The following is a 144179-nucleotide window of genomic DNA, read 5'->3' as shown; positions in this document are numbered from 1 at the left end:
ATAGTCGCTCATCAATCTCAGGATAAAGATCAAAGACCCACCAAGCTCAACACTGGCTGTCTCCAGCCTCATCTTCTTTCCTCTCCCACCCTCCATGCTCCATATCCTCCGTTCCTACACCTTGTCACGCTCTTGGAGAGGCTGTTTGCTCAGCCTGAATACTCTGTTCCTCCCACATGCGCCACGACCTGCCAAGGACACAGCGTTTCATTTCTCTTCAGTAAATACCTAGGAGTTTGAGACCGTTGTATGGGCTAAGTGTGTGTTTCACTTTATGAGAAACTGCCAAATTGTTTTCCAAAGGGGCTGCACCATTTGCATTTCCATCAGCAATGTATGAAATTTCCAGTTGCTTTCATTTTTGCTAGCACTTGGCTTCGGTAGTTTTTGGTATAGGCTGTATTTTTAACAAAGTGTAGAATAACATCTGATTATGAGATTTTGCCAAAATGCATAGAAGATGAGTAACTTCTTTGAACTCATTTCAGTGACAGTGCTCTGGTCTAAGTTATCTCCCACTCATCCTCCAGTGTTCATTGTAATAACCTTTAGCCAAGCTGCTATGAAAGCACAGGGGGATTTAACATGCTTAACCACAGAGGTTGTTTTTCAGACTGAATTGATAAATGCACTGCAACTTCAAAGTCTTACTTAAACATCTCAACAAACTTAGAGTTACCCTCAACCACGACTTCTCTGCTGGAGTCAAAGTGATGAGTACGAAGGTCACGTGTGTGGAAATGTCACAAAGGGCCTAGTCACAGAGGGTGCAAAGACTTCCGGGAACGGAAATACTTTTGAAGGTTGGTTAACATATTTTCCAGATCAACTGCTGGTTAAACTCTTTAGAAAACCACCCATTAATTTTTTTATTCTCCTTAACACAAAATCTACCTGTTGGTAAGCACCAGGAGATGCAGGTACTTTTGACAAATGTAGTTTACAATACAAATATAAGCGTGGCTAATATTACACCAATTAAAAGGCTGATGTGCAAATTGCTAGGAGTATTTTACAGATAATTTGCTTTTTATTTCATCAGAATATTCCAGTGAGAATGTTTGTGACTGAAAGGTAATAGGCAGCTAGCTCTGGAACTAGCCTTTGCTAAGGTAACATATTAATGAGTCATCAGAGGCTATAAATAGAACCCAGCATGAACTTCTGTCCGCAATTACACCACTATTCCCACAAAGGGAGCTGTTACTAATGACAGGACACAGCCTGCTAGCCACTATTATAACCAAGGAGGGGTGCAGACCAGGCAACCACAGCCCTCTGGGAAATGTGCCTTGAGGTACATTTTGCCAAGATGTCATTATGTGCTTTTTTGGTCTCCCTTACAGCCTGTGAAGCAGCTGTGCTGTTTTCCTTAGGGATCATCATTGTGTGTACCAGCCAAGATTTTCCAATTCTCTCTTAGATGATCAATCCCTGACAGTCACTGCCTTACGGCATCTATTTATCTTATCTTTGTCTCTTCCCTATTCCTTCCCAACGTATATTATAATGTATCATATAACACAGTAGCGTGTACATAGGAGGGGTCCATAATTGTTTATTAGCTGGATGGATGGATGGATGAAGGGATGGGTGGATAAGCAAGTTAACTATGCTTCTACAGAATACTCTGGAATTTTGACCTTTTATTTAAACAGAGGAATACATTGAGATCAATTTCCTATGTAACATGCATGTAAATGTTTCCCTGACCGAAAAAAATTTCTTCACCAACAGTCCTACTGTGTGTTCTGACTCCTGCCCTGCTCATTTCTTCAGGTGATAATGAGGAGAGAATAACATATCAATCACCCAGAGCAGAGAGAGAGCAAATATGTTCAGATACTACCACTCTCCACACCTTAATTCCAATTTCACACTAGCCTTGAAGGGAGGATAGAATACAGGAAAAATAAGGGTGAGGGGATAGAAGTAGTCAGAAAATGTTCTAGTACATAAAGACCGCTGGGTTAGATAGCCACAGAGCTCTCCACCCTGGGAGTCTGTCTGCAAAGGCACCAAGTTGTAGGGAAGAAGTCCAGAAAAGGGAGATAAAGAAACAGCCGATCCAAACAAATTATCTTCACTGCTGGTTTTTTGGCTGATTATTCCTCACCTCCATGACCAAGTCTGCAGTGTATGCTTCCAGCCCTGAGTCAGACTGAGGAAGCAGGGGAAGGCAGGAAGGCAAGGTATATGTGGTAGCACAACAATTTCCTGTTTTTGCTCATGGTCAGATACAATCTGAACACTGGGGAGTTCAATCACTGAATCTTCTTCACTGGTTCAAGACCAAACTGTAACATCCTTGTGATCCAACCCCTTGGTAAATCTCTGGTGAGAAAGATCTCAGCTACACTGCTCCACTTCAGTACAAGCTAGACCCAGTAAATTTAGTCCCTCAGTCATGTCCGACTCTTTTTGACCCCATGGACTGCAGCATGCCAGGCTTTCCTGTCCATCACCAACTCCCAGAGCTTGCTCAAACTCATGTCCATTGAGTCGGTGATGCCATCCAACCATCTCATCCTCTGTCGTCCCCTTCTCCTCCTGCCTTCAATCTTTCCCACCATCAGGATTTTTTCCAGTGAATCAGTTCTTCACATCAGGTGGCTTACGTATTGGAGCTTCAGCTTTAGAATCAGTCCTTCCAATGAATATTCAGGACTAATATCCTTTAGGATTGACTGGCTGGGTCTCCTTGCAGTCCAAGGGACTCTCAAGTCTTCTCCAACACCACAGTTCAAAAGCATCAATTCTTCGGCGCTCAGCTTTCTTTTTGGTCCAACTCTTACATCCATACATGACTACTGGAAAAACCATAGCTTTGACTAGACGGACCCTTGTCACCAAAGTAATGTCTCTGCTTTTGAATGTGCTGTCTGGGTTGGTCATCCGGGAAGGCAATGGCACCCCACTCCAGTACTCTTGCCTGGAAAATCCCATGGACGGAGGAGCCTGGTAGGCTGCAGTCCATGGGGTAGCTAAGAGTCAAACACAACTGAGAGACTTCACTTTCACTTTTCACTTTCATGAATTGGAGTAGGAAATGGCAACCCACTCCAGTGTTCTTGCCTGGAGAATCCCAGGGACGGGGGAGCCTGGTGAGCTGCCCATGGGGTCACACAGAGTCAGACACGACTGAAGGGACTTAACAGCAGCAGGTTGGTCATAGCTTTTCTTCCAAGGAGCAAGTGTCTTTTAATTTCATGGCTGCAGTAACCATCTGCAGTGATTTTGGAGCCCAAGAAAATAAAATCTGCCACTGTTTCCGTTGTCTCCCCCATCTATTTGCCATGAAGTGAGGGGACTGGATGCCATGATCTAGTTTTTTGAATGTTGCTCCTGCTGCTAAGTCGCTTCAGATGTGCTTGACTCTGTGCGACCCCATAGACGGCAGCCCACAAGGCTCCCCCGTCCCTGGGATTCTCCAGGCAAGAACACTGGAGTGGGATGCCATTTCCTTTTCCAGTGCATGAAAGTGAAAAGTGAAAGTGAATTTGCTCGAGGCCATACTAATTCCTTGGAGCTATGATTAGATGGGAGCAGAAATCTGATGATCTCAGAATTCTGCGTCCAACCAAACTTGTTGCAAACTCCAAGAGGGCACATAAGCTACAGTCTACCTTCTAACCACCAGAAGTTGTTAAGACTCCTTAAACTTTCTAAAGAAGATTCAGTTTGTTACAGATTCACAAGTTGAAGCCTGGACCCAAAATCCAGTTACATTCTCCTGAGACCAGCCTTTAACAAGTACAAATATCTTAAAAATGAAAGCTATCTACATACAGCCTCCCAAGATCAGAACGTTCAAAAATTAGAATCACTTCGGGATCGTTTTTTTTAGTTTCTTCTAAACTAAAGCAAAAGTCATATAATGTAAAATTAACCATTTTAAGTATACAATTCAATGGCATTTAGTACATTCACTATGCACAAAAAGCATCTATATTTCTTTTAAGACATTTCCTTACCCTAAATGAACATTCCATACCCATTAAGAAGTCACACCTGCTGAGCATTTTAAAAGGACATATTCCATGGCCCCATACCCAAGGGATTGAAATTCAGCAGACACAGGAATATTTTTCAGAACTTTCCAGGTATCTCACTCCTAGATATTTACCCAAGAGAAATAAAAATGTATGTCCACACAAAGAGCTACATACGAATGGTTATAGCAGCTTTATTTGTAATCATCCAAATTTGGGAATAACCTAAATGTTTCTGAGCTGAGGGTATATAAACAAACTGCGGTATATCTGTATAATAGAATAGGACTCAGCAATTAAGAGGAACAAAATTCTGATAAAAGCAACAACAAGGATGAATCTCCAGTATATTGTACAAAGTAAAGGAATTCCCTTTCTATACTATAATTTCATTTATATGACTTTCTGGAAAATGTAAAAGTGTAGTGATGGAGAACAGATGAGTGTTTTCCAGAGTTTAACAGTGGGGATGGGTTTTGAGTACAAAAAGATAACACGAGGGAATTTGGGGAGGGGTGGTGATGTGATGGTGGTAAAAAGCATTTGTCAAAACCCAGAGAACTTAACACCAAAAAGTGAATTTTACTCTTTAAATTTTAAAATAAATTGGAAAACATTTTAAAGTTTTCTGGATGTGTATGGGGTGCAGCCTGTTTGGGGAACATGTGCATGATAATACTGGACAACCTGGTTATTCTATAACCCAGTCAAGTTATACTTTGGACACCTGGGGCCTGCCAACTTAACTTTCCTATCTCTCTGTTTGTCATCATGGCATCTGGACATTTTCCACAGACAAGTATAAAAGTAAGCTGTCAGGTGAAGCAGATCACAGACGTGGGCTATGCAGTTGTTCTGTTCCAGTGTTTGTCAAACTGAAATCACCACACCAAATGCAGTGACTTTAGAACCTTTCTTAAAAATATGAGTTAGGAGTTTGAGATGGGCATGTACACACTGCTGTATTTAAAATGGATAACCAACAAGGACCTACTGCACGTGGAACTCTGCTCAATGTTATGTGTCAGCCTGGATGGAGGGGAGTCTGGGGGAGAATGGATGCAAGTATGTGTATGGCTGAATCCCTGGCTCTTCACCTGAAACTATCACAACATTGTCCAGCAGCTGTACACTAACACAGAACAGAAAGTTCAAAAAAAGAAAAAAGCCCTGTCCTGCTGTAGTTAACCATCTACTTAAAATGGATAAGATTCAAGTGGAAGCTCCCAGATAAGAGAAGAGAAATGAGAAGTAGTCAATGCTTAGATTGGAAGATAACGCTAATTTCAAAGGAAAGAAAATAATGCCAAACCCCTCCCTGTGTAGTTCGATTTATCTAATGTTTCCATCTCACTAGAGTACGTTTCCAAATCTACAATTCTTTTTTGCTTGCGCTAGCCTCAAACCTTTTCTGTTACCACTGTTGCTCTGCTTCCTCATCACTTTGCAAACGAAGCATTCTGTTTGCGCGCTTCTTTTTTTAGACCTGCTTGTGCCTGGGAGGAAATGGAACTACAAGTGTTTCCTTTCCATTCAAAACTGGAACTTTTTTGTACTGGGGGAGGAAGCTGAGGACTTACAACTTACTCCCAGCAGTTTGAGACAGTACTGTTGTTTATTGTTTAGTTCCTAAGTCACATCCAGTTCTTCACAACCTTATGGACTGCAGCATGCCAGCCTCCTCTGTCATTCACTGTCTCCCTGGGTTTGCTCAAACTCATGTCCATTAGTTTGGATGGTTGGATGGTTCAAACTCATGCCATCCAACCATCTCATCCTCTGTCGTCCCCTTCTCTTTCAGCCTTCAATCTTTCCCAGCGTCAGGATCTTTTCTAACAAACAAGCTCTTCACATCAAGTGGTGAAAGTATTGGAGCTTCAGCTTTAGCATCAGTCCTTCCAATGAATATTCAGGGTTGATTTCCTTTAGAGTTGACAAGTTAGAACTCCTTGCAATCCAAGGGACTCTCAAGAGTTTTTTTCCAGCAGCACAATATGAAGGCATCAATTCTTTGGCACTCAGCCTTCTTTATGGTCCAACTCTCACATCCATACATGACTGCTAGAACAGCTATAGCTTTGACTATTTAGACCTTTGTCGGCAAAGTGATGTCTCTGCTTTTTAATACTCTGTCTAGATTTGTCACAGCTTTCCTTCCAAGTAGCACGCATTTTTTAATTTCATGTTTGCAGTCATTATCCACAGTGATTTTGGAGCCCAAGAAAATAAAATTTGTCACTGTTTCCACCTTTTCCCTTTTTACTTATCATGAAATGATGGAACTGGATGCCATGATCTTAGGTTTTTTGTTTTTTTTTTAACGTTGTTTTAAGCCAGCTTTTTCACTTTGCTCTTTCACCCTCCTCAAGAGTCTCTTTAGTTCCTTTTCACTTTCTGCCATGAGAGTGAGATCATCTGCATATCTGAGGTTGTTGATATTTCTCCTGACAATCTTGATTCCAGCCTGTGATTCATCCAGCCTGGTATTTCACATGATGTACTCTGCATAGAAAGTCAAATAATCAGGTTGACAACATACAATCTTGTTGTACTCCTTTCCCAATTTGGAACTAGTCCATTGTTCCATGTCCAGTTCTAACTGTTGCTTCTTGACCTGCAAACAGGTTTCTCAGGAGACAGGTAAGGTTGTCCGCTACTCCCATCGCTTTAAGAATTTTCCAGTTTGTTGTGATCCACACAGTCAAAGGCTTTAGCATAGTCAATGAAGCAGGAATAGGTGTTTTTCTGGAATTCCCTTACTTTCTCTATGATCCAACAAATGTTGGCGATTTGATCTCTGGTTCCTCTGCCTTTTGAGACAGCCCTGACTTTTCCCATAAGCCTCGCTAGAAGCCCTTGTGTTATAAAATATATATAAATTTTATCACAACCTCCAGAAAGCAAGTTGGGCAAATTCTCCTGATGCCAGATGGCTCGGCAGACTTTTCTGATGTTACTACTCTATTGCACATCTTTCCCTCTATTACCCCATGCCCCAAGTACATCCAACTAGAAAGTGCATAAAAAGCTCATTATTTCACAGGTCCTCAGGCAAAAGTTCCTTCTCTTCAAAGGAGTCATTTGATCCCTCCCCAAACTGTGAGTAGTGAGTCTTCCTCCACAGTTTCAACCGGAGCACCTAAGTAGGGAGGAGTGTGTGAATGGCAACCCACTCCAACATTCTTGCCTGGGAAATCCCATGGATAGAGGAGACTGGTGGGCTATATAGTCCATGTGTTTGCAAAGAGTCAGACACCACTGAGCAACTAACACTTTCACTTTCAGAGGGAGAAGGTCATCTATTACACATATAATCAGCAAAGATAAGGGAAAGCATAATCCAAGGGCTGGAGACCACTAATACAGTTTTCCTTTCTGCCTCTTTCTTCTGCTTTTCTCTGCAAGAGAAAAAGAGAGGGAACAAAGGATGCAAACCACATTTGTGTACATTGAGATGGACACATACACTCACCAGTCACATTTAAGATTTAGTCTATATATTAGAGCAATGAGATGCAAGGGAACAATGTCCAAAAGGAAGAGGACAACACAAACGTGGTCCCTGGGAGTACTGTTTGAACCAAGAAGAGATTATTTTTATCTTAAGGCATCATATATTTCCAGGCACAAAGCCTCAGATTCCCAAGAATACATTGACGTCATTATGAGAAGCACAGACGTGTCATACCGTACTTTAGAAGGCCTCAAATCCATGTCCTGTAAAGAATTCTCTAATGAAGCATTGTCTGTTCTTTGATAAGACATTTAGATGGACACTGAGAGCCTCAGGAACTTTTGGAGATAAGACAGTGAGAGAGAGTTAAAAATCCTTTTCAGAAAAAAAAAATGAGCAGGAATGTTGGGTTATTAAAAGAAAGAAATGGATGAAAGGAATCAAGTGAGAGAACAAGTCTACATGAGCCTGAGCACTGCATTAAAAGTCCCTAGTAGTTAGAAGGCCGAGGAATCTCTAAAACTTAGGAGCTATAACATTAAATGTGAAAAAATTTGCATCTCTGTGGTGTAAATCCTCTGACCAAGACAGATTTGGTATTGTACAAAGCCATTTTCTTTTCTTCCTTGGTTCAAAACTAGACTATATTTCCCAGCCATCCTGGCAGTTAGGTGCAGCCACAGCACTAGTTCTAGTCAGTGGAATGTGGGCAGGAAGGATGTGGGCCACCTCCAGGCCTGGCTACTATAACTCCCACCTTATCCTCCACACCTTGCCCTGGGCTGCAGAGGATCAGGTGGAGGAAGCGAAGGCCCCAGAAGATGCTGGAGCCACCAGATGAAGGACTGGGTAGATCAGGCCCCTTCCCATAACCACTGGACTATGACTTAGGTAAGGGATCATCCTTTTCCTCTTTGCTTTTGTTGTTAACTTCTTGCAGTTGGGACTGGTTTGCTATAGTGGTTAAGCAGACTCATCCTGACTAAAACTTCTTCATCTCATTCCCTTTCAAAACTTTTTAAAAAGTCTACCATATATACAAATATGGTGGCTCTGTGGTGATCATAAAGGAGACTGGCTGAGTTTCACATCTGAGTTAACATGGCATGGAACAGAAATTGTATTTATAGGAAAGCAATATGTTTCATGATCCAAATCCATCTACAAAAGCAGGCGTGATGCAGGATGAGATAGTTGGACAGCATCACCAACTCAGTGGACATGAGTCTGAACAAACTCCAGGAGATAGCGAAGGACAAAGAAGCCTGGTGTGCTGCCATCCATAGGGCTGCAAAGAGTCGGACATGACTTAGCGGTTGAGCAACAACAACAACAAAAGCAGGAGTTCAGGGCAAGCCATGACCATGAGATCATAAACTCTTTCAATGCTTTACAGAAGTACTGAAATGCACTTTGACTTCTACAGAGCATGGAATGAGGGAGGTTTTATGAAACTTTATCTAGATCTGAAGGGAATGACATGGATTATGTTGCTATTTTTATTGTGGGTCAAGATGCAATGAGTGAAAACAGTTTTTGACTAACATGTCAAGGGTGGAGATTTTAAAATTCTTAGAACTACAACTTCCAGATGTTCAAGCTGGTTTTAGAAAAGGCAGAGGAACTGGAGATCAAATTGCCAACATCCTCTGGATCACTGAAAAAGCAAGAGAGTTCCAGAAAAACATATATTTCTGCTTTATTGACTACACCAAAGTCTTTGACTGTGTGGATCACAACAAACTGTGGAAAATTCTGAAAGAGATGGGAATACAAAACCACCTGACCTGCCTCTTGAGAAACCTATATGCAGGTCAGGAAGCAACAGTTAGTTCCAAATAGGAAAATACATCAAGGCTGTATATTGTCACCCTGCTTATTTAACTTATATGCAGAGTACATCATGAGAAACACTGGGCTGGAAGAAGCACAAGCTGGAATCATGATTGCCGGGAGAAATATCAATAACCTCAGATATGCAGATGACACCACCCTTATGGCAGAAAGTGAAGAGGAACTAAAAAGCCTCTTGATGAAAGTGAAAGAGGAGAGTGAAAAAGTTGGCTTAAAGCTCAACATTCAGAAAATGAAGATCATGGCATCTGGTCCCATCACTTCATGGGAAATAGATGGGGAAACAGTGGAAACAGTGTCAGACTTTATTTTTGGAGGCTCCAAAATCACTGCAGATGGTGACTGCAGCCATGAAATTAAAAGACGCTTACTCCTTGGAAGGAAAGTTATGACCAACCTAGAGAGCATATTGAAAAGCAGAGACATTACTTTGCCAACAAAGGTTTGTCTAGTCAAGGCTATGGTTTTTCCAGTGGTCATGTATGGATGTGAGAGTTGGACTGTGAAGAAAGCTGAGTGCCGAAGAATTGATGCTTCTGAACTGTGGTGTTGGAGAAGACTCTTGAGAGTCCCTTGGACTGCAAGGAGATCCAACCAGTCCATTCTAAAGGAGATCAGTCCTGGGTGTTCATTGGAAGGACTGAGTGTTCATTGGAAGGACTGATGCTAAAGCTGAATACTTTGGCCACCTCATGGGAAGAGTTGACTCATTGGAAAAGACCCTGATGCTGGGAGGAATTGGGGGCAGGAGGAGAAGGGATGACAGAGGATGAGATGGCTGGATGCATCACTGACTCGATGGACATGAGTTTGAATGAACTCTGGGAGTTGGTGATGGACAGGGAGGCCTGGCGTGCTGCGATTCATGGGGTCACAAAGAGTTGGACACGACTGAGCGACTGAACTGATCTGAACTGATAACCACAAAATCCTGAATTAATACTTAAATCCCTTGGATGCTTACAGAAGAATTTTGCTCTGAAAAATCCCTGATAGCTGAATGGAGTCTGTTTTACAGGCAAGGAAAAGAGCAGCCAGCATCTACTTCCCTGGCTCCTCAACATAAATTAGATTCTCCTCATTTTTGTCTCTTGTAACACGCTGTTGTTTTCCTTTAGGCATTAATGAGATATTGATTATTGCATTTGTTTTTATTGTGTTTCCTCCATTAGACGCTAAGCTCTAGGAGGACCAGTCTGTGTCCGTTTCATCACTCAGTGTATACATACCGTCTAGCACAGCACCTGGCACACACGTCATGAATATTTGTTGGGATGAAATGAAATCTGTAGGTGTGGGAACTTCAGATAGTCCCTGGTTGTTCTTAGAGAATTCACCTCCTAATTTAGGTTTAACAAATCAAATATCTTTTTAAACTATCTGGTCATTTGCAAATGCATTACTACCTTTATTTAAAGAATAAATGACATCTATCATACATGAATGTGATATGGGTTCTCATACATGAATCTTACAACAGCACAGCTATATAGAGTTATTATTATTTTTATTATTATTATTGATAACATCTGCTTCTTCCTAGAAAACACATGAATCCTTTTTCCATGTGTTATAGCCTAGGCTGAGTTTGAAGCTAAGAGTGTCTCTTTCTCTTCAATCCAGGCAGCAACAATATTAAGTAAATAGCCTTCCTGGCTGAACCTCAGCTGACCTGAGTACTGGAACCATTCTTATCAGAGTTCCAGGAATAATCACTTTTGTTTTTTAAGAACGAGATATTGATAGAACATAGCAGCATCCTTTTTTTCTGATTGCTTTGCACAAGTCTGGCAAATCTTCCTCAAACAGGACAGCTTAGACTCACAATTATGTTCTTTCTCACCATATTTTACCCCTCCCCCAGCCATTGGCATCCAGGAGTCCAAACTTCCACCTTAACACTGTCTTAGCAGATTTTAATCATTTTGTGCAAGTTTATACCGAAGACAGACTTATCTCCTTTCCGTTGTTTGCTTATAAGATTATGGAGACAGATTGAATAAATACCTATTGATCTTCTTTTTTCCTTCATTCTGAGAATGAGTCCTTGGGATAATTATTGTTTCTTAGAATAGTAGAAAAACAATGAAGTCTAAATTCTATATTGAGCTCTCCATTTTACAGATGAAGCAACTAAAACCTAGAGTAACCAAGCTGACTTGCTTGACGTCAGATAGCTAATTAGCAGCATGTCATTTTCCCTCTGACTTTACTGCAATATTATAATACACTTGTATTTCACATGACAGCATCTTAAACATAACAGCCTCACTTACATACCAAATGATTACTTTGAGTTCATTATGAAATTGCAAAGTAGTTTACAATACAGCACTGTAAGTGACTACACATCGCCTCCAGAGCAGAACTTTTAGTAATGGTAAATCGCTCAGTTTCTCAAATATGCCGCATGATCTTGTTAAACCTCCATGCTATTATAAATGATTTTACCCCAGTCTAGATTCTCTAGCTTCCCTGGTGGCTCAGATGGTAAAGAATCTGCCGGCAATGCTGGAGACCTGAGTCTGATCCCTGGGTTGGGAAGATCTTCTGGAGGCGGGCATGACAACCCACTCCAGTATTCTTGCCTAAAGAATCCCCAAGGGCAGAGGAGCCTGGAGGGCTACAGTCCATGTGGTCACAAAGAATCAGACACAACTGGATGACTGAGCACAGACTCTCCTTTGCTGCCTGATGAATCCTTTTCATCCATCAACACCCAGTAAAAGGGTCACCTTCTCTTTACAGCCTTTCTTGCCTCCTCAAACACACTCTCCTCTGTATTCCCGTGGCTCTTCGTTCTTAGTTTGTACTCCAAGAACCTGAAGCCAGGACCTTGTTTGTATGCCGTACCCTAGCACTGGCTTTTACACTTAATAGATACTTAAATAGTATCACTGAAGGAATAAATGAATGAATTAATAAGTAAATTCAATTAAATATTCTCTGCCAGAAATTATTCACTTCTTGGGAGGTACAGCAGAAAAGGAAAATTAAAGATGCTTCTTATACGCTGTCAGTGTGGTTCTTCTAGCTGCTAAATGACATCAAATATCTGTAGCAACTTGCAATGTGCTGACACAGACATTTAGGAAATGTTCTTTTGTTTTTCTTCTCCTATGTCCAGCCTCCATTATGTATATGTGATTAACAAAGTGAAATGAAAAGCAGAAGATCAATATTTAAAATTTTGTCAAGTATTGTGAGGGACTTCCCTGATGACTCAGTGGTAAAGAATCTGCCTGCCAATGCAAGAGACACAGGAGACATGGGTTCAATCCCTGAGTCAGGAAGATCCCCTGAAGGAGAAAATGGCAACCCACTTCTGTATTCTTGCCTGGAGAATCCCATGGACAGAGGAGCCTGGTGGGCTACAGTCCACGAGGTCACAAAAGGACCAGACAAAACCGAGGGACTGAGTACCCATTCATGCAAATTCTGTGAGGAGGGAAAGGAGCGCCTTTGTCCTTTAAATGACTGGACTGTCTCGGAGTAGGCTGATGTCCAATCACATTTGAAATAATATCTGGGTTTTTAACACAAAGAAGAAGTTGCAGATCTCTGTGGCTGAAATGATTAGGATTTAATTCTGAGGTGACGCTTTAGAAAATGCTCAACACATTATTAGCCCTTCCTCTCAATGAGCAGGGGCTTTACAGAGCCTAACTGTAGGGAAAGATTATAAAATTTTTCTGCTAAGAAGGGAAAAATTGCCATGATCAATTAGTTGTGTCACCTGGGGCACAGATGGGGAAATGGAACATTTTTCCCTGGATCTAGAATCTATTGCCTTAAACGTAAGCAAGCTTCGATTAACTTTCTGAATTCCTGAGGCTCACAGAGAGACAAAAGAGAAGTGAACTTTTGATGTATTGTGTTAATGTTAGTGGAGTGACCAAATAGCATTGACTGTAGATAGCTGCACGGCACAATACAGGAGCCACTAGCCACATGTGGCAATTTAAATGTAGATGTCAATTAATTAAAATTAAAAGAAATTTAAAGTACAGTTCCTCACTTTTCCAGCACTCAATAGCCACATGTGCCTATTGGCTACCATACTGGACAGCATAGACCTAAAATATTCTCATCATCTCAGAAAGTTCTATTGGACAGAGCTGGCCTCTAGGACTCCTTAGAAAATTGTGTTAATGCTTAAAGCACATTTTAAGAGCTTCGGAGCCTGGACCTTGTACTACTGCTGCATATTGTCTTTCCTATACTGTAGACAATTTGTCGAACCTAGGTCTAAGAACAGTTAGGCTTCTAGCTAATTTTTATTTTATCATAAAAGTAAACCAGCTTTTCCTCCCATGTGGTTTGCTCCTTGGGCCTTGCTGTATGTGACAGATCCACTCTTTGATTTTCAGCTCATCTCCCTTGGCTACTCTGAGGGCACACTGGCATATCTACTGTATACTTTAGTACACATGCTGTTTGTGCATACGTGCTAAGTTGCTTCAGTCATGTTGGACTCTTTGTGGCCCCATGGACTGTACCCTGCCATGCTCCTCTGTCCATGGGATTCTCTAGGCAAGAATACTGGGATGGGTTGCCATGCCCTTCTCTAGGGGATCTTCCTGACTCAGGGATCAAACCTATGTCTCTTGTGTCTCCTGCATTGGCAGGCAAGTTCTTTACACTGGCACAACTTGGGAAGCCCCTGATATGCTGTTTACTTAGAAGTAATGAGGATACACTTGTCAGATTTAGGAGGAAAAAAGGATCCCTAGATAAACAACAAATACATTTTAGTATAACTATGTCTCATGCAATATTTGTGCTTTATCTGGCAACCCTAATTGAAGATACCACTGGTTCCATACCAAAGGGATCAGTTGTCCTACCATGTGATGTATAGGAAAGCTTAACAGGAACGTGGTAAATTAAAGATGGTCACAAATTCTTTGCCACTTCTCCAGTTGAGAAGATCAGTTTATTCCCCTCCTTTTGAATCCTGGCTAGCCTTAGAGATGTTCTTAACAAATATTAATACAATGTGACAAAAGTGACATTCCATGATTTCTGAGGCTAAGGCACAAAAAGCCTTGCAGCTGTTACCTGGGTCATTCGAACCCTCAAGAAGCCCTGAGAAGGGTAGCATCTGAGAAATGCTACCCTTTCTAAGGGTAAGAAATCTGAGCATCTAAGGGTAAGAAATGCTACCCTAAGAAATCTGAGCATCCTGAGATCACCATGCCGGAGAGGACACATGGAGGTGCCCTGGTTGACCATCCCTGCTGAGCCCAGACTTCTAGTCAACCCTACTGAGATATCAGACATGTAAGCAAAGCCATCCTGGGCCCTCCAGGCCAGCTCACCCCACAGTTGAATCAGTCAGTTCAGTTCAGTTCAGTCGCTCAGGTGTGTCTGACTCTTTGCGACCCCATGAATCGCAGCACGCCAGGCCTCCCTGTCAATCACCATCTCCCAGAGTTCACTCAAACTCACGTCCATCGAGTCAGTGATGCCATCCAGCTGTCTCACCCTCTGTTGTCCCCTTCTCCTTCTGCCCCCAATCCCTCCCAGCATCAGAGTCTTTTCCAATGGGTCAACTCTTCGCATGAGGTGGCCAAAGTATTGGAATTTCAGCTTTAGCATCATTCCTTCCAAAGAACACTCAGGGCTGATCTCCTTCAGAATGGACTGGTTGGATCTACTTGCAGTCCAAGGGACTCTCAAGAGTCTTCTCCAACACCACAGTTCAAAAGCATCAATTCTTCAGCGCTCAGCTTTCTTCACAGTCCAACTCTCGCATCCATACATGACCACTGGAAAAACCATAGTCTTGACTAGACGGACCCTTGTGACTAAGTTGACACCTCACCCTGCCCAAATTTCTGACACACAATCGTAAACTATTTAAAAAAAAAAAAGCTGTTTTCAGGCACTAAATTTGGGGGTTCTTTGTGACACAGCAGTAAATAATCAGAACAGAAGAAAACAAAACTATTTTATTACTTAATATTTTAGTAATCAGTGTATAGAATACCAGGAATAGGGTGTTTGCTCACATAATAATCTCATTTAAACTAATACCAAGATCATACATAAGGGTGAAGCAAAAGCAATGTATTCATTAACATCAAAAATATAAGAATGATTACTCTCAAAATTATTATTTAGGTTTTCTGGAATTTTAGGTGCATTTCAATGAGCAATAGTAACACAAAACTCATTTATTCTTTTTGGTATCTGATACCTCTAGTGGCCAAGCCTGAAATCCTCTCAGCCCACACTTTCCTCCAGTCACTGCTGGGAAATCTGCTTTTTGCAGGTGTAACCTGGAAGCACCTTCCTTCAGCTTCCCCTCATTTCTCTAACTCTTCTGCCCCCGGGGCTTCTCTGACATCCAGGAAGATGCCTGCCAGAACCTGCTTAGCACCCAGGTAGACACCTAGGGCCTGAGAGCTTGGTGATGAGGCTTATGCAGTGTGCCGGGCTCTGTGCTCAGAAGGGCCCCAGGCTTGATTTAAGACTCTTTTATCATTCATTGTCTTGAATTTCTTACTACTTTTTGAACAAGGATCTATAAATTCATTTTGCATTAGACCTCATGAATTTTATACCTGGTCCCACATGTACCCATTGGAATGACAGCCCTTGACCAGAGCCGCAACAGAATCCAGTAGGTAGATACCCACTTCCTCTGTCCCTTGAATGGACAGTTCTGAGACACATTCTACGTGGCTCCACAGCAAAAGCCTGTTTCCACGATCCCCTGTCTGAGTAGCCACTTGAGGACAAACATTTGTATTGGCTCTCCTGCTTCACTGTTTTTCTTCCCCAACCCCCAATCTTACATGAAATCATTTCCCCCAAATGCACGCAAGCCCTGGTAGCAGACATCATTTTCTAGGAATAATACAGGCCAAAGTAGTGTTTTCCAAGTGCTTTCTATGCCATGGTTCTGGATACCAGGGATTCAGACGTAATCTGATGTAATCAGAACAAACCAAATTCAGGTGGCAAACACGTGATTAATTAGTGAACAAATAAACAAGATCATTACAGATTGTGATAAGTGCCTTGACGAACACAAACAAGGTGCTCTAAGAGCAGGAAGTGTGGGGACATTGGTATTGGATATGATCCCTGAGGGGCTTCCTTGGTGGTTCAGATGGTAAAGAATCTGCCTGCAATGAAGGAAACCTGGGTTAGATCCCTGGGTTGGGAAGATCCTCTTGAGAAGGGAATGGCAACCTACTCCAGTATTCTTGCCTGGAGAATTTCATGGACAGAGGAGCCTGGCGGGCTACAGTCCAGGGGGTCACAAATAGTTGGACACGACTGGGTGACTAACAAACACACATGAGGCCTGAATCATAAGAAGGTGAATATATGCCAAGGGTTAGAGTGAAAAACATGTTCCAGGCAGAAGGAGTAGCGAGTCCAAAGGAACCAAGGTGAAAATGCCCTTTGTGCGCTCTAGAGAAAGAGAGAAAGCAGAGTGGCAGGAGCCCAGAGAACAGGAAAAGAGAGTATTAGATGCTATTAGAGTTAGAAAGGAGAAGGCGATGGCACCCCACTCCAGTACTCTTGCCTGGAGAATCCATGGATGGAGAGCCTGGTGGGCTGCAGTCCGTGGGGTCACTACGAGTTGGACATGACTGAGCAACTTCACTTTCACTTTTCACTTTCACACATTGGAGAAGGAAATGGCAACCCACTCCAGTGTTCTTGTCTGGAGAATCCCAGGGACGGAGGAGCCTGGTGGGCTGCCGTCTATGGGGTCGCACAGAGTTGAACACGACTGAAGCGACTTAGCAGCAGCAGCAGCAGCAGCAGCAGAGATAGAAAGGGCTTCCCTTTTAGCTTAGCTGGTAAAGAAGTCACCTGTAATGCGGTAGACCTGGGTGGGGACCCTTGCGTTGGGAAGATCCCCTGGAGAAGAAAAGACTACCCATTCCAGTATTCTGGCCTAGAGAATTCCATGGACTGTACAGTCCAAATCACATGGCACCATGTTCAGGAGTTTGCATTTCATTCTAAGCCCCATTGTTAGCCACAGAGTATATGCATGGGATCCAGCTGCTCACTGCTCAAAAGCCAATAAACAGGCCAGGTTGGTGGAAAACAAAGTTTGCTTTATTTCAGTTGCTGGCAACTATGGGGTAGAAGGGTGGCAGACAACTGTCCAAAGGCCAACGCCCGAACTGACAAGCAGAGGGTAAGGCCTTTTACAGACAAACTGGGGGGCGGGGGAGTGCTACATATAGAAACAGCACAGTCATCTCGAAGTCATCTTCAAATTGGTCATTGGTGGTCTGACCAGCATTATCTTGATTGTTTTAGGTACACTCAATCTTCAGTTTTAGGGTCCATTCATTTCCCATTTCTTTGCTGTCAATTCTCAGAACTGTGGCAGCTCACGTCCTAGGAATAGTCTAGTCATCATGGAGTTAACTTCTCCACCTGGGGTTTTGGTATCTACAAGACAGCTCACAGGAATATTCTCTGTAACCCTTGAGAGAGAACTAAAGGTCCTTGACTATGCTTAATGACATTATTATTGTTTCATGTCCTTTGACTGCTTTCCTTTGTTTCAGCATTTCTCACTTCTCTGATTCAACTTATGCTTTGATTAAAATTTTCTGCAGACAAAAAGCAGGCAGAGTACATGCGGACATGATGGGGGTTGGGGGTGGCAAAGACCATAGTGTCCTGCTCCGTTTCACAATGAGGGCTGGAAAGTTTTTAACAAGGGAGTGCACTTCTGATTTTGGTTTTTAAAATACGTCCCTGAGAGGAGAATGGATTGCAGAGGAACCATTTAGAAAACTAATGGAAGTGTCAATGTGAGTGCTATTGGTGGTTCATAAGAAGCTGGGAGCAGGAAAGATGGGGAGAAGGGAGGAATTGCATCAGGACAGGAGCTTCCCACGTGGTGAGGTGGTTAAGAATCTGCCTGCCAATGCAGGACATACAAGAGTGTGTCTCTTGTATCTTGACCCATGTGTCAGGAAGGTCCCCTGGAGAAGGGAATGGCTACCCACTCCAATATTCTTGCCTGAAGAATTCCATGGACAGAGGAGCCTGGTGGGCTACAACCCATGGGGTTACAATGAGTCAGACATGACTGAGTGACTAACACTTTCACTTTCAGGAGCATAATTGCACTCATCTTATACGCTAGTAAAGTAATGCTCAAAATTCTCCAAGCCAGGCTTCAGCTATACGTGAACCATGAACTTCCAGATGTTCAAGCTGGTTTTAGAAAAGGCAGAGGAACCAGAGATCAAATTGTCAACAGCCTGGATCATGGAAAAAGCAAGAGAATTCCAGAAAAACATCTATTTCTGTTTTATTGACTATGCCAAAGCCTTTGACTGTCTGAATGACAATAAACTGTGGAGAATTCCGAAATATTGGGAATACCAGACTACCTGACCTGCCTCTTGAGAAACCTATGTTAGGAAGCATAGTTAGAACTGGACATAGAACAACAGACTGGTTCCAAATAGGAAAAGGAGTACGTCAAGGCTGTACACTGTCACTCTGCTTATTTAACTTATATGCTGTGTACATCATGAGAAATGCTGGACTGGAAGAAACACAAGCTGGAATCAAGATTGCCAGGAGAAATATCAATAACCTCAGATATGCAGATGACACCACCCTTATGGCAGAAAGTGAAGAGGAACTAAAGAGCCTCTTGATGAAAGTGAAAGAGGAGAGTGAAAAAGTTGGCTTAAAGCTCAACATTCAGAAAACGAAGATCATGGCATCCGGTCCCATCACTTCATGGGAAATAGATGGGGAAACAGTGGAAAGTGTCAGACTTTATTGTTTGGGGCTCCAAAATCACTGCAGATGGTGATTGCAGCCATGAAATTAAAAGACGCTTACTCCTTGGAAGGAAAGTTATGACCAACCTAGAGAGCATATTGAAAAGCAGAGACATTACTTTGCCAACAAAGGTTCGTCTAGTCAAGGCTATGGTTTTTCCTGTGGTCATGTATGGATGTGAGAGTTGGACTGTGAAGAAAGCTGAGCACTGAAGAATTGATGCTTCTGAACTGTGGTGTTGGAGAAGACTCTTGAGAGTCCCTTGGACTGCAAGGAGATCCAACCAGTCCATTCTAAAGGAGATCAGTCCTGGGTGTTCACTGGAAGGACTGATGCTGAAGCTGAAACTCCAATACTTTGGCCATCTCATGCGAAGAGTTGACTCATTGGGAAAGACTCTGATGCTGGGAGGGATTGGGGGCAGGAGGAGAAGGGGACGACAGAGGATGAGATGGCTGGATGGCATCACCAACTCGAGGCACATGAGTTTGGTGAACTCTGGGAGTTGGTGATGGACAGGGAGGCCTGGCGTGCTGCGATTCATGGAATTGAAAAAAGTCGGCCACAACTGAGCAACTGAACTGAACTGAAGGACTTTCAGAGCTGGTCCAAGGTCATATCCCTGGGCAAAGATGAACTGGCTCCTAGTAGAACTAGAAGCATGTCAGCAACTTCTTTCCTGGTTGCAGAGGCTACAGCCCCTGCCATATCCTCCCCTCAAGGAATAAGAAGAGGGAAAAGCAAGGTTCCAGGCAGAGAAATGGGAAACAAAGGATCAATGACAAGAGTAGGTCAAGCGCCAGCCCTCAGTTCAGTTCAGTCTTTCAGTCGTGTCCGACTCTTTGCGACCCCATGAATTGCAGCATGCCAGGCCTCCCTGTCCATCACAATCTCCCAGACTTCACTCAGACTCACGTCCATCGAGTCAGTGATGCCATCCAGCCATCTCATCCTCTGTCATCCCCTTCTCCTCCTGCCCCCAATCCCTCCCAGCATCAGGGTCTTTTCCAATGAGTCAACTCTTCCCATGAGGTGGCCAAAGTATTGGAGTTTCAGCTTTAGCATCATTCCTTCCAGTGAACATTCAGGGCTGATCTCCTTCAGAATGGACTGGTTGGATCTCCTTGCAGTCCAAGGGACTCTCAAGAGTCTTCTCCAACACCACAGTTCAAAAGCATCAATTCTTCGGTGCTCAGCCTTCTTCACAGTCCACCTCTCACATCCATGCATGACCACAGGAAAAACCATAGCCTTGACTAGACGAACCTTTGTTGGCAAAGTAATGTCTCTGCTTTTCAATATGCTCTCTAGGTTGGTCATAACTTTCCTTCCAAGGAGTAAGCGTCTTTTAATTTCATGGCTGCAATCACCATCTGCAGTGATTTTGGAGCCCCAAACAATAAAGTCTGACACTGTTTCCACTGTTTCCCCATCTATTTCCCATGAAGTGATGGGACCGGATGCCATGATCTTCGTTTTCTGAATGTTGAGCTTTAAGCCAACTTTTTCACTCTCCTCTTTCACTTTCATCAAGAGGCTCTTTAGTTCCTCTTCACTTTCTGCCATAAGGGTGGTGTCATCTGCATATCTGAGGTTATTGATATTTCTCCTGGCAATCTTGATTCCAGCTTGTGTTTCTTCCAGTCCAGCGTTTCTCATGATGTACACAGCATATAAGTTAAATAAGCAGGGTGACAGTATACAGCTTGATGTACTCCTTTTCCTATTTGGAACCAGTCTGTTGTTCCATGTCCAGTTCTAACTGTTGCTTCCTGACCAGGACGTAGGTTTCTCAAGAGGCAGGTCAAGTGGTCTGGTATTCCCATCTCTTTCAGAATTTTCCACAGTTTATTGTGATCCACACAGTCAAAGGCTTTGGCAGAGTCAATAAAGCAGAAATAGATGTTTTTCTGGAACTCTCTTGCTTTTTCCATGATCCAGGCTTGTTGACAATTTGATCTCTGGTTCCTCTGCCTTTTCCAAAATCAGCTTGAACATCTGGAAGTTCACAGTTCATGTATTGCTGAAGCCTGGCTTGGAGAATTTTGAGCATTACTTTACTAGTGTGTGAGATGAGTGCAATTGTGCGGTAGTTTGAGCATTCTTTGGCATTGCCTTTCTTTGGGATTGGAATGAACACTGACCTTTTCCAGTCCTGTGGCCACTGCTGAGTTTTCCAAATTTGCTGGCATATTGAGTGCAGCACTTTCACAGCATCATCTTTCAGGATTTGAAAGAGCTCAACTGGAATTCCATCACCTCCACTAGCTTTGTTCGAAGTGATGCTTTCTAAGGCCCACTTGACTTCACATTCCAGGATGTCTGGCTCTAGGTCAATGATCACATCATCATGATTATCTTGGTCATGAAGATCTTTTTTGTACAGTTCTTCTGTGTATTCTTGCCACCTCTTCTTAATATCTTCTGCTTCTGTTAGGTCCATACCATTTCTGTCCTTTATTGAGCCTATCTTTGCATGAAATATTCCCTTGGTATCTCTAATCTTCTTGAAGAGATCTCTAGTCTTCCCCATTCTGTTGTTTTCCTCTATTTCTTTGCATTGATCGCTGAGGAAGGCTTTCTTATCTCTTCTTGCTAGTCTTTGGATTCTGCATTCAGATGTTTATATCTTTCCTTTTCTCCTTTGCTTTTTGCTTCTCTTCTTTTCACAGCTATTTGTAAGGCCTCCCCAGACAGCCATTTTGCTTTTTTGCATTTCTTTTCCATCGGAATGGTCTTGATCCCTGTCTCCTGTACAATGTCACGAACCTCATTCCATAGCTCATCAGGCACTCTATCTATCAGATCTAGGCCCTTAAATCTATTTCTCACTTCCACTGTATAATCATAAGGGATTTGATTTAGGTCAAACCTGAATGGTCTAGTGGTTTTCCCTCCTTTCTTCAATTTAAGTCTGCATTTGGTAATAAGGAGTTCACGATCTGAGCCACAGTCAGCTCCCGGTCTTGTTTTGTTGACTGTATAGAGCTTCTCCATCTTTGGCTGCAAAGAACATAATCAATCTGATTTTGGTGTTGACCATCTGGTGATGTCCATGTATAGAGTCTTCTCCTGTGTTGTTGGAAGAGGGTGTTTGCTATGACCAGTGCATTTTCTTGGCAAAACTCTATTAGTCTTTGCCCTGCTTCATTCCATATTCTAAGGCCAAATTTGCCTGTTACTCCTGAAGTCAAGGTGTTTCTTGACTTCCTACTTTTGCATTCCCGTCCCCTATAATGAAAAGGACATCTTTTTTGGGTGTTAGTTCTAAAAGGTCTTGTAGGTCTTCATAGAACCGTTCAACTTCAGTGTTACTGGTTGGGGCATAGACTTGGATTACTGTGATATTGAATGGTTTGCCTTGGAAACGAACAGAGATCATTCTATCGTTTTTGAGATTGCATCCAAGTACTGCATTTCGGACTCTTTTGTTGACTATGATGGCTACTCCATTTCTTCTGAGGGATTCCTGTCGCAGTAGTAGATATAATGGTCATCTGAGTTAAAATCACCCATTCCAGTCCTTTTGAGTTCGGTGACTCCTAGAATGTCGACATTCACTCTTGCCATCTCTTGTTTGACCACTTCCAATTTGCCTCGATTCATGGACCTGACATTCCAGGTTCCTATGCAATATTGCTCTTTACAGCCCTCAGGTTACAGCAATTGTGCTAGGTGGGCTTCTCTGCCTCTTCCCAGATAAGCAGATAAGCACCACCCTTGCTCCTCATCCCACCCTCAACTCATCCTCTGCAAATTTGTCATAGAAGTGGAGAGCATAGAGAAGAAAAGATTGCTTTAGATATAGCATTTTCCATACATTTTCGACAATTAACAATATCCATGAAACAAAAAAGATACAATTATTTGAAAAACATTAATGTTATGCCAGATGGTCTGATTATGAACTAAGAAAATCCAACTGACTCAACCATTGTAGTTCAGTCGCTACGTCATGTCTGACTTTTTCCAACCCCATGGACTGCAGCCTGCCAGGCTTCCTGTCCTCCACTGTCTCCCAGAGTTTGCTCACATCATGTCCATTGAATCAATGGTGCTATCTAACCATCTCATCCTCTGTCGCCCCCTTCTCCTTTTGCTTTCAACCATAAGTCTGTGAAATTCCTAAGAAAGTTCCTCAGAGTGGTCATGCAAAACAGCCAGAAATCTGTAGATGTCTCATATGTCCGCAATAAGTTAGGTAATATAGGGGGAGAAATAATCCAATTTATAATGCAAAAATATTTTTTAAACTGTAGAAATAATCCTAGTAAGAAACGTATAGGCCTATATGAAAACAACCACAAAAACAGTAAACCTGTGTAACTTTAAACTAAAATTGTAATAAATCAAGAAACAGTTCATGGGTCTAAAGCAGATTTAATTTATGAGTTAAATCTTGGTCTAATTAAAAATATTTTCCATATATGGGAACTTTACAACATGACATGAAAATAACTGAGAAACGAATATTTCCTGCCAAATCAGTAAATAAGGATTTCACAATCCTCAGTAATTGCAGCCCTCCAGTGTGAGTGGGTGGGGAAGGCAATGGCACCCCACTCCAGTACTCTTGTCTGGAAAATCCATGGACAGAGGAGCCTGGTAGGCTGCAGTCCATGGGATCTCTAAGAGTCGGAACGACTGAGCGACTTCACTTTCATTTTCACTTTCCACTTTCATGCATTGGAGAAGGAAATGGCAACCCACTCCAGTGTTCTTGCCTGGAGAATCCCAGGGATGGAGAAGCCTGGTGGGCTGCCATCTCTGGGGTCGCACAGAGTCAGACACGACTGAAGCAACTTAGTAGCAGCAGCAGCAGTGTGAGCGGGTGAACCCTAAAGGAACCCAGGAAGGAGAAGAAAACCTGCTATCTAGCAGGCATCAGGCTACAGCCACTCCCTAAGGTGAGCCTTGGGGAACTCAGGATGTGAAAACAGGACACTAGCCCCAGATAGCTGAGTGAGTGAAAAGTGAAGTCGCTCAGTCGTGTCCGACTCTTTGCGTCCCCATGGACTGTAGCCTACCAAGTTCCTCCGTCCATGGGATTTTCCAGGCAAGAATACTGGAGTGGGTTGCCATTTTCTTCTCCAGGTGACCTTCCCGACCCAGGGATTGAACCCACATTGTAGGCAGACGCTTTATCGTCTGAGCCACCAGGGAAGTGGTTCATGTCAAAGGAATGATTTCACTGAGCCCAGACTCTTGCATCTTCCCCTATGTAGAAAAGTTTCTAAATTCTTTAACTTGGGATATATGGTTTTCTTTAATTTACAGAATCTTGACATTTAAGCCACCTGCCCTTTGCTGCAAAATTTCTATATAAACTAGATCCACCTCTCACCTCCTCAGAGAAGTACTCACAGGCCACTTGAAATGCTATCTCTCAGTCTTGCAGTTCTAAAAATTTCCACCAAATAAAACATAACTCTACACTTTTAGGTTGCATGTATTTTTTCAGTCGACATAATTATAAATTGAAAGAAAAAGAATATCTAAGAAGTTTTTGAAAGAAAAAAGCTATCAGGTATTAAAACATAAAGCTAGAATAATTAAAACATGGTATTACTGATGCAAAAATGGAATCTTTTCAGTTCAGTTCAGTTCAGTTCAGTCACTCAGTCGTGTCCGACTCTTTGCAACCCCATGAATTGCAGCACGCCAGGCCTCCCTGTCCAACACCAACTCCCGGAGTTTACTCAGACTCACGCCCATCGAGTCAGTGATGCCATCCAGCTATCTCATCCTCTGTCGTCCCCTTCTCCTCCTGCCCCCAGTCCCTCCCAGCATCAGGGTCTTTTCCAATGAGTCAACTCTTCGCATGAGATGGCCAAAGTATTGGAGTTTCAGCTTTAGCATCATTCCTTCCAAAGAAATCCCAGGGCTGATCTCCTTCAGAATGGACTGGTTGGATCTCCTTGCAGTCCAAGGGACTCTCAAGAGTCTTCTCCAACACCACAGTTCAAAAGCATCAATTCTTCAGCGCTCAGCTTTGTTCACAGTCCAACTCTCACATCCATACATGACCACAGGAAAAACCATAGCCTTGACTAGACGAACCTTTGTTGGCAAAGTAATGTCTCTGCTTTTCAATATGCTCTCTAGGTTGGTCATAACTTTCCTTCCAAGGAGTAAGCGTCTTTTAATTTCATGGCTGCAATCACCATCTGCAGTGATTTTGGAGCCCCAAACAATAAAGTCTGACACTGTTTCCACTGTTTCCCCATCTATTTCCCATGAAGTGATGGGACCGGATGCCATGATCTTCGTTTTCTGAATGTTGAGCTTTAAGCCAACTTTTTCACTCTCCTCTTTCACTTTCATCAAGAGGCTCTTTAGTTCCTCTTCACTTTCTGCCATAAGGGTGGTGTCATCTGCATATCTGAGGTTATTGATATTTCTCCCGGCAATCTTGATTCCAGCTTGTGCTTCTTCCAGTCCAGCGTTTCTCATAATGTACACAGCATATAAGTTAAATAAGCAGGGTGACAGTATACAGCCTTGACGTACTCCTTTTCCTATTTGGAACCAGTCTGTTGTTCCACGTGCAGTTCTAACTGTTGCTTCCTGAACAGCATATAGGTTTCTCAAGAGGCAGGTCAAGTGGTCTGGTATTCCCATCTCTTTCAGAATTTTCCACAGTTTATTGTGATCCACACAGTCAAAGGCTTTGGCAGAGTCAATAAAGCAGAAATAGATGTTTTTCTGGAACTCTCTTGCTTTTTCCATGATCCAGCAGATGTTGGCAATTTGATCTCTGGTTCCTCTGCCTTTTCCAAAATCAGCTTGAACATCTGGAAGTTCACAGTTCATGTATTGCTGAAGCCTGGCTTGGAGAATTTTGAGCATTACTTTACTAGTGTGTGAGATGAGTGCAATTGTGCGGTAGTTTGAGCATTCTTTGGCATTGCCTTTCTTTGGGATTGGAAGGAAAACTGACCTTTTCCAGTCCTGTGGCCACTGCTGAGTTTTCCAATTTTGCTGGCATATTGAGTGCAGCACTTTCACAGCATCATCTTTCAGGATTTGAAATAGCTCCACTGGAATTCCATTACCTCCACTAGCTTTGTTCGTAGTGATGCTTTCTAAGGCCCACTTGACTTCATATTCCAGGATGTCTGGCTCTAGGTGAGTGATCACACCATCGTGATTATCTGGGTCGTGAAGATATTTTTTGTACAGTTCTTCTGTGTATTCTTGCCACCTCTTCTTAATATCTTCTGCTTCTGTTAGGGAATCTCTTAGTGAATCTCAAAACAGACTTTGGAATATAAAAAATCCAATTTATGAATGAATGGTAAAGAATGTATGATAAACTAATGTGGGCAAAGGGCTGGATTTCTAAGTATAAAAGTAGTAGAAAAATATGCCAAAAATGACATTATATTTGACCACATAGAAATTTAAGCTTTCATATAACAAAAAATTTATAAAGATTAAAAGGAAATCACAAACTGGGAAAAAATATTTGCAGTATAAGTGACATGCATGAAGTAAATCTCCTTACCATGGAAAAGTCCAAAAAAAATCTGTAACAAGAAAACTGCAACCCCAATTGAGAGTAGTCAGTGGACAGGAATAGTAATTCACAGACGTGCACATTGGCCAAGAAGCATGAAAAATATTTATCATCACTAGTAATCAAAGAATGCAGTTTAACCATGAGATAGTTTTCATATATCAGATTGGAAGGGAATTTTACTGATGATCATAGACCAGCATTTATTGGTTATTTACTATGTACTAGGTACTCTTCTGAGTGTTTATGTACGTCATTTAAATGTCATAATAACTCTACAAAGTAAGCAATATTGCTAAGCCCACTTAATAGAAGAGAAACTAAGACACAGAACAGCTAAGCAGCTCCTCCCAGCCAAGCAACTCTTCCTAGTCCACACAGCTAGGATGTGGTCAAGATTCAGTTTTAGACAGTTTGATTCCGGAGCCTGATCCCAGTGCTAACCTATGAGGCAAGAGTTAGTGTTGGGAGGAAATCATGAAACAAACACTCTTCTGTGCTACTGGTGGTGGAATAAGTTGGTAATGCCTCTTTGAAAAGCAGTTTGACTCTAAGTATCAGGGATCTCAAAAGGATTTGTGGTTCTTGATTCCAATAATTTCATTTCCCAGATTCAAATTCTAAGGATGTTAGAAATAGAGAATTGCATGAAGAATATTTATTATAGAATTATGTATAAGACTGAAAAATTTAGATACAAGCCAAAGTGTTCAACAACAGGAAAGCATCTACTAAAATAAATATGGATTTTAAAATACATTTAGTGATATGAGGAAATGCAATAATTTAAAATATTAAATTTTAAAAAGCAAGATATAATATGTTATAGTATGGTCTAGGTATTTTAATACAGAACAGAAAGACTTGAGCAAACACATCAAGGTGTTCACAGTGTTTATCTCGAAGAGGTAGAATTACAGGTGAACTGTTTCCTCTTAATACTCTTCTGTGCCTTGCAAACTTTCTACAAATAAATCTATGAGATTTTTTTTTTCTGTAATCAGTAAAAGGCCAATGAACATTAGATTGTGCTTTAACAGAATTATTTGGCACATTATGAATGACTTTTACTCCTTTTCAGGAGATAAACTGCATACCAGTTAGAGGTATCTCCCAATCTTATCCACCCAAAACTAAAAACAACAGCAGAGTGATTATTTCTGTCAAAAGCAGAGCTGCAGAGAGAAGGCCACAACTCTTTCCTCCTGGAGTCAGAAGAGGAACCACCTGAACTGCCCAAGATGTGAGCAAAGATGCTCACAAACTTACAGCCTCAGTTTTTGTTGGGGTACTTGTGCTCAGTCACATCTGTCTCTTCGTGACCCCATGGACTGTAGCCTGCCAGGCTCCTCTGTCCATGAGATGTTCCCAGCAAGAATACTGGAGCAAGTTGCCATTTCCTTCTCTAGGGGATCTTCCCGAACCAGGGATTGAACACGCATCTCTTGCGTCTCTTGTATCTCTTGTGTTGGCAGGTGGATTCTTTACCGCTGTGCCACCTGGAAAGCCCTACAGCCTTAGTGGGAGGAAACAAAATACATCAGCATACCTTCTTAAAACAATTTCCTTTGATAAGCACAGCTAAGGTCTGAATAAGAAATGTCCATACTCTCTGGCCATTGTATTTTTATAGCACCCTACAGAAGAGTTGATGCCAGAAGACATAAACTCAGCTCTAAATTTCTCAGCTGCATGACTATGGGCCAATCATTTCATTATTGTCTCTGAATCTTAGTGATGTCATTTCCCAACTAGGAATACTAAAAGTGCAGGGCCAATCAGCTTAAATGCCTTCAAATGTGTAGGAGTCATTTGGATATTAAAAATTCCATAGGTAAATGAAAATTATTATTATTATTATACCTTTCTCCATACCCAAAAAGACTGTCATTATCATCAATGGAACAGGTTACCTATCACCAAAAAAAGGACAGAAGCTGCATAAAACTCCAGATGTGCTGGACCATATTTCTCTAAACCTCGATCTTCTGAGGTCCTGCCTGTTCCCCTCTCAATGCCCCCAGGCCCTCAGGAATGAGAGAGAACTTGAGCTCCTTTACTGAACTACATCTTGGCCTCCTCTACCTAGCTTCAAAGTGCTTCCTTCATGTGACCTCAATAGACTTTTAATGTAAACAAACATTTCCTTTGAATCTCAAAGGGCCATATTTGCTATAGTCATATGTTTGTCTTAATGCGGGTGAATAACAGTCTGTAAATATTTAAAGTCTTGCCCTAAAAACTTATTAAGCACTTTTTCCTAAGTTAATAAGTATAAAGAAAAATGCAAATAATTTCATAGCAGCTATGTATGTTTTTTAACCAAATGCTTTTGTCTCATCAACCCTGGGTCAAGCAGACATGAGTAGCTCTGGCCTACAATGAAGCAAGGATTCTTTTTTTTAATAATTTTATTTATTTGTTTTTGGCTGTGCTGAGTCTTTGTTGCTGTGAGGGCTCTTTAGCTGCAGCGAGCCGGGGTGACTCTCTGGTTGTAGTGTACTCTTTGCGTAGCTTCTTTTGTTGCACAACAGAAGCTCTAGGGCGAGCAAGCTTCGGTAGTTGTGATACGTGGGCTCAGTAGTTGTGGCTCCCAGGCTCTAGCAGGCAGGCTCAATAGCAGCCTGTGGTATACAGGCTTAGTTGCTCTGCGGCATGTGGGATCCTCCCGGATCAGGGATTGAACCTGTGTCTCCTACACAGACAAGCAGATTCACCACTGAGCCACCAGGGAAGCCCAAGAACTCTTAAAGCATTCTCCAGAGTTCTTCTCCTAGCAAATTTAGTAGGCCTCTGGAAGTTCATCCAAAAATTAGGAAACTTGAGCTAATAATTAAAAAGAGTGTCTGCCCAAGATTTTAGAGAGCCAAAGTCTCTGCAAGGTTCTCTGCAAACTCTGGAAAGTCTGTAGACCTCAGTTTCTCCAATTGTAAAACCAAGGCCAAATGACCCCTAAGGTGATTTCTAGCTGAAAAGTCCATGACCATAATTGCCAAGGTCCATTTAGTTCTTGGGTTTCTCCAGTGACTCCAGCAGTAAAGAATCTGCATGCAAAACAGGAGACATGAGTTTAATCCCTGAGTCAGGAAGATCCCCTGGAGGAGGAAATGCCAACTCATTCCAGTGTTCTTGCCTGAAAAGTCCCCTGGACAGAGGAGCTTCCGGGCTACAGTATAAAGGATCGAAAAGAGTTGGATTTTGGCCTAAACTCCCAGGCTCAGTCTCTCTCCCTAGACTAAGTACAAATGAAATTCATAGATTCTCCACTTCTCCCTGAGAAGGACCATGCTTAGGGCTCAAAAGGATTCCTGCCCTGAGGCCCTCTCTTTAGAGGAACTCTTTTGGAGAGCTCTCCTCTGGTTGCTTTTCCTCCACACAGATCAAAGACCCTGCAGGGCCAACCCATGTGCCCAAAAAGAGCCTGCCCCACACTCCCTGTATTAGTCAACTCCAGCTGTCATAATAAAATACTACAGACTGGGGGCTTAAATAATCGAAATGTATTTTCTCACAGTATAGAGGTTACAGGTTTCCTAGGTGGCTCAGTGGTAAAGAATCTGTCTGCCAATTCAAGAGACACAGGAAACATGGGTTTGATCCCTGGGTTGGAAAAGATCCTCTGGAGGAGGAAATGACAACCCACTCTGTATTATTGCCAGGAAAGTCCCATAAACAGAGGAGTCTGGCAGGCTACAGTCCATGGGGTTACAAAGAATCAGATACCACTGGGCAACTGAGCACTCACACACACTTCATTAGAGGCCCTATCTCCAAATATAGCCATACTAGAAGTCCGGACTTCAAAATATAAATTCGGGGGTGGGGGGGACACAATGTTTAGTGTATAACATTCCCTTTAGAAGGAGTTCCTAGTATCCAGGACTCCACCTGGGACTTCCTTCAAGACTGCTAGGTAGCACACTTTCAACACTGAGCTGTGTGTGGTAGTGGGGATGAGGAGGGTAGACCTTCAACACCGAGGCGGGGCACAGGAAGAAGCTGGGCGATGGAAGAGGCTCTGGACCAGAGGCTAGACTCTGGCTCCATTTCTACCTCCAAGTTCTGACACGGAACTCTGAGGAGTGGTTGTAAAGAAATATTTCTCAAGATAGGAGAATTTTGTTAATGTCTTACTTAACAGCTTTCTAGCTTGATCTATAACATTTTTCCATTTTTATTGAGATATAATTGACACATGACATTGTATAAGTTTAAGGTCTACAACTTAATGATTTGAAGTATGTATAAACTGTGAAATGATTAATGCAATAAGCATAGTTAACATCCATCACCTCCGATACGTACAGCTTTTTTCTTGTGATAAGAACCTTACTATTGACTCTCTTAACTTCCAAATATATAATACAGTATTGTTAACAATGGTCACCATTACATCCCCATATACCTTACATCCCCAGAACTAATCTGTTTATTTATGAGGTGTGGTTTGCTTGATCTATAACATTTAAGCAGTTGAAATATGGCAGGCAGGGCTGATTAATATACTCTGTCTGGTGCCCTACAGATGTGAGGGACAAACCTGATGGCAGTGCTGTCCAGGTTCCCTCTGGACTACCTTTTCACTTCTCTCTCTGATAATTAGCCAGCCTTCATCAGGTAAGGAAGTTAAGGAGAAAAATACTAGTCTGATTCTACCTGAGAGCAGGTTCTTGACTCATCCCTACTATATACTGAGAAAAATTCTATGTCATGATTCCTATATCACAGGACTAATACTTAATTCAAATTTATGCCAATACTTAATTCAGCTATATGCCAATTGATGTTATAAGCCCTTCACATGCAGTGATTCATTTGATCCTCCAGCAACCTGTGAAATAACATTATTACTATTCCTATTTTATAAATAAGGAAATAGAAACACAGAGAAGTTAGGAAACATATCCAAGATCACCCAGCTAGTAAGTGGCAAAGCTCAGATTTGAACTAAACAGTTTGGCCTCAAGATCCTGTTCTTAACCACTTTGCTGTGCCACTCAAATAAGAGGTAATATTTATTGAACACTTCCTGTGTAACAGACCCTGTGCTATTGCTAATACTATGAGGTTGGTACTATTATTTCCTCATTTTATAGGTGGGGAAACTGTGCTTTAAAAAGACTAAGAAACCACCCAAAGGTACACCGCTTTCAAGCCATGCTGGTAGATTTCAACAAGGGTAATCTGATTCCAAGAACATGCCCTTAACTAGACCATTTCTGTTTGCTCAATGTCCTTCCTTGAAGGAGAAGACACAAGTGGCCAGGGGAGCCTGATCACTGGGTCAGATTGTAACAGTTACCACAGAGGAAATTCATCTATGCTCAATGAAGAAATAGGCTGTTTTGAGTAATATGGCAATTTGAGGAAGTTAAATGGATTAAGATTACAAGTTGTGTTTCGCATTAGGAAATATAGTTGCATTTTTAGTTCCTGTGGCTTGATATGAAATCTTAGAGTGAATCATTAGATTCTGACTTTAAACATGTCTTCAGTCCCCGTAAGAGTGATCTATTTCTCGAGAATTTATAAGCTATATGAAGCAGGTGTGATCTAAAGCAGCCTATCCCTTAGACCTGTTTCAGTCTATAATACATTCTTCCACAACAAAGAAATCTGAAAGTTTGTCAGTGGGGAGGCTTTTCCAATGATATCACGGTTTTCCTGCTTACGGCACTGCTGAAGTCCTCACTGATGAGATCAAAAGCTGAAAACAGAATATGAAGCATGTGCGAAAACACACAACTTCCCACCTCCAAAGTTTCATATCTAAAGGTTCCCTCAGAGCCAACAGGATCATTGAGGGACAAAATAGATCAGAAAATATCATTCTTCAGCTCCAACTGTGACACAGCTCTCTGGCATGACCGAATCACGCGATGGCTGTAGTCAAGGACCCAGTGGATTCCCAGGGACATGTCTTGGCTCAGCGTGACTTTGAGTGTTTTCAGACCTTTTGTCAAGTGCAGGGTTTTGTTTGCTGATCTTCATTGTCTTTGAAAATATTGTTTGATTATAGGGAAGGGCCTACATTGAATGGGTTAAAATATAAGCTCATAGTCAATACAAAAAGAGCTTAGCTCAGGGGAGAAGATGTCAGCCTATGCAGTGTGATTTCTTGGGGAAAGAACCTATACCTCAAAGCAGAGTCCTCTTCAGTTACTGTCTTAGATTTCTACAGACACACTTTATTTAGCCAAGCAAAGCCTTATCTATATTCTCATTTATAACTAAAATGTTCTATCAGAAAAAAATAGGTATCTAACCCATTTAGGGGCTTCCCCAGTGGCTCAGCAGTAAAGACTACCCGCAATGCAGGAGCTGCAGGAAACAGGGGTTCAGTCCCTGGGTCGGGAAGATTCCCTGGAGGAGGGCATGTTAACCCACTCTAGTATTCTTGCCTGGAGAATCCCATAGGCAGAGGAGCCTGGAGGGCTACAGTTCATGGGGTTGCAAAAAGTCTGACAAGACTGAAGCGACTTAGCACACATGCTGGCAACCCAATTGTATTCACATTACAAGTTCAGCATACTATAGGTTAAGTTAGAACAGTGGATCTCAAATTTTACTATAGATCACAATCATCTGCAGGGTTTTTTAAAACATAGATTTCTGGACCTCACCCTGAGAGTCTCTAATTTAGGAAGTCTGGAGTTAAGCCGGAGAACATGCATTTTCAAAAAGCTCCCAGGTGATCCTGATGCTGCTGGTGTGTGAACTATAGTTTAAGAGTCACTGGGCTGATGGTCCCCAAGTTTTTTTCTCCACACTCATACACTAGGCTTGGGACATGGAGGATGGGTTGCTCTCCTGTCAGCCACAGGGGATCACCAGGGCGGTGATCCTGGCTGTGCATTAAAAGCACACTGGCGCTTTTGAAAAATGTCATTCAGGATTGTACCTTAGACCAAAGAACTCAGAACACCTGGAGGTGGGCCTCAGGCCGGGAAATTTTGTTTTTAATTCCCCAGGTAATTATAAAGTGCAACCAGGGTTGAGAATCTTCACTAGCATGAGATCCTCTTGGGAGGGTCTAAGGCAGAGATTCCCAGTTTAACACCACTCCATCAGGTATTTTTGGACTTCCGTGGTGGCTCAGATGGTAAAGAGTCTGCTTGCAATGCAGGAGACCCAGGTTGGATCCCTGGGTCAGGAAGATCCCCTGGAGAAGGGAATAGCAACCTGCTTCAGTACTCTTGCCTGGAGAATGGACTGAGGAGACTTGTGGCCTGCTAGAGTCCATGGGGTCGCTATGAGTTGGACACGACTGAGCGACTTCACTTTCACTTTTCACTTTCATGCATTGGAGAAGGAAATGGCAACCCACTCCAGTATTCTTGCCTGGAGAATCCCAGGGACGGGGGAGCCTGGTGGGCTGCTGTCTATGGGGTCGCACAGAGTTGGACATGACTGAAGCGACTTAGCAGCAGCAGCAGCAGCCAATATTTTTGCCTGGAAAGAGGAGCCTGAATGGTTACAGTCCATGGAGTCTTGAAGAGTCAGACACGATTGAGCAACTAACACTTTCACTTTATTTTCTTTCTCAGGTATTTTTAATACATCTTCATGGGGTAATATGCCTTCTGTCCATTTTGTAACCAGATTGAAAATCATCAGATAACAATGTTCAAAAGTTAAGGTGTGAACACGTGCAGGGTCAGGCCACTCCAAAAATTCTCTTGCTCTTTGTCCATCCCCTGCTCAGCCAGCCCTGCCTTACCAACACCCTACTCATGTGAACATGCGTGCCCCCTGCCTCAGTGAGTGACTGTTTTAACCCTTAGGCCAGAATGACTCCACCTGCTAATTTACTAAAGGAAAACATCTGCCCTCGTGATGGTCATTAACCTGGAGGGCTGGGAGGGATGTCGTTCAGCTGCTTGTTTCCTGGGTAGCTGATGAGTCCATCTGAGGTCAATTTCTCCTAGAAATAGTAGCCTCCTCCCTGCCGCCCTCCACCGCACCAAGAGCAAAGATTGCTGCCACATTCTACCTACTGTCTGTCGTACAGTGGCATGTTGCTCCAGCACTTTTTGCTGCAGACATGTAAGATCCCCTCCTCAATAAATTGTTGCGGTCTCTGTCACTGTCTACACACTCTATTCGGCCTCCAGCCTGGGCAACCACAAGGCTTGCAGGTCTGTGGGTACAGCCTAACAACATGACATTCCCAAAAGCTAAATGGTCAGTGGCACTTGTCTAGATTCTTTTATGATTCTCATTTTCCTGTTTTTTTGTTGTTGTTCCTATAATTGATTAGAAGAAGGATAAGTTACAAGCTGGGAGTAGCAGTAAGATAAAGGAACTGGAATAAACATGATTGCTTCCTTCTTCTGGCCTTTCTTCCTGCCCCACTTTCACCCCTACACCCTCCTTCTGTATCTGCTGATATCTGGACTAGAGGGAAGGCTGGGCCCCATTGGCTAAGAGAGATGACCTGGAGTATCCTGAGAACTGCTGCTACCTGAGGCCTTTTGACACTGAGAATGTGGACCCCAGAAACAGGGGAGGTCAGAATGAGTGTTACAGTGAAAGGCCCCTGGCTCCCAGAGACACTTGGAGGCAAAGCTATGTGACCTCTTACACTAACTGACTCAAAATCAGATGTTGCTAGACAGTGACCCTGAAATCTACAGTTTCCCATTGCCATTCTAACACTGCCGGAGTGACTAAGTGCAAGATACCTATCTTCATGGTGTTTCAAGTTTCCCCACATATACAATGAGGAAAGCATGCTAATCTATCTACCAGAGGACGTATTTTAAGACCAACCAACATGTTCTTACTGCTGCTGCTAAGTCGGTTCAGTCATGTCCGACTCTATGCGACCCCATAGATGGCCTCCCACCAGGCTCCTCTGTCACTGGGATTCTCCAGGCAAGAACACTGGACTTACACAATGGTAAAAACAAAAAAATGAAAAATACTCATCAGTTCAGTTCAGTCGCTCAGTCGTGTCCGACTCTTTGCGACCCCACGAATTGCAGCACGCCAGGCCTCCCTGTCCATCACCAACTTCCAGAGTTCACCCAAACTCCTGTCCATTGAGTCAGTGATGCCATCCAGCCATCTCATCCTCTGTCATCCCCTTCTCCTCCTGCCCTCAATCCCTCCCAGCATCAGAGTCTTTTCCAATGAGTCAACTCTTCACATGAGGTGGCCAAAGTATTGGAGTTTCAGCTTTAGCATCAGTCCTTCCAATGAACACCCACGACTGGTTGGATCTCCTTGCAGTCCAAGGGACTCTCAAGAATCTTCTCCAACACTACAGTTCAAAAGCATCAATTCTTTGGTGCTCAGCTTTCTTCACAGTCCAACTTTCACATCCCTCAGCTATATTCTTTGCATTAGAACATACTTCCATTTTTTAATTTCACAATATTTCTAGACACCTAATTCTACCTTTATAAATATCCAGGAATTCTAGAGTTTGTAATTCTTTAATTATAACTTTAATACATGTACATATAATTCAACCTTCTGCATAACAAGCAGTCCATAAATATTTGTTGACTAAATGATGGATGATGGGTCAGTTGACTAAATGAAGGCATTTCAAAGTCAGATATATCACTAATAAATAAAATCACAAGTTGTTACTCTAAATGAATACCTCAGTGACTATTTCCTAAGCTGAATTAATTACCAGAGTCTACAACAAACCTGCATTAGAGATATTAAATATGTGAAATACATAATAAATTTCCAAAGTGATCAATTTATTCATGGCTGAGTTTGAGGCAACAGAAACAGAAAAAGTTAACAACCATGTTAATGAACATGTGCTTCTTGCTGTGCTCTGACCAGAAGTATGTAATCCCCAGAACTCCTACTCTGCTTTCCTTTCTCTTGTTTTCCATAGAATTTAGCCCTTTCCAACATACTATATAACTGACTTACATGTTATGTAAACCAATTGGCTCTTGGAATTCACAGCTATATGGTGAAATCCCATTGACCATTGAAAAATGAGGAGGTTAGGGACATCCATGCACTCAGATATCTGAGTTTACCTTTCTAGTCAGCCTTCCACATCCAAATTTCCACATTCACAGATTCAATCAACTGAAGATCATGTAGTGCTATTTATTGTGGGAAGGGTGGAAATGTTTAAACCTGTGTTGTTCAAGGGTCAACTGAGTCACTTTTCTTTAAACTTCTACATTTTTCTTCATATGATCTCATACTTGGTATGAGCCTATTCGATTACAGGACCCAGAAAGAAGCTCACTTTTAAAAATATGCAGATTTTAGGTGGCCACAAATTTAAGTTGTAAATAATGTGTTCCTGAAAACCCAAAACCAACGTTTGTATGGCCCACAATAATACATGCAATCTAGCATAAAGAAAATAATGTTTTAATGTATACTTCACTGGTCAGAATGAATTTAGAATATTCTATGTTCATTTTTAGACAACTTTATTTTAATGAGACAGACCCAAGCTGCACAGAAATTAGGTAAAATAGAACTCATGGTGAATTTTCATTTTAAAGACTGTGTTAGGATAGCTGAGACCTCTGGTATTGAAAAGGCAGTCTGTACAGCATATCTTCGTCAGCTCAGGTCACTATAACAAAATACTCTAGTGTGTGTGTGCTAAGTTGCTTCAGTTGTGTTTGACTCTTTGGGATCCTATGGACTCTAGCCCAACAGGCACCTCTGGCATCAGATTCTCCAAGCAAGAATACTGGAGTGAGTTACCATTTCCTCCCCCAGGGGGGTCTTTCCGACCTAGGGATTGAACCTGTGTCTCTTATGTCTCTTTCATTTGTTCTTTACCACTAGCGCTACCTGGGAAGCCACAAAATACTGTAGACTGAGTGACTTAAATGCAGAAATTGATTTCTTACAGTTCTGGAGGCTAGAAGTTCAAGATCAAAGTGCCAGTCTATTCAGTTTCTGTTAAGAGCTCTCCTTGTGGCTTGCAGATGGCTCTCTTCTCACTGCGTCCCCACATGGCCTTTTCTCACTCAATGCATGCAATGGAGAGAAAGAGCTCTTTCTTCCTCTCTCCTTATAAGACCACGAGTCCTATTACATTAGGATGCCACCCTTATCACCCCATTTGGGGCTTCCCTGGTAGCTCAGCTGGTAAAGAGTCCACCTGCAATTCAGGAGACCCCAGTTCAATTCCTGAGTTGGGAAGATCCCCTGGAGAAAGGGATACCAATTCCAGTATTCTTGGGCTTCCCTGGTGGCTCAGGTAATAAAGAATCCACCTGTTATGCGGGAGACCTGGGTTGGGAAGATCCCTTGGAGGAGGGCATGGCAACCCACTCTAGTATTCTTGTCTAGAGAATTCCCATGTATAGAGGAGCCTGGAGGGCTGCAGTCCATGGGGTCAAAAGAGTCAGATATGACTGAGCGACTAAGCACAGCACAACACAGTTGTAACTCACTGTAAGAAAACTTTCTAGCAAAACTTTTCAACAGTGAAACCAATCCCCCACCCTTTGAGACTGTGGCCTTCCTATCACTGGAAGCAGTAACTCAGTTTAAAGAACCATTTTCCCAGTGATGTTAGAGAGGGGACTCCTAAACGATCAGCAGTTTAGAGAAGAAGACTGCTAGGCTCTCTCCAACTGAAAACTTCTACCTTCTTTAAACTTTTATAATATTGCTGTTTTACTAGTTTCACCCCAAGTTGTCTTCCTCTCAAAGGATTGAAACCATAAGTGGCTACATTGGCATAAGAAGAAAAGTCTAGTAAAAGGCTTGGAACAACACAATTCAAACAATTTTGAATTAAGTAAAATTTCACAATTCTTGGTTTTGCAAAGAGCCATGAGGTATCTATGAGTCTCATCTAGATTTTGCTTGAATTTATGATTTTGTGTGGGGTTTGGAGGAAGTGGTTTAAGTAAACTCTTAAGCTGCACCCCAAACACTGCTTGCTATCAGTTTCTTAAGAAACTCACGAGGTTAAATCTGATTTTATGAATAAGGTGGGAGCTATCTGATATGTAAGATCATTCCAAACCTAGTCTTGGTAACCTTTAGGTAGAAAAAACTAAGAAAAGTGTACTAGATTAAGAAAGAAAAACAGGAATATTCTTTCATTGCTTTTCTTCCAGAAATTACATGGCCTCCTACTATGACTGCCAGATGTAATAAATTTTCAACAAAAATTTTTAGTTGTGGATGAATCAGAAGTACTTGGCAACTAACACTATTTATTAATTCTGAACTCTGTTTTACTGTGAACTGCATTATGGTCAAAGTTTTTAAAATAGAATATTTTAGATTAATATACATGTTTCACATTTTCATAAAAATCATAAGTCAATAAACATGAGACATTAAATGAGTTATTTGCAATTGATGGCTTACAGCTTAGTAAAGTGGTAAAGAGTCCACCTGCCAATGCAGCAGACATAAAGAGACTCGGGTTTGATCCTTGGGTTGGGAAGATCCCCTGGAGGAGGGCATGGCAACCCACTTCAGTATTCTTGCCTGGAGAATCCCCATAGACAGAGGAGCCTGGTGGGCCTCAGTCCATAGGGCCTCAAAGAGTTGGACACAACTGAACCATGTAGCTTAATAAAATGAGTTATACTGTTAAGAACATTAAGCAAAAAGGGTATCAAAAGCTATATTTATTTTATGAATAGAGGATGCTGCTGCTGCTGCTAAGTCACTTCAGTCGTGTCCGACTCTGTGCGACCCCATAGACGGCAGCCCACCAGGCTCCCCCTTCCCTGGGGTTCTCCAGGCAAGAACACTGGAGTGGATTGCCATTTCCTTCTCCAATGCATGAAAGTGAAAAGTGAAAGTGAAGTCGCTCTGTCGTGCCTGACTCTTAGCAACCCCATGGACTGCAGCCCACCAGTCTCCTCCGTCCATGGGATTTTCCAGGCAAGAGTACTGGATTGGGGGTGCCATTGCCTTCTCCAGAATAGAGGATAGTTTCCTAATAAATTAAGAGCAATGCTCCTACCACACATCAGTCAGGACCCAATAGTATAAAATATGGTTGATACTGTTGGATTTTCCCCCTCCTTTACATCGTTGGATACAGGACAAATAAGAGATTTCCCAGTTGGAATACATAGTTTCCTGATAGATCCTAGCCTGGGCTCACTTGTAGGGAAAGGTCTCCATCTTCAGATAATGGCTTCATCCAGCAACTAAACAGTGCCAGTCAGATATATCTGACTATATCTTATATATATATATATATATGACTATATCTTATAGTCAGATAATCATACAGTTTACATGTGAAAGTGACCAGGGCACTTTTGAGAGTAAAGGAGACATAATCACACTGGCTTAACAGACGTAAACAGGAACTGTATGCCAGATGAACGAGTGCATTCAGTGGCCATATCCATAGGAGACATTGTGATTGAGGCCCCAACCTCCACTTCACCCCCAATATGAATAATCATTCTAAGATAGTGCTCCCCAAAGTGTGGTTCCAGACCAAGTAGTATTAATCGTACAGCAACTTGTTAGAAATGTAAATTCCAACCCAAGACCCACTGAGCCAGAAACTCTGAGGGAGAACAGGGTGGCAATACGTGTTTGTATAAGCCCTCCAGGTGAGTCCAATACAGATTGAGGTTTGAGATCCACTGATACAAGCCATTCATAATATTCAATTTCCTTCAATGATGGGTTTAGGAACAGACAGGCCTAAAGCCAGTTAACAGGTTAGTTTGAGATTTTGGGTAAAGATAAATCAATCATTCTTTTGTTGGATATGAACAAGGAAATCTATTGCCTGACTGTTAAATGTGACACTGGGAACTGCAGAGCAGAGACGTGAAAATCTGGCACTGTTTAGTTGCTGGATAAAGCCATCCAGAAGCCCCTCCAACTTCTGGACTATGTTAAAGAATTAATGTGTGGAAGCCATTTCTGGCCCAATGAGCAGAAAGCATCCTTACACACTAGTGCTCATTCCCACTTTTCTTGAACCTACCTTGGCACTAAACCTTCTCCCACAATGCCATCCTTTCTCACCTTTCTCCCTTCAATCCCCACCCATTTTCACATAGTCAGATTTCATTCCTCTTTCAAAGTCCAGTTCACTCCCTCCTTCATAAAGTTCATCCTGACTTCCCCACCCCAAATTGTCTTTAGAATCCACTTACTTTCTGAGCCACTGATTTGTCTTCATCATATGCTATCTTCTATCACTTTCTTTTAGGTTTAAGTGCCTTATTATCTATAAGTCCCTGGCACCTGGCTTTGTGTGTGGCATTCCAGCCATGCTCAGGAAATATTTCCTACAGATGGTGATTCCATTGGTCCATGGAGGTAAAAGTTGGTGTGCACCAGTTGCTGTCACAATTGTTGTTGTTAGCAACTGTTCCCCATCTCCAGGTCACAGGCATTCCTTGGTTTATGTCCACATCATCAAACCCTGCCTTGCGACTTCCCTAGTGGTCCAATGGTTGAGAATCCACCATCCAATGCAGGCGTCATGGGTTCTATCCCTGGTCGGGGAACCAAGATCCCACATGCCATAACTAAGCCCATAAGCCACAACTGGAGAGGCCTGCACACTGCAACTACTCAGCCCTGGCACTCTAGAGCCATGCTCCACACCGAGAGAAGCCCGTGTGTACCACAAGACCCAGCACAGCCAAACAAAGAAAAACCCTGACTTAATTACAATGCTAATCCTGTGGTGGCCCAAACCTAGGGTTAGACAACTTTATGACGCCTATTAGCCAGAATCTCCAGCAGCAAAAAGACACAGGTAACCAGATAAATGCTTGGTCACCCTTCCAGGACAGGACTTCACTGCACTGATGCAGCTCTACATGGTGAGTAAGAAATGCAGTTTCTAGATCATCATTAGCACCCAACCCCCTTCTCTGCTTTTGCTTTCTTCAGAATCTGGATCCCACCAGTGGGGTTTTGTTTGGTGGCAGGAAGCTAAGGGTGTGAGAAGGTAGAGATTACTTGGGCTTCTAAGAAGACAGTACATCTCAGTGTTTGAGGATGTGGGTTTTAGAGTCAGACTACCTGGATTAAACTCTCAATGAAGACCGCTGTCTACTTATAATCTTGGGCAAGTCATTTGACTGCTCTGACTCTCAGTTTCCTCGTCTATAAAATGGGATAATACTCATACCTATCTCATGTTCTGACATGCAAAATACATAAGATCATGTACGTAAAATCCTTGGCATCATGCCTGACACATAGTAGATAGCAGTTATTGTTAGGAACCCAGCCTCTCTGTGGCTCAGTGCTGGCTTCCCTGCTCTTTGTGGTTGTGGGATGTGAAGGGTCTAGTACTTCCCTGTTCACAGACAAGGCAGTGAGTGAACAGTGCAGAGAGGAACTGGAGTCTCACATGCAGTAGAGAGAGCAGGCTTGGCTGTGGTTTAACATCTGAATGTAAACACTACCAATGTCCTCCTTAGCACCACACTTCCACCCCCTCCCCACCTCCCCACCCACTACCCTCTCCCAGAAGCCATGCACAGAGCAAGGAAGTTCTGCAGTTGCTACTAACTCCCTACATCTCCTTAGCTCTTTGTCTTTGTCTCATTTGGCCGTCACACCATCCCTGTGCAGTCCCCAGGCGCAGCCTTTGTTAGTCCCATGTTACCCATTAGGAAAGTGAAATTCAGAGAGATTATGTGAATTTCTCTTCCAAAAGCTGAACAGTCAGGAAGTTACAGAGCCAGGGCTCAGAGATGTTCTGACCCTTGGTCATTTGCCCACCCACTTCACGGCCCATATGCCTGTCACATGGGATGAGGTTTTCCAAAGGAAAGCATAATGTGTATGTTCTACATGTAAGATAATTGAAGTCAAATTGTAGAATAGTAAAAGCTTTCTTACCTTCCTCTCCAGGATCTTTTGCTCAGTACTCAAGTATGTGTACTGCTCCCAGGAAACACAAGGGTCAGGTCTGTTCTTCAGTTAGTTATCCAAAAAGTGTCTAATGTCGTGTTTTAGGGCTTCCCTTGTGGCTCAGTTGGTAAAGAATCCACCTGCAATGTAAGAAATCTGAGTTCAACCCCTGGGTTGGGAAGATCCCCTGGAGAAGGGAATGGCTACCCACTCCAGTATTCTGGCCTGGAGAACTCCATGGACTGTATAGTCTGTGTTGTGTTTTAACCCTAAGCTGTAATCAAATCCTATTTAACTTGAGTGTTTGCCCAAATCTCTACTTCTTGTGTTTATTCAAACCAAAGTTTCCATATGTGACTAGGTATAATGATTCTTTTCCTTCCCTTCAAATTCCAGGCAGGAACGTGAAGTGTTTGGAAAGATTTGGAGAGTTGGGGTCAGCGCAGTGTGAATTCACTGTAACGAGGAACATTCCAAGCACTTATTTGAAGTAGGGAATTTTAACAGTGTGAATTGTCTTAAGCAAGAAACTCTGCTTTAGGACAACTAATTTTGGGGGCAGAAGTTTTGTTTTCAAATTAGCTAGGAACTAAAGATATGGCCATCAATGAGACAATCAGTCTTTGTCCCTGAGTCGTCCATACTAAGTGGTATTAAGAACCTAGGTTTCATTGCCTTACCGACTTGGCTTAGAATCCTGGGTCTGACATTTACTGGATCTGTCACCTTGAATAAGCTCCCTAGTCTCTCTGAGCTTTGATTTCAGTAAAATGGGAAACTAGTATCAACTTTCCAGATTGGTGGAAAGATAAAGTTACCTTAAGTAGAATACCTGTCACATAATGCATGGTTAACTCATAATGGTGGGCATAATTTCTTATCCTAAGCAATTAACAAGAATTATGCTATAGCTGCTGCTGCTGCTGCTACTGGTAAGTCGCTTCAATCGTGTCCGACTCTGTGTGACCCCATAGACACAGCAGTGTTTCCTAAACAATATCCTTAAGATGATGTAATGTATGATATCAGAACAATCTATCTCTGACCTCTATCAGGCTCAGCCAGTTACTCAAAACTCTCATTTATTATAAGACTCCGTATGTCCATGTAATGGGATCACTTGAGGGTTTAACATCAGACCCACACTGCTCTGCGTCAATGGGTCCTTTACTTACCTACCTGGGACAATGGAAAGAGCCTAAGGCTGTGGGTTATCATCCCAATTCTGCCATTAATGATTTATTTGAACCACGGTCTAATTAGAAGCAGAGCAGGTCCCAATTTTCTCATTTGTGAAATAAGATTGGATGTACAGTCAAATTTCTGGGGTATTTACCAATTCTTAAAAGTTAATGATCCTGGAATTTGAAAGAATCCTGCCTTGACTACTTTGCAAATGGGTGGCAAAAACTAGAAACATTAAAAAAAAAAAAACTACACTACCACATCATTACCAAGGGCACCAAGTAAACAAATTGCAGTGTGTGTGTGTGCGTGTGTATGTGTCTGTGTGTCTATGTGTAAAATCAGGATAGATATTTGTTTGTTTTTATAAAATGGGAGACTATTACCAACATTTATGTTTTTGTTGTTATTTTGAGACCCTAAGCCACAGATCTCTACCAAGCTATCACAGTTCACTATTCAATATGCAAGTGTTTGAATGGTTAAACTTAATAATGATTTTAATGACAATAATAACACACCTTAACATTTATATTTTTCCACATAAGTCAACTTTACATATACAATCTGATTTAGATTTCATAATAACTTTTATTTTTATAATTTTTTTAATATGGTTGATTTACAATGTGTTAGTTTCAGGTATGCAGCAAAGCAAATTATGTGTGTGTGTGTATATATATATGTATATATGTGTGTATATATATATATATATATATAATATGGTGAAAAAAGTGAAAATGTTAGTTGCTCAGTCCTGTCCAACTCTTTGTGACCCCATAGACTGTGGCCTACCAGGCTCCTCTGTCCATGGAATTCTCCAGGCAAAAATAGTGGAGTGGGTAGCCATGCCCTATTCCAGGGGATCTTCCCAACCCAGGGATTGAACCCATGTCTCCCACATTGCAGGCAGATTCTTTACTGTCTGAGCCACCAGGGAAGCCCCATATATATGCAAACTCATTCTTCTTCAGATTCTTTTCTCATAGAAGTTATTAGAAAATACTGAGTAGTTTCCTGTGCTCTGCAGTAGGTTCTTACTGCTGCTGCTGCTAAGTCACTTCAGTCGTGTCCGACTCTGTGCGACCCCATAGACGGCAGCCCACCAGGCTCCCCGGTCCCTGGGATTCTCCAGGCAAGAACACTGGAGTGGGTTGCCATTTCCTTCTCCAATGCATGAAGTGAGAAGTGAAAGTGAAGTCACTCAGTCGTGTCCGACTTTTAGTGACCCCAAGGGCTGCAGCCTACCAGGCTCCTGCATCCATGGAATTCTCCAGGCAAGAGTACTGGAGTGGGGTGCCATTGCCTTCTCCAAGGTTCTCACTAGTTATCTATTTTATATATAGTAGTGTGTATAATGAAGATCATGGCATCCGGTCCCACCACTTCATGGGAAATAGATGGGGAAACAGTGGAAACAGTGTCAGACTGTTTTCTGGGCTCCAAAATCACTACCGATGGTGACTGCAGCCATGAAATTAAAAGATGCTTACTCCTTGGAAGGAAGGTTATGACCAACCTAGATATTGTTGTGACCAACCTGCATATTCAAAAGCAGAGACATTACTTTGCCAACAAAGGTTCGTCTAGTCAAGGCTATGGTTTTTCCTGTGGTCACGTATGGATGTGAGAGTTGGACTGTGAAGAAGGCTGTGGCGAAGAATTGATGCTTTTGAACTGTGGTGTTGGAGAAGACTCTTGACAGTGCCTTGGACTGCAAGGAGATCCAACCAGTCCATTCTGAAGGAGATCAGCCCTGGGATTTCTTTGGAAGGAATGATGCTAAAGCTGAAACTCCAGTACTTTGGCCACCTCATGCAAAGAGCTGACTCATTGGAAAAGACTCTGATGCTGGGAGGGATTGGGGGCAGGAGGAGAAGGGGATGACAGAGGATGAGATGGCTGGATGACATCACTGACTCGATGGGAGTGAGTCTGAGTGAACTCTGGGGGTTGGTGATGGACAGGGAGGCCTGGCGTGCTGCAATTCATGGGGTCGCAAAGAGTCGGACACGACTGAGTGACTGATCTGATCTGATCTGATATGTTAATCCCGATCTCCTAAATTATCACTTCTCCCAAAGTTTCCCTTTTGGCAACCATAAATTTGATTTGGGGATCTCCGAGTCAGTTTCTGGCTTGTAAATAAGTTCATCTGTATCATTTTTCACATTTCACATATGAAAGTGAAAGTGAAAGTTGCTCAGTTGTGTCCAACTCTTTGCGACCCCATGGACTATATAGTCCATGGAATTCTCCAGGCCAGAATACTAGAGTGGGTAGCCATTCTCTTCTCCAGGGGATCTTCCCAACTCAGGGATCGAACCCAGGTCTCCCACATGGCAGGCGGATTCTTTACCAGCTGAGACACCAGGGAAGCCCAAGAATACTGGAGTGGGTAGCCTGTCCCTTCTGCAGCGGATCTTTCTGACCCAGGAATCAAACCAGGGTCTCCTTCATTGCAGGCGGATTCTTTACCAGCTGAGCTACCAGGGAAGCCCAGATTTCACACATAAGTGATATCATATGATATTTGTCTTTCTCTGTCTGACATAGTTCACTTAGTATGATACTCCCTAAACCCATCCATGGTGCTGCAAATGGCATTATTTCATTCTTTTTTATGGCTGAGTAAAATTCCATTGTACATATGTACCACATCTTCTCAATTCATTCTTCTATTGATAGACATTTAGGTTACTTCCATGTCTGGGCTACTGTAAAGAGTGTTGCAATGAATGTTGCACATATCTTTTTGAATTATGGTTTTCTCCAGATATATACCCAAGAGTGTGATTGTTGGATCACATGGTATTTCTATTTATAGTTTTTTAAGGAACCTCCATACTGTTCTCTATATGGCCATAATAACTTATGGAAAGAGATTATATTCCCATTTTGCAGATGAGGAAATAGAGGTTCAGATGAAACCTTCCTAAAGTTAGTGACTTGCCTAAAGTTACTAGATCTGAGAAGTGGTAGAGCTGTTTGGTCTTCTGTCTCTTCTCAGACCCATAATATAAACACCAAATCATTACTAATTGCCCCTCATGTGAGTGAGAGGCATTTGTCTACCTCTATTCACCTAACTGGTTGCTTCTATCCAGGCCCAGCAGAACAGAAATCAGAGCCAATAGCTGCCCACTGCTTGGCCAGTGCCTTGCACCATCACACATAATGTGATCACTATAAACTTTGCTTAGAGACTAACACACAAAGCGTCAAGTCATCTGAGAGCACAAAACACTGATTAATAGTTCTCCATATTTGTATAGTTCCCACTCTTCTAGAATGTTAGCTTTACAAATACTATCATATAACCCACCCCCAACCCCCGCCAAGGCAGTGTTAATGATGTGACCTATTTCCTTATGTGTGAAAGATCCAAGTAGAATATTGGAACTTGTTACATGCCTCAAAGAAGAAAATATTTTGTTTGGCACATACTGACTGTTAATCCACAAGTTCAACCTGCCTATTCTACTTGGGAAAAGCACAAATGAGTATGGACCCACAAATTCAGGATCTAAAATATTCTGTCCAAATCCAAGAGAAATTGGCCCTCTTGCAAGTGAAAATCCAACCAAAGTGAAAAACACCTCACACAGAGGCGATACTGTATGTCTTCAGAGACTGATGCCAGGGCCACGCTGGGGGTTTTCAGAGTCATGCAGTGGAAGCTCCTTCCACCCATAACTTGCCATAATTCTAATTAATTTCTCCACACTGGTCTTTTTACTCAAGCTATAGAGTTTCTCAGGTCATGAAGAAGCATATGTTGGTGTCTATAGTTTTTTTCCGTTGGGGATAATGGTGATGAAGCAAAAGAGGCTGAATACTGCTGGGAAGTTAGAACCTACATTCTCCTCATCCTCTCCCCTCACAAACCAAACCCCAAAAGCCATGCAAAGAGGGACTTGAAGCTTGGCTGTAGGAGAGGCAAGAGTAGTGGGGAGCAAAAGAAGACATACAGATGGTAGTAGTCACATGAAAAGATACTTGACATCACTAATTATTAGAGAAATACTAATAAAAACTGCAATGAGGTACCAACTCATAGCAGTCAGAATGGCCATCATTAAAAAGTCTACAAATGCAAATGCTGGAGAGGGTGTGGAGAAAAGGAAACCTTCCTACCCTGTAGGAAGGAATGTAAATTGGTAGGAATGTAAATTGGTGCAGCCACTATGGAAAACAGTACGGAGTTGCCTCAGAAAACTAAAAATAGAATTACCGTATGATCCAATAATCCCACTCTTGGGTATATACACAGGCCAAACTATAATTCAAAAAAAGACATGCACCCTAGTGTGTTCATAGCAGCACTATTCACAATAGTCAACAGAAACAACCTAAATGTCCATGGACAGATGAGGGGATAAAGAAGATGCGGTACATATGCACAGTGGAATACTACTCAGTCATAAAAAAGGAAAACAATGCCATTTGCAACAACATGGATGCAACTAGAGATTATCATACTAAATGAAGTAAGTCAGAAAGAGAAAGACAAATACCATATGATATCACTCATGTGTAGAATCTAAAATATGGTACAGATGAACCTATCTATGAAAGAGAAACAGGCTCACAGACATAGAAACTTGTGGTTGCCAAGGCAGGGGAGAGGGAGAGACATGAACTGGGAATTGAAGTTAATAAATGCAAACTATTACATTTAGAATGTATATCAACAAGGTCCTTCTACCACAGGGAACCACATCCAACCTCCTGGGATAAATTATAATTGAAAAGAATACTTTAAAATACATGTGTGTGTATAAAACTGAGTCACTTTGCTGTATAACAGAGACTGGAACAACATTGTAAATCAACTGTACTTCAGTTTAAAAAAAAAAAAAAGAGTAGTTGGGAGCAGCCAGGCAGCTGCCTTTTTCCAAGACCACACCCAGGCTAATTTGAAATTACTATACCTTCCAGGCGGGCTTCCCAACTGGCACTAGTGATAAAAAAATCCACCTGCAATGCAGGAGATGCAGGAGATTTGAATTCGATCCCTGGGTCAGGAAGATTCCCTGGAGGAGGGCATGGCAACCCACTCTGGTGTTCTTGTCTGGAGAATCCCATGGACAGTGGAGCCTGGTGGACTATAGTCCATGAAGTCACAAAGAGCTGGACATGACCGACTAATACGTATGCCCTCCAGCTATGTCTATTGTTAGTATCTATATCAGAGGGATTTATTTGAAGATCTCTGAGAGCTAATAAACACATGATGAGTGTAGTCAGTAGAATGAGCTTCTAACAATACAGGAAATTGCTTGGGCTATAACGGTAGGATGAAGAAACAAAAAGTATATGGAAGTAAAAATATTCTTAGAAAATATGAATAATTCTCAGCCGTAGGAGCATGGGTGTCATTGGCAATTGCCATTTCCTGCCCAGCATATATTCCCCCTCCATGAAATAACCCCCTGCATTTGCTTTGGGGAACCATCCTCTCATTCTTAGACATGTCTCTTGTGTGAACTACATAAGTGGGACCCAGCGAACTGAAGCTAATCAGTTTAGCTCATTCTCTTGGTCATGGTTTATGTGTGGACATGCAACCTAATTAGAGCCAATGAGACATGAGGAGATGTTTGCCAGAGCTTTGGGGAAAGGCAAGCTTTCACTCTTTCCCCATTAAAATGGTGTAGTAATGTTAACTTTCAAACTTTTGCACGTATTTTGTCACCACAGGATGAAAACATGTAATGTCTCAGGTGACCGCTTCGTAGAGCCCAAGGCTCTATCTATACCATGGAAGCAGAGTAGCGAGATAAGAGAGAAGACATATCCGTGGTGCCAACATTTGAGCCATTGGATCAGTTTTCCTGGAGCCTCTGGACTTCTCTCAGAAGTAGTACTGGGTTATTCTGTTATTTACAGGATAAGGAGCCCTAGCTGATCTAGACATTGATGCTGACTACATATTTTAAGGGCTTCCCTGGTAGCTCAGAGGTTAAAGCATCTGCCTGCAATGCAGGAGACCTGGGTTTGATTCCTGGGCTGGGAAGATCCCCTGGAGAAGGAAATGGCAACCTATTCCAGTATTCTTGCCTGGAGAATCCCATGGACGGAGGAGCCTGGTGGGCTACAGTCCACGGGGTCACAAAGAGTTGGACACGACTGAGCGATTTCACTTAAATAACTTTATACACTATAATTTATAAATAGCTGTTTCCAGAGTGTTCAAGAACACAGTCTCAGGATTCAAGTCCCAGATTCTCCATTTAGCAGCAGTGAGATCTTGGGAAAATTGCTTCACCACTGAGACTCAGTCTTTTTCTTTTTTTAATATTTATTTAATGGCTGCCCCAGGTCTTAGTTGTAGCATGCAAACTCTTAGTTGTGGGATTTGGGATCTAGTTCCCTGGCCAGGAATGGAACCCTGGCCCCCTGCATTAGGAGCATGGAGTCTTAGCCACCAGACCACCAGGGAAGTCCCTCGGTTTTCCCATTTCTAAAACAGAGATAATAACCATACCAATTTCATAGACTTGTCATGAGAATTGAGAATTAAGATATAAAGCACTTAGGAAAATGTCTAGTGCATAGTAAGCACTAAATGTTTGTTATTATCACTTTGATTTTCACACATAGTAAACCTTACTCATAGAAATTAGTGCCATGACATCCCTGAATTAGAAGGAGCAACATGACAAAACTTTGTGGCTAGAAAAGACTTTTCTCCAAAGCCTCTCTCAATACAATTTGATAAGCTCAAAATGGTTTCCCCTGGTGGCTCAGTGGTAAAAATCTGCCTGCAATGCAGGAGACACGGGTTCCACCCCTGGGTCAGGAAGATCCTCTGAAGGAGGAAATGGCAAGCCACTCCAGTATTCTTGCCTGGAGAAAACCTTGGACAGAGGAGGCTGGGGGGCTACAGTCCATGGGGTCACAAACAGTCGGACGTGACTGAAGTGACAGAGCACGCACAGCAGCTCAAAATAATGAAAATCATTAGAAAGCATTTGTGAGACATGTAGTGAGGTGACAATGCAGCATCATGAAATAATAGACTTTCAGCAAAACAGACTCAGGTTTCAGTCTCCACAAATAAAGTTCTGTGTGTCCACGGCCAGTTGTTTGAACTCTCAGAGCTTTTGCTTTCTGATATATAAAATGGAAATGACAACAGTTTCCACATTGGTTTATTGCAAAGATTAATTGGGATATAAAGTACCTAATATGGTGAGTTCCTGTCACATAGCTATGCTCAAGAAAATGGTCACTGTTATGATTACCCTTGTTATTCAGGCATTGAAAATTTGTTTCTGATCAGTTATAGAATGCAGCATAAAGTATTTCTACCTAGAAAAAAATTATCTTTTTCAAAAAAAAAAAAATCAAAATCACAGTCTAAATGGTTTAGAATAGCTTTCTGCATTTCAGGTTGGGTTATTTAGTTCATCTGTACTTTTTCATCTCAAAAAAGAGTCAGACACAACTTAGTGACTAAACAAAAAAACAATAAGCTAGTCATTAGAGAGATTTAAAGATATTCCCTGGTGGCTCAGAGGTGAAGAATCTGCCTGCAATGCAGGAGATGCGAGCAGGAGATGCAGGTTCCATCTCTAACTCAGGAAGACACCCTGGAAGAGGAAATGGCAATCCATTCCAGTATTCTTGCCTGAAAAATACCAATCCATGGGGTTGCAAAAGAGTCAGACATGACTGGAAGACTAAATAACAAACAACAACAGCTTTCTTATCACCTCCTGCCAGGTAAACACTTCAGAGCTATTGCTCATTCTTTCATTGCTTGTTCTGCCTTCACACATGCAGCAAAAGACAGGATATGGAAAAACATTTGTGATTATGATGTTAAGAGGTAAGCGAGTGTAGAGAAAGGAACACGTGAAGAAAGCCAAAGGGGGAGAGATGTGTGACAGGGATCCTCGCTCCCACAGCTGCACAATGCACAACTGGTTGAGCCACAAAAGAAGTCTGGTGCTAGGCAGCTTTTTCAGTTTCCCTTTATTTACCACAATAGAGAGTGTGGCCTACCTTGAATGTCACTGGGAAATTTTCTACATGACCTCTGAGGCTCAGTCCCAAGTCAATCAACCCCTGGGAAAATATCCCGTTCTAAGCTCTGGCCTAGGTGGTGGTGGTGTTTAGTTGCTAAGTTGTATCCAACTCGTTTGCAACTCCATGGACTGTAGACCCCTTGGACTAGAGTGAGTTGCTATTTCCTGCTCCAGGGGATCTTCCCAACTCAGGGATCAAACCCATGTCTCCTGCATTGACGGGCAGGTTCTTTATCGCTGAGCCACCAGGGAAGACCCTGGAGCAGGTACTTGAAAGCAAGTTTTCATCTAGTTGATCTTTCCCCTCTTTTAACCCACACAGCAGATATTGGACTAAAGAAGTAGACACTCTTCATTCCAGTGTGAATCCAGTATGACTTCATTCAGGTCAACACCTATGACTGTGTGGGCCAATGTGAGAAGAGGAAGCCTAGATTTGGAAGAGCTAAAAGCTTTATTCTGGTATTTTACAATATTTTAGTATTCATTCCAAATTATGCTTTTTCTCTCTGCACTCCCCTTTTACTAAATTTTCCCCATTGCTTTAGAAAAATTAGTTCATCATTAGCAGAGAATCAAGTTGTCAGACTGTTAACGTCCAAGTTCAGAAGACTTGATCCAGGTATAAGACAGAGGGACTTGGGAAAAGTGTGTGCTGATCAGTTTTAACTGCCCCTCTACTAACATCAAGCTCCCATCCATCCCCATCTTCAGACTAGATAAAGACTTTCCGAGTTGAGGATCACAGAAGTGGATAAATGAGGGTAAGCAAGAGAATTCAAGGTACTGAAGGTGTAAGAAAGTGTCCTTCGCTATGCCTCTTACCTTGAGTTTGGCTCCAAGATGGGGAAAGATGATGAAGGCTCATGATGCCGTCAGGAATCTGTTACTGTATGAAATCCTAGGAGGCAAGAGCCTGGTAGATGTTTCTTCGTGCACAAGGTCGTGCCAATGGTGAGTTAAAGATGACCACATAGTGTGCCACACGTAGGAAAAGCCTGAGACAGCCTTTCTAAATCTCTAGCAGCCCCAGAGAGGCAGAAGCAAAGAGTTAAATTGCTCCTCTCCCCCCAAAAAGGGCACACAATTTAGCTGACAGAAGGCCCAAGAGGCTATGTAATTGAGACAACGAGTCACGAAAGTGGAAAGTGGCATGGAGTGTATATCAAGAGTCCAGTTGGGCCAAAGACATCTCCATAGATGCTTAATGTGGGGGTGATGACACCTAAGCACAGGGCTATTTGCTTATCTCAACAGATGCCAGGGCATGTCAAGACTGAGGACAGAAGCCCTCTCCTACTGACGCAGAAGTCAGCTTATTCTAGCAAAAAGGAGATAGTGGATAATGCCTAGAATTATTTGCATTCTTTTTCTGTGAGTTTCTCAGGGCCTAGAGCTGGGAGAAGTCAGAAAAGACTTCTGGAAGGAGGATATAACTCCCAAGATATTGAAGGAAAGTGATCAGTTTAGATAAAGAGAATGAGGAAGGCAGGGATAGGCCAAGGGAGCAGCATAAGCTATCTTTGCTTGGCATGGAAGCAGGAAATTGTATGCTGGAGGCTGGCCTGGGCACCATTAGCAAATTGGTAATGTGATGGCCAGGAGTTATATTAGAGATAAGGCTAGAGAAGTGAGTAGAGGTCAGGTGAAGGTGGACTTTTATGACTTACAAAAAGGGCTAAGGTAATAGGAAGGCATTGACAGACCCTCAAGGAGTGAGATGGTCAGATTTTCAGCACTGTGCATTTGGATGTGAGGGTTTCATTCTGGATATTTACTGCTTCCTAACAAAACTTAGTGACTGAAAATAACAAACATTTTACTATGTCTCACAATTTCATGGGTGAGAAATTTGAGCAAGACTCAGTAAGGCAGATTTTCTGCTCTATGTGGCCCTGATTGGCATCACAGTAATATTTGCCTGGCAGCTGATACAGTTTGAAGGTTCTAAGGTGGCTTTATTCACATGCCTCTTGCCAGGACTTGTGCCTGGAGCCTGGTCCCTCTCCATGTCACATCAATCCTCTCCATATGGTCTAACAAGGCAGGGGGACTTATAAAGATAGCTTAAGATTTCCAGAGACCAAAGTGAAAGCTCCTCTAAAAGGCTAGCCCACCCCAACTGGCACATTGTCACTTTCTCTGCATTCTATTGAATAATCAATACAGTACTCAAGCCTATGTCAGTGAGAGAGGAGGGGGAATAGACCTCATCACAAAAAAATTTGTGGCCATCTTTAACCCACCACAGTCTGAGGATGTGAGATTGGAGGTAGAGAAGAGTACAGAGTTCCTATAATCCCCAGTTCCTGAAGTATTGTGCAGGAATATTCCCAGAATGGTCTTCCCTGGTAGCTCAGTCGTAAAGAATCCGCCTGCAGTGCAGGAGCCACAGGAGACACAGGTTCAATTCCTGGGTTGGAAAGATCCCCTGGAGGAGGGCATGGCAACCCACTGCAGTATTCTTGCCTAGAGAATTCCATGGACAGAGGAGCCTGGTAGGCTACACTCCATGGACTCAGGTCACAAAGAGTCGGACAACACTGAAGCAACTTGACATGCACATATTCCCAGAATGCTCTTATATAGAAAGCTCTCTTACTTTATTATAATTGATGATTTATTTAATCCCTCTTTCTCTCATTAAATTTTAAGGGAAGAAAAATATCTATCTTGTTTAGATCCAAATCTAAGTGTCTGATACATAGTTGATACTCAATAAACATTTATGGAAAAAATAAACTGAATAAACTGAAATAAACTGAGAGCCCCTTAATTTCTGGGTCTTTAGGACACCAGAGCAGCCTCCTGTCTGATATAATTTCCTTCACCAGATACAGATCTTCTAATTGACTTAAGAACTGCTTGAATTGAATGTATAAAAATAACACTCACTATGAACATTTACATGAAGAACTTTCAGCTTTTGCTGGCTGTATTAGTCTTCTAATGTGGGATAACACCAGCCTCTAATGGAGGCAGGGCTCTTGTCAGAGGCTCTGGAGGAAAAGAAGTGTGGGAGAGTGGCCTCCTTCACATTTACCTGGGAGTCTCCACATGCCTTCTCTAGGAACCTCGGGAGTACTTGGCACTTAATAGCTCCTCCCCTAAACCTTCAGGCCCCAAGTTGCCCACAGCTGATGCAGCGTTGATTGCAGGATACCAGAAGCATCCTTGGAACATTGCATCCTGATTGCAGGATACCAACCTGAGGATCTCCAAGTAGCTGAGTCATACTGGGTATCACGGCCACCAGGGCAGGTCCCTGGGGACCAGATTGGTAGGTTGCATTGCCCATAGCCAAAGTGTCACCACGCCACATAGCAGGGTCCTTGTCTCCAAGCGCCAGCAGCAGAAGGTTGAGCAGTCCTTCCTGGCTCAGCAGGGCCCCACACAGGGCCATACTATGTTGGAGCAAGTGTCCCAGGAGCCCATAAGTACAGGCCCGCACAGAATTCTACTAAAAACTTAGCACCTTCAAACAACACACACTTATCTCACAGTTTCTATGGGTCTGGATTCCAAGCACAGCTTGACTGGATTCTTTCCCTTGGGTCTCCAAAGGCAGTGATCAAGTTGTTGGCTGGGGATGCTGTCTCATTTGGGATTTGACTGGGGCAAGATCTGCTTTTGTTGGCAGAACTCAGTTCCTTGAGGTTGTAAGACTGAAGGCTTCAGTTTTGTACTAGCATTTGGCCAGAAGCCACCCTCTGTTCCTTGACACACGGATCTATCTATGTGGTAGCTTGTTCATCAAAGCTGGCAAGGGAGAAATAAAGAGTCTCTTCACAAGATGAGCACTATAATCTCAAGTAATATAGAGGCCATGACATGGAAATTTGATTTTTCAAAGCCATAATGAAGAGACTAGTAAGACGGCACTAAAATCTATGCAACATAGTCACACATATCCCTTTAAACTTCTGGGAAGAAAATCACACCAAGAGCACTGGGAAGCAGGGGGTCAGAGAGTTCACCCTACGAGTCTGCTTACCATGCTGCTTATAGCAACATTATGATTCTCATAAAATTAAATATGAGGTAGATTAGCTTTCTCTCCAGTGTAATTGGACACTGAAACAGAATTCCATTTGTTATTTGTTGATCATGGAAAATGATCAACCCCTAAAATTCTAAAGAAAAATCAGGATGGACAGTTTTCAGAACATTCCAGTTATCTCAGAAAGTAGTGTTACTTAATTTTTGCCTTTTCATCAGGCACTGCCATCTTCCCTTGAGGAAACAGACGTGCATTTGCCTAAGCCACCATTTAATGCAATTAGTATCATATCTTTACCCAAATCCTAACCAAGGGGCTGGGAATTCTGACCCATACAAGCCCACAAAGCACATATTTTTAAACATTCATGTTGGTACTTTCTCACCTATCTGGTTTTAGTATAAGAATCAGACTTGGAGCTAAGGAATGTATTTTGTACCTGAGGAGGATTCCTTCAAACAAGGGCCAACATAGGAGAGCCTTTTCTTCTGTAGGAGTTGTCAGAGTAAGCAAAAAGAAAATCTGCTCCAACTCCTCAGGATGGTGTTCCAAAAGCAGTCTGGGCCATCCCAAAGCTATGGTCCCAATACCTGACTTCTTTATCCTATATTTGTGCCTAGGAACCATATGAACCTAACTGCTGCTCATTCCTGCATTAGCCTTCCCTTCTCTGGAGCCAAGCTCCCTGTGAAAAAGGTAATACAACATTATTAACCAGCGCAGGGCCATTTGACAGGGTTTCCCAGAAGTCCAGAGTTACAAGAAGCTGGACTCCCTCTGCTTCAATTTGTGTTGTTTGACCTTCGACAGAGTAGTACTTATTTCATTTCAAACTCTCTTGCTTTACTATAGTTATTCATTAAAATGAAATCAAATAAGAAATAACATTAAGACGTTTCTGCTAACATCTCAATTTTAAAATGACAGTCATAAAACTCTGGTATTACAAGTCTGAATATGGTCACCAATAATATGAGTGGCCTTCCAGTAACTAGAAGGGAGGAGGAGGGGCTTTTTGAGGTTCTGGTCATGTTCTGGTTCTTGATCTAGATGCAAGTTATGTGGCTGTGTTCAGTTTGTGAACATTTTTCAAACTGTACTCATAGTATGCTCATATTTCTGAATATATATTATCCTTAAGTAATATTTTAAGTGTTTAAGCGATTTTGAGTCAATCTTTGTGTACGGTGTGAGGATGTTCTAACTTCATTGATTTACATGTAGCTGTTCAACTTTACTGTCTGAGCCACTAGAGAAGCCCAGACTTTCCCAGCACCACTTGCTGAAGAGACAGTCTCATCTTCATTGTATTAATATATTCTGGCCTCTTTTGCCAAAGATTAATTGACTGTAGGTGTGTGGGTTTATTTCTGGGCTCTCTATTCTGTTCCAGTGATCCATATGTCTGTTTTTATGCCAATATCATGCTGTTTTCATTACAGTAGCTTTGTATTCAGTAGCATTTTTGAAATGGAGATGTAATGTTGCTAACTTTTATTGCCATAAAATGAATTTTTCCTGTTTTCCAGCTTAGAAATTTACCTAAACTTGATTTAAGTTCATATTTCATTACAAACTTCTTTTATTAAGTGGATTACAATGTGCCTTAAATAGCTTCATTTTGAAACATATATTGAATTAATTACTTTTAATTCTTTTCAGTGAATTAGATGCTATTAGGTTCCAAAGATTTTAACACATACAGCAATACTGTCTCCAGTTCTTTGAGCTGATGTTTAATTTTTTAATTTTCCAAGGTATTTTATGCTAATAATGAAAAATATAAAACTATGAACAAAGCTAGTGGGGGTGATGGAATTCCAGTTGAATATTTCAAATCCTGGAAGATGATGCTGTGAAAGTGCTGCACTCAGTATGCCAGCAAATTTGGAAACTCAGCAGTGGCCACAGGACTGGAAAAGGTCAGTTTTCATTCCAATCCCAAAGAAAGGCAATGCCAAAGAATGCTCAAACTACCGCACAATTGCACTCATCTCACACGCTAGTAAAGTAAAGCTCAAAATTCTCCAAGCCAGGCTTCAGCAATACATGAACCGTGAACTTCCAGATGTTCAAGCTGGTTTTAGAAAAGGCAATGTGTATACCTGTGGTGGATTCATTTTGATATATGGCAAAACCAATACAATACTGTAAAGTTAAAAAATAAAATTAAGAAAAAAAAGGAAGAAAAGAAAAGGCAGAGGAACCAGAGATCAAATTGCCAACATCTACTGGATCATTGAAAAAGCAAGAGAGTTCCAGAAAAACATATATTTCTGCTTTATTGACTATGCCAAAGCCTTTGACTGTGTAGATCACAATAAACTGTTCTGAAAGAGATGGGAATACCAGACCACTTGACCTGCCTCTTGAGAAACCTATATGCAGGTCAGGAAGCAACAGTTAGAACTGGACATGGAACAACAGACTGGTTCCAAATAGGAAAAGGAGTACTTCAAGGCTGTATATTGTCACCCTGCTTATTTAACTTATATGCAGAATACATCATGAGAAACGCTGGGCTGGAAGAAGCACAAGCTGGAATCAAGATTGCTGGGAGAAATATCAATAACCTCAGATATGCAGATGACACCACCCTTATGGCAGAAAGTGAAGAGGAACTAAAAAGCCTCTTGATGAAAGTGAAAGAGGAGAGTGAAAAAGTTGGCTTAAAGCTCAACATTCAGAAAACAAAGATCATGGCATCCAGTCCCATCACTTCATGGGAAATAGATGGGGAAACAGTGGAAACAGTGTCAGACTTTATTTTGGGGGGCTCCAAAATCACTGCAGATGGTGATTGCAGCCATGAAATTAAAAGACGCTTGGAATTAAAAGAAATTAAAAGACTCCTTGGAAGAAAAGTTATGACCAACCTAGATTGCATATTCAAAAGCAGAGACATTACTTTGCCAACAAAGGTCCGTCTAGTCAAGGCTATGGTTTTTCCTGTGTTCATGTATGGATGTGAGAGTTGGACTGTGAAGAAAGCTGAGCGCTGAAGAATTGATGCTTCTGAACTGTGGTGTTGGAGAAGACTCTTGAGAGTCTCTTGGACTGCAAAGAGGTCCAACCAGTCTATCCTAAAGGAGATCAGTCCTGGGTGTTCACTGGAAGCACTGATGCTGAAGCTCCAATACTTGGGCCACCTCTTGCAAAGAGTTGATTCATTGGAAAAGACCCTGATGCTGGGAGGGATTGAGGGCAGGAGAAGAAAGGGACAACAGAGGATGAGATGGCTGGATGGCATCACCAACTCGATGGACGTGAGTCTAGGTGAACTCTGGGAGTTGGTGATAGACAGGGAGGCCTTGTGTGCTGCAATTCATGGGGTCGCAAAGAGTCAGACACGACTGAGTGACTGAACTGAACTGAGGGGACTGAACCTAGTAAAAGCAAGACCAAAAACTTAGAAGGGGGGAAACTTTTAAAAGAATAAGATTGTTCTTCTTGGGCATTCAGAAGACAGGCAAAAGATACTCAAAAATGATAGTCCTGGTTTTTCCAGGGAATAATGAAACAAGGCTCTGCAGTAGTGTTGGGATAGAGCTGCCAGTTCAGGGAACTAGGCTATAACACTGAAAAGGTGCCATGGCTGAAGGTCAAGGGAATTAAAGATACTAGTGAGAGTGCAACTAAAATGGTTGATAAAAGGGTTCTCAGAGTTTAGGAGGATAAGAGAAGGTGGGAAGTAACTGATTAACTATGAGAAAAAAAATTGGAGGTCACACTAAGGACAAATGACAGACTCAGTGGGAGTAAGTAAGAGAGGCAGAAGGTGGGTGGCTGTGGGTAGAGAGGGAAACTCACAATCCAAAATTTTGCAGGTAGTGTACTTTCATCTGATGACTGGCCTCAAGGTGTGGCTACATGTGTGGGTTCCTGATATAGAGTGAAGTTGAAGATGACTGAAAAAAAAGAAAGATGAGAAATTGTGAGGTCAGGGTGCTAATGAGTCATTTTCGTGGATGCTGAAATCGTTGGGTCGATGAAGGACTTGGGGATAGTTCAAGGCTGACACAGAGTTTCAGAAACACAGTTGGGCACAGGCAGGGAAGTGGATGGCCAACCTGGGCAGGGCCAGATTTATGCAAATAGCAAGGCAGGCAGTTGGTCTTTGAAATTTATCACCTTTGTTTGTTCTGTAGCATTATCCATTAGTTTTGTTCATTTACTCTCAAGTAGCCTCCAAGTTCTCGTGTTGTCCTCTCACTGTACAGGTTCCCCTTCTGCTTCTGATATATCTAAAATCCTGAATAAGTCTCAAAGCACAAATGGAAAGTTCTCAATTGTTATATCACTTTTTCCCACTTTTCTTTGCATTTTACAGGGCATTCTAATGACAAATCCTTATCCTGAAAGTGGTTGTTTCAGGACCAGTACCTTACAGAGGTTTTGCAAAGTCATGTCATTCCAGCCCAGGGGAGATGAGCTCTTGCTGTGCTGAAAAATCTATCTCCAATATTGATTTATTGTTTTAGCCAAGGACTTTAACCATTCCCAGGGCTTCCACGATGGCTTGGCAGTAAAGAATTCTACTGCAATGCAGGAGATGCGGTTTGACCCCTGGGTCAGGAAGATCCCCCAGAGGAGGAAATGGCAACCCACTCCAGTATTCTTGCCTGGAAAACTCCATGGACAGAAGAGCCTGGTGGGCTATAGTCTGTGGGGTTGCAGAGTCAGACACCATGGAGTGAAGCGCACAAATTAACCATTCCCCCACAAAATGTGAGTTTTTTTATGGGTTAGTGTTAGCCAATATAAAGATATCCACAAAAGAACTAACTCAGCTCTTTGCTTTCCTGCCTAGTGTACAATACAGGCTAGTGTGCTGTGAGATATTGATTCCCTCTATCTACTTCTATGCCAGAGAAGTACTGTCATTTTCAGTATTCACTGCAATACAAACAAAAAGGTTGAGGAAGCACTTTCATAGTAGACATTCAAGAAAGATAACAGCAGATGTTTATTGAGCATCTACTATGTGCCAAACATTTCATGTATTTTAGTTCATTTAACCTTGGTAGCAATTCTGTTAGGTTGGTACTGTCAACTACAAATTGGCATTTGCCATCTATCTCTACACAGATTAAATCATTTACGGCTGCAGCTGCTGATTTTCAACGCCTCCTGAAAGGAGTTCAGGAGGTCAGAGCAGAAATGAGGCATTCTGTACTCTGGGAAAAACTGGCAGGACAGGTCTTCAGATGGTTAGGTATTTTCAGGAGCTGATTTCAAGAGCCCAATTCTTGTATCTCTTCATATCTAGAAAAGCACTAAAATCCTTCCTGGTGATGACTGCTCCTTGTGACTAGCAGAAACCTACAAAAAAATAAAAAAAAATAAAGTGCTTTAGTGCACATACTCCCCTTTCACCAAAATCCCAGATATATGGATCTTTCCCCTACCTCTTTGAAGCAGTTTCTCGGAGGTATCTGAGGTGCTGTCTCCTGCGCTATTGTCTTCTGCTGCTGCAGAGTCGTGTCCGACTCTGTGTGACCCTATAAACGGCAGCCCACCAGGTTCCTCCATCCATGGGATTTTCCAGGCAAGAGTACTGGAGTGGGTTGCCATTGCCTTCTCCGGCGCAATTGTCTTCATTTTGCCCCAAATTAAACTTAACTTGCAACTCTCACATTTTACACTTTTTTAAAGTTGACAGTACTGTTTTCTTCTCATTTGATTGAAGAATCTGAGAAGATCTGCCCAAGTTCATAGGCATGGAAGGTAGTAGCACCAGTATTCAAACCCATGCAATTTGAAAACAGAAAATACACTTAACTGGTATATATTGCCCCTAAATAAATGTCCATTAGATCTAAATGAAATTTTTAAGTTTAGTTGCAGCACATGAGCTCAGTAATTGTGGCTCCCCAGCTCTAGAGCACAGGCTCAACAGTTGTGGCACACGGACTCAGTTGCTCTGCAGTACGTGGGATGATCCCAGATTAGGGATCAAACCTGTATCTCCTGCATTGGCAGGCGAATTCTTTACCACTGACCCACCAGCTGGTGCTGCTGCTGCTAAGTCGCTTCAGTCGTGTCTGACTCTGTGCAACTCCATGGACAGCAGCCCACCAGGCTTCCCCATCCCTGGGATTCTCCAGGAAAGAACACTGAAGTGGGTTGCCATTTCCTTCTCCAATGCATGAAAGTGGAAAGTGAAAGTGAAGTCGCTCAGTTGTGTCCAACTCTTCGAGACCCCATGGACGGCAGCCTATCAGGCTCCTTGGTCCATGGGATTTTCCAGGCAAGAGTACTGGAGTGGGTTGCCATTAAGCCCCAAATATTTTTTTTAATTTTAATTTTTTAATTGAATAATACTTTATTTACAATGTTGTGTTAGATTCAAGAGTATAGCAAAGTGATTCAGTTACATATACTATTTTTTTCAGATTATTTTCCCTTATTGTTGGTGTTCAGTCACTAACTTGTGTCCAACTCTTTGAAACCCCATGGTCAGAAGCACACCAGGCTTTCCTGTCCTCCACTATCTCCCTGAGTTTGCTCAAACTCATGTCTGTTGAGTCAGTAATGCCATCCAACCATCTCATCCTCTGTCGCCCGCTCTTCTCTTGCCCTCAATCTTTCCCAGCATGAAAGTCTTTTCCAATGAGTTGGCTCTTCGAATCATGTGGTCAAAGTATCGGAGCTTCAGCTTCAGCCCTTCCAATGAATATTCAGGACTGATTTCCTTTTGAATTGACTGGTTTGATCTCCTTGCAGTCCAAGGGACTCTGAAGAGTCTTCTCCAGCACCACAGTTTGACAGCATCAGTTTGGCGCTCAGCCTTCTTTATAGTCCACCTCTTACATCCATACATGAGTACTGGAAAAAACATAGCTTTGACTAGACGGACCTTTGTTGGCAAAGTAATGTCTCTGCTTTTTAATATGTTGTCTAGGTTGGTCATAGCTTTTCTTCCAAGGAGCAAGTGTCTTTTAATTTCATGGCTGCAGTCACCATCTACAGTGATTTTGGACCCCAAGAAAATAAAATCTGTCACTGTTTCCACTTTTTCCCCATTTATTTGCCATGGAGTGATGAAACAGGGTGCCATGATTTTAGTGTTTTTTTTTTTCATGATCTTAGTTTTTGAATGTTGAGTTTTAAGCCAGCTTTTTTCACTCTCCTCTTTCACTTTCATCAAGAGACTCTTTAGTTCCTCTTAACTTTCTGCCTTCAGGGTGGTATCATCTGCATATCTGAGGTTGTTGATATTGACTGTAGTTCCCTGTGCTATACAGTAGGTCCTTGGTTATCTGATTTATATATAGCAGTGTGCATATAAAACTCCTAATTTATCCCCCCTCATTTAACATTTTATAAGTTTGTTTTAAAATAAATACACCCATAAAAGGCTGAACTAGAATGCAATCCAGTCACTCTCTGGAGGTTAGATATAGGACGACAGGAAGCAGCAAGAACCAAACACACAATGGAGCTTTGTCTCTTCTGCAGCACAACCCCTGAGCTGGCCTGAGACTCACTCCCTTAGCTAGACACAAAACAGGCCCACTTTCCTGTGTTTTAAAAATTATCTGATCAACTAGGAGATCATAATTTGCTTTGTGTTTTACTGTATCTGAATCCTCAATATAATGAAGAACGTTACAATTGTTAATTTATGGGTATAATTTGTTCAAGTCTATTAAATCATTATTGCCCTCCAATAGCCTGCCATTCTTTCACAAAAGGCGCTGGCCTTGGGTGTGTTTCTTGATACACACACACACCATTTATATTTTAAGCTTCTCATCTTACTTTGAAAAAATATATATCAAAGTGAGCCTAAAGGTTCATTTTCCAGACCACTAGTGTGAAAGAGAAAGGCTGTAATGAAATTTGTTTTTATTTGGTATTTTTGTCACAGATTGGGAGGTACAAATTGCAAGAAAAACTAGTTCTTTAGCGTGTCACCAACTCTGAGGTTCTCTGATCGATCACACCCAAACATATTTATTAACTTAAAAATATATATCATGGCAAGGTTCTTTTATGTAAGACTTGGACCGAAGCCGCCACAATCTGCGGTAACCTCACATGGAATTATTGTCACTGAGCCCTTCACGTTCCCTGAGGAACTCCCACGCTTCCCCAGTCCCCAAGGACAGCCGGCGGTCCCTTGCGGCTCCGAGGTCCCTGGGGAAGGCACTGAACGCAGGCCAAAAGAGCCGCGGCAAGAAGTGAGGACGGACGGCGCGGGTAGCACCCGAGCTTTAGTTCACGACCCCGTTATTCCACGGAAAAATGGAACATTCCGCTCCTTCCGCCCGCAGAGGGGAGGTGGGGGAACCCTTCGATCTAGTCTGGGAGAGGCGACGCGGGCGCAGCCACCGGAATCCGGGACGCCAGGAACCGCGTTACGGGAATAGCAGCCACTCGGAGTACCGCCTCCTCGCCTTCGGGCTACAGCTGAGCCAATGCCGTAGCGCGCCGGGTATCACAGAGGCCAATCAGCTTACAGAGTCCAGGACCAAGTCCGGGGGCGGGGCGTTACGGGGCGCCGCGGGGCGGGGTCAGGGGGCGCCTTGCCCCGCAGCGGGAGGAGGGACGCGTGCCGCGTCTGCTGGAAGGTCTGGGGAGCTAGCTGGAGCTGGGGCAAGGAGCCGACAGGCCCGCGGAGCCGCGCGGGGAAGGCCCGGGCGCATCTGAGCTTGGGGCCGCGGCTGCTGGCCGACGGACTCGGCCGGGCCAGGCGCCGAGTGGGACGTGTTCTGTGGAGACGCGGAGGAGCGAGTCACCGCGGCCTGAGGTGAGGAGGGGCCTTGGCCGGGTTGAAGGGCCGTGTAGCCGGAGGGTGAGGGCTGCGTGGGGGCGGCCGGGTCGGGGGACTTGAGGGGGCCATACTTCTCCGGGAGAGGGGCGCCCCGACAGCGCGCGCCCCAAACTTCTTGTTACCCCAGCCTGGAAATCCCCACATTCCTTTCTCTCCCTGTTCCCACATCTCCGAATTTGATCTCCACAAGTTTATCACCTAGATTTCCCAACGCTAAAAAAAGCCTCACTTACACACAAACACACACACACACACACACACACACACACACACCCCTTCTTAAGCCTCTAGTTTCCAACGCCTTTCTTGACTCTACCCCTTTTGGCTACCAAGTCCCCGGTTTCCCTCGGTTCCTCTTCTGTCTCCCTTAAATTCCATTAGCCCCGCACTTGACCCTTCATTTTCATCTCGGAGATTAATTTCCTTTTCATCATTGTAACGCCTCAACATTGCTGAAAGTTACACCGTGTACTAAAATTCCTCACTAATGCCTCTTTTCATCTTTTGATTGCTTACAGAGCCAGGCCCTAATGAACCCCACATATCACTGTATCCTAAAGGCGCCGGATTTAAAAAAAATTCTATCACCCCTCCCCCAAGTTTAAAGATCATTCCAAGCAGCAGAGTTCTGTTTTTCAGTATTTTTTCGAACTGAAAAAGAACAAAATCTCAGCTTAAAGATAAGACCTGCCACTTTTGTTCTTTTCTTCTTCCCATTTCGGTTTAATTTGTGTAGTATTGGGCATTTCGGCGATTATACTGCTTTAAAATAATTGTTAGGATGCCAGGATGAAATTCTGAAAGATTGGAGTGTTTGGTTTAGTCAGTACTGTAAACAAACCCTTTAGACTGTGTGACTGCCAGCTTCAAGTTGGAACAACTCTTAATTTGAAATTACTGACTCAGATCATCATATGAGCTATTCACCATTATCATAATTTCTTAAATTCATGTTAATTCCTATTTGAAGTATTTTTGAACTGTAAACTGGAATACTACAATTATAGAACCAACTTGCTATTAGGTTAAATTGTGCTTTCCAAATATTTCTCTTTGGGGACAATTTTGAATACTTGTTTTTAATCACAAGTGGAAGAAAAAATTACTGGATGGAGAAAGTGTCATAAAAGATGAATTTTGTGGTAGAATTTTTCCTTCATCCCAATTCTGTGTTATTGACTCTACATGTTTAATTTTCTCATAGGTAATTTAAAATATACATGGCTAATTTAATACATTTTCTTATGTACTGAAAAATGTGTTCAGTTATTTATGAATTACCATGTTTTCAATTTATTTAAAATTTTTCCAAGGGAATTTACATTTCAGTTAAATGTTAGGGTGGATGTCGATTGTCTTATACCCGTGAAATTGATGTTACAGTACACACACTTTATAAAGAAGGAAACTAAAGCTCAGTGTCCCTTTGAAACCTAGATCTGTAATTCCAAATCCTGCACTCGCAATCAGTCATTTTGTCATACTAACACGTTTCTCGTGGAGGGTCCACTGCTACAATTTGGTTTGGGAAGAACTCCCCAAAATTCCTCTGCAGGGAGGGTTTTTTTCCTCCCAGAAGCTATTTGAGAGCAGCTTATTTTAATGGGAGTCAGAATTCCCTGGCGCTAATACATTTGCAGTTTGGCTCTTAGAGAAGCATGGAATGTTCTCCCAGTCTTCTCCATTTCTTTGATTGCAAAGACATTTTGATCAGAGTTGAAGTTTCTACTGAGCTTTATTATTTTGCATAACAAGTACTAAGCACTTAGTTACTGTAGGAACTCAGAAAGGTGCATGAATTGTCTTTAGGACCTTCAAAGAGTTTACAGCAATTGGGTAGACATTTTGTGAAAAACAACAAGGATGCAAGGTAGTTTTAATTAAATGCAGAGTGATACAGAAGATGCTATAAATATCCAGATTAGGAAGTAATCATTTATGGGTTGAAATGATCAAAGGATTTACCAGAGGTCATCAACCTTGAAACCTGGGTGGGTGGTGGTTTAGTTGCTAAGTCCAACTCTTTCGACCCCGTGAACTGTAGTTTGCCAGGCTCTTGTCCAAGGGATTTTCCAGACAAGGATACTGGAGTGGGTGAAACCTAGGTAAGATTTAGATAAAGGGAAAAATGAAAGGAGCCCATTCCAAAGAGGGGTCAATGTAGAAAGGGTCAAAAATAATCAAGGTATAGTAATCATAGTAGTACAATGTGTGTGTAATCCTTATTTTGTGTCAGTCACTGTTTTGAACACTTTGCTTATATTAATTCATTTAATCTTCATAACCTTCTAAAGTAGATCTTATTATTTCCCTTTAATAAAGAAAGAAGCCAAGGCATAGAGAGCTTAATTAACTCACCCGGTGCCACAGGGCTATTAAGTGGTGGTTGTTCATTCGCTAAGTCGGTTCCGACTCTTTGCAGACTCGTGAACTGCAGCAAGCCAGGCTTCCCTGTCCTTCACTATCTTCTAGAGTTTGCTCAAACTCATATCCATTGAGTCAATGATGCCATCCAACCATCTCATCCCCTGTCACCTCTTTCTCCTCTTGCCTTCAATCTTTCCTAGCAGCAGGGTCTTTTCCAGTGAGTCAGCTCTTCACATCAGGTGGCCTAAGTATTGGAGCTTCTGCTTTAGCATCAGTCCTTCCAATGAATATTAAGGGTTAATTTCCTTTAGGATGGACTGGTTTAATCTCCTTACTGTCCAAGAGACTCTCAAGAGACTTCTCCAACACCACAGTTTGAAAGGATCAATTCTTCAGTGCTCAGCCTTCTTTATGGTCCAACTCTCACATCCATATATGACTTCTGGAAAAACCATGGCTTTGACTAGATGGACCTTTGTTAACAAAGTGAAGTCTTTGCTTTTTAATACACTGCTGAGGTTTGTCATGGCTTTTCTTCCAAGGACCCAGTGTCGTTTAATTTCATGTCTTCAGTCACTGTCTGTAGTGATTTTGGAGCCCAAGAAAATAAAATCTGTCACCGTTTCCACTTTTTCCCCATCTATTTGCCATGAAGTGATGGGACTGGATGCCATGGTCTTAGTTTTTGAATGTTGAGTTTTAAGCCAGCTTTTTCACTCTCACCTTCATCAGGAGGCTCTTTAGTTCCTCTTCGCTTTCTGCCATTGAAGTGGTATCTTCTGAGGTATATCCAGAATTTATACCTAGACATCCTGACTTCAGAATCTGAGCTCCTAAAACTGGTAAGTATACTCTCTCTTCATATAGTATATTTGAGTGACAGCTGGAATAATATGGCCATTCCAGGAGGTCTTTTAAAACCCACTCTTAATTGTCCACCGTGTGCTTCAGAGGGCTTCCCTCTTGGTTCAGTGGTGAAGAATCCACTTGCCAATGCAGGAGATGTGAGTTCAATCCCTGGGTCTTGAAGATCTGCTGGAGAAGGAAATGGCAACCCACTCCAGTCTGCTTAACTGGAATATCCCATGGACAGAGGAACCTGGCAGGCTGCAGTCCATGAGGTTGCAAAAGAATCATACATGACTTAGCAGCTAAACAGCAACAGTCTGTGCTTTAAAGTATGTTAGATTCTCAGGATGTAAAAAATATAAACAAAAATTACAATGCAAATGCTGTGGATCCTGTTAGGGAACTGTATACAAGTGCTTTGGGAGTAAAGATGTTTATGGGAGTGGGGAGGAATTCCACAGAAGAGATAATGTTTCTTCTGAGTTATAAACAATACAAAGCAGAGTTTGGGGAAAGACATTTCTGGAGTCAAGGAATAGCATTTGTGGAAGCACACTCTGAAAAACATAGAGCTTGAGGGCAAAATCTGAGTAGAGGGTTTTGGTTTTTCTTAAGATGGACGTGAGTTTGGGTGAATTCCGGGAGATGGTGATGGACAGGGAGGCCTGGAGTGCTGCGATTCATGGGGTCGCAAAGAGTCGGACATGACTGAGCAACTGAACTGAACTGAAGAATAGATTTAAATATTAAAAAAGAGAAATTGGACAAGCACACTGGAACCAAATTTTCAAGTTCTTAAATAGCTAAAATATTGGGCATTATTATTCACCCTTTAAAAATCTATGAGGAAAAGAGTGACAAGTTTGAAATATGTTTAGAGATATTTCACCCATCAGTAATAATATTCAGAATGAGTTGGAGGGAAGAAAGAGACCAGAAGGAGGAAGGCAGTTTGTAAGAACTGAGGTGATCAGTGCCTGAATTAGTTGGTCATGGTAGAGGGTAGAAAAGAAAAAACAAGTGGGAAAGATTATGAAAGAAGATTGAATAAGATTTGTAACTGAGAATAGCTAGAATGTAATGGATAGGCAAAAGACAATGAGGGACCCTACTGTAGAAAATTCGAGAAGGATGTGTTTTTAGATGAGGATTCCCTGATAGCTCAGTTGGTAAAGAATCCACTTGCAATATTGGAGACCCGGGTTTGATTCCTGAGTCGGGAAGATACCTTGGAGAAGGGATAGGCTACCCACTCCAGTATTCTTGGGCTTCCCTTGTGGCTCAGCTGGTAAAGAATCCGCCTGTGATGCGGGAGACCTGGGTTCGATCCCTGGGTTGGAAGGATCCCCTGGAGAAGGGAAAGGCTACCCACTCCAGTATTCTGGCCTGGAGAATTCCATGGACTGTATAATCCATGGGGTTGCAAAGAGTCGGACAGGACTGAGTGACTTTCAGAAAGCATTATGATTTTTCTTTTTTAAGTGGGTGCATTTATATATTTATGTGTGTGTTGAGTATGTATTTTTAGACATATTAAGCTTATTTGAGTTAACAGGCAGAATATCCAAGATGATGATATATAACTGAACTTAGAAGGAAGATCTCAGAATATTTGAAATTATTTTGTGTGAAGATAGCAGGTGAAGTTATACATTTTCAAAGAAGTTGGTATTTTAAAAGAAGAATAGATGTCAAATACTTTTGGGTACATTCACAGCCAGAAGATAAGACCTAGCAGAGAATGCTGTGAATGAGACAGTAAAGTGAATAAAGGAAAGAATTCAACCACTGATATGGTTACATAGAAACTGAGAGATATGAAAATTCAGGAAGCGGAGATAATGTGAAATGCTTCAGAATGTTTGTGATATTGTTAAAATGGCTATAGTTTATTTTTTATTGTATTTATCATATCTTAGTGCAATTTCATAAGAAATATTAGCCAGTTGACATGAGTAAGAGAGCTCCATCCCTTGAAATGTGGTATATTATGGATTATTGTTTTAAAGCTGAATGTATATATATCCATAGAAGGAGCTTCATTCCTTTCAGCACAATGAATCTGTTGCCCTGTGAAAATCTGACAGTTCTGCTTGTAAATTCTCATTTGCTTTTGACCCAAATTAACTAGTTTCACCATTTGCTCTAAGATAGATTGGTTTTATCATTACTTCTGAATAATGCATTTCATATTGGTCTTCTTAGCAGTCTGTTTTTGTTTGGATGCTCTGTGGCATGTGTTCCCCTATAGTAATAACTTGTAAAAGGCTTTCTCCAACTCTAAGGTCAAAAATATACTCCGTATTTTCTTCAGTAGTCCTACAATTTTGGTTTTGCATTTAGATCCTTAATCAATCTGGGATATATGCTCTTTATTTTTTCACTTGTGGAACCAGTTGTCTCAATGCTATTTATTGAATATTCCTCTATTTCCCCAGTGATATCAGTAGCTTTTTTCCCATAAAATATTAAATTCTTATATACACAGAGACAGACACATGCACACTTGTGTCTGTTTCTGGACTTTTTGTTTCTACGCCAATGCCATGTTTTACTTACTATAACTTTATAGTATGTCTTAATAGATGTAACATCAAGTTTCTGTTTCTTCTTTTTGAAAATTGGCTTCTGGCTGTTCTCTAATGTTTTATGTAAAATTTTAAGTTGGTTTGTAAAGTAAACCACATTGCAAGTTAAAATTGTATTGTATTAATATGTTTGTGAAGAACTGATGTGTCTATATGTGTGTATATATAATTTTTCTTTCCATGGTGTTTAGGTCTTACTAATGAACAATTTTTAGTAAAGTTTTGTAGTTTTCTCCATAAACTTCTTGCATTGCTCTGATTTTACTGTTTTGTCTAGATATATTTTATTATTTTAAATGCTCTTGTTAATAGGATTTTTGTTTTCTATTACATTTTCTAACGGGATATTGCCTGTGTATGGGAGAGGTATTTTTTTCATCATCTTTTTGTTCAACTGTTTTGTTATGCTCTCAGTGGTCCTAGTAGTTTGTTAATTGATTCCCTCTGTTTTCATATCATCTACAAGTTTTTCTTTTTCCATTTTTATATCTTATCAGTTTATAATTTTTTAAGTCTGCTATAACAATGTTGAATAAATGATGACTCAAAGCATCTTGTTTGAAGCCTGACTTAATAGGAATGCTTCTTTTTATCTTTAAATATGATGTTTACTATAGGTTTCTGATAAAGTACTGTGGCAGAAACAGCAAGAGCAACACTGCTAACAGCTGTTACTGTTTATTGAGTATGAGGCAAATGGATTCTAAACAGTCTGTGTGTGCTGACTTATTTACTCCTGACATTTCAGTAGGTGGTGGTATTATCCTCATTTTTATAGGTAGGGAAAATGAAATTTAGAGCTAATAAATAACTTGCTTAAGATGTTTTACAAAAAATAGAGGATCTAGAATTTTAACACAGGCAGTCTGATTATAGAGTCCATCCTCTTACCTATTTCATCAAGATAAATATCCGTCTCTTTCAGTTTTAGTTTTCAATACTTTGTTGTTATTTAAAAATTTTAAGTGAACAGTTGTTGAATAGTATGAGTTGCTTTTCAGGCATCTAGTGCAATGATTGTGTTGTTTTCTTTTTAATCTTTTAATAAATCTAGGGGATAGCATTGGCGTATTTTCTTGTGCTGAAAGATACTTGTGTTGTTTAGGCAGAATACTTCTTCAGTTCAGTCACTCAGTCATGTCCGACTCTTTGTGACCCCATGGACTGCAGCATGCCAAGTTTCCCTGTCCATCACCAACTCCCAGAGCTTGCACAAACTTATGTCCATGGAGTTGGTGATGCCATCCAACCATCTCATCATCTGTCGTCTCCTTCTCCTCCTCCCTTCAATCTTTCCCAGCATCAGGGTCTTTTCCAGTGAGTCAGTTCTTCATATCAGATGGCCAGAGTATTTGAGCTTTGGCTTTAGCATCAGTCCTTCCAATAAATATTCAGGATTGATTTCCTTTAGGATGGACTGGTTTGGTCTCCTTGCTGTCCGAGGAACTCATAGAGTCTTCTCCAACACCACAGTTCAAAAGCATCAATCCTTTGCTGCTCAGTTTTCTTTATTGTCTGACTCTTACATCCATACATGACTATTGGAAAAACCATGACTAGAGAGACCTTTGTCAGTAAGGTAATGTTTCTGCTTTTTAGTATGCTGTTTAGATTTGTCATAGCTTTTCTTCCAAGGAGCAAGCGTCCTTGAATTTCACAGTTGAGGTCACCATCAACAGTGATTTTGGAGCCCAACAAAATAAAATCTGTCACTGTTTCCATTGTTTCCACATCTGTTGGCCATTAAGTGAAGGGACCAGATATGATCTTTTTTTTGAATGTTGAGTTTTAAACCAGCTTTTCACTCTTCTCTTTCACTTTCCTCAAGAGGCTCTTAAGTTCCTCTTTGCTTTCTGCCATAAAGGTGGTGTCATCTGCTTATCTGAGGTTACTGATATTTCTTCCAGCAATCTTGATTCCAGCCGGTGCTTCATTTGTGTGGCATTTTGCATGATGTAATCCGCATATAAGTTAAATGACCAGGGTGAAAGTATACAGGCTTGACGTACTCCTTTCTCAATTTGGAACCAATTTGTTGTTCTATGTCCGGTTCTAACTATTGCCTCTTGGCTTGACCCACATACAGATTGTTCAGGAGGCAGATAAGGTGGTCTGGTATTCCCATCTCTTGAAGAATTTTTCACAATTTGTTGTGATCCACACAGACAAAGGCTTTAGTGTAGTCAATGAAGCAAAAATAGCTGTTTTTCTGGAATTCTCTTACTTTTTATATGATCCAGCGGATGTTAGCAATTTGATCTCTGGTTCCTCTGCCTTTTCTAAATCCAGCTTTAACATCTGGAAGTTCTCAGTTCACGTACTGGTGAAGCCTGGCTTGGAGAATTTTGAGCATTACTTTGCTAGCATGTGAGATGAGTGCAATTGAGTGGTAGTTTGAACATTCTTTGGCATTGCCTTTTTTGGGACTGGAATGAAAACTGAGCTTTTCCCGGCCTGTGGCCACTGCTGATTTTTCCAGATTTGCTGGCATATTGAGTACGGCACTTTCACAGCATCATTTTTTAGGACTTGAAATAGCTCAACTGGAATTGCATCACTTCCACTAGCTTTATTCATAGTGATGCATTGTAAGGCCCACTTGACTTTGCATTCCAGGATGTCTGGCTCTAGGTGAGGTGAGTGATCACACCATCATGGTTTCTAGGTCATTAAGATTTTTTTTGTATAGTTCTGTGTATTCTCGCCATCTCTTCTTAATATCTTCTGCTTCTGTTAGGTCCATACCATTTCTGTCCTTTATTATGCCCATCTTTGCATGAAATGTTCCCTTGGTATCTCTAATTCTTTTGAAGGGGATCTCTAGTCTTTCCCATTCTGTTGTTTTCCTCTATTTCTTTGCATTGATCACTAAGGAAGTCTTTCTTATCTCTCCTTGCTTTGGAACTCTGCATTCAAATGGGTATACCTTTCCTTTTCTCCTTTGCCTTTCACTTCTCTTCTTTACTCATCTTTTTGTAAGGCCTCCTCAGGCAACCATTTTGCCTTTTTGCATTTATTCTTCTTGGGGATGGTTTTGATCAACACTTCCTATACAATGTCATGAACCTCTGTCCATAGTTCTTCAGGTGCTCTATCAGACCTAATCCCTTGAATCTATTTGTCACTTTCACTGTATAATAGTAAGGGATATGATTTAAGTCATATGTGAATGGTGTAGTGGTTTTCCCTACTTTCTTCAATTTAAGTCTGAATTTGGCAATAAGGGGTTCATGATCTGAGCTACAGTCAGCTCCTGGTCTTGTCTTTGCTGACTGTATAGAGCTTCTCCATCTTTGGCTGCAAAGAATATAATCAGTCTGATTTCGGTGTTGACCATCTGGTGATGTCCATGTGTAGAGTTGTTTCTTGTGTTGTTGGAAGAGAGTGTTTGCTATGACCTGTGTCTTCTCTTGACAGAACTCTGTTAGTGTTTGCCCTGCTTCATTTTGTACTCCAAGGCCAAATTTGCCTGTTATTCCAGGTTTTTCTTGATTTTCTACTTTTGCATTCCAGTCCACTATGGTGAAAAAGACATCTTTTTTTGGTGTTAGTCCTAAGAAGGTCTTTTAGGTCTTCATAGAAGGCAATTGCACCCCACTCCAGTACTCTTGCCTGGAAAATCCCATGGACGGAGGAGCCTGGTAGGCTGCAGTCCATGGGGTCACGAAGAGTCGGACACGACTGAGCGACTTCACTTCCACTTTTCACTTTCCAGCGTTGGAGAAGGAAATGGCAACCCACTCTAGTGTTCTTGCCTGGAGAATCCCAGGGATGGCGGAGCCTGGCAGGCTGCCGTCTATGGGGTCGCACAGAGTCGGACACGACTGAAGCGACTTAGCAGCAGCAGCAGCAGCAGAACTGTTTAACTTCAGTTTCTTCGGCATTAGTGGTTGAGGCATAGACTTGGATTACTGTGATGTTGAATGGTTTGCCTTGGAAATGAACCAAGATCATTCTGTCATTTTTGAGATTGCATCCATCTGCTGCATTTCAGACTCTTTTGTTGACTCTGAGGGCTACTCCATTTCTTCTAAGGGATTCTTGCCCACAGTAGTAGATACAATGGCCATCTGAATTAAATTCACCCATTTCAGACCATTTTTGTTCACTGATTCCTAAAATGTCGATGTTCACTCTTGCCATCTCCTGTTTGACCACTATCAGTGTACTTTGATTCATGAACCGAAGATTCCAGGTTCCTATGTAATATTGTTCTTCACAGCATCGGACTTTCATTCCATCACCAGTCGCATTCACAGTTGGGCATTGTTTTTGCTTTGGCTCCGTCTCTTCATTCTTTCTGGAGTTATTTTTCCTCTCTTCTGCAGTAGCATATTGGGCATCTGTTGACCTGGGGCATTCATCTTTCAGTGTCGTATCTTTTTGCCTTTTCATACTGTTCATGGGGTTCTCAAGGCAAGAATGCTTAAGTGGTTTGCCATTCCCTTCTCCAGTGGATCACATTTTGTCAGAACTATCCATCGTGACCCATCTGTCTTGGGTGGGCCCACACGGCATGGCTCATAGTTTCATTGTTAGACAAGGCTGTGGTCCAAGTGATCAGTTTGGTTAGTTTTCTGTAATTGTTAGCATACAAAGAATAGTCATAATCGAGAGACTCAACACTTGGTGGTGAAAAGCAGTGATCTTGCAAGATGGGAAACAAGTGAGCCTGTGGTTGAACTAGCTTACCACCTTGAGAGGGCTTCTCTGGTGGTGCAGTGGTAAATAATCCGCTTGCCAATGCAGGAGATGCAAGACATGCAGGTTTGAGATCCCCTGGAGAAGTAAATGGCATCCCACTCCAGTATTCTTTCCTGAAAAATTCCATGGACTGGGGAGCTTGTACATTCCAAAATAGCACAAAGTCAAGAGAAGAGAAATGTATGTTTACTCTTAAGAGTTTACTTTACATGAGGTGATAACAGTATCATATGCTGGAAGATTGTGATACGTTTAAGATGTATGAAAATGAAAATGTTAATCGCTCAGTCTGTCTCTGTGATCCCGTGGAACAATGTATATTATAAACCATGAAGCAACCTCTAAAATAACAAAACAAAAATTATAGATTATAAGTCAACCAAAGGTGACAAGTGAAAAACACACAGAAAAGCTCAGTTAACAAAAATAAGGACGGGACTTCCTTGGCAGTCCAGTGGTTAAGACTCTGTGCTTCCACTGCAGGAAGTACAGGTTCCATCCCTGGTCAGGGAATTAAGATCTTGCATACTGCACCCTGCAGCAAAAAAAAAAAAAAAAAAAGAGAGAACAAAACCCAGGAAACAAATACATGCTGCTTACAAAACCAAAGCAAAACAAGCACCAGCAACAAAGAAGATAGTACTCTAAATATGAAGGGATAAACAGTCTAAACATAAAGGATGGGGAAAGAGACATCTATCAATAGTGCCCAAAAAGCCAAAATATTTACTCTGTGGCGCTGTAGGTAAAAAGCTGAGATATGTCAAGAACTATCAGCTGCCACCGGAAGTTTTGAATAGGTGAAGAAGAAATCTATCTAGAGTCTCAGAAGGACTTTTGATCTCCAGAATTTTAAGAGAATAAGTTTTTTTTAAGTTTGTGGTACTTTGTTACAACTGCCCTAGGAAACTAATACTTTCTTTGTGTCCGCAAAATAGAGTGTAAGCAAATGAGGCAGGATCTTGTATGTTTTGCTCCATTCTATATTCCTAGTATCTGGAATCATACTCAGCATCAGTTCAGTTCAGTCGCTCAGTTGTGTCCAACTCTTTGCGACCCCATGAATCACAGCATGCCAAGCCTCCCTGTCCATCATTTATTTGTTGAATGAATAAACTGAGTTCATTTTTGAAGCAGGTACATAACATATACTGCTGTAATAATATACATATGCTTTAATTCGGGGCTTCCCTGGTGGCTCAGTGGTACAAGAATCCTCCTGCTAATGCAGGAGACATGGTTTTGATCCCTGGGTCAGGAAGATCCCCTGGAGAAGGGAATGGCAACCCATTCCAGTATTCTTGCCTGGGAAATCCCATGGACAGAGGAGCCTGATGGGGTGGCAGAGTTGGACACGGCTTAATGACTAAACATCTTCTGCTTCATTGACTATGCTAAAGCCTTTGACTGTGTGGATCACAACAAACTGGAAAACTCTTCAAGAGATGGGAATACTGGACCACCTTACCTGCCTCTTGAGAAATCTGTTTGCAGGTTAAGAAGCAACAGTTAGAACCAGACATGGAACAACGAACAGGTTCCAAATTGTGATGGGAGTACATCCAGGCTGTATATTGTCACCCTGCTTATTTAACTTATATGCAGAGTACTTCATGCAAAATTCTGGACTGGATGAAGCACCAGCTGGAATCAAGATTGCCAGGAGAAATATCAATAACTTCAGATATGCAGATGACACCACCCCTTATGGCAGAAAGCAAAGAAGAACTAAAAAGCCTCTTTATGAAAGTGAAAGAAGAGAGTGAAAAAGTTGGCTTAAAGAAAGCTCAGCATCAAAAAATGAAGATCATGGCATCCAGTGCCATCACTTCATGGCAAATAGATGTGGAAACAATGGAAACAGTTATTTTCTTGAGCTCCAAAATCACTACATATGGTGGCCTCAGCCATGAAATTAAGACGCTTACTCCTAGGAAGAAAAGCTATGACAAACCTAGACAGCATATTAGAAAGTAGAGACATTACTTTACCGACAAAGGTCTAGTCATGGTTTTTCCAGTAGTCATGTATGGATGTGAGAGTTGGACCATAAAGAAAGCTGAGTGCCGAAGAATTGATGGCTTTTAAACTGTGGTGTTGGAGGACTCTTCAGTGTCCTTTGGACAGCAAGGAGATCCAACCAGTCAGTCCTAAAGGAAATCAATCCTAAATATTCATTGAAAGGACTGATGCTGAAGCTGAAGCTCCAATAATTTGGCCGCCTGGTGTGAAGAACTGACTCACTGGAAAAGACCCTCATGCTGGGAAAGATTGAAGGAAGGAGGAGAAGGGGATGACAGACGATGAGATGGTTGGATGGCATCACCAACTCGATGGACATGAGTTTGAGTAAGCTCTGAGAGTTGGTGATGGACAGGGAAACCTGGCTTGCTGCAGTCCATGGGGTCAGAAAGAGGCAGATGTGACTGAGCGACAACTAAACTGAACCATTCTGTCAGTTTTAAAACAGGGTAATCCCTCAAATCAAAAAAGCAAGAGAATTCGAGAAAAACATCTACTTGTGCTTTATTGATTAAGCTGAAGCCTTTAACTCTGTGGATCACAACAAACTGTGGAAAATTCTTCAAGAGATGGGAATACGAGACCACTTACCTTCCTCCTGAGAAATCTGTATGTAGGTCAAGAAGCAGTAGTTAGAACCGGACACAGAACAATGAACTGAGACTTCTTGTTTCAGAGTTTTGTTATGAGACTATAGTGCGTAAATAGAAAGATTGCCCTTTTTCAGAACTATAAAGAACCTCTGTACAGTGTGAACAAGGTACTTGCTAGGGTAGTGGGTCAGGATGACATGACCACATAGTACTCTGCATGCAAACTCAGTTGCTGTGGTGTCTGACTCTTTGTGACCCTGTGTATTATAGCCCAGAGGCTTCTCTGTCCATGGGATTATCCAGGCAAGAATACTGGAGTGGGTTGCCATTTCCTCCTCCAGAACATCTTCCCAGCCCAGGGATTGAACCCACGTCTCCCGCATTGGCAGGCAGATTCTTTACCACGGAGCCACCTGGGAATCCCCTAGTAGTACTCTACCAACATGCTCATATATATGTATTTTTTGTTCTGTTGCTTTGATGAACAGTTCAATGACATGGTAGATTTTTCTATTCTAGGACTATTCAAAGTTGGGAAGTGAAGGAGTAAAACAGGTAGAAAAAAGGGATCCTGCAACTAGTTCTTTTTTATAGCTTTACCTGAGACAGTCTAAAGAATTCACTATGAAATTGCTTTGTTATAGATTGACTATTACCTGGTTAGGGAATATAAAAGTGCAGTTAGTATTAATATTTCATAAAATAATACTGTGTTTCATGTGTAGTACTGTGAAGTTCTCATCAAGAAGTTAGTAATTTTATCTGGGAGAGATAAAACTTCCCAGTTTTAAAAAACACATTAAGTGGTTTTTAATTTAAATTTTATTTACTTTCTAGTACTGAAGCCACAGGGTACTAAGTTGGAAAGGTACAAAGACTGTACTGTATAGAGGTTCTCTCCCAGTCTAGTGTCTCAAACAGCCCGTGGCAGCTAGTATTTGAATTTTTATCCTTCCTGAGATATGTTATGCACATATTTAAATTAATATGTGTTTTGTCTTTTTTGCTGTGTCTTTGCCCATGAATAATAAATACACTGTTTATACTTTAGCAGTGTATTTTAGATACATTTCTATCTGCACACTTCTATATCTGTACATTTTTTATGACTACAGTATACTATATTTGTATATGTCATAGTGTACTAGTCCCTTATTCACAAACATTTAGGTTGCTCCTGCCTTTTCCTATTAAATTGAATGCTATAGTGAATAACTTTGTATATGTGTTGTTTTGCTTATATCCATAGGATACTGTAGTACAAGTAGAATAATTAGATTCAAACATGTGTACTTTAATTTTGATTGATAGAGCGACACTGGCCATACACCTTGTGTAGGTAGGGTTTTTGTTTTTAACTGAGGTCTAATGTACAAACAATGAAATTCATAATTTTAGGTGTAGAATGAGGGGAAGGCTATGCTAGTTTACACTGTAACTATCAGTGTAGAAGAATGCTTTTATGTCCTATTTCACAACACTTATTACTTTTTAGTTTTTAATTTTTTTGCCAGTGCTGAAGGTGAGAATATTGCAGTAATTTTGTTTGTTTACTATTTTTACGAAATACAACTTACATTCAGTGAAGTACACAAATCATAGTATAGAGCTCACGGTCACTAACCCAGCACGTTCTCCCTGTCCTTGCACTGCCCTCCCCACAAAAGTAACCACTGTCAGGACCTAGCCCCATAGATTTAAGTTAGCCTGTTTTTGAACTTAATATAAAGGAAATCATATAGACCCTACTTTTATTGCATTTGGATTCTTCTGTATTATATGTGAAATTTAGTTATGTTGCTGTGAGTACCTTTAATTTATCCTTTTTCATTGCTGTGATTTAGTTAGTTGAATATGCTGCAATTTATTCTACTGCTTGTGGATTTTTGGTTTGGTTGCTTCTACTTTTCAACTTTTATGAATACAACTTCTGTGAAAATTCTTGTACATTTCTTGAAGAAATTTAGCACTCATTTCTTTTGCCTGGACGTGTTATCTGGATAGGTTTTGTTTGTTTTTAATTGAGGTCAATTTATAAACAATAAAATTCACCAACTTTTAGTGTACAGTTATTTAGAAAGCAATTTCCCTTGGGTCTCTTGCATTTCTGCATGTCTTATGAGCAATAGCTCTAACTGCCTTTTCTTCCAGACTGTCTTTTCAAGGATATTGAAAGACAGAAATGGTATCTCTTCATAAAGCAAAGAGCAGGTTTCTGACAGCCGTGGAAAACAGATGCCATGTTTCCCTCCAAAGTAGAGGGCAAGTGTACTTGTGTGTGTGTGTGTGTGTGTGTGTGTGTGTGTGTGTGTGAGTTGCTCAGCCGTGTCTGACTCTTGGCAACCCCATGGACTATAGCCTGCCAGGCTTCTCCATCCATGGGATTTTCCATGCAAGAATACTGGAGTGGGTTGCTATTTCCTTCTCCAGCAGGTGTGCTTCCTGCCATTTTAAAAGATCCAGGTTTCCAATAAGCTTAGTCTTCCTCTCCTGGAACACAACCCTCTGTGTGTACAGGTGTTCCATGACACTTTTCACAGTGTTCTGTGAATTCGGGTTTGGGCAACTGGCACAGGAAAATGCTGTTAATTCTGACTGGTGTTCCTGGTATGAGTAATAAAATCATATGTAGCTGACTCAAGAGTCTCGTGTCTTCTGCCAGTATCCATGGAACTAGCAGGTTAACTTGTAAGCAGGATCAAATCTCAGAGCCTTCACAATTCTTGACACAATTTGGTAAATTTTGACAAATGTATAAAATCTTATCACCACCATAGTCAATTCATAGCACATTTCTGTCCCCACAAGCTCCTTTGTGCCCCTGTATATCTATTCCCCTTTCTCTAGTTTTGCCATTTGTTGAATTTCTCATACATAGAATTTTACATTGTATCAGTTCAGTTCACTTGCTTACTCATGTCCAACTCTTTGTGACCCCATGGACTGTAGCACGCCAGGCCTCCCTGTGCATCACCAACTTCCGGAGTTGACTCAAACTCATGTCAGTTGTGTCGGTGATGCCATCCAACCATCTGATCCTCTGTCATCCCCTTCTGTCCTCAATCTTTCTCAGCATCAGGGTCTTTTCAAATGAGTCAGTTCTTCGCGTCAGGTGGCCATAGTATTGGAGTTTCAGCTTCAGCATCAGTCCTTTCAATGAATATTCAGTACTTATTTCCTGTAGGATGGGCTGGTTTGATTTCCTTGCAGTCCAAGGGACTCCGAAGACTCTTCTTCAACACCACAGTTCAAAAGCATTACTTCTTTGGCACTCAGCTTTCTTTGTAGTCCAACTCACACATCCATACATGACTACTGGAAAAACCATAGTCTTGACTAGATGGACCTTTGTTGGCAAAGTAATGTCTCTGCTTTTTACTATGCCATCTATGTTTGTCATAGCTTTTCTTCCAAGGAGCAAGCGTCTTTTAATTTCATGGCTGCAGTCACCATCTGCAGTGATTTTGGAGCCCCCCAAAATAAACATCTGTCACTGTTTCCACATCTATTTCCCATGAAGTGATGGGACTGGATGCCATGATCTTAAGTTTTCTGAATGTTGAGCTTTAAGCCAACTTTTTCACTCTCCTTTTCCACTTTCATCAAGAGGCTCTTTAGTTCTTCTTTGCTTTCTATCATAAAGGTGGTGTCATCTGTATATCTGAAGTTGTTGATATTTTTCCTGGCAATCTTGATCCCAGCTTGTACTTTATCCAGCCCAGCGTTTCTCATGATGTACTCTGCATATAAGTTAAATAAGCAGGGTGACAATATATAGCCTTGATGTACTCCTTTCCCTATTTGGAATATAGCCTGTTTTGTATGGCTTGTTTCATTCAACATAGTGCTTTTGAGATTTGTTCATGCTCTTGCCTGTATCACTAGTTCGTCCCCTTTTATTGCTGAGTAGTATTCTATTGTATGGATATACTACTGTTTGAATATTTGTTTATCCTTTCACCAGTTGATTGACATTTAGATTGTTTCTAGTTTGGGGCTATTATAAGCAAAACTGCTGTAGGTTTGGATATAAGTCTTCATGTGGACATTTATTTTTATTTCTCTTGGATACATTATTAGGAGTGGAAATGCTAAGTCTTATGACGTGCTTTTAATTCGTAAAGAACTGCCAAATTGTTTTCCAAAGTGTTTGTATCATCTTGCATTCCCGTCTGGCTTGTTTTTTTTGTTTTTTTTTTTAAACACAGGGTTATTGTTACCATCTTTCTAAATTCCATATATATGTGTTAGTATACTGTATTGGTGTTTTTCTTTCTGGCTTACTTCACTCTGTATAATAGGTTCCAGTTTCATCCATCTCATTAGAACTGATTCAAATGTATTCTTTTTAATGGCTGAGTAATACTCCATTGTGTATATGTACCACAGCTTTCTTATCCATTCATCTGCTGATGGGCATCTAGGTTGCTTCCATGTCCTGGCTATTATAAACAGTGCTGCGATGAACATTGGGGTACACGTGTCTCTTTCCCTTCTGGTTTCCTCAGTGTGTATGCCCAGCAGAGGGATTGCTGGATCATAAGGCAGTTCTATTTCCAGTTTTTTAAGGAATCTCCACACTGTTCTCCATAGTGGCTGTACTAGTTTGCATTCCCACCAACAGTGTAAGAGAGTTCCCTTTTCTTCACACCCTCTCCAGCATTTATTGCTTGTAGACTTTTGGATCACAGCCATTCTGACTGGTGTGAAATGGTACCTCATAGTGGTTTTGATTTGCATTTCTCTGATAATGAGTGATGTTGAGCATCTTTTCATGTGTTTGTTAGCCATCTGTATGTCTTCTTTGGAGAAATGTCTATTTAGTTCTTTGGCCCATTTTTTGATTGGGTCATTTATTTTTCTGGAGTTGAGCTGTAGGAGTTGCTTGTATATTTTTGAGATTAGTTGTTTGTCAGTTGCTTCATTTGCTATTATTTTCTCCCATTCTGAAGGCTGTCTTTTCACCTTGCTAATAGTTTCCTTTGTTGTGCAGAAGCTTTTAAGTTTAATTAGGTCCCATTTGTTTATTTTTGCTTTTATTTCCAATATTCTGGGAGGTGGGTCATAGAGGATCCTGCTGTGATGTATGTCGGAGAGTGTTTTGCCTATGTTCTCCTCTAGGAGTTTTATAGTTTCTGGTCTTACGTTTAGATCTTTAATCCATTTTGAGTTTATTTTTGTGTAAGGTGTTAGAAAGTGTTCTAGTTTCATTCTTTTACAAGTGGTTGACCAGAGTTCCCAGCACCACTTGTTAAAGAGATTGTCTTTAATCCATTGTATATTCTTGCCTCCTTTGTCAAAAATAAGGTGTCCATATGTGCGTGGATTTATCTCTGGGCTTTCTATTCTGTTCCATTGATCAATATTTCTGTCTTTGTGCCAGTACCATACTGTCTTGATAACTGTGGCTTTGTAATAGAGCCTGAAGTCAGGTAGGTTGATTCCTCCAGTTCCATTCTTCTTTCTCAAGATAGCTTTGGCTATTCGAGGTTTTTTGTATTTCCATACAAATTGTGAAATTATTTGTTCTAGCTCTGTGAAGAATACCGTTGGTAGCTTGATAGGGATTGCATTGAATCCCTTGTTGTCTGGCTTGTTTTAATTTGTATCTCATTATGAGTGAGGTTGAAAGTATCATTTCATATGTTTGAGTTACTTGTGTTTCCTTCTCTATAAATTGCCTGTTTGGCTCATCTTGCATGTTTTCTTCTAAACAGGGAAGGTGAGGTGTTGGAATTTTTGTAATGATTTGTAGGCATTCTTCATATATTGGGATAATTTTGGTCAGGCTATGAATTACAAGCTTATTTTTTCCTGTTTGGCTATTATCTTTTGAACTTGCCAATGGAGAGGTTTTGCCATGTAGAAATTTGTCTCTCTGAACTCTTCAGTCTCACAGAATATTTACTAGCAATGTAAGACTTCATAATATAGAAACAGGATTGCTCTTTTAATTGACCTTAAAGTATAAATTGGGCTTCCCTGGTGGCTTAGTCAGTAAAGAATCTGCATGCAATGCAGACCTGGGTTTAATCCCTGGGGCCAGAAGATGCCCTGGAGAAGGAAATGGCAACCTACTCCGGTATTCTTGCCTGGGAAATCTCATGGACACAGGAGCCTAGTGGCTCCAGTCCATGGGGTCACAAGAGTTGGACATGACTTAGTAACTAAAAACACCAAAGTATAAAGTATGTTTCCCAGCTGTATTTTATGTAGCCATAACATTAGGGGGAATAAAGAAAAATATTCTGAAGAGTTCAGTTTGTTTTCTGCATTCTCACAAGAATTTTACCACCTTTTAGAAAACAACTATACAATGGAAACAAAAGAGCTTTAGAACTTGTGTCTTTATTATGCATAGTAAGAGTAAAAATATTTAAAATAATATTGCATGTGTCTTTTACAGAAATATCTATGCAAGATGTTCACATTGCAAACTTGGATAGTGCAAGCCTTGTTTATTTTCCTCACCACTGAATCTATAGGTAAGGTTCATGAGATATCCTACTTCCCGATCCCACAAATTAGGTTTGTGTATTGCTGAATAATTATATAATTATGCTTACATATTTATTCTTTAGGATCATTATTGAAACAACGATGTTGCCTTAAAAATGGACTCAAGTTAAAATGCTCTTGACAAAGTATAATTTGTATAATTTGAGTTGAAGCACTCAGTAATCCTAAATCTTGTTCAGCTGTACTAACAGTAAGTTTAATATTGAGAAGGAAAAAAGGGAATTTTGTTAATTTTTTTAAATAAAGAAACAGAATCAGGTTTGTTAACTTTTAGCACTTCACTCCTTAATAGCCAAAGATGTCACTGAGCAGCAGTGAGATTGTGATACCAGAAGAAAGATCACTTAGAGCAGTACTGCTCCAACTGGTCCACAGCCTGAGAACTGGTTATTATTGGTCCATAATGAGTTGAGTACAGAAATTAAGAATAAATGTTTAGAAACGCTTTTAACAATCTGACATAGCCATGATATCTATGGCTATGTGATCAATGGATTTGCCTCATCAAATGTAAAACAAAAGTATATGTCTGTAAAGGATTGGGTGAAGAAAACCTAAACTGATCCTTCACCCCAGATAATTTGAGAAGCATTGCTCTAAGTCAAACCCTCTTCAAATTCAAGAACACAGCCTCTTTTTAAACACTGGAAATGATACAAACCTTAAGCTGAAATTTTTTCTCATTTAAAAGTCTTTCCTTAGTCTTAAACCCAAATTTTCTTCCTTGTAACTTTTCTCATTAATCTTAAAAATGCTTCTGTTGTAGGTCCACTTTCCTTTTCCACTGTTCAAGTCTTCAAGTATTGAAGAAATGCTTTTTAACCCCTCTCTTGCCCAAATTAAATTTACCTAGTTATCCTAATTATTCTTTGTAGGACTTGACTTCCAATCTGTATGCACTGATTACTCTCCTGACTCTTCCCTTGATTTTCCATATCATATTTAACATATAATACCATCCCACTTAATTCTAGTTAACAACAATGAAACTTTAGCCATCACTTAATCTGTGTCTCGGTTTCATGATCTGTAAGATGGGGATAGTAATGTCTCTAACTTCTAGGATTATTGTGAGATTTAAATGAGTTAATACACAGAAGGCATTTGAGCAGTACCTGGCCCATAGTATGCTTTATAAAAAGGAATGTAATAATGTATTTATTATTAAGGTTTGAATAAAATGCACTTAAGGAAAAAATATATCAGAACTTGACATATTCTAAGTATAGTGATTTTATTATTTACTTTTGAAGGATCATTTTTATTAAAGCAGCATAATTTTTTGCCAGTTAAGATACACTGTAGTTTTATGTTAAGCCATCTACCAGTCACTGAAAATTCTCAGATTGTTTTCACATCAATTACTTTTAAGCCATTTCCCCTTCACTCTATATTTGTTTATCAACCTAAATAGAAGATGATTTTGCCAAATTTATTAGCCTATCAGTCTAGTCCTTAAGCATAATTTTGAATCCTGACATTATCCAAATTGTGGGCAATCCATTATAATCTTTTGCTGATTTGTTAAGTGTGTGTGTCTGTTTTCCCCCTAAGTTGTTGATAAAAAGGTTGAAAATAACAGCACTATATTATCTGTTGCTGCCAGACAGATTACTCTAAAGCTTCATGCCTTAAAATGGCATTACTTATTATTTCTCATGGTTTATGTGTGACAGGCTCAGTCAGACACACAGATTCTTCTTTTCTCTGTGATATCTGGGCCTCAGCTAGAATATTCAGAGATGAGTAGCTGGAATCATCTGAAGTCTCATTCACTTATTATGTCTGGTGTTGATGCTGGCTGTAGATTCAGGGCTTTGGGGCTCTTGGCTACACCACCACATGTGGTCTGTCCTTGCGGCCTTGGCTTCCTTACATGTGGCTGGGTTCCATGGCAAATGTCGCAAGAGAAAAAGAGAGCTAGTCAGAAGTTGTATTTTTTTATGATCTAGCTTTGGAAGTCACTTAGCACACTCTGTTGGCTGGGGCAGGCATAAGCACCCTTAAAGATCTGAGAGCAAAAGGGAAACATAGATCTCATTTCTTTGGAGGAGTATTAGTCACTTTGTAAGATGAGCATGTTGAATGGGATACATTTATAAGTATGACCTTCTTTGGAAAGTACAGTCTACCCCAAGGTTTGAGGGGAGGCACTTCAGCATACTCCTTTAGCCTCCCTCTCATTGACTCTTTTTAGTCAGTGATTTTTTTTATATGTAGGTAATCAATCAAGTGAAAATGTTTTAGTTTGAAGTTACAAAATATCTGTTTTTATAGATCAAGAGTAGTAAAAAATCAGCCTGCTGCTGCTGCTAAGTCGCTTCAGTCGAGTCCGACTCTGTGCGACCCCATAGACGGCAGCCCACCAGGCTCCCCCGTCCCTGGGATTCTCCAAACAAGAATACTGGAGTGGGTTGCCATTTAAATCAGTCTAGTAACTCTGTAAAAGTAGGTTTCATGTGGCACAGGATGGTTTCAGTGAGCCTGTGCTTCATTTCGAAAACTGGAACATTTGCCTGTTTCTAGCATTTCTTATTCTGTGTGATAAAAAATTGTTATTTAGTCTCTGGCTATATCTCATGTTCTTTAGTACTCTGAAGTATATTTCCTAGGTAAGGTTCCTTTTCATTATTAAAGAGAAAGTCAAACAGGAATGATTTTACCAAGGAACAAAGTGCGATTGGAGGAGTTTTAAGGACTTGCTCATTGTCACAGGGTAACTTACTAGTCTGTCACAGGATGGACATTGACAGGAGCTTGTGCGCTAGGACTTGCCACAGCCATGCATCAGTAATGGAAGGCCACTCAAACAGGCTGCTGCATAAGCTTTGAAACAAACATTTTGACTCTGGGCCTTATGAGCTTAATGACAGATATGGAATAAGAAGTTAATTGTTTAGTTTTTAAAAGTACTTTTATCCTTTGTGCAGTCTAGCCTGGGACCAAGTTGAGAATTGGAAGAATCTGTCTGATATTTGAGATTTACTCCATAAAAGTATCTCAGCGTTCTTTATAAAATAAACGATTGAAGTAAATTCTCTCCAAGGTTTTTGTCAGTTTTTTGATTCTCTGGTTCTATACATCTTTTACCTTAACTGCTAGAACCACTCACCTCTGAGAGACCTTTCCAGAGTCAGTGTGACTAGATTACTTGTCTCTGGATAGCAGTAGTAATGATGATTTGTTGTTGTTTAGTCACTAAGTCATATCCGACTCTTTTGCAATGCCAGGGACAGTAGCCCACCAGGCTCTTCTGTCCATGGGATTTCCTGGGCAAGAATACTAAACTGGGTTGCCATTTCCTTCTCCAGGGGATCCTCTCGACCCAGGGAGCAAAGCTGCATCTCCTGCACTGGCAGGTAGATTCTTCACCACTGAGACACCAGGGAAGCCAAGCAGTGGTGACAGGCTACCATTTATTGGAGGCCTTTTGAAGACCAGGCATTGTAGTAGATTCTTTCCATTAATAATATCTGATCTCAATAAACTTTCAAGATAGCCATTATTATCTTCATTTTCCAAGTGAATAAATTAAAGCTGTTAGAATTTCAAATTCCATTGATAAATGGGATTCACTCAAGAAAGCTGCCTTAAGTTTTTAGATAGTGAGAATAGAGAAGGAGGATAGAATCATGTCAAGTATTGAGCATTTTATCTTGATGGTAATAGGTAGGCACTAAATAATTTAAAATAGGTAAATGGCATAATCATTTTTGAACAGTAACTTTGGGAGCTGTATGTTTAAGATAAACTAGAAGGAGGTCAGATTGTGGTATAATACGATAGCCTGAGTGCCAGCAGCCAAAATAGGGTTGATGAGAAGAGGTTGCTATACGTACTAAGAATATAGAAACAAAAAGACCGAGGGAGTGTGGAAGGAGGCTAATTAGAGAGCGAGGACTGCAAGGTTATCTGGCCTAGGCGACCGGATGGGAGTAGTGTCTCAGCAGCAATAGGGAAGTGAGAAGAAGAAAAAATAAGTTTGGAAGGGACTGTGATACATAGTCTATGCCCAACCAGTAATACTGAAGAAGCTGAACAATTCTATGAAGACCTACAAGACCTTCTAGAACTAATACCAAAAAAAGATGCCCTTTTCATTATAGGGGACTAGAATGCAAAAGGAGGAAGTCAAGAAACACCTGGAGTAACAAGCAAATTTGGCCTTGCAGTACAGAATGAAGCAGGGCAAAGGCTAACAGAGTTTTGCCAAGAGTACACCCTGGTCATAGCAAACACCGTCTTCCAACAACACAAGAGAAGACTCTACACATGGACATCACCAGATGGTCAATAGTGAAATCAGATTGATTATATTCTTTGCAGCCAAACATGGAGAAGCTCTATACAGTCAGCAAAAACAAGACTGGAAGCTGACTGTGGCTAAGATCATGCACACTCCTTATTGTCAAATTCAGACTTAAATTGAAGAAAGTATGGAACACCACTAGACCCTTCAGGTATGACCTAAATCAAATCCCTTAAGATTATACAGTGGAAGTGACAAATAGATTCAAGAGATTAGATCTGATAGAGTGCCTGATGAACTATGGATGGAGGTTCATGACACAGTACAGGAGGCATTGATCAAGACTATCCCCAAGAAAAAGAAATGCAAAAAGGCAAAATGGTTGTCTGAAGAGGCCTTACAAACAGGTATGAAAAGAAGAGAAGTGAAAGGCAAAGGAGGAAAGGAAAGATACACCCATTTGAATGCAGAGTTTCAAAGAATATCAAGGAGAGATAAGAAAGCCTTCCTCAGTGATCAATGCAAAGAAATAGAGGAAAACAATAGAATGAAAAAGACTAGAGATTTCCTCAAGAAAATTAGAGATACTAAGGGAATTTTCAGGCAAAGGTGGGCACAATAAAGGACAGAAATGGTATGGACCTAACAGAAGCAGAAGATATTAAGAAGAGGTGGCAAGAATACACAGAAGAACTGTACAAAAAAGATCTTCATGACCCAGATAATCATGATGATGTGATCACTCACCTAGAGCCAGACATCCTGAAATGCAAAGTCAAGTGGGCCTTAGGAAGCATCACTACAAACAAAGCTAGTGGAGGTGACAGAATTCCAGTTGAGCTATTTCAAATCCTGAAAGATGATGCTGTTAAAGTGCTGCACTCTATATGCCAGCAAATTTGGAAAACTCAGCAGTGGCCACAGGACTGGAAAAGGTCAGTTTTCATTCCAATCCCAAAGAAAGGCAATGCCAAAGAATGCTCAAACTACTGCACAATTGCACTCATCTCACATGTTAGCAAAGTAATGCTCAAAATTCTCCAAGCCAGGCTTCACCAGTATGTGAACTGAGAACTTCCAAATGTTCAAGCTGGATTTAGAAAAGGCAGAGGAACCAGAGATCAAATTGCCAACACCGCTGGATCATCGAAAAAGCAAGAGAGTTCCAGAAAAACATTTATTTCTGCTTTATTGACTATGTCAAAGCCTTTGACTGTGTGGATCACAACAAATTGTGAAAAATTCTTCAAGAGAAGGGTATACCAAACCACCTGACCTGCCTCCTGACCAATCTGTATGCAGGTCAAGAAGCAACAGTTAGAACTGGACATGGACGACAGACTGGTTACAGATCGGGAAAGGAGTACGTCAAGGCTGTATACTGTCACCCTGCTTAGGCTGGATGAAGCACAAGCTGGAATCAAGATTGCCAGGAGAAATACCAATAATCTCAGATACTGCAGAAAGTGAAGAAGAACTAAACAGCCTCTTGATGAAAGTGAAAGAGGAGAGTGAAGAAGTTGGCTTAAAGCTCAACATTCAGAAAACTAAGATCATGGCATCCAGTCCCATCACTTCAGGGCAAATAGATGGGGAAACAGTGGAAACAGTGACAGACTTTCTTTTCGGGGGCTCCAAAATCACTACAATGGTGACTGCAGCCATGAAATTAAAAGATGCTTGCTCCTTGGAAGAAAAGCTATGACCAACCTAGACAGCTTATTGAGAAGCAGAGACGTTACTTTGCCAACAAAGATCCATCTAGTCAAAGCTGTGGTTTTTCCAGTAGTCATGTATGGATGTGAGAGTTGGACTATAAAGAAAGCTGAGTGCCAAAGAATTGATGCTTTTGAACTATGCGTGTTGGAGAAGACTCTTGAGAGTCCCATGAACTGCAAGGAGATCCAACCAGTCCATCCAAAAGGAAATCAGGCCTCAATATTCATTGGAAGGAATGATGCTGAAGCTGAAACTCCAGTATTTTGGCCACCTGATGCCAAGAACTGACTCATTTGAAAAGACCCTGATGCTGGGAAAAATTGAAGATGAGAGGAGAAGGGGACAATAGAGGATGTGATGGTTGGGTGGCATCACCAACTCGATGGACATGAGTTTGAGTAAACTCCAGGAATTGGTGATGGACAGGGAAGCCTGGCATGGTGCAGTCCATGGGGTCACAAAGAGTTGGACATGACTGAGTGACTGAATTGAACTATGATACATATAATTTTAGACATGTTCATTTTAAAGTACTTATGAAATATCTTGTAAGCCACTGAAAACAGGAAATTAGAGTCAGAAAGAGGGGTTTATATGTCATCAACATGGAGTAGGTCATAGGAATTTATTTTTTTATATAATTTGGTTCTTTGTTTTTTAATATGAGATTATATCCCATTACTTATTGTTAAAACCAGTGTATTTGGTTGTATTATTTTACTCTTCCTGTCTTTATTTTGCTACACCCTTGCTCTTTACTTTTTGTCTGATTTTGATGTATGAACAACATATACTGTCTTTGCATGTCCCCATCTGCACCCTCAAAGGCATTCAGGACTGGCGAGAAGCAGAGACCATCGCCTGTCTTCTGGTGGGTCTATTTAGACACTGAGTGTGAGTTGAGAAACAGAATTGGTGGCAGAGCAAATATGAATCACCCTGCAGGCAAACTATTTCCTAAAGCAAGGTAGAATGTTATAAAAAGGGCTGAAATTTGCATAGGTCTTTTTTATTTTGGTAAAATCCAGTTCCATTTGCCATGTAATTGATATAATTCTTTTCAAATTTAGACATTAAATTCTGGTGATACTAACTTTCACTGTGTTTCTTCTTTTTCTGTGTCTTTAGAGATATTTTAATGATGATTGAGGAACTGTACTGATATAGAATGTCATTTTGTACCAGAAAAATTCAGTCTGTTCTTACATTTTCTGTTATTATTCCTTTCCAGGTGAACTTCTAGTTCCATGTGCTCATATCCACCCTGAATCTTCAGTTGTACAACTTGGTTCGAATTTCACGGCAGTTTGTGTGCTAAAGGAAAAATGTATGGATGATTATCATGTGACTGCTAATGACATTTTCTGGAAAACAGGCCGTGTACCTGTTCCTTATGAACAATATAGTGTCATAAACAGAACAGCATCTAGTGTCACATTTCCAAATATAACTTTAATAAATGCTCTGCTCACTTGCAACATTCGTATGTTTGGACAGATTAATCGGAGTGTTTATGGAATCAGAATCATTTCAGGCTGTAAGTTTTGTTTTACTTTATTTCAGACTTTGTCATGACTGTTGAATTATATCTTTAATGTCCATTGTCTTTTGGTCTTTTTGAAATGCAGTAACTGTCAGCTCAGTGAGTTTTGAACTGTTTTTTCTTTTTAATGTTTAAAAAAAAATAAGCTTAGAAGTAGAACTGCATTTGCATTACAAATATATAAAAGCCTAAGGAGTAACACAAGTTTAATATTTTTCCTGAAAGTCAAGCATCTGTCAGCTTTCCAGAAAAATACTTTGGCAAGATATACCCACCAAAAATGTTGAGTTGAAATCTGTGACTGAGCTCATAGTAACTTTCAATATCCCTTAGTTGTGGAGAAAATACAGTGTAAAGCAATTATCTGAAGAAAGGGAATCAATACTGGAGAATGCTTTTATGTTGAAGTAGACAAATAAATTTACTATGATCCAAGAATGGATTGCCAAATTTGTGGATCGTCTAACACTATAATTTTAGCATTTGCTTTCTCTCCAGCAGAGTTTGGGAAGGGAGAGATATAAATGAGTCATTTTTGCTTCTATTTACGTGCCTCTTACTAACATTTAAGTATTAGTTTCTAAAATACACTTGAGAAGTCAGTTGATAATGCTTTCCAGCTATAAATGAAAGTTGACTTTGTGTAGAAAGTTAACTTGAAACATACCTATTAATGACAAGTATGATAGAAAATGTATGTTACTATCTAAAATGTTTGAATTTACTTAGAAAAGAAATTAGTTTTTTAGTCACCAGTTTTTCATTATGTCTTTTCTTGGTTTTGTTTTTTTCTGTCTGATTTAGGTTATCTTAAATGTCTAGAGGAGTATATAAATTGCATGCTTTTTGTGAATATGAAGCTTTTTGAAAATTGCTAATTTTTCCCTTTTAGTGCCTCCTGAAAAACCTAAAAATTTGAGTTGCATTGTGAATGAAGGAAAGAAAATGATGTGTCAGTGGGATCCTGGAAGGGAAACATACCTGGAAACAAACTACACTTTAAAATCTGAGTGGCAAGTTATTTTAAATTTGTTGTACATTGAATTTATTAAGTTTGCCTTTGTGGTAGAATTTTTATCTTGTGAGGTAGTATTATTAAATGCAAAGTTTTAAATGTTTTGCTTAACTTTTTATTTTAGAACACCTGAAATATGAAAGTAGAAAGAATAGTGTAAGAAATCCTCACGCTCATCACCGAGCTTCAGTAATTATCAGCCCATTACCAGTCTTACTTTATATATACCCCACACTTAGATTGTTTTAAAGAAATAAACATCATCTCATCCATAAATATTTTAGTACTTTTATGGAAAAGATAAGGACACTTAAAAAAGATCCAAATATAATTGAAAATACTCTCATATTGTTACATTTTGAATTAGTGTTCAAATTTTCCCAGTTGTCTCATGAATGTATGTATATATTTTTATACTTGTCAAATCAAGATTTAAGTAATCACCATATATTGCCAATTCATACATCTTGTCTGTCTTAACCATAGGTTCTACCTTCTTTCTTTGCAGTTCAGTTGTTAAAATAATGGTTTACATTATTTAACACATTCTTCTGTCCCTTTATTTACTAAAACTTTCCATTAGATCTAGACATTTAATCAGTTTTTTCCCCCAAAAAAATAATTCATAGTAGTTATATATATTTTCATTAGGAACTACCATATAATGTTTGTTTTTGTTTTTCTTATATCAAAATTTGAGCAATGGTTTCAGGTATTACAGAATTTCCCTTTAGTTTTTTTTCTTCAAATATAAAGAAAAGTTGAAAGAATTTTACAGTGAACATTTATACATACTCATTACCTAGATTCTACAGTTAACATTTTACTGTGCTTGTCTCCATCTACCAACCCATCTTGTTTTAATGAATTTCAGAGTGAGTTAGACATCCATATACTTCCACCCTTAATCACTTGAGCATTTACATCATTAATTAGATTAATTAATCCCTACACGACTGAGCGACTTCCCTTTCACTTTTCACTTTCACGCATTGGAGAAGGAAATGGCACCCCACTCCAGTGTTCTTGCCTGGAGAATCCCAGGGACCGGGGGAGCCTGGTGGGCTGCCGTCTATGGGGTCGCACAGAGTCGGACATGACTGAAGCGACTTAGCAGTAGCAGCAGCAGCATCTTCCAAATTCCAAAGGTAGATGTAAGGGATTTTTCTCCTCATTATGAATTCATATTTAAACATTTGATGTCTTGTTATTTATTGGCTGTGCCAGGTCTTAATTGCAGCATGCAGGATCTTTGATCTTCTTTGCATCATTCAGGTTCTTTAGTTGCAACATGTGAACTCTTAGTTGCGGCATGTGGGATTTAGTTCCCAGATCAGGGGTGGAACCCTGACCACCTGCATTGGGAGCGCAGAGTCTTAGCTACTGGACCATTGGGAATTCCTGATTTGATGTGTTTTAATCCATTACAGTCATTCTTCTTAATACTTAAATTGTCCCATCTTTGGTTAGTGGGAACTTTTCAGATTGGCTTATCCTTTTAACACAACTTCATGAGTTCTTTGATACCTTCCTGATTTCTGAAGTGACAAGGTGTTCCAGGTTCATCTTAATATGTTTTCTGTTCCAGACCTAGGATCAACCAATTCCCAAGTAGTCATGGTTCCACTTAGTGTGGAATACAATTAATTACTGGGATGTTGTTTCTAGGCTTTTTTTAGTGGAAAGAACCAAAAATGTTTTTAAGATAAAATACATCATGAACTCGTACTGGTATTTCCAATTTAAAATCCAGACTATAGGTTTTTAGTTAATTCATCTATTTAACATCTATATCTCCTTTCTTCGAGCTGTTTCATTTTGCTTGTGGTTTTTAAGAATTTTCTTCATTGTATAAAGTAATAAATTCATCCACACAGATTTCTAAGACAAAGTATGTTTATAGAAGTCTCCGTACCCTGTTCCTTTTCCTTATTTCCCCACTCCTTCCAAAGGTTACCTGTTTTGGTTTGGTTTTGATTTAATATATATATGCATACATATGCATATATATTCTTAATTGATGCATGATTTAAACGTATGTGAGTAAATTTAGTCATATCACTTGAAACTTTCTATGGTAATAGAAAATTAGAAAGTGGTTGAGTGATTGGAAAGGGGCTGAGGGAATTTTCTGGAAGGATAGAAATTCTATCCCTGCTCTATCACCTCCTAGCATATTGTGTTTTGAAAAAGCATACTGTGCTTAAAGAAAAACATTGCTGATACTGTAAAGATTCTGTTCAAGGAAAGGAAAAAAACTGGACTAATATCACTAATAAGTTTTGAAGAAGGGTCATTGGGTTAGAGCATAAGATTCTAAATATGATATTCTTGGAGTAAAATTTTGAAAATAATCTTGTGTTTTAAGATATAGATCAAACTCAGTTTTAAAGAAAAACAGGTGAATTTTTAACAGATTTTGTTTCTAGTGTTCAATAGTTTGTTTTAAATGTATTGAAATTAACTTATTTATTCTAAGCTATGATAATCTGGGTCTCATCAAACTCTTTTCAAGTAACCTTTTTCACTCTAATTTATTCAAATCCATTTTTAATGACTGATTTTACCATTTTTGTATTTAGGGCAACAGAGAAGTTTGATGATTGTAAAGCAAAACGTGACACCCCCACCTCATGCACTGTTGATTATCCTCCTGTGTATTTTGTCAACATTGAAGTCTGGGTAGAAGCAGAGAACGCCCTTGGGAAGGTTACCTCAGATCATATCAATTTTGATCCTATAGATAAAGGTATTTATAAACCTAAATTTGAGAATTTATTAGAATATACAGTGTCTTATAAATTAGTTTTGAGTTCAATATATAAATAATAAGCTTTTATTTTCTTAGTGACTTCTACAAACTAACTTTATCAACATTAAAAATACTTTGGGAAAAGAAAAATATCCATAATCCAACCACACTGACAGCTGTTTTTACTTTTAATATTATCTCTGATATCTATTCAGATATCAAACATCTTACAGCATTATAGTCATAGTGTATATGCTTCATTTTTATACTTTTTATAAATTCCATATGTCATCACTATTTAACTTAATGTCTGAACCTGAAAATATTAACAAATGTAATAAATTGACAAGGAAAAGAACTAGAATTTCTTTAGGAACCTTTTCCTTCCATTATAGTAGTATGGTATAGCATTTTTTTAGACAAATTTGTTCATTTGGTGAGAATAAATGCATAGCATATTATGAAATAAAATATAAAGAGCATATTGGACTTTGTAAGAAGTTGTAAAAGTAAACCATGGTAAACATTAGGATCTTTTTTATTTTTCAGTGAAGCTCAATCCACCACATATTTTATCAGTCAACAGTTCAAAGGAACTGTCTAGTATTTTAAAATTGACATGGACTGATTCACGTTTTAAGAGTTTTATAACACTGAAATATGACATTCAATATAGGACCAAAGATGCCTCAACTTGGAACCAGGTAAATTGAAAGTTACTGTTTATTCAAGTAGTCTTTTCTTTAACCCACTAACCTAAAAGTCTGTCATTTTCTGAATGTCTTAAATTTCTGGTTATGTGAAGTAGTTTGCTTGACACTTCTAGAGCTGTATTTCAAGCAAGGACCAATAGGAAGACATCCAGACAGAGAATACAATTTTGCTCAGCACAGTAGATTTTAAGTAAAGTATGGAAGTGATGCAGAATGAGAGGGAATAGCATTTCTAGTGAGAGGTGAAAGGGCCACAGATAAGAGGAAGCAGATTAGGTAGAGGAGTAAGAATGAAGAGATTATATGGGTAAGGTAGAGCAGGCATTAACAAACTACATCTGCAGGCCAAATTCAGCCTGTCATCTGTTTTTGTAAATAAAGTTTTATTGGAACACAGCCACAAACATTTGTTTACATATTCTTTCTGATGATTTTTGTGCTACATAGAAAGAGTTGAATAACTGCAACAGAGACCATCTGGCCCACAGCCTAAAGTATTTACAGTCTAGCCCTTTGTAGAAAGTTTGCCAACCCATGAAATAGAGGGATTGTAAGATTGAAAAATAAAAGGACTGTATACCCAAAATTACAACAAACTGTGGAAAATTCTTAAAAGAAATGGGAATACCTTACCTGCCTCCTGAGAAGCCTATATGCAGGTCAAGAAGCAGCAGTTAGAACTGGACATGGAATAATGGACTGGTTCAAAATTGGGAAAGGACTACGTCAAGACTATATATTGTCACCCTGCTTATTTAACTTACATGCAGAGTACATCATTTGAGCTTCCCTGGTGGCTCAGATGGTAAAGAATCTGCTTGCAGTATGGCAGACTCAGGTTCAGTCCCTGGGTTGGGAAGATCCCTTGGAGAAGGGAATGGCAACCCACTCCATTATTCTTGCCTGGAGAATTCCATAGACAGAAGAGCCTGATAGGCTACAGTCCGTGGGGTCACAAAGCTGGACACGACTGGGCAACTAACACTTCACTTTTAACTTTCTTTCACATCATGTGAAATGCTGGACTGGATGTGTCACCAACTGAAATCAAGATTGCTGGGAGAAATAACAACCACCTCAGATATGCAGATAGAGGAACTTAAGAACCTGTTGATGAAGGTGAAAAAGAAGAGTGAACAAGCTGGCTTAAAACTCAGCATTCATAAACCTAAGATCATGGCATCTGGTCATGTCACTTCATGGCAAATAGACAGGGAAAAAATGGAAACAGTAGCAGATTTTATTTTCTTAGGCTCCAAAATCACTGTGGATGGTGACTGCAGCCATGAAATTAGAAGACACTTGCTCTTTGTAAGAAAAGCTATCACAAACCTAGACAGTATATTAAAAAGCAGACATCATTTTGCTAACAAAGGTCCATCTAGTCAAAGCTATAGTTTTTCCACTAGTCACATACAGATGTAAGAGTTGGACCATAAAAGAAGGCTGAGCACCAAAGTATTGATCCTTTCAAACTGTGGTGCTGGAGAAGACTCTTGAGAGTCCCTTGAACTGCAAGGAGATCAAACCAGTCAATCCTAAAGGAAATCAACCCTGAATATTCATTGGAAGGACTGATGCTGAAGCTGAAGCTCCAGTATTTTGGCCACCTTGATGTGAAGAGCCAACTCAACTGGAAAAGACCCTGATGCTAGGAAAGATTGAAAGCAGGAAGAGAAGGCGGTAACAGAGGATGAGATGATTGGATGGCATCACTGACTTAGTGGACATGAATTTGAGCAAACTTCGGGAGATAGTGAAGGACAGGGAAGCCTGGTATACTATAGCCCATGGGGTTGCAAAGAGTTGGATCCGACTTAGTGACTGAATACCACCACCACCACCCATCTTATAACAGATGATGTTATAAGCAGAAGAAATACTAGGAGCTTTTAATTTAAAAGGTTATCATCATAGCATTGAGATCTGCATACTACTCTCTGTTGTAACTCCATTTATCATTAATAGTATGCCTTTGCTTTGTTTCTCTGGTTGCAATAATGAGCTCCGAAGGGAATTGAGCTCCGAAGGGAATTGAGCCCGTGACCTTCCTGCTTCTGTCCTCCATTTCACATGGACTCAGAATACAATCAGAAAAAGCACTCAGAATACAATCAGAAAAAGCAACAAACTAAAGTGGATTAGCTTCATGTTGTACATGAGGATTGTACAGAGAAGATATATACCAGAAGTTCTTCAAAATTTTTTCAATATCATAGAATCTTAATTCACTTGTATAAAAAAGACTGACACATTTTGTATTCAATATTGAAATCTCAGAGTGGTAGAAGGAACCTGTTATTTATGTTTGAAGTGAAGTGAAGTTGCTCAGTTGTGTCCTACTCTTTGCGATCCCATGGACTGGGGCCTGCCAGGATCCTCTGTCCATGAAATTCTCCAGGCAAGAATACTGAAGTAGGTTGCCATTTCCTTCTCCAGGGGATCCTCCTGACCTAGGGATGGAACCTCGGTCTCCTGTATTGTAGGCAGATGCTTTACTGCCTGAGCCACCAGGGAAATCACTAAATCTGTGTTTAGTCTACTCTTTTTTTCTGAAAATCAAGTTTATCTACAAAGATAGCTTTTGTTTTTCATAATTGGGCTGAATATCTTCCTTTTGCCCATCTAGATTTATATTCTACCTTTCTTCACCTACTGTTTGTCTTGGGATGCAGACCTGTATGGATTTTATTTGTTGGTTGTGGAGGGGTCTTGGCAAGAGGGAGGAGAGAGAGAAGTGAGATCATATTTTTTGCGCTGCTTCCTCCCTAAAGCTTTCCTGTCTCAACCTAAAGTCACTATTTCTCTCAAGTTAACCCTTTGTGACCCTGTTCTTCCAGGTTCTGGTACCACCCCTCTTCCCTTTGATTCTAAAGGTGGTAACACCACTAAGCCCCAGAGTACTGCCTGTACTATCTAATAAGGTTTCCTACACTCTGCTCATATTTCCTTTATTAAACCCTCCTTGAATTAAATTTTAATTGGAATTTCTCTTTTTCCTGTTAAGACCATGAGTGTTATAGGAGCATAGAAGAAAGAAATAAAAAAAGGATGAGAAGATTAATAATACTTGTTTCCGTATTTCCCAAACCTATTAAGTTTTACTAATTTTGACTGCTTTTTTCACTTGAATTTATTTCTCTGCAGAGCTTGAGTCAAATTAGTCTTTTTTCATTAGTTATTAGGCTTGTTTCATATATTAGCTTCTAAATATTAGGCAACTTAGAAGATCTGTAATAAATACCTCTGGATTTTTTTGTTGGTCAATTTGCTTTGTTTTCAGGTTCCTCCTGAAGATACATCATCTACCCGATCTTCATTCACTGTTCAGGACCTTAAACCTTTTACAGAATATGTGTTTAGGATTCGTTGTATGAAGGAAGATGGTAAAGGATATTGGAGTGACTGGAGTGAAGAAGCAAGTGGTATCACGTATGAAGATAGTAAGTAAATAAATATATAAAGAAAAAAATTTTTGAATTTTGACTATAAATTTTATCTACTTTTAATAATATAGACTTCATTACATCTTTTGTGATCATTTTATTCAAACTGATATTTTATACTTTTTAAAGGACCTCAAGATATAAAATTTAATATACATTATTGATAGTACAAATCTATTTAATATAATTAAAGGAAATTGTGGAATGGTATCTTAGCTACAATGAGAAAACCATTAATAGTTGGTAAATCCAGAACATTTTATTAAAGGAGAGTAGTCTCGAAATATCTCTAACTAGAGGATCATATCCTGAGTCTTTAAAATCATATTACCTACCAAAATGTGCATTAGACCTTCACTATCAAAAAGATAGCTGTACTGTAGTTTTTATTCATTTTTTTATCAGTACTTAATAAGCCCCTGAAAAAGTATCATTGCATTTTAATCAGTTGGTTTATTTTCATTTTCCCTTTGTTTTTCATGATAATACAAGGCATATAGGTAGAATCCAAAAGGCATAAAAGGATATACAATATGAAGTAAGATTCCTTCCCCAAAGCATCTGATGTTACTAATTTCATCTATAACCATCAAGAAATAATCCTATGGAGGGGGGAAGACAAGATGGCAGAGGAGTAGTGGACACCTCCACAAATGTTTCAGGAATACATCTTCAGATTCAGAAGATCTTTTAGAACACCAGCTGAGAGCAGGCAGGAGTCCCTGATCCCTGGAAACGAATGTATAGATCCACACAAAACTTGGCAAGACCAAAGAAGGAAGTGAGAGAGAGGAGAGTAAAGCAGGCTGGACCTGTACTTGGAGGGTGAGGGAACTGAAGCAGGGGTCAGATCACCACATTTGGGGCATTGTTTGGGATGCAGGGAAGCATTTGAGGCTGTTAGAGAGTGCAGCAGTTGATCTGTGACAGTCTGAATGGAGTGAGAACCACACAGACGATCCTTGCCACATCCATATGTATCCCAGACAGGAGTGCAAGTCCTCTGGAATGCGTGGTGGCTGGGAGCTGAAATGTAGGGATTGGGGAGCAATCCCAGGGAGAGGTCTGCTGTTGATTGCAGATGGCCCCTGGGGATGTGAGGGAGGAGATTGCAGAGGGGATTGCCTTTGGAGGAAAGTCAGGTAGTCATGGAGGTAAGGTGACACTGCTGAGTCACATGCAGGGGATGGAGCCATCACTGTAGTGTCTCTGTCTCCACATGTCAGCTGAACAACAGAGAAAGAACCCAGAGAGGGTGGCCCTTTGAGTGCCTGACACACTAAGCAACAGAGAAGCACCCCAGCCAGCTTCCCTGGTGGCTCAGACAGTAAAGTATCTGCCTGGTATGCTGGAGACCCGGGTTCAATTCCTGGGTTGGGAAGATTGCCTGAAGAAGGGAATGACAAGCCCCTCCAGTATGCTTGCCTGGAGAATTCCATGGATAGAGGAACACAGTGGGCTACTGTCCATGGATTGCAGAGTCAGACATGATTGAGCGACTAACACTTTCACACTTCATCACCACCCTGGGGGGACCTCTGAGTGCCTTCTTTGCCAAGAAACAAGGAAAGGACCAGCCAGGGAGGCCCTTTGAGGCTACAGGCCGTGAGAGGTTAGAAAAAAACTCGTAATAGTGCCACAGCTCCTGCACCTGAGGCACCTGGCATCTCTGCGCACTTTGTGCCTCCAGGGTGAGAGGGTAACACGCAGGAAGGCTGGGGGTCTCCAGACGGAGGAAATAGGCTGCACGAGTCAGACATTTTTCCTCTCAAGTGGCAGGAGGAAACAAACTACAAGTGACAGGATTTTTTTCCCTTCTCTATACAAAATTATACATTTTGTGTATGTATATATATATACACATATATACATATATATATATATATATATATATATATATATATATATGGCTTCCCTCACAGCTTAGTTGGTAGAGAATCTACCTGCAATGCAGGAGACTTGGGTTCGATTCCTGGGTTGGGAAGATCACCTGGAGAAGGAAATGGCAACGCAGTCCAGTATTGCCTGGAGAAGCCCATGGACAAAGGAGCCTGGCAGGCTAGTCAATGGGTTGCAAGAGTCGGAAATGACTGAGCGACTAAGCACGCATGCGCGCGCGGGCGCGCGCGCGCGCGCGCACACACACACACACACACACACACACCCGATAATGGCTCAACAAACCGGTATGTTTTACTCATACAATTGTTCTCCTAATCTATGTTAATGAGACTATGTATTTGTTTGGAAACCTGCGTTTCTTCAAGACTCGTGTCAATCATTTTAAGGCCCAGGATGACTCACCTTGTGCCAGTGTTATCTCAGAATGAATGTTGTGGGTGAGGGGTCTGGTGCCATTCTCTGAAGTTTTGAGACATTTCCTTTCTCTAATTAGTAGCCTGCTAGTAGGTATATATATAGAACTTCCTGCTAAAGACCAGCAAGGGAGCACTGTTTCTGCCCCCTTCTGATGTCTATGTCAGAAGTCTTCTCTTTTATACTTTAATAAAACTTTATTATACAAAAGCTCTGAGTGATCAAGCCTCGTTACTGGCCCTGGATTGAATTCCTCTCCTCTGGAGGCCAAGAATCCTTGCGTCTTTCATGGCTCAGCAACAACCTTTCAAGGGTCCTCACAATCCAAGCAACTGTGCTACCTGCACACTTGATCCCTACTGGGGCAGAGCTGCCAGAGGCTTGAAAAAACCGTAACATACCTCCTGTGTCCATGGCCACAGGCTCCCCTGTGCTGCCAAGGTCCCCATAATCCAAGTAGCCTCACCACCTCCATGCTTTATCCTCTCTGGGGCAGAGTGGCCAGAGGCTAGAAAAACCCTAAGAGCACTATATCTCCTGTACCTGTGACTACCAGCTCCCCTACGTTCCTGGCACTGCCAGGGTCCCCATAATCGAAGCACCTCTACACCCGGTCCTCACTGAGGCAGACCCAAGTCCTCCAAGGCAGCCTCAGGAGCAGACTCCTGTGGACGACTCATATTCAGAGGAGGGGATAAAACCACAGTTGAACTGTGGGGGCAGTGTGGCTAAGGAAGAGGATTGAAAACCTTTCACCTTTCCACCAGCTGTACAAGCTGCAGATTAAACCTACACAGTCAAGTAGGCAGACTCTGTGTGTACGGAATATATAAAAGGAGAATGAGAACTCCCACAAAAGAAAATGCCTCACTCTGGCAGCTGTGGACATTGGAGGCAAGAACATTCAGGAATAGGGCCAGATTATAGAGTCTGAGCTGTCCCCACAGCAGGTCCAGAGACCAGCCGGATATTGGAGGGCATCCTAGGGAGGCAGAGGTGATTCATAGTGAGGGAAAGGATGCTGACAGTTGAGATCAGAGAAAAACATTTATTATTATTCTGATTCATTCTGTAGTTGGTTCTGGATTTTTTTTTTCCCCTATTGCTGTGGTGGTCCATTTTATTAACTCTAAGCTTTGGAGAACTTTTTTTTTAATCACACTTTATATTTCCTTTATATACTTCTACGTCTGTGTTGTCTTTTTGCAGTTTTATGGGTTTTTTTCTTTTAAAAATTGTTTTGCTTGTTTATTTTTCTTATTGTTCTTTTCCTGGTATATTCTTTAATATATATAAACCTTTTTAAAAACATACTTCTATTTAACTTTGCTTTTCTATCTTTTGCCTTCCTTTTCTTTCACCCTGTTCATTAGTCTGTTTTGGTTTTCTTTTTTTGCTTTATTCCCCAGTTGGCAGTCTGCTTCGTCTTGTTTTCTGATTTGTGTTTTGTTTTTAATTGGTCGATACCATTTTTGCTTTCCTTTGTTCACCACCAGGTCACTCTCTTATATTTTCTTTTCTTTAGACTGTTCTGCGTGTGCGTGTGTGCACGCACCTTTGTCTTTGACATTTGTCTGATTTTGTATTTACTGTTTGGGATTCATTTTTTGTTTCTTGTTTTGTTTTCTGTTTTGTGTGTGTGTTGTGAAAGTGAAAGTCACTCAGTCATGTCCGACTCCGTGTGACCCCATGAAACTGTAGCCTGCCAGACTCTTGTGTTCATAGGATTCTCCAGGAAAGAATACTGGAGTGGGTTGCCATGCTCTTCTCCAGGGGATCTTCCCGACCCAGGGATAGAACCTGGGTCTCCTACATTGAAGGCAAATTCTTTACCATCTGAGCCACCTGGGAAGCCCTGTGTTTGTTTCAGTCCTCTTTAATGCCATAATAAATGGCTTATGGAGTCTTGATTCCCTGGCCAGATATCAGGCCCTGAGCCTTTGGAGTGAGAGGGTTGCATCCAGGACCCTAGACTGCCAAAGAACTCCTGACCCCACGAAGTATTAATCCGTGAGAATTCCCATGAAGACTTCCACCTGTATCCAGGACCCAGCAGCACCCAGTACAGGATTCTTCACCCAAAGAACAAGCAAAACAAAAACAAACCCAGTCATCAGCAGACCAGCTTCCCACAGATACCCGAGAATACCACCTTACACAGCCCTGCCCATCAGAGGAAAAAAAATTCACCTCCTCCCCTCAGAAGGCAGGCACAAGTCCTTCCCAACATAAAGCATACCACTGGAACAACCTCACCCACAAAGGGCAGAAACCAAAAGGAAGAAGGAATACAACCCTAAAGGCTGGGAAAAGGAGACTCAAACACAGTTGTCATGACGGTATGGTACTGGCACAAAAACAGAAATACAGACTGATGAAAGAAGATAAAAAGCCTAGAGATAAACACACGCACCTATGGGCACCTTATCTTTGACAAAGGAGGCAAAGATGTACAATGGAGAAAAGATAGTCTCTTCAATAAGTGGTGCTGGGAAAACTAGACAACTACCTGAAAAAGAATGAAATTGGAACACTTCCTAACACCATACAGAAAAATAAACTCAGAATGAATTAAAGACCTAAATATAAGACCAGAAACTATGAAACTCTTAGAGGAAAACATAGGCAAAACACTCTTTTAACATAAATCACAGCAAGATCCTCTATGACCTACTTCCTTAAATAATGGAAATAAAAACAAGTGGGACCTAATTAAAAGTTTTTGTACAGCAAAAGAAACTAAAAACACGGCGAAAAGGCAGCCCTCAGAATGGGGGAAAATAATAGCAAATGAAACAACTGACAAAGGATTAATCTCAAAAATAACCAAGCAGCTCATGCAACTCAATACCAGGAAAACAACCCAATCAGAAAGTGGGCAGAAGACCTAAGCAGACATTTCACCAAAGACGTACAGATGGCTGATAAATACATGCAAAGATGCTTAACATCACTCATTATTAGAGGAATGCAAGTCAAAATTTAAAATTACAATGAGAAGTCACCTCATACCAGTCAGAATCGCCATCATCAAAAAAATCTACAAACAGTAAATGCTGGAGAGGGTGTGGAGAAAAGGGAACCCTCTTGCACTGTTGATGGGAATGCAAATTGATACAGCCCACTATGGAGGACAATATGGGGATTCCTTTAAAAACTAGGAATAAAACTACCGTATGACCCAACAATCCCATTACTGGCATATACCCTGAGAAGACTATTACTGAAAAAGACACATGTACCCCAGTGTCATTGCAGCATGATTTACAGTAGCAAGGACATGGAAGCAACCTAGATGTCCATCGATGAATGGATAAAGAAGCTGTGGTACATGTATGCAATGGAATATTACTCGGCCATAAAAAGGAACACATTTGAGTCCGTTCTAATGAGGTGAATGAACCTAGAGCCTATTATACAGAATGAAATAAGTCAGAAAGAGAAAAATGTTGTATATTAACACATACATATGGAGTCTAGAAAGATGGTACTGATGAATCTATCTGCAGGGCAGCAATGGAGATGCAGACATAAGAGAACAGACTTGTGGCCACCAGGGAGAAGGAGAGGGCTGGACGAATGGAGAGAGTAGCATGGAAATATATATGCTACCATGTAGAAAACAGATCACCAGTGGGGATTGGCTGAATGACTTAGGGAGTTTAAACCAGTGCTCTGTGACAATCCAGAGGAGTGGGATGGGGTGGGAGGTGGGAGCAAGGTACCAGAGGGAAAGGACGTGTGTACTTACAGCTGATTTATACAGATTGATACATGGCAGAAACCAACACAATATTATAAAGCAGTTAGCCTTTAATTGAAATAATCCTATGGAATACAGATTTTTTTCTAAACATTTTCTTGTCAAGGTCACCCTCTTGAGGTGTCAGTGGCAGCGGCTATGACTTTGAAACCTTCCCTATCTCCTAAATCCCTTCACTTCCACAGAGCTCTGCCAAAGGTTTCATGAAAGTTACGTGAATTGAGAATGTCAAAGGCAGAAAATTAAAGTACCATTCTCCACCACAAATTTTCTCTTATTCTGAAAAATGCCAAGAAAGAAAGTAATCTACTTTTGCTGGTTTGGGAGTCAGATACCTTTGTCTTGGCTAGGTATTTTGAAACTGGTATTCTTGAAGAGTTTAAAAGTACGTTGATCAGTTTGGGGGAGTTCCTAAACTACTTTAAGATGTAGACAAAATATTGGGGTTCCTACTTGTGTGCATTTTCTGAAGAGATGGGACATAACCTTTGTCAAATCAAAAGAGATTTCCTGGTGTCCAAAAAGCTATGAACAGTTGGATTATGCATTTCTTCAAATTAGTGAAAGAAGCAAGAGTTTTTTTTTAACATCTGATATTAAAAAACATCACAGTTTTTTGACCATTTCTAGCCTCTAAAATTTCCTGTATAGCTTTGTGTTCTTTATTCTTCTGGGATACTGCACTGTACTCATGTATGTATCTGTTCAAAGCCCCTGTACCAGCAGCTTTTCCCCCAGCCTTCCTGGTGTGCCTTTCCTCTTTGTTTTGTCCAACTGTAGTTAACTTCTTCATGGTCAGCACAACACTGCTTATATTTTACTCAGATTGTTTTTTATTCTATTTAATGCCATATTTTGCGATTATAAAATTTTTGAATTTTTAAAACCTAATTAGCAATCAGATTTGATGTTTTGTAAAGTGCTTTTTCACATGGTTGGTGATTATTACAACAATTCTGTGAATTTATTTATATTATATTCCATTACATTGACTCCCACTATAAGGTAATATACTTAATACTATGCTTACTCCATTTATTTTGTCTTATATCCTTAAATATATTCATTTAGGGATCGTACACATGTATTTAAATATATTTCAGTTGGACTTTTAGCAATAAGAAAGTGATGCATCTTTGGTTATTGCTTAGGATGTATTTGTACCTTCACAGTTTTAAGATTACTAAAGAATTGCAATATAATCTAAATTGTCAAGCTATCACCCTGATTAAAGGTGTGAAGTCCAAGACATATGCTGAGGTGGGAAAACGCTGGTGTAAAGAAAGAAATAAAGACACCATATCATTGAAGGGCAAGAATATTAAAAATAAAGTAAGAGAATAATTTCTAGGATTTTAGCTTATCTTGTTATAATAGAAACTTTTATTTTAAAAATTTTATATCATTTCTTTAGGACCATCCAAGGCACCAAATTTCTGGTATAAGATAGAGCCGTCTCATGCTCACGGCACTAGATCTATACAACTCAAATGGAAGGTAAGAAAAAAATATTGACTGTATCCTTTTATCTCATATAAATATATTTTATATGGTATCATGGATGGGGCTTAATTTTTGGTATCAAATAGTATTTGATAACTTTAATAAAAATGCAAAGCTTTATGTATACTAAAAAAAAAAGGTTCATAAACTGCCAGTGATACCTCATAGATATTTCAGCATCATTCTGTGAAAGTTCTATAAGGGGCCTGTGTTTTATCGAACTTTCCTCAGTGCCTCATAAAAAATAATTAACATTTGGGGTAGTCAGAATGTATGCTGGTAATAGGAAATAAAGTTGTTGTGCACTCCATAAATGGTCATGAGTGGATCATGCTAAAATAAGGTAGAAAGAAAAATATTCAGACTTAAAATAGTTTAGGCCAGCATACCATCAGTGAAGAATTGTATCAAGAACTAATAGCTAACAGAATGGTGCTACTTTCCCTCTTCGCTGAAGCCATGCTTTTACTCTTCATTCGATGTGAAGTAGTTTCCCTTTAGTAGTGAGTTCAAAGTAAGGTTGCCAGCCCCTTGCAATTAAATATTCAGAGATTTGACATAATAGAATTGTGAACATGAAGAAAAACATTACCTTTATTCAAGATTTATGAAATACGTTTTAAAAGTAAATTGTTTTATTACAGACATTGCCTCCTTTTGAAGCTAATGGAAAAATTTTGGATTATGAAGTGACTCTCACAAAGTGGAAATCACATTCACAAAATTACACAGTTAAAGACACAAAACTGACAGTAAACCTCACAAATGATCGCTACGTAGCAACTCTGACAGCAAGAAATCTTGTTGGCAAATCAGACGCGTCTGTTTTAACTATCCCTGCCTGGGATTTTCAAGGTTTGTCCCTAAGATGGAGCCTCACTTACGAATGGTAAAGGGTAGTTAGGTATGGACAGGACTCCTGTAAAAACATCAGTATCCTAAGACTATGTTCTCAGTATCTACGGTGGTTAAATTTTTAGAAATCAATCAGCAGCCAAACTGTTCCATCATTTTGTGGTTCACTTAAACTTTGCACTAAGCTACTTAGTTCGTTTAAGCATTTTATGATTGTCTTTTTAAAAAAATATATTTTTTAGGTTTGAGGAACCTATTATATACATTTAACTTAAATATATTGTTTTTCTGTAACTTTATCTGGAGCTTTCAAAGAAGAAGAAAATGCAACTTATATACACAAAATACTTGCAGAATTTTGGGAAAGGAATTAACGTTTGAAAATAAATTGACTTTATAAATTAGTGCTTTTATTCATGTAAATACAGTTTAATCTTATGTGCTACGAAAACGTGATAGCAAGATAGATCACATGGTTATAAAAATGAATGTAAAATGTTGGAACTTCAGAGTTTTAAATGTTCATTTTATCATATCAGTATTCATACTTTGTTTTTTTTAAAGCTACTCACCCCATAACTGATCTTAAAGCATTTCCCAAAGATAACGTGCTTTGGGTAGAATGGACTGCTCCAAACGAATCTGTAAACAGATACATACTTGAGTGGTGTGTGTTATCTGATAAATCGCCCTGTATCCCAGACTGGCAACAAGAAGATGGTACTGTACATCGCACCTATTTAAGAGGTATATCTTGCTAGAAACACTTAAGTCGATGTCTTCTCTAGTTCTTTAGAAAGATTTTTCTTGTACTTATTCTTTTCTGCTTTGTAGGCTTTGTGGTCCACTGAAAAGACTTCCAGTTTATCATTGTTACTTACTAGTTAACTCTTGTTTACTAGATTTGAGACTCTCAGCAAGTCACACTTATTAACCTCACTAAACTGCAGGGTCTGTCTATGGACTGCTACTGCTGCTAAGTCTCTTCAGTCGTGTCCGACTCTGTGCGACCCCATAGACGTAAGCCCACCAGGCTCCCCATCCCTGGGATTCTCCAGGCAAGAATACTGGAGTGGGTTGCCATTTCCTTCTCCAATGCTAAGTGGGGTTAATACTATCTTCTTGCAATACTCTCCTGTTGTTTTGATCATCAAAGGAATTCTCACAAAACTGTAAAGTAAGAAAAACACAAGGTAATCCAATCTCTGCTCCTAACTAGTATGTTCTCTATACCTGATTTAACTTCATCCTTTAATGAGAAAAATTTCCCTGAGCATCTGGATGGCTTGTTAACTCTTTATAGCTGTTGAACAAGGGAAGCAGAATCAGAACTTAGATTTTCTTGTCTTTTAAACTGGAAGTACTGATGAAGGACAGAAAGTAAGCGCTCCAGTATGGATTGCTCTCATTGCAAGTTACTACTTTTCAAGTAGCTTTAAAGTGATAGAACAACTCTAAAAAGAAAACAAAGCACTCAGTTTGTATGTGTGTAAAGAGGATAACCATTAGAATTTAGCTACCATTTGCATTTAGTCACAGGAAAGGTGTTAAAAATATACTGTTTATATATAGCCATAAACAGCTTTATTCATAACATAGGCTGTTTGGCCCTCATTAACCCATTATTTTGAAGAAGGCAATGGCACCCCACTCCAGTACTCTTGCCTGGAAAATCCCATGAAACGGCAGAGCCTGGTAGGCTGCAGTCCATGGGGTCGCTAAGAGCCGGACACAACTGAGCGACTTCCCTTTCACTTTTCACTTTCACGCATTGGAGAAGGAAATGGCAACCCACTCCAGTGTTCTTGCCTGGAGAATCCCAGGGACGGGGGAGCCTGGTGGGCTTCCATCTGTGGGGTCGCACAGAGTCGGACACGACTGAAGCGACTTAGCAGCAGCAGCAGCAACCCATTATTTAACGTATAATTTTACTAATCCCACTTGTCTAGTTTATCAGTCTTGTCCAAGTAAAAGCAAAGTAGAGCTAGAGAGGAAATAGATTGCTAATAACTGGACCATGGATGGCATACATGCTCAGTCATGTCGGACTCTGCGACCTCCTGAACTGTAGCACACCAGGCTCCTCTATCCATGGAATTCTCCAGGGTGGGTTGCCATTTCCTCCTCCAGCTCTTCCCCACCCTGGGACTGAACCCCCATCTCTTGCATCTCCTGCACTGGCAGGCAGATTCTTTACCACTGGTGCCACCTGGGAAGCCCTAGCTGGACAGTAGCTGGACAATAGAGCAAAGGCTCTGGAGACCTTCAGTTTGTGCATGTATTCCCACAGAGCTCAGTAGGCCTGGTAAAACATCACTGTATAAGCAGAATATAAAAATTATCTTCCTGATAATATTGAATCATTAAGAAAATGACTCTGTTTATGAAGACAAAGAAGCATATATAACTTCATGAATAAACAGTTAAGGAAATGTAAGTTCCTGTTGAAGGTGTAAACTGCAGTTTATAAACAAAAATACATTTTTTTGTTGTTGTGTGCTAAAGACAGATTACTTTGTAAATTTGGAAAGATTATAAAGAAAGGAAGTATTTAAGATAATTTTTTCTTTTAAAATTCTGTTGTTGTGGGAAATAATACTTAATTCTCTTTTTTCCCAGTCACCGGTCCAACCACAGCCATTTGTGCTTTCCCTAGCTCTGATTAGTGACATCTTGCTCATAGGCAGTTCTCAATTAGGTAAAATGTACAACAATTGTCAAACTATAAGAAAGACCCATTTGATAAATCCTGAATATAAATGCAGTCATTTGTTACTTTTATTGACAGTATAAATATTTATTGCCAGTAAGTGAATAAAAATAACCTTTTATTTTCATAAATATTTACTCTGTTAAACTTGAATCTAGTACACAAAAGGCAATGTTTACTTAAAAAGTTGTAGTTTTAAAAGAAAGTTCAGTGGTAATCATTTCATAATGTAAGCAGATGTCAAATTATTATTTAGTATACCTGAAATTAACATTGTATATCAACTGTACTTCAATTTTAAAAACATAAATGAATAAATAAAAGAAAATTCAGTGGTCATGAAACTATAATGTAAAACTAAGCAATAGAGTTATTTTTTTTTTCATTATAAGGAAGAAAATCTTAATCTACTTAATCTACTATTCTTACTTTAGGAAACCTAGTAGAGAGCAAATGTTACTTGATAACAGTTACTCCAGTATATGATGATGGACCAGGAAGCCCCGAGCATATAAAGGCATACCTTAAACAAGCTGGTAAGTCCGGCCCTACTTTCTTTGAAAAACCATTGCATTTTGTACTGACAAAGACATTTTTGCTTTTTAAATAAGGGTATGTCTCATTATGTTCAAATAATTCCATGATAATGAAATTTTACCAAGTTCTAATGGTTTACTAAATTCTTATGCTTTTCAGTTAGTAAATACCTTATTCTGTTTCAGCACCTTCCAGAGGACCTACTGTTCGGACAAAAAAAGTGGGGAAAAATGAAGCTGTCTTAGAGTGGGACCACCTTCCTATTGATGTTCAGAATGGATTTATCAGAAATTATACTATATTTTATAGAACCGTCATTGGAAATGAAATCGGTAATAAAGCTATATCAGTTATTAAGAATCAGGTGTTTTTTCTTAGGCTTTTAAATACTAATTTAAGTCGTCTTGTGTTTTTTACATCTTAATGTAGCATTTTATGCTCAGAAAAGAGATACGTGAAAATATTCTTTATGGTTGCCTTCATGATCCTACTAAAAGTACATTGTTTTCTAGTGAAATATGGTTTGATTCCTTTTTCGTACTCTCCCAATGTCAAATATAGGCCAAACCATGCAAGAGTAGTTGGTTAAAGTGCACTTACTGCTTTCTTCCAGCTGTGAATGTGGATTCTTCCCACACAGAATACACACTGTCCTCTTTGACTAGTGACACTCTGTACATGGTACGAATGGCAGCCTACACAGATGAAGGTGGAAAGGATGGTCCAGAATTCACTTTTACTACACCAAAGTTTGGTAAGGAATAATCATGCTTGAGTTTTCCTTTTTTCTCTTTTCTTTTAAAAATTTAATAACACTAAAAATGGGCTTAACTTACATGCTAAAATTTTGTTTAAAGTGCATCTTTGCTGCTAAGTCACTTGAGTCGTGTCCGACTCTGTGCAACCCCATAGTCGGCAGCCCACCAGGCTCCCCCGTCCCTGGGATTCTCCAGGTAAGAACACTGGAGTGGGTTGCCATTTCCTTCTCCAGTGCATGAAAGTGAAAAGTGAAAGGGAAGTCGCTCAGTTGTGTCTGACCCTCAGCGACCCCATGGACTGCAGCCTACCAGGCTCCTCCGCCCATGGGATTTTCCAGGCAAGAGTACTGGAGTGGGGTGCCATCGCCTTCTCTTTGGATTCATATAAATGATGTGTTCATAAAATTTTGTTGTTTGGTTATTTCTTTAAACTACAGAAAATTTTTTCCATACTTTGCTGTTGTTCCTTCAACTGCTTCTAATTTCACCTGTACTCTATAAATCCCAAAATAATTTGTTTATCTTTCTAAATGGGTTCATTTTTTTTCACTGGCAAAACTTGGGTATGGTCTCACTTAGTCAGACAGGCATGGAGACGCTTCTGGAAGTAGCATCGCGTTGGCTGCCCAAGGAGAACCCCAAGTTCAAACCTGTATTGGTTGGTGATGGTGGTACTGGAAAAACTACATTCGTGAAACGTCATCTGACTGGTGAATTTGAGACGTATATAGCTATCTTGGGTGTTGAGGTCCATCATCTTGTGTTCCATACCAACAGAGGACTGATTAAGTTCAGTGTATGGGATATAGCTGGTCAGGAGAAATTTGGTGGACTGAGAGATGGCTATTATATACAGGGTCAGTGTGCCATTATAATGTTTGATGTAACATCAAGAGTTATGTACAAGAATGTGCCTAGCTGGCATAGAGATCTGGTATGTGTGTGTGAGAACATCCCAGTTGTGTGTGTGGCAACAAACTGGATATTAAGGACAGAAGGTTAAGGCAAAGTCAATTGTCTTCCACCGAAAGAAGAATCTTCAGTACTATGACATTTCTGCCAAAAGTAACTACAACTTTGAAAAGCCCTTCCTCTGGCTTGCTAGAAAATTGATCGGAGACACCAACTTGGAGTTTGTCACCATGCCTGCTCTTGCCCCGCCAGCGGTGGTCATGGACCCAGCCTTGGCAGCACAGTACAAGCGCGATTTAGAGGTTGCTCACGCGACTGCTCTCCCAGATGAAAGTGCTGACCTGTGAGAAAGTGAAGCTGGGCCCAGCGTCGGAAGTCTAGTTATATAGGCAGCTGTCCTGTAACGTCACTGGTGCAGCGTGTTTGCCACTTTATTACGTAGCTAAGCAGAACATGTGCTTAATCTTTGTTGCTGAAGGAGATGGATGGGCTTTGGAATGAATGTGGCTGTTTAAAAAAAAAGCTTCATTTTTTGGACCTGCATATTTAGGCGTTTTGGAACACAGTTGTTTCCTCCTTGAGTTTCAAATATAAGACTGCTGTAGTCACGTGACTATATTGAGAGGTGGAATCTTGTTTGTTACTGTCATTCCCACTCCTTTTTATTTAGAATCAGGATAAAGTTGTATTTCAACTATTTTAAAAAACTTAGGTATAGTCTCTTCTCTTGTTCTTCCTTTAATGGGTAGGTTGCCTGGAGAATTCCATGGACAGAGGAGCCTGGTGGGCTACAGTCCATGGCAAAGAGTTGGACACGACTGAGCACCTAACACACAGGCTGTAAAGACTAATCCATGCTTGCAGTCTCATTTCCGTACCTCCAGCTCAGTTTTTAACCTGCTGAAACCAGATTCCCACCCACCTACCACTCCACTGAAGCCTCTCTGCTGTCACACGTGGAAGACCTCTTATTCGTCCTGTCCAGTGCATGCTTTTTAGTCATCTTCTTTCCCTACACTTGCCAACATTTGATCCTTCCTATTGGCCTGTTCATCCTTGAAACAGTCTCTTCCCTTGGTTTATTTTTCTAATAGCACTCTCCTGAGTCTCCTCCTCGTGTGGTACTTTTTTCTTGGTCTCCTTTTCTGCTCTTTTAAATGTTCTGTATTCTCCAGAGCTCTGTTCTTGGCACTGTTTTCTTATCTTCCATTTCAGAGTCCCTGTTTAAGACTTCAGCCACCCTCTCTGCTCTTCCCAAACAGGTTTCTTTGTTCCATGTCACAGCTCTTTGCCAAACCCAGAAGTTTAGGGTTAGTTGTAGTAAATGTCTTCATCTCTTTTTTTCACTTACATAAACTAAAGTTCAGTTGCTCATGCTTTCAAATACTGCTTGTGCATGCCCTTTTATAATCTCTTTCTTTGACCCTAAACTTCATTTTCCCCGCCTTTATGTCTTTTCCCAGTACATTCCCCTATACCTTTTCTTGTTTTGGCTATTCCTGTGGCCTCCCTCGGAGAAAGCAATGGCACCCCACTCCAGTACTCTTGCCTGGAAAATCCCATGGACGGAAGAGCCTGGTGGACTGCAGTCCATGGGGTCACTTAGAATCAGACACGACTGAGCGACTTCCCTTTCACTTTTCACTTTCATGCATTGGAGAAGGAAATGGCAACCCACTCCAGTGTTCTTGCCTGGCGAATCCCAGGGATGGCGGAGCCTGGTGGGCTGCCGTCTATGGGGTTGCACAGAGTCGGACACGACTGAAGTGACTTAGCAGCAGCAGCAGTGGCCTCCTACAGCAGACTTAAAATGCATTCTTTCCTGTAACTACTACATTTTGAATCATTATTAAATTACCTTATTTTATTGTAATTGTTTTTGTCATATCCAAGCACCAACACAGTGAATGATAAATAGTAAGCTCCATATTCCTTGTTGGTTGAATGTTTGCTGCATGAGCAGGTAAGTGGATAAGTGACTACTACATAAGATAGATATTGAAAGATCCTGAGCTTTTCTGTGATGGCCAATAATGAATATCGTCTATGGGATAAGATTTGTGGTGACATGGTTGTAGAATATATATGTAACAAATATAGGTTTCCACCTCTAACCAGAAGTTGAGCATTCCTCTGAAACCTTTTATAAGCCAAAATGGTTTAGAGCAGAGTATCTCTCACCTTTTGCAAGTTTGCATTATGCCACTTCATTTTCATGAAAGACCTACATTAAATACAGTAACAAGCTTTTTTTATAAATTTATTTTTGTTAGCAAAAACAATGTAATTTATGAAAAACGCTTTTTAGTATATTAGTGTAAGTCTTTTGTGAAAGTGAAGTGGTAAAATGGGAACTTTCTTAAAGTTGGGGCATACCTGTAATATTTGAAATAAAACTTTGTGCCATGATCTTTAGAAAAATAAAAGTAATTAACTTTAAAAATGTATGCTGTTAACAAAAGTAGTGTTCATTATAAGGAATTTAGACAATAAAGTAAAATACAAAGACGAAGAAAAATCACTCCTAATCCCTCATCCAAAATAATCTTTTAACATATTTATATATCCTCCTAGTCTTTTCTATGCATACATTTTTTCCCAAAACTGAGATCATACTTAATATTGCTTCATCCACTTTTCCCTCTGACCTATTGTTTTATGGATCCATTATACCTACTTCACATGGCTTTGACTTTGCCCTCAAGGACCATATAGCTTAGTTGAAGAAATAAAGTATAAGTAAACAATACAGAGAGCCATTTGAGCCATGCTGCTAGTAAATAGAGCAAGAATTTAAAGATACTGGTAGTTGGAAGTTTCACCTTCAAAGATTTTTGTGGAGAAGACAGCACTTGAGCTTTGAAGTTAAGATGTGGACAGATAGGAAGAAGGAGGCATCCTGGAGCACCGTGAGCGAAAGGCCCAAGGCGTGGCAGCTGAGAAGGAAGTTCAGCACCAGTAAAGGACAGGTCTGCCTGGATTTGATGTGTCGTGTGCATGAGAATCTTCACATTCAGGAATTAATATTCTCCAACCTATAGTTTATTCCTCTGATTGCTCAGTTCCTGTTATGCTTCACAGAATGTAAAGTTACTTACAAAGGGATATGTGTGGTGGGAAGGTAAGACTGAGTAATGTGTAGCTGTCGTACTACTTGGATACATTTCTCCTGTAAAAGACTAATTGAAGGAGGGTTGGAGGAGTTTACCAGAAACAACCAAATCATTAAAAAATCTCTAATATAAATTCTCCCAATTAGCGGTTCATTTGATTACTAAGCTCTCTTTCAGATTCAGAGAGGGATTCATGTGGTATTTAGGAATCTGAGGCTTGCTGCTTTTTAGATGATATTATTCTTACTTCTGCCACTCCTTGTGCCTGTTAAGGTTCTCCTAAAATTCTTACCCTATATCAGTAAATAACAATTAAAAATTTTACCTGAATTTTACATTTTTATTCCTTATAGAAAGTTACATTTGTAGTTCAGTTATTGAAATCATTTAGAGCTTTTCCAATTCTGCTCCTAGAACTCAAAAGTAAGTTTTGCTAAGATTCTGCTGAGTGCAGATGATAAATGTAATAAATAGTTAGGTTTGAAAGCTCTTACCAGGTATATTATTTATCCAATAAACTGAACTAATCCATTTATTCCCCCAGCCAACTTCTATTTTATGTATACTTTGTGGTCAGGTTACCATGACCTAAGGCATAAGCAACTAGGGTATGATTTACCAAGGGAGAGGGGTGGGGAGAGAGAAACACCTGTAAGTTTGAAAAGGTTGTAAAAAAAAAAAAAAGGATGGTATTTCATCTTTTCAACAGTAATCTGGTTGGAAAGTTGCATTATTTGTCCGTAGCATATGTGTCAACAATTATTTTCCTTCTTTCCGCTTTTTGTTTTTTAGCTCAAGGAGAAATTGAAGCTATTGTTGTACCTGTTTGCTTAGCATTCCTATTGACAACCCTTTTGGGAGTTTTATTCTGCTTTAATAAGCGAGACCTGTAAGTACCCTTGTTCATATTTTTGCATTTTCCCCCACTTCTGTTGACCTATAATTTACATTAAGTGAAATTCATCCATTTGAAGTGAACAGTTTGATGAATTTTTGTAGCTGTATGTACACTTAGGATGGAGAACATTTCCATCACCTTGGAAACTTCCTCTTTCTGTTTTGTAGTCTGTCCTCTCCCTTAGCCCCTGGCCCCAGCAGTCAACCATGTGTGGTCGTATTTTTGCCTTTTCTAGGATTTCACATATATAGGAATCAAGTAGCATGTAATTTTTTGTGTATGATGTCTTTCACTTGACTTTTTTGAGATTTATCCATATTGTTGCATATACTAATATTTTTCTTCTTTTTATTCCTGAATAGTATTCTATAGTATAGAAAGATCAAAATTTGTTAACCCATACATCTGTTATGAAAATTTAAGTTGTTTCTTTGATTTTTGGCTATTATGAGCATTCACATACATATCTTTGTGTAGGCATAGATTATCATTTATCTTGAGTCAATATTTAGCAGTGGGATTGCTGGATCATATAATCCAGGATTACTGGATGCATATTTAACTTTATAAGAAACTGTCAAACTGTTTTTCAAAGTGGCCATATCATCTTGTATTCCCACCAGCAATGTGAAAAGTTCCATTTGCTCGATATCATCCCCAGTTCTTGGTACTGTCAAGGTTTTTAATTTTAACCATTCTTTCTCAGGGGTTTATAGTGCTATCTCAGTGTGACTGTAACTTCTGTTTCCCTGAGGACTAGTAATAGATATTTTCATGTGCTACCTTACATCTTCTTTTGTGATATGTCTTGAAATCTTCTGCCCATTTTTAAATTGGGTGATTTGTTCATATTGTGCTTTAAGAGTTCTTTATATATCTTGTTACAAACTTTTTGTCACAAATGTTTTGCAAATTCTGGACTGTGGCTTGCCTTTTTGGTTTCTTAACTGTGACTTCAGAAAAGCAAAAGTGTTTAATTTTGATCAAGTCCATTTTGTTAGGGTTTTTATTTTTTAATGGTTGTTGATTTTATGTCCTTTTTATGAAATCTTTGCTTAACCAAGTGTCACAAATATGTTCTCCTATGTTTTCCTCTAGAAATTTAATGATTTTAACCCTATGCTGTGATCTTTTTAGAATAAATTTCTGTGCACGGTGTGAAGTCAGAGTCAAAGAATTTTTTCCATGGATATCTAGTCATTCCAGCATTATTTATTAAAAAGACTGTCTTTTCCTGTTGAATTGTCTTCAGCCTGTACCAAAATCAATTATTCATATAAGTCTAGATCTATTTGTGGACTCTTAACCCTGTTCCTTTGTTATATATGTCTATATGTCTGTTGGTGCTGATACCACATGGTCTTGATTTATTATAGCTCTGCAATAAGACTGGGTGGCAGAATTCCTCCAGTTTTTTTTTTTTTTTTTTCCAAAATTATTTTTTCTAGCTTCTTTGCCTTTTCATATAAAATTATCAGCTTATAAATTTCCTTTAAAAATCTGTTAGAATTTTTAGTGGAATTTTATTGAATCTCTACATCAGTTTAGGGGGAAATGCAGTGTGAACATGAGTTCAAATGTTCATGAGTCACATACATCTTTCAGTACATGAACATGGTACATTTCTTGTTTCCTTTTGCAATGTTTCTCAGTCTTCAGGCTGTGTTAAATTTATTCCTTCCTAAATTTTTTTTATGCTATTATAAATGGAATTTACATGTTTTTATTTTCTAGTTGTTCATTGCTGGTATATTGAAAATTGATCCTTTTAAGCATATTAATCTTATATACTGAGATCTTGATAAATTAATTTATTGTAGTCACTTTTTAGATTCCATAGGACTTTCTGCATATACAGTCATGCTGCCTGCAAGTAAAGATGGTTATTCCAGTCTTTATACTTTTAGTTATTTTTCTTATTCTCCTGGCTAAGACCTTCAGTAAGTACAATGTTGAATAGAAGTGTTAAGAGCCAGCATATTCCCATTCTTCCCAATCTTAGGGGAAAGAGCATTCACTCTTAACACTATTGCATGTTATATTAGCTCTAAGTTGAGGAAGTTCTTATATTTCTGTTTTGCTAAGAGTTTTTGTCATGAATGGGTATTTAATTCTGTCAAATGCTTTTTCTGCATCTGTCGAGATGAGCTTATGATTTTTTTTTTCCTTTTATAAATATGGTGAATTTTATCATTGATTTTCAGATGTTATATCTTGCATTCCTTGGAATTTGCCGGATTCGGTGTGTTAACAGTTTTTGTATTTTTATGTTAAAAAGTGGCATTGACTTGTCCTTTTTTTGTGGTGTCATTGTTTAATTTTGGATTCAGGGTAATACTGATTATCTCATCAAATGAATGCCCTCTTAATTAGTACATATTACCTCAATTTTCTGGGAGAGTTTGTGTAGGGTTTGTATTATTTCCTCTTTAAATGTCTAATGGAATTCACAAGTGAAGCTGTCTGGGGCTGCTCTTTTCTTTGTAGGGAGATTTTTAATTACAAATTGAATTTCTTATAAGTATAGGGCTATTGACGTTTTCTTTTCCAGTCTGTTTCAGTAATTGGTGACTTTCAAGGAATTCTTTTTTTTTGGTTAGTCAATTTATTTAGGTTGTTAACTCTATTGCTTTTTCTGTTATGTCCAGATTTCATAGTTGTTCCTGCTGGACAATCTGTTAGGATCTTACTACCCATCTTTATTTTTTATTTGAATTTATTCTCAAGATGACTCATTTCCTGTGTACTTATATACACTTGTGAACGTCTAATGTTGTGCTCGGGACTATATTAAACATATTTAAATAGGTTTTTGATGAAGGATATCTTGAATTAATTATTTTTCTCTTAGCCTTTTCTTCCTTGTGAAAAATCATATTATTTTATCTTATACCAGTGTGATAATTTATCATTGTCGGAATTATTTTGGTTGGAAATTGAACATTTTGGGGGTTTTGTTTTGCAGAGAAGGTGTGCCACAATGTTTTGTACCCCTGGCTAAAGTTTTTAAGTGGTTTTTATTGCAGAATTTTATTTCAGAGATTTTAAAAAATTGAATACTGATTACCAGCTTTAGTCATAAACAAACAGTTTTTCTTTAAGGATAAAGATTCAGATCCTTATGCATTTTTAAATAGTATTTTATTCTATTGGTTACAAGAAAAATGTTTTTGTTAGCTTTGGAGTACAGTAGGTATTTTTTGTTTAGTTGGTTTTATTCTTAAGATTTAAATGATCACGTTTATTACAAGCGGTTCTCCATAAGCAGTATTTCTTTCCTCTCCAGAATTAAAAAACACATCTGGCCTAATGTTCCAGATCCTTCAAAGAGTCATATTGCCCAGTGGTCACCTCACACACCTCCAAGGGTAAGATAAAATGTTTCTGACTACTTAGAATACACGCACATATTAGGATATATTTGTAGAGTTTAAGCAAAAAATAATCGGGCTGAATTGAAAAGTAAATGAAAATAAAATAGTACATAAATTAGAATTTTAGTCAAAATTAAAAATAGTACTTGCATATTCTAGGAGTTTATTATCACCATAGCATATTTGTCTTTATATTCCTAATTCTATTTAGTATACATTAAAAATATTTGACTGAACTTGTAAGTTGAAAGCCTAGTGTTTTAATACAGCTATGTGATAATTCTGTTGTAAGGTAAGCATTTTAGATTGTATATTAAAATCAAATTTAAAGGCTATGATTTTAATATGATTAAATGACTTCTGGAAGCCTATAATAAATTTCTTAAATTTCCTTAAAGGGAATATTATTTGTATTTTTTACTTCTGACAGTCCTTCATAACCTATGAAACTTGAGTTTGATTTTTCTTAACGTTTTCTTCATTCTTCTATCCAGTTAATCCTAGGCTGCCTAGACTAGGAATGAAATATTACTTCTGGACTTTTGTTACTGTTGTTCAGTCCCTAAGTCGTATCTGACTCTCTGCGACCCCATGGACTGCAGCACACTAGGCTTCCCTGTCCTTCACTATCTCCTGGGGTTTGCTCAAATTTATGTCCGTTGAGTTGGTTAGTTCATAAAAACGTAACACTCCAACAATATTGATTTGGAATTCTGAGGAAATACAGTCTAATTCTTACCTTCTAGACAAATTTCACAAAATCCATGATTCAAGTAGTTAGCAGTGACTTAGTGATATAGATTATCTTTGCACTATTAAGTTACTGAGAAGTTTCAGAGTTGCATTTTGTGACTTTAACTAATATGTTAGATATAATTATTTCAGATTTTCTAAATGAATGTGTACCATAGGTAATAATTCATTTTCTGTCTTTCTTAGCATTTTAATTCAAAAGATCAAATGTATCCAGATGGCAATTTCACTGATGTAAGTGTTGTGGAAATAGAAGCAAATGACAAAAAGCCTTTCCCAGAGGATCTAAAGTCTTTGGACCTATTCAAGAAAGAAAAAGTTAATACTGAAGGACACAGTAGTGGTATTGGAGGGTCTTCATGCATGTCATCTTCTAGGCCAAGCATTTCCAGCAGTGATGAAAATGAATCTGCACAGAACACTTCAAGCACTGTCCAATATTCCACAGTGGTTCACAGTGGCTATAGACACCAGGTACCATCAGTCCAAGTCTTCTCAAGATCTGAGTCCACCCAGCCCTTGTTAGATTCTGAAGAACGGCCAGAAGATTTACAGCTGGTAGATAATGTAGATGGCAGTGATGGCATTCTGCCCAGGCAGCGGTATTTCAAGCAAAACTGCAGTCAACATGAAACCAGTCCAGATATTTCGCATTTTGAAAGGTCACAGCAAGTTTCCTCAGTCAATGAAGAAGATTTTGTTAGACTTAAACAGCAGCAGATTTCAGATCATATTTCACAACCCTATGGATCTGGGAAAATGAAAATGTTTCAGGAAGTTCCTGCAGTGGATGCTTTTGGTCCAGGCATTGAGGGACAAGTAGAGAGATTTGAAACAGTTGGGATGGAGGATGCAGTTGATGAAGGAATGCCTAAAAGTTACTTACCACAGACTGTGAGACGAGGTGGCTACATGCCTCAGTGAAAGACAGTTCCTGTTACATCTTCAGAAGTACCTGTAAAGTAAAGCTAAAAATACTTTATCTGTGATTTCAGATCTTCACTCGCTGAAGATGGTCATTTGCCCTTAAGGACAAGAATGTACTGTCCTGCCACATGGGCTTTTTCCATCCCAGTATATCTGGGATTCAATTTTAAGCACTACATAAACTGACTTCATCCTCTGAATAGCTGACTGACTTTGTGCTATTTCAGGATGTTTGCACTGAAGAAAAACAAAGCTTATCTAAAATTTATAAAGTGAAACTTTTTGTTTTGCTGTCTAGAAAACAGAGGGTATTTAAATTAAAGCTAGTCATAAACAGCGATACTGATTTTAATGAGAATAGTCATTGAATATCAAATCTTAGGGAGAGAATTAACAAAAATTAGAGGAGCAAGGTCTTAGACTCTCTACTTTAGCTGGCAACATAATTTAAAAAGAATCCAGATGATGCAGCTAATACGAGCCCAGCTTTTGTTGTCTGCCAGAAAAAATTCAGGTCATTTATAATCATACCAACAAGTAAGACATTAGTCCTCTTCCATTGGTAGTGACACTGCCAGTTGCTGGAGAAAAGCAATTCTGTTTTAACACAGCAAACTAAAAATATCAATTTTTGAATATTAGACAATCAATAATTAAGTAAGTTTTCAAACATTTGCTTTCTATTGTTATTGACAGCCTTTGAAGATACACTTCACAAACTCAGCAGAGTGTCCGGATAAGAGCTAGGAATGAATATGACAAACTATCTCAAACATTCTATACCTGTATATAAACTTTATTGACCCTTCTTTTTAAGACATCAGAGAATTTGGTTGATTAAGCACTTTATACAATATATCTTCACCTTAAAATGTGTTTTGACTTAATACACTGTTTTTCAGTAGGCCAAGATTGAGTTTGTTTTTTTCCCTAGTAGGTATCTAAAGCAGACTAATAAGTTATAGGACTTGGGCGATACTCACCAAAACAAAACACCACCCCCAAAATGTACATATTGATCTTAGTAAGTATCACAGTTAGCAAATACCCTTATTGTAGAGGCACTTAATGAAGAGATAGTATTTAATGTCTGCCAGTCCTGAGGTAGGTGGAACTTAGTTCCACACGATGATTTAGGAATATTTTAAACCTCTTCCCATATGTTCTGTTCTTCAGGGGGAAAGTGATTGAGCCTCCAGAGTTTAGTGCTAAACTCACTTTCACGTTCATGTTATCCTCTACCCACCACCTTTGACAAGGAGGCAGGGCTAAAACCAGGGGCTGAGTAAGAAGAAATAGATCATGTATTGACTACTGCTATCAAGTAAGTTTGTTTCTCTGCCACATTTAAGATACAGAAGCCAGGGCAACTGAAAATATTTGCAGAGGTTATTGAAGAGTAAAAGGTTGAGGAAATCTAGTGCGCATTTACGGATGAGATGTGAGCCTACTCATTACTCTCTCATCAGTATTGTTCACAGTGGATTTCCTGTTCTGCTTTATCCTTTGTGTTCTTGCCTAACACTGCACAGAGTTCTTTCACATATATGCTCTTTGTGAGACAGAGCAGATGCTATATTCTGATATATCCAGTTCTTCTTTAGGCAAAACCAACAAGAGATTGGTAGACTGTCAGAATTATGAGGAAAAGTAGGGACAGACCCCAAACTCACACTCTACAAGGTAATAGCACCACCACCATTTAAGTTGACCATCAAAGGCTGGTCCGTATCAGGAAAGGATTGGTCTTGCTAAATGTCAACAAATTTATATCTACTACATTTTTTTTATTTCCTCAAAATAAGTAGTCATGTTGTTATAACCATGTTTAGCTCTGACCTTCCTCCTAACAAATAGCAGTGTTGTGAAGAACATTTTAGTGTAATGATTATACATGGCGGGAGGGAAGTTATAAAATGTGAACTCACGATCTAAAGGAATGAGAACAGTTATTTAAGAAAGGACATCATTATAAGTAGATTTGATGTTGAAACTTAACATACAACATGGTGCAGTGAGTGAATGCCCTCTAACCACAAAAGCACTTTAGGCATGTTAAATGGATGTTTGGATACTGTGCAAAAATTCATTCAGGAAATATTTATATACGTCTTTGCCCCAAGAGAGAAAAGCAGTCATGAAACTTGATCTAAGTACAAAATTACTTTCATAAGGCATGTTGTAGAAGAATCTGTTTTGATACATGTGAATTATACTTTAGGTCGGCAGAGAAATTAGGTTAATTTATGTGAAAATTAGACTGTTTAAGATAGTGGGTTTATTACTCATTAAATATCTAGTATCCAAAAATTTGATGCAGTTATCCTCTTGTAAGATTAAAATAATAATCAAGCATATGTTACATTTGTTACTGTAATTTGATTATTCATTACTGGTGTCTTTGATATCTTACCCTCATCCTTCATAAAGGCACGATGCTAAATAACTCTTGGAAAACTATCAGATTTCAAACCTACTAAAACCTTACAGTTTAATCCTTTTTTTAACATGGATCATTCATCGCTGGGGAATATACCCAACACGTGAGCAGAAACAGGGAAAAGGCAGAGTCATTCACGTGTGTTGTGTTCACGTGTGCTCTTCACCTAGTTGTTCAAGTTCAGCCTTTTTCTTTGATGAGAGATTTTTTTTTTAACATGTGAAGTCATCCAGTGACCCTAGTTTATTGTGAAAACATTTATTTATGAAAATTCACATTGGAAGTAGAACATCTAAAATAGCTCTATAAATATCAATCAAACAAGTTATAAAAAGATGTCTTTTTTCTGCTCACATAGTTAAGTAGTTAAATAATCATGACATAAATTTAGAAGTAGAATAATTATATCGTAGCATTCCCTAAAATATTTCTGTTAACTGGCATGTATTGACTAACTATAAATCAAGTAGGAAAGCTCTTCCTCTGTTCCATTATATTCCACATCAATCTCTTCCTCTGGTGTCAAGAACAAATTTCTGTACCTTACACTTCTGTTTGTTGAGATGGGTAAAATGTCAACATAATAAGCTACATAAAACTTAAAAGTTCAGTTGTTTAAAAATATTGGGATAACTTTGTTGTAGGTTGTGTTTGATTCTGTTGCCCTCTAAGATTACTTTAAAAAGTTTTTTGCACTTTTTTTGTAAACTAAAAGAATATGAAGCCATACAATGGCAATATATTAGGTTTAAGAAATTTTAAACCAGCAAACTTAACAGCCTAGTTCTTTAGACTGGTCCTTGATAGCAGTTCCTTTCAGGCTATTTATAAGCAGAATTTAGATGCAAGTCAAAACTTTCCAAATCCAAATACTGATCTTTGGAGTTAATCTATTTTTTTTTTCATTGTATATTCTACTTGTATGTGTATTCACATGATATTCTAATATACATTGCATTAAAAATGAAAAGGTGGCTCTGGATGAGCCCATTTGTTACATATTTGTTCCTAAATTTTTAAAGGCTTTTTGTAGTTAAAGCAGGTTAGTTTAACTTAATTACCCAGTTCTTTACACTTCATAGATCATGATGAAAGTGCATTTGAGGCCAATAGTGGTAGATGTTACAGACCTTTTATCCCTTAAACATAAGCTTTGACAATGATAACTACATATTTCAAATGCTATTACATGAATATCAAAATGTGACATGTCAGAAATAAAGGGATAATTTAAAGGTGGATATTTGACATTTCTTTAGTCTTAGTATATATATATATGTTGAATAGTATACTCTAAAAATAAGTGTGCAATTTGCTAGTACTGCAATACAGTGGTTAGCATTAGGTATGTCTCCTCTTTATACCTGGCTATGTCCCATTTAATTATAAGTGCAATCCTTTCAAGTTCACTTGCTCTTTTACCTTGACCTACTCTAACTTCATATAGAAGGCTTGTCTAGAAAGAGTAGTGTGTATTTTTACTTTTGCAGAATGAATTGCATGTGCAAATCGTAACCACAGCTATTGTTTTTATGTTGACATAACTAAATGTTCTCTCATATATCAGCTCTAATCCTTTAAGTAAATGTAATAAATTCTTACTCAAATTTTTTCTGGGTGTGGTCACTACCATTTGATGTCATTACACATAATATTTAAGGTAATTTTATCATTATTGGTGTTGAGGCTTTGTGTAAGCTTGGTGCTTTTGGAGAGTTCTGTGGCTTCTGAATTCCTCATTTAACATAATGGGTCAGGATTTAGAAGAAAATCAATACCCTACCTCAGCCTTAATAAATATAGAATAGACTTGGAGATGGCAAATTCATTTATGAGTTTTCTGGATTTACAAGATGATTTCTAGAATCCCAGCATCTCACCCCTCGTTGGATATTTTTCAGCGGGTTGCCCGTGGAAAGTACAGGTGCTGTGCCGCCTTGTGGCCTGCGTGTGCCCACACCCTCCTGGAGTCTTGTCACTGAGGCGTGAAGCCGATTGATCCAGCCCCACCACCGCTCCCCTGAGCTTGTTGGGTATAGTGTATAAAAGTACTACTTCCACCTAGAAGGAAATCTGAACTACTAGATTTCTGTAACTTCACATTGTGGTTTTATCTAAATATGCAGGGAGTGAAAAATCCACACACAAATTAACTTCATCCTTTCATACATATACTAGAGGTTGTAGAAATAGCATCTCAGCCTGGGGCTATGTGTTCGTGTAAATCTTTGGTTAGGTCTCTTACAGGCTCTTACAGCATGACTTCTTTGTGATACTGCTTGTCTTATCCTAATTTATATTCCGGGTCCAGTCCATCCTACTGCCAAAAAGGCATTCAGTTTTCCTGGCCCAGAGACAATTTTAACTTCTGGTTTAAATTTTATTCTTAATATACAATCTTCCTTCAATGCTTTCAAAATACAAACAAGAATAGTACAAACTGTGCTCTTAAATACATGTTTGCATTGCACGTGTGCTCAGTCATGTCCAACACTTTGCGACCCTATGGACTGTAGCCCTCAGGGCTCCTCTGTCCATGGGGATTCTCCAGACGAGAATACGAGAGTGGGTATCCATTCCCTTTTCCAGGGCATCTTCCTAACCCAGAGGTTGAACCCATGTCTCCTGCGTTGTTGGCGGATTCTTTAACCAAGTGAGCCTCCTGGGAAGCCCACATACATGTTCCATTGATGAGTCGCTAAGTCGTTTCCACCTCTGCAACCCCATGTACTGCAGCACACCAGGCTTCCCTGTCCTTTACATCTCCTAGAGTTTGCTTAAACTCAAGTTCATTGAGTCGGTGATGCCATCCAACCATCTCATCCTTTGTCACCCACTTCTGCCATCAGTCTTTTCCAGCATTAGGGTCTTTTCCATGTTTCAGTTCAGTTCAGTTGCTCAGTCGTGTCTGACTCTGCGACCCCATGAATCGCAGTACGCCAGGCCTCCCTGTCCATCACCAACTCCCGGAGTCCACCCAAACCCATGTCCATTGTGTCGGCGATGCCATTCAACCACCACATTCTCTGTCTTCCCCTTCTCCTCCTGCCCTCAATCTTTCCCAGCATCGGGGTCTTTTCAAATGAGTCAGCTCTTCACATCAGGTGGCCAAAGTATTGGAGTTTCAGCTTCAGTATGAGTCCCTCCAATGAACACCCAGGACTGATCTCCTTTAGGATGGATTGGTTGGATCTTGCAGTCCAAGGGACTCTCAAGAGTCTTCTAACACACCACAGTTCAAAAGCATCAATTCTTTGGCACTCAGCTTTCTTCACAGTCCAATTGTCACATCCATACATGACCACTGGAAAAACCATACCCTTGACTAGATGGACCTTTGTTGGCAAAGTAATGTCTCTGCTTTTTAACATGCTGTCTAGGTTGGTCAAAACTTTCCTTCCAAGGAGCAAGCGTCTTTTAATTTCATGGCTGCAGTCACCATCCACAGTGATTTTGGAGTTCAGAAAAATAGTCAGCCACTGTTTCCACTGTTCCCCATCTATCTGCCATGAAGTAATGGGATTGGATGCCATGATCTTAGTTTTCTGAATGTTGAGCTTCAAGCCAACTTCTTCACTCTCTTCTTTCACTTTCATAGAGGCTCTTTAGTTCTTCACTTTCTGCCATAAGGGTGGTGTCATCTGCATATCTGAGGTTATTGATATTTCTCCCGGCAGTCTTGATTCCAGCTTTTGCTTCTTCCAGCCCAGCATTTCTCATGATGTACTCTGCATATAAGTTAAATAAGCAGGGTGACAATATACAGCCTTGACGTACTCCTTTTCCTATTTGGAACCAGTCTCTTGTTCCATGTCCAGTTCTAACTGTTGCTTCCTGACCTGTATACAGGTTTCTCAAGAGGCAGGTCAGGTGGTCTGGTATTCCCATCTCTTTCAGAATTTTCCACAGTTTATTGTGATCCACACAGTCAAAGGCTTTGGCATAGTCAATAAAGCAGAAATGTGTGTTTTTCTGAAACTCTCTTGCTTTGTCCAAGATCCAGTGGATGTTGGCAATTTTCATCTCTGGTTCCTCTGCCTTTTCTAAAACCAGCTTGAACATCTGGATGTTCACGGTTCACATATTGCTGAAGCCTGGCTTGGAGAATTTTGAGCATTACTTAACTAGCGTGTGAGATGAGTGCAGTTGTGCGGTAGTTTGAGCATTCTTTGGTATTACCTTTCTTTGGGATTGGAATGAAAACTGACCTTTTCCAGTCCTGTGGCCACTGCTGAGTTTTCCAGATTTCCACGTTTAAGTCTAGATAAACATGGTCTGGCTACTCAATAGAGTATAGAAGAGAAGGAGGCAAGGAGACCTGAGATAGAGAAGGAAGTGGAGAAGCAAAGGGAAGCATGTAGTGATTCCAGGTCAATGGGCTTCCCTGGGGGCTCAGACAGTAAAGAATTCACCTGCAATGCAGAAGACCTGGGTTCAGTCCCTGGGTTGGGAAGATCCCCTGGAGGAGGGCATAGCAACCCACTCCAGTATTCTTGCCTGGAGAATGCCCATGGACAGAGGAGCCTTGAGGGCTGCAAGTGCATGGAGTTGGAGAGTCGGACAGGACTGAGAGACAGCACAGCACAGCCTCTTTTCTGTGCTCCTCCTCACCAGAGGGGACACCCACATGCTTTCCCTCTGGGTGTGCATCTCTGCGTTACCTGTCTTAATTTCTCTGTGTGCTCTCCCACTTGTTGTGCTATGTTTCTAAAAGTAAACTTTGTATAATATCTGCATTTACAGTTTGCCTCAGTGGTAAATGCATTTTTCACTGGGGCAAAGATCCAGGGAAAACTAGCTTCTGGCCTCTAGCTTTTGTTGGTCTGATGGCTAGGATTCCTGGCTTTGTTGTTATTCAGTCTCTTAAGTCGTGTCCAACTCTTTACAATGTCATGGACCACAGCACACCAGGCTTCTCTGTCCTTCACTGTCTCCCAGAGTTTGCTCAAACTTAGATCCATTGAGTCAGTGATGCCATCCAACTGTTGGAATAGTGTATTATTTCCTCGGTTCTGTCTTGCCTCAACGAAGATTTGAAATGGTGAACCAGTGTGACAGCTCAGTTACACCTCAGAGTTCATTCAATAAACAAAGGATAGTACACTCTTGAGGCATGAGGGCAGGCCGACCCCAAAGGAGAGGTCTCAACCCATCTTGGCTCCCCATTTCTTTATACGTTTTTTTCTCCTCCCCAACCCCTTTGCCCCCGCACATGCTATGCAAATGAGGGCTAGCCAGGAAGTGGGCATGTTTGTTTCATCTGAGGTTCTCACTCCGGTCTGTGGATTTTTCCTTTGTTCCCTTTTCGAGGGCTTTTCTGCTTCTTTTAGACACCACTATTTTGGACTCCTTTTTCCTATTCTAACTACCTAACACAACCATCTCACGGTCACCCCCTTCTTGTCTTGCCCTCAATCTTTCCCAGCATCAGGGTTATTTCCAATGAGTCGACCCTTCACATCAGTGGCCAAAGTATTGGAGCTTCAGCTTTAGCATTAGTCCTTCCAATGAATATTCAGCATTGATTTCCTTCAGGATTGACTGGTTTGATCAACAAATTGACTGGTTTGTCCCTTGCTGTCCAAGGAACACTCAAGAGTCTACTCCAGCACCACAGTTTGAAAGCATCAATTCTGACGCTCTTTAGCCTTCTTTAGAATCCAAATCTCACATCCCTACGTGACTACTGGAAAAACCATAGTTCCAATTATACGAACTTTTGTCGGCAAAGTGATGTCCGTGCTTTTAAATATGCTGTCTAGGTTTGTCATGACTTTTCTTTCAAGGCGCAAGTGTCTGAATTTCTTGACTGCAGTCACTGTCCACAGCGCTGTTCCCATCTCTAAGAATTTTCCTCAGTTTGTTGTGATCCACACAAAGACTTTAGTGTAGTCAATGAAGCAGAAGTAGATGTTTTTCTGGAATTCCCTTGCTTTTACTATGATCCATCAGATGTTGCCAATTTGATCTCTGGTTCCTCTGTTTTTCTAAGTCCAGAGCTTCCATCTGGAAGTTCTTGGTTCACATACTATTAAACTCTAGCTTGAAAGATTTTGAGCGTTACCTTGCTAGCATGTGAAACTAGTGCAATTGTGTGGTAGTTTGAACATTCTTTGGCATTGCCTTTCTTTGGGATTGGAATGAAAACTGTCCTTTTCCAGTCCTGTGGCCACTGCTGAGTTTTCCAAATTTGCTGACATTTTGAGTGCAGCACTTTCACAGCATCATCTTTTAGGATTTGAAATAGCTCAGCTGGGATTCCATCACCTCCACTAGCTACTTTGTTGCTCAGTCATGTCTGACTCTTTGTGACCCCGTGGACTGTAGCCCACCAGGCTCCTCTGTCCATGGGGATTCTCTAGGCAAGCATACTGGAATGGGGATGTTCCCAGCCAAGGGATTGAACCCAGGTATTCTGCATTGCAGGCGGATTCGTTACCAACTGAGCCACCAGGGAAGCCCTTGTTCATAGTAATGCTTCATAATGCCCACTTGACTTCACACTCCAGGTTGTCTGACTCTAGGCGATTGATCGCACCATCATAGTTATCCAGGTTATGAAGACCTTTTTTGTACAGTTCTGTGGATTCTTGCCACCGCTTCTTAATATTTTCTGCTTCTGCTAGGTCCTTGCTATTCTTGTCCTTTATTGTGTATGTCTTTGCATGAAATGTTCTGTGGTATCTCGAGTTTTCTTGAAGAGATCTCTAGTCCTTCCTATTCTACTATTTTCCTCTTTCTTTGCATTGTTCACTTAAGAAGGGTTTCTTATCTCTCTTGACTGTTCTCTGGAACTCTGCATTCAGTTGGGTATATATTTACCTTTCTCCTTTGCCTTTCACTTCTCTTCTTTTCTCAGCTATTTATCTTCTCAAAGGCCTCTTCAGACCCCTTTTGCCTTCTTGAATTTCTTTGATGGTTTTGGTACTGCCTCCTGTACTGTGTTGTGAGCCTTCTTCCATAATTCTTCAGGCGTTCTGTCTACCACATCTAATCCTTGAATCTGTTTATCACCTCCACTGAATAATGATAAAGGATTCGATTTAGGTCATACCTGAATGGCCTATGGTTTACACTACTTAATTCAATTTAAGCCTGAATTTTGTAATAAGGAGTTCATGATCAGAGCCACAGTCGGCTCCAGGTCTTGTTTTTGCTGACTGCATAGAGCTTCTCCATCTTTGACTGCAAAGAATATAATCAATCTGATTTCAGTATTGACCATCTGTTGATGTCCATGTGTAGAGTCTTCTCTTGTGTTGTTGGAAGAGGGTGTTTGCTATGACTGTGTGTTCTCTTGGCAAAACTCTGTTAGTTGTTACCCTGCCTCACTTTGTACTCCAAGGCCAAACTTACCTATTACTCCAGGTATCTCTTGACTTCCTACATTTGCATTCCAATCCCCTATGATAAAAAGGACTTTTTTTTTTTTTGGTGTTAGTTCTAGAAGGTCTTGGAGGTCTTCATAGAACTGTTCAACTTTGGCTTCTTTAGCATTAGTGGTCGGAGCATAGACTTGGATTACTGTGATGTTGAATGGTTTGCCTTGGAAATGAACCGAGATCATTCTGTCATTTTTGAGACTTCACCCGAGTACTGCATTTCAGACTCTTCTTGACTATGAGGACTATTCCATTTCTTCTAAGGGATTCTTGCCCACAGTAGTAGATATAATGGCCATCTGATTTAAATTTACCCATTTCCAGTCCGTTTTAGTTTGCTGATTCCTAAAATGTCAATGTTCACTCTTGCCATCTCCTGCTTGATAACCTCTGATTTACCTTGATTTATGGACCTGACATTCCAGGTTCCTATGCAGTACTGTTCTGTACAGCATTGGACTTCCACTCTCAGACACATCCAGAGCTGGGTGTCTTTTCTGCTTTGGACCAGCCTCTTCTTTCTTTCTGGAGCTATCTCTCTGCTCTTGCCCAGTAGCATACTGGACAACTGCCAAGCTGGGGAAGCTCATCTTCTGGCATCAAATCTTTTTGCTTTTTCATACTGTTCATGGGGTTCTTGAGCCAAGGATGAGCTGTGCTGTGCTAAGTCACTTCAGTCATGTCTGACTCTGTGCAATACTATGGAAGAGCCCACAGTGCTCTTCATTCCATGGGATTCTCCAGGCAAGATATTGGGGTGGGTTGCCATTTCCTTCTCCAGGGGATCTTCCCGACCCACGGATCCTCTTAATTCCCCGACCTGCGTTGTCTTAAGTCTCCTGAATTGGCAAGGTGGGTTCTTTACCACTAGAGCTGCCTGAGAAGCCTAGCACTATTCATGGGGTTCTCAAGGCAAGGATACTGAAGTCACTTGCCATTCCTTTCTCCGGAGGACCACGTTTTGTCAGAACTCCCCACCATGACCCATCCATCTTCAGTGGCCCTGCATGGCATGGCTCATAGCTTCACTGAGCTACACAAGGCTGTGATCCATGTGATCATGTTGGTTCACTTTCTCTGATTGTGGTTTTCATGTTCAGGCTGCTTCAGTTCAATTCCTGGTCAGGGAATTAAGATCTCACTTCACACCACTGCTCACGGCTGCCTTGTGGAGATCACCCTCAGCACACGCATTTGCTCTAGCCACATGTAGAAAGACCTAAGAGAGAAGTAAAGGCGTCCCTCCTTCCCAAGCATGATGCCTGTTAACACAGCTTCTGCATTCTCACTGTGCATGCTTAGTCTCTCAGTCATGTCCGACTTTTTGTGACCGTATGGACTGTAGCCCACCAGGCTCGTCTGTCCATAAGGATTCTGCAGTCAAGAATACTGGAGTGGGTTGCCATGCCTTCCTTCAGGAGATCTTCCCAACCCAGGGATCAAAACCAGGTCTCCCACATTGCAGGTAGATTCTTTACCATCTGAGCCACCAGCGAAGCCCATGCAGTCTCATTACTGTATTAAAAAAACAACGGTGGAACCTGACAACTGCAGCCAGTGACCAAAAGATCTAGGGGAGGGCATTTTTCCTGAGTGCTCGGATCACACTCCTGTGCTGGTTGGTTCTGCCATGAACTTCACATGTCTGCTGCTAAGCACAGGTACCACCTCCCAGCCTAACCTCTTCAGAGGCCTTTTTTGCAAAGTGGTTTTCCAGCTGTACCTGCCCAACTGCAGCTAATCCACTAGAGGGCAGCATTGGCAGCAGGAAGGGCCCACTGAGGTCCTGCTGCTGCTGCTGCTGCTGCTAAGTCGCTTCAGTCGTGTCCGACTCTGTGCGACCCCATAGACGGCAGCCCACCAGGCTCCCCCATCCCTGGGATGCTCCAGGCAAGAACACTGGAGTGGGTTGCCATTTCCTTCTCCAATGCATGAAAGTGAAAAGTGAAAGTGAAATCGCTCAGTCGTGTCCAACTCCTAGCAACCCCATGGACTGCAGCCTACCAGACTCCTCCGCCCATGGGATTCGCCAGGCAAGAGTACTGCTGCTCCAACCAAAAGGTCGACATTTGCTTTCCAGGCTTCATCTTCTGATCCTGTTTTTCCAGCTTCAGACAGCCTCCTCTCCAGGTATACACTCGCTAGTTACCAGACCTTATTGTGTTTCTTCCTATCTCCTGGCCCATGCATATAATTTCTTCTAAAATGGTCTCCTGGCCACAATCCATAGCTCAGCTGGAAAATTCTTACCTCATTTCAGTTCAGTCACTCAGTCGTGTCCGACTCTTTGTGACCCCAGGGACTAAAGCATGCCAGGCCTCCCTGTCCATCACCAATTTCCAGAGTTCACTCAAACTCATGTCCATGGAGTTGGTGATGCCATCCAACCACTTCATCCTCTGTCGTCATCCCCTTCTCCTCCCACCTTCAATCTTTCCCAGCATCAGGGTCTTTTCAAATGAGTCTGCTTTTCACATCAGGGGGCCAAAGTATTGGAGTTTCAGCTTCAGCTTCAGTCCTTCCAATGAATATTCAGGACTGATCTCCTTTAGGATGGACTGGTTGGATCTCCTTGCAGTCCAAGGGACTCTCGAGTCTTCCAACACCACAGTTCAAAAGCATCAATTCTTCGGCACTCAGCTTTCTTTATAGTCCAACTCTCACATCCATACATGACTACTGGAAAAACCATAGCCTTGACTAGACGGACCTTTGTTGGCAAAGTAATGTCTCTGCTTTTTAATATGCTGTCCAGGTTAGTCATAATTTTCTTTCCAAGCAGCAAATGTCTTTTAATTTCATGGCTGCAATCACCATCTGCAGTGATTTTGGAGCCCAAAAAAATAAAGTCTGACACTGTTTCCCCATCTATTTGCCATAGGATCAGATGCCATGATCTTAGTTTTCTGAATGTTGAGTTTTAAGCCAACTTTTTCACTCTCCTCTTTACTTTCATCAAGAGGCTCTTTAGTTCTTCACTTTCTGCCATAAGGGTGGTGTCATCTGCACATCTGAGGTTATTGATATTTCTCCCGGCAATCTTGATTCCAGCTTGTACTTCATCCAGCCCAGCATTTCTCATGATATACTCTGTATATAAGTAGGGTGACAATATACAGCCTTGACATACTCCTTTTCCTATTTGGAACCAGTCTGTTGTTCCATGTCCAGTTCTGACTGTTGCTTCCTGACCTGCATACAGAGTTCTCAAAAGGCAGATCAGGTGGTCTGGTATTCCCATCTCTTTCAGAATTTTCCACAGTTTGTTGTGATCCACACAGTCAAAGGCTTTGGCATAGTCAATAAAGCAGAAATAGATGTTTTTCTGGAACTCTCTTGCTTTTTCGATGATCCAGCAGATGTTTGCAATTTGATCTCTGGTTCTTCTGTCTTTTCTAAAACCGGCTTGAAAACCTGTAAATTCATGGTTCACATACTGTTGAAGCCTGGCTTGGAGAATTTTGAGCATTACTTTGCTAGTGTGTGAGATGAGTGCAATTGTGCGGTAGTCTGAGCATTCTTTGGCATTGCCTTTCTTTGGGATTGGAATGAAAACTGACCTTTTCCAGTCCTGTGGTCACTGCTGAGCTTTCCAAATGTGCTGGCATATTGAGTGCAGCACTTTCACAACATCATCTTTTAGGATTTGAAGTAGCTCAACTGGAAAATTCTTACCTACTCACCAATAAAAGCCTCACACATATCTTCCTGGGTGAACCTTTTCCATTCTCTTCCTCTCTCCTTCCCCATGGAGTTAAGGGCCTCCTGTGTCCTGAGACCAGATCGATGCCAGTGTTTATCTCTCTCTCTGACTAGGGAGCTGAACCCCTGGAGGCAGGGTCCCTGTCTTACTTGTCTCTCAGTCTCTGGCACCTAGCGTAGTGTTTGATATTTATAGGTGCTCGAAAAATCTTGTTTATAAAAAGAGCTGGATGAATGTATAGACAGAACAGACTTTTTAATTCGTTAGTGAATTTCTTTTAATTTTTAGTGTGTGTCTCAGATTCTGTTTTACCCAGAGTTGCATAACCATGGGAAGTTAGAAACCTGCCCTCTTCTCCACCTCCAGTGTGAAAGCTTCTGCCGATTTCCATCCCCAACTCCCTTCCACCCCTACCCAAGGGCAAAAGCTGTTTAAAAGCAGCACATACATTCAGCAAGTCAAAAAACAAAAATTCGAGAAAAAAAAGGAAAGCCAGTATGGATCCTTACAGACTATTTTATTCAGTCTTACCCTTGCAGACAAAGAAAATGAGAAAATGAACGAATGAAGTGAAACAGGAGTGAAAAACTCAATCAGGAGGGTTCTAATAGAAAAGAGGACAGGCTTGCTCTCAGAGGTCATTGTCTGGGATGGAAGATGAAATAGACAGGCTTAGGATTAGACTTGGGAGAAGGCAATGGCACCCCACTCCAGTACTCTTGCCTGGAAAATCCCATGGACGGAGGAGCCTGGTAGGCTGCAGTCCATGGGGTCGCTAGAAGTCGGACACGACTGAACGACTTCACTTTCACTTTTTGCTTTCATGCATTGGAGAAGGAAATGGCAACCCACTCCAGTGTTCTTGCCTGGAGAATCCCAGGGACGACGGGGCCTGGTGGGCTGCCATCTATGGGGTCGCACAGAGTCGGACACGACTGAAGTGACTTAGCAGCAGCAGCAGGATTAGCCTTAAAAAGGAACACATCAGAAAAGGCAAATAAGTCCAAGCCACACACCAGCCTCTGAGTTATCTCCAGGCTAAACAATAAGACAGCTCCAAATAGAGAATGATCTCCCGATTTCTCAGTGAGATCTTGAAGAAAATAATGTGAACAGTTTGAATGTTTAAACTTCAGAGGTGTTGCTTAGGTAGTCAGATATCTACTTGCAGTCCATATTTTTTTTTAAAGAAAATCTAGTATCTTAAAGGGCTTCCCTGGTGGCTCAGACAGGAAAGAATCTATCTGCAAATGCGGGAGACATGGTTTAGATCCCTGGGTTGGGAAGAACCCCTAGAGAAGGGAATGGTAACCCACTCCAGTATTTTTCCCTGGGAATTCTATGGACAGAGAAGCCTGGTGGGCTACAGTCCATGAGGTCACAAAGAGTCAGACATGACTGAGCGACTAACACACACGCAAGGTATCTTTTTAAAAAGTCATTTATTTTTATTTATTTATTTTTGGCTGCATCAGGTCTTTGTTGTCACAGAGGATCTTGGTTGGGTCCTGTAGGATCTTTCATTGCAGCACACAGACTCCCCAGTTGTGGCATGCAGGCTTAGTTGCTCTGAGGCATATGGGATCTTAGTTCTCTGACCAGGGATAGAACCCACATCCCCTATATTATGTTAATATAGATAGGTAATGGAGTGGGCACTGTAGGTACTTCACCAAAATATGGGAGAGGTCAAGTGGGGAGAGAACACACTGGAGAGATTTTAAAAATAAATATGCATTTTGGCTTCAAATCTGCATATGCAGCATGGTAAAAAGAGAAGATTGAGGCTGAAGAGATTGGGCTAGAGGCCAGGCTTGAGAATGTAAGAATGTCACCTGTCATTTCAGTAAACAGAATGGCCATAAAGCCATCAGCCATTACGCCACTCCCTACCTGAGGGGAATTCAGAACAGAAAAACAGGATACTGGCCCTAGATAATCAAGATGCATACCGAAGGACTGATTATACAAAGCCCAGAATTTCGAATTGCATAGATAGAAAAGCCTTAGATTCATTAACTTGAGGTGTCTGGTTTTTGTGATTCACAATAATCTTTTGATGTTCAACTATGTAGGTGTTTTTTGGCTTTTGAGGCAAAAATTTCTGTATATCCTGGTTCCCTCTTTACCTCCTTGGAGCAGTTCCTCAGAGCTAACTGAGAGCCTGTCTCCTGGGCTACTGTCTTCAGTAAGACCAGTGAATAAAACATCATTTTCAACTCTTCGGTTGAGTTTTTGTTTTCTTTTTTCAGTCAACAGGTGATGCAGTTGTTATTTTTTTTTTCCAATTTTTTAACCGAAAAAAAGGTATCAGTAATTGTTTCCCAATATCTGATGAATCCTGAGTGAGAGGAAGACAGGAGGAAGTATTGAGGCAGGGCCCGCAGGCCCGAAGCAGACAACTCAGCTGGCTCTCGCGTTTCCCAACCTCAAAATCTCTAGAGCAATTCCTCTCCTCTCCTTCCCTTCAGCCAAACAGCCTCCCCTCCCCTGCCTACTTGCTCCAACATTCCCACTGGAAAAGCTCCATTTCAACAACGCACACGCCCCACCCACTGTTTCTATCAGGGTTGCCGCCTTCCCCCACACCAGGATCACCAGGACCCTACCGGGGCCTCTCCCTCCCTAAACTCATCCAGAGGGCCACACCCAGGATACACCTACTTGCCTGCCTCTCCTCCTAGTGCAAAATATTTTGGGGCGGACCAGCATGAGGTCCACCCAACTGCAAATATAAAATTATTCTTTCACCACTGCAAGAACTATTTCTTACCTCTCCTTCACTCCTCAAACTTCTATCACTATTTACTTTCCTGTCTCACATTCAAAATACTGTTTTTAAAAAATCTTTTAAGGCAAGTAATAAGCATATCTTTTACTCACTGGGCACTTAGTACATGCCAAATAGTGAATTCAGCTCAGAACCATCCTCACTTCATTTAATCTCCACTTAATTAAATACAGTGATACTATTCTCCCCACCCATTTTTTTAATAAAGAAACTGAGGCCAAGGAACTCAGGCAAGGCCACAGGTGAGCAAGAAGCAAGGATCGGGCTCGAAGCAGGTCCTCTGCAATGATCCTGCTCCAAACACTCAGCTCTAGCCTCAGTACTGGGGGTGTCCCCTCACAGGCCCAGGCCGCCAGGGGAACATTAAAATGACATCGTCTTTGACCAACACACATGGCATAGAACCTGGGTGCGTGCTAAGTCACTTCAGTCATGTCTGACTCTTTGCAACCCCATGGACTGTAGCCCGCCAGTCTCCTCTTCCCATAGGATTCTCCCAGCAAGAATACTAGAGTGGGTCGCCATAACCTCCTCTAGGGGATCTTCCTAACCCAGGGATCGAACCCATCTCTCTTAAATCTATCTGCATTGGCAAGCAGGTTCTTTACCACTATCGCCACCTGGGAAGCCCTATACCTGGTTCTTGTTAAATAAACACATGCTCTGTATTTTTAGTTGCTAAATGTGGCCACCCTGCGGGGATGCCAGTGTATCTCCCCATCGGTCAAGGTCCCAAGCGTTGCTTCCTGCCCCTGTTTCTGTGCCTCCTCTTAGGTGGGCAGCTGGTGTCCTTGGCCTCCACACACAGTCAAATATGCCTGGAAAGTTGCACATCCAGTGGGGAAGCCTGTAGCAATGACTAAGGGGTTTAAAAGCATAAAAGCCCAGGCCCCTTGTCTTGGCTGGGGACACACACTGGGGACCCAGCCACTTACCTCCAGCGTCCTCTTTGGGGTCAGGTGAGGGCTGCTGTCCTCGGGACTGTGCCTGAAATCCCACCCTCCTCGGCTTCTTCCTCTTTCCCATCAAACTTCCCTCACACCTTTCCCAGTGCCTCCTGGGAATGCACTGATAATAGATCTGTTACACCTGAACTGGAGTCTCAGAATGTTCTTTGGGGAAATTAACCTAAGGCACCCTCTGCCCTAGGGCTTCCCAGGTGGCTCAGAGGTTAAAAAAAGAAAAAATATCTGCCTGCTAAAGCAGGAAACTCTGGAGACGCAGATTCGATCCCTGGACCAGGAGGATCTCCTGGAGAAAGAGATGGCAACCCACTCCAGTAGGAGCCTGGTGGGCTACAGTCTATGGGATCACAAGAGTCGCTTTTGACTGAGCACGCAAGGCACTTGGGGGACAAACAAACAGATAATGTTTTCTCTCTTAAATTTTGAATCAGCAGTATTAAAGATACCTCTGCAAAACCCAAATATACAAAAAAAATATTTTTTTAAAACATTGTAATTCGCATGCACTTAGACATTTTTGGCTTGAAATAGCCGGCACAGCCATCTCTCAGATCCCACGCATTCCGCTGTGTACAGTACTTCTGTCACAGCTGAAAAGCATTGAGTAGTCCTGAAATATTCATTGTACTTTGTAATAAAGCTTTTATTCTCTTTAATAAAACACATTCTCTTTATCACAACACATACTCTTTATCACAGCCAACTGTTCCCGAGGATGTTTAAGGCATTCTCAGCAATACTGCAGACTCACCATGGACCACCTAACTTTTCTTTCTTCATTAATAAGTTAATAGTTCTGTAAAAGGGGGCCAATATCAGCTTGCCTGGGGCTTCCCAGGTGGCTTAATGGTAAAGAATCTGCCTGCCAATGCAGGAGACTAGAAATGTGGTTTTGACCCCTGGGCTCTGAAGAAACCCTGGAGGAGGGCATGGCAACCCACTCCAGTATTTTTGCCTGGAGAATCCCTTGGACAGAGGAGACTGGTGGGCTATAGTCCATAGTCACAAAGAGTCAGACATGACTGAAGTGACTTAGCACAAGGAATACACATAACGGTATCTCTGAGCCCTTTATAGAACTAACCCCACCCCCCATCTGCCAATGAAAGATGTCAGCATTTTTCATATCAGAGAAAATCACCTAAGACTGGATTAAAGGAGTACACACACCATAATCTTGTCAGCAGCCATACCCTTGAACTATTGCTACAAAACTCCTCACCAAATCTTCCCAGGTCGGGACACACAGTTTTTGAGGCCAGGAGCCGACTGTCTCCCTCTTTGCCTGGCAAAGCAATAAAGCTGTTCAACTTCACCCAAAACTCTGTCTCTGAGATTGGATTCGGCACCGGTACACAGAGGCTGAGTTTTGGGCATCAATAAACAGGAATGTGAGCTGTAATTTTGGAGTTCTCACAGAAGATGAGAGCATATCCTACTCCACCATCTTGGACTGCTAAGAACAACCATAGACAGGAGAATGTTGGATCCAACCAAAAAAAGATACCCCACATCCAAGGGCAAAGGAGAAGCCCCAGCAAGATGGTAGGAGGGGTGAAATTGCATTTAGAATCAAACCCCATACACACCAGAGATGCTCGGAGGGCTCAAACAAAACCTTATGTGCACCAGGACCCAGAGACCCCACAGAGACTGAGCCAGAACTGTGTTTGAGTTTCTCCTACATTGGTACAGGTCAGCAGCGGACTGCTACAGGGGCAGGGGCTCTGGGTGCAGTAGACCTGGGTATGGCATAAGCCCTCTTGAGGAGATCACCATTAACCCCACTCATAGAGCTGCCAGAACTGACACCAGACTGGGAAACAGACTCTTGGAGGGCACAAACAAAAGCTTGTGTGTGCCAGGACCCAGGAGAAAGGAGAGCAGTGACCCCACAAGAGACTGACCCAGGCTTGCCCATGAGTATCCAGGAGTCTCTGGCAGAGGTATGGATAGGCAGTGGCCTGCTTCAGGGTTGGGGACACTGTGCAGCAGTGCATTCATGGGACCTTTTGAAGGAGGTCACCATTATCTTCATTACCTCCACCATCATTTGGTCTCAAGTCATACAACAGGGAGGGAACACAGCCCCACCCAACAACAGAAAATTGGATTAAAGATTTACCGAGCATTGCCCTGCCCATCAGAACAACACCCAGTTTCTCCCTCCATCAGTCTCTACCATCAGGAAGTTTCCATGAGCCTCTTATCCTTCTCCATTAGAGGGCAGACAGAATGAAAACCACAATCACAGAAAACTAACCAATCTGATCACATGGATCACAGCCTTATCTTACTCGATGAAACTATGAGCCATGCTGTGTAGGGTCACCCAAAATGGATGAATCATGGTGGAGAGAGAGAGACAAAACATGTTCCACTGGAGAAGGGAATGGCAAACCACTTCAGTATTCTTGCCTTGAGAACCCCATGAACAGTATGAAAAAGCAAAAAGATAGGACACTGAAAGATGAACTCCCCAGTAGGTGCCCAGTATACTACTGGAGAACAGTGGAGAAATAACTCTAGAAAGAATGAAGAGATGGAGCCAAAGCAAAGACAACACCCAGTTGTGGATGTGACTGGTGATGGAAGTAAAGTCTGATGCTGTGAAGAACAATATTGCATAGGAACCTAGAATGTTAGGTCCATGAATCAAGGTAAATTGGAAGTGGTCAAACAGGAGATGGCAAGAGTGAACATCGACATTTTAGGAATCAACAAACTAAAATGGACTGGAATGGGTGAATTTAACTCAGATGACCATTATATCTATTACTGTGGGCAAAAATCCCTTAGAAGAAATGGAGTAGCCCTCATAGTCAACAAAAGAGTCTAAAATGCAGTACTTGGATGCAATCTCAAAAATGGCAGAATGATCTCTGTTCGTTTCCAAGGCAAACCATTCAATATCACAATAATCCAAGTCCATGTCCAAACCAGTAATGCTGAAGATGCTGAAGTTTAATGGTTCGATGCAGACCTATGAGATCTTCTAGAACTAACACCCAAAAGAGATGTCCTTTTCATTATAGGGGACTGGAATGCAAAATAGGAAATCAAGAGATACCTGGAGTAACAGGCAAATTTGGCCTTGGAATACAAAACGAAACAGGTCAAAGGCTAGTAGAGTCTGTCAAGAGAACACACTGGTCATAGCAAACACCTTATTCCAACAACACAAGAAAAGACTCTACACATGGACATCGCCAGATGGTCAATACCTAAATCAGATTCTTTGCAACCAAAGATGGAGAAGCTCTAATCAGTCAGCAAAAACAAGACCTGGAGTTGACTGTGGCTCAGATTATGAACTCCTTATTGCCAAATTCATACATTTCAAAGTATGGAAAACCACTAGACCATTCAGGTATTACCTAAAACAAATTCCTTATGATTACACAGTGGAAGTGACAAATAGATTCAAGGGATTAGATCTGATAGAGTGCCTGAAGAACTATAGACTGAGGTTCATGACATTGTACAAGAGACATTGATCAAGACCATCCCCAAGAAAAAGAAATGCAAAAAGGTAAAATGGTTGTCTGCAAAGGCCTTACAAATAGCTTAGAAAAGAAAAGATGCAAAAGGCAAAGGAGAAAAGGAAAGAAATACCCATTTGAATACAGAGTTCCAAAGAATAGCAAGGAGAGATAAGGAAGCCTTCCGCAGTGATCAGTGCAAAGAAATAGAGAAAACAATAAAATGGGGAAGACTAGAGCTCTTTTCAAGAAAATTAGGATACCAAGGGAACATTTCATGCAAAGATGGGCTCGATAAAGGACAGAAATGGTGTGGACCTAACAGAAGCAGAAGATATTAAGAATACACAGAAGAATTATGCAAAAAATATCTTCATGACCCAGATAACTATGATGGTGTGATCACTCACCTAGAGCCAGACATCCTGGAATGTGAAGTCAGGTGGGCTTTAGGAAGCATCACTATGAACAAAGATAGTGGAGGTGATGGAATTCCAGTTGAGCTATTTCAAATCCTAAAAGATGGTGCTATGAAAGTGCTGCACTCAGTATGCCAGCAAATTTGGCCTTGGCAGTGGCCACAGGACTGGAAAAAGTCTGTTTTCATTCCAATCCCAAAGAAAGGCAATGCCAAAGAATGTTCAAACTACCGCACAATTGTACTCATCTCACACGACAGCAAAGTAACGCTCAAAATTCTCCAAGCCAGGCTTCAACGGTATGTGAACTATGAACTTCCAGATGTTCAAGCTGGTTTTAGAAAAGGCAGAGGAACCAGAGATCAAATTGCCAATATCCACTGGATCATCAAAAAAGCAAGAGAGTTCCAGAAAAACATCTATTTCTGCTTTATTGACTACGCCAAAGCCTTTGACTGTGTGGATCACAATAAACTGTGGAAAATTCTGTAAGAGATGGGAATACCAGACCACTTGATCTGCCTCTTGAGAAACCTACGTCCTGGTCAGGAAGCAACAGTTAGAACTGGACATGGAACAACAGGCTGGTTCCAAATAGGAAAAGGAGTACATCAAGCTGTATACTGTCACCCTGCTTATTTAACTTATATGCAGAGTACATCATCAGAAATGCTGGGCTGGATGAAGCACAAGCTGGAATCAAAATTGCCAGGAGAAATATCAATAATTTCAGATATGCAGATGACACCACCCTTATGGCAGAAAGTGAAGAAGAACTAAAGAGCCTCTTGATGAAAGTGAAAGAGAGTGAAAAAGTTGGCTTAAAACTCAACATTCAGAAAACTAAGATCATGGCATCCAGTCCCATCACTTCATGGCAAATAGAGGGGGAAACAGTGGCTGACTTTATTTTTCTGGGCTCCAAAATCACTGTGGATGGTGACTGCAGCCATGAAGTTAAAAGATGCTTGCTCCTTGGAAGGAAAGTTATGACCAACCTAGACAGCATATTAAAAAGCAGAGACATTACTTTGCCAATAAAGGTTCATCTAGTCAAGGCTACGGTTTT

The 144179-nt window shown here is 40.6% G+C and overlaps 2 protein-coding genes across 5 annotated transcripts; both read left to right on the top strand.

The window, feature by feature from the left end:
* Nucleotides 1–64166: 64166 nt before the first annotated feature.
* On the top strand, nucleotides 64167–125979 carry IL6ST (interleukin 6 cytokine family signal transducer). Of its 4 annotated transcripts, XM_086361779.1 has the most exons (17): nucleotides 64167–64406; nucleotides 67530–67639; nucleotides 83960–84038; nucleotides 91272–91577; nucleotides 92476–92596; nucleotides 95181–95347; nucleotides 95900–96054; nucleotides 99347–99506; nucleotides 107003–107085; nucleotides 107736–107946; nucleotides 108511–108693; nucleotides 111091–111192; nucleotides 111379–111525; nucleotides 111807–111947; nucleotides 116769–116865; nucleotides 120161–120242; nucleotides 121188–125979. In XM_086361779.1, exons 3-17 carry the CDS (start codon nucleotides 83975–83977, stop codon nucleotides 121923–121925), a joined length of 2757 nt encoding a protein of 918 aa, XP_086217905.1. In that variant the 5' UTR covers nucleotides 64167–64406; nucleotides 67530–67639; nucleotides 83960–83974; the 3' UTR covers nucleotides 121926–125979. The 4 variants fall into 4 exon arrangements, with proteins under 4 accessions (XP_086217905.1, XP_086217903.1, XP_086217906.1 ...); XM_086361777.1 differs by lacking the exon at nucleotides 67530–67639; XM_086361776.1 differs by lacking the exon at nucleotides 64167–64406 and having other exon boundaries at nucleotides 67472–67639.
* Nucleotides 112380–113360, top strand: LOC147350373 (GTP-binding nuclear protein Ran-like). Its single transcript, XM_086361781.1, is given in 3 exon segments — nucleotides 112380–112913; nucleotides 112916–112942; nucleotides 112945–113360. Coding segments are annotated over 3 exon segments (690 nt in total). The 5' UTR covers nucleotides 112380–112516; the 3' UTR covers nucleotides 113211–113360.
* Nucleotides 125980–144179: the final 18200 nt, after the last annotated feature.

This window comes from Bos grunniens, chromosome 20 (genome assembly GCF_055505025.1).
Source record: "Bos grunniens cultivar Pamir isolate PY7600 chromosome 20, Bosgru_T2T1.0, whole genome shotgun sequence".
In the NCBI taxonomy this organism is placed as follows: domain Eukaryota; kingdom Metazoa; phylum Chordata; class Mammalia; order Artiodactyla; family Bovidae; genus Bos; species Bos grunniens.
Note: the sequence above shows the minus strand (reverse complement) of the source record. Positions and strands in the feature narration are given on the sequence as shown.

Excerpts from the sequence above, each read along its gene's own strand:
- IL6ST (XM_086361776.1), top strand. The coding sequence starts at position 67,487 with ATGTTGAGTTTTAAGCCAGCTTTTTCACTCTCACCTTCATCAGGAGGC. Across the intron at positions 99,507-107,002 it reads TGGTATCACGTATGAAGATA|GACCATCCAAGGCACCAAAT; the intron begins GTAAGTAAATAA and ends TCATTTCTTTAG. Across the intron at positions 116,866-120,160 it reads TGCTTTAATAAGCGAGACCT|AATTAAAAAACACATCTGGC; the intron begins GTAAGTACCCTT and ends TTTCCTCTCCAG.